The sequence below is a fragment of the Hemitrygon akajei genome, unplaced genomic scaffold, assembly GCF_048418815.1.
Source record: "Hemitrygon akajei unplaced genomic scaffold, sHemAka1.3 Scf000077, whole genome shotgun sequence".
NCBI classification, from domain to species: Eukaryota; Metazoa; Chordata; class Chondrichthyes; order Myliobatiformes; family Dasyatidae; genus Hemitrygon; species Hemitrygon akajei.
The window spans coordinates 2,459,114-2,599,659 of record NW_027331963.1 but is presented as its reverse complement, the minus strand read 5'-3'; the positions used below and the strand labels follow the sequence as shown (position 1 = coordinate 2,599,659).

Genomic DNA, 140,546 nt, shown 5'->3' with positions numbered 1-140,546 from the left:
CACCTTATTTCCTCCCTGTTACCTATACATGTTATACATCTCTCTCTTCTTCTTTATCAGAGTTCCAATATCCCTGAGAACCAAGGTTCCTTATTCTTATTCACTTTGTCTTTAATCCTGAAAGGAACATACAAACTCTGCACTCTCAAAATTTCTCCTTTGAAAGCACGCCACTTATCAATCACATCCTTGCCAGAGAACAACCTGTCCCAATCCACGCTTTTTAGATCCTTTCTCATTTCTTCAAATTTGGCCTTTTTCCAGTTTAGACCCTCAACCCGAGGACCTGATCTATCTTTATTCATGATCAAGTTGAAACTAATGGCGTTATGATCACTGGAACCAAATTGTTCACCGACACACACTTCCATCACCTGCCCTAACTCATTTCCTAATAGGAGATCTAATATTACATCCTCCCTAGTTGGTACATCTATATATTGATTTAGAAAACTTTCCTGAACACATTTTACAAACTCTAACCCATCTAGACCTTTAACAACATGGGATTCCCAATCAATGTGTGGAAAAGTAAAATCCCCTGCAATCACAACTTTCTGTCTCCTGCAGTTGTTTGTTATCTCTCTGCAGATTTGCTCCTCCAATTCTCGCTGAATATTGGGTGGTCTATAATACAACCCCATTAATGTGGTCATACCTTTCCTGTTTCTCAGCTCCACCCATATGGCCTTGGTAGACAAGCCCTCTAATCTGTCCTGCCTGAGCACTGCTGTAACATTTTCCCTGACTAGCAGTGCTACCTCCCCATCCTTCATTCCTCTGCCCCTACCAACGTTTGAAATATTGGAACTCTGGAACATTAAGCTGCCCCTCCTGTAGCCAAGTTTCACTAATGGCTAAAATGTCGTAATTCCATTTGTCAATCCATGCCCTCAGCTCGTCAGCGTTCGCCACAATACTCCTTGCATTGAAATAGACACACCTCAGAAGATTATTACCACCACAAAAGACTTTTTCTGACTTTGCATGAACTTTTAACATTATTTATTTTCACCCCCGCTCCACTATCTGCTCTGGAGCTCTGGTTCTATAGAATGGACTAGATTAAGCTGGAAAGAGTTTAGTGGAGAATGACCAGTACGTCACTGGACTAAGATGTTGGGTTTTCTGTTATATGGTTGGTCTGGGACCGTTTGCCCTGGATAATTGGAGCTTGAAGGGTGACCTTACACACGTACATAAAAATTATCAGGGACGTAGTTAGGGTAGATGGTCATAGTCTCTTTCCCGGGGTAGAGGAGTCTAAGACTCGAGGGCAGAATTTAATATGGACCGAAGGGGCATTCGTTCACGTGGCGGGTGATGGGTATAAATTACATGCAGCCAGAGGAGGCAGTAAACACAAATTAATTTACAAAGTTGAGAGGATGTGGGCAGGGAAATGGATAGAAGTCTATAAGGGAAATTTGGGAAAAGCTGTTGGAAAATGGAGCAAGCACAAAAGACATTTGGATCAGCATGAATTAGCTAGGTCGAAGGACCTGTGTCCAGGCTGTTATGTCTGTTTTATTCCCCCCAGAATCAGAGTTGAGCACAATCACAGTGCCTATTGGGGACTGAGACATTTGCTCACTGGCTATACCGGGTTTTCCATCAGAGATCCTGGGAATTTTAAATCCAGGTAGCAGGCCAACTGAATAGGGAAATATTGAGAACTCACATTCACCATTTGTACACAGCGCAGACATGGATTCGGGTATTAAAGTACTGAAGCAAACCACATATTTATCCGGAATGAGATGTCAACTGATCTTCAACCATTCCCAATGCTGCCAATGTTCTTGGCTCAGCTACAGAAAACAGATTTCAGAAACTCCCCTCATCTCCTTTCCGCAGCAGCCAAGAAAACCAGGAGGGAGTTGATAGCTGCCTTTCCAAATCCTGAAATGCTCGTTTATCACACAATCTCTGAATTCCTGGAAATGCTCCTACCATCTGGTTCTGAATTTTATAAATGAAAGTTGGAGATATCTTACACATCAGGGCCTGTCTCGAGGTGAAACAGAAACTGACCCAGGACTTTTACATAGCCCACAAGCCCGCAATTGCCTTCCTGTGTTTCACTCACAGCCACCTGATCCAGGAGTACCTGCTCCTTTCACTCAGGTGAAGCTTTGAAACTCACTCAGGTGAGTGGAGTGATTCGACCATTATCGGTGTCAGGTCCCTGAGCTGGAACTGTTAGATTGATCAATTACATCAAGGCTGCTTTACCACTGGGATCAATGATACTGCTTGATGAAAGTTTTCTGTGCCCAGTTAGCATCTGTGTAAGTTTTTCTTTTGTACTAGTGTGTGCCAACAGGACAGAAGTTCAGTTAGAATGATCCCAGTGATCATACCTTTGTCCATTCTGTATCTGACTGACGATTGTTGATTGCCGTCGTCTTGTTTATACTTTGGTCCCGGTGCAGGAAAGCTCCACCTGCTGGTGATACCCTGAATTACAAACAAGCAGATAGTGAGTCAGAGAGAGTACGATTAAAGTATTTGCAAATAACAGTATCGCCATCCACTGTATCAGAGCATCCGTTGGCTTAGGGACAAAACATTCCCTGTTAACATGAACTCCCACACCATGTCTGTAATCCTGTCCAGTGCATCTACTGATAGAGTTACAGAGCAACAGAGCACAGATAGAGACCTTTCAGCCCAATGAGACAATGCTGACTACAGTGCTCACCGAGATGGTCCCAATTTCCTGTGATGGGCCCATTTCCTTACTGGCCTCTTCACTCCATCTACACATCCCAACTGCTTCTGGAATTATACAATTGGGTCTGCCTCATCGACTTCCTCTGGCAATTCCCTCCACATAATCACCAGCCTCTATATGAAACCGTTGTTGCTCGCGTTGGTTTTTCAATCTATTTACCACTCCTCTGCCCATTTAGATCCCCAATAAGCTACCATAATCTTCACCGTGAACACTATCCACTAATTTTGTGCCATCTGCGAACTTACTGGTCAAGCCTTGTACATTCACATCCAAATGTTTGGAGGATAGTAACTGTTCTGGAACATGGTGTTGCGTGTCCTGAGGCACCTGTACCTTCTACCTGATGGCAGCAGCGATAAAAGTGCATTGCCTGGGCGGTGAGGATCTTTGATGATGGATGCTGCTGTTCTACGGCAACATTTCATGTAGATAAACTCAATATTTGGGAGACCTTTACCCGTGACATACTGGACCAAATCCAGTACCTTTCGAAGGATTTTCTGCTCAAAAGCATTGGTGTTCCCCGACCAGTCCGTAATGCAGCCAATCAGCAGACTTTCCACCACACATCTGCAGAGGTTTGCCAACGTTTTTGCGACATACCGAATCTCCACATACCCCGGAGGAAGTAGAGACACTGTTGTACTGTCTTCGCAATTATATTTATATGATGGGTCTGGGACAGGACCTCTGAGAGTGAGACCCAAGAATTTAAAGTTACTGACCCCCTCCAACTCTGATCCTCCGATGAGTACTGGCTCAAGGACCGCGGGCTTCCCTCTCCGGAATTCTACAATCAGTTTTTTGGTCATATTGATATTGAGTGAGAGGTTGTTGTTATTACACCAGTCAGCCAAGTTTTCAGTCTCCCTCCTGTATGCTGATTCACCTCCCCTTTTGATAGAGTCCACAACAGAGCTATCATCAGCAAACTTATATATGGTGGTGGAGCCGTACTTAGCCGCACAGTCACAGGTGTAAAGCGAGTAGAACAGGGGGCTAAGTACACATCCCTGTGGTGCTCTTGTGCTGATGGAGATTGTGGAGGAGCTGTTTTTGCCAATCTGAACTGGGTGGGGTCTACAAGTGAGGAAATCCAGGACTCAATTGCACCAGGAGGTATTGAGGTCAGGTGTTGGAGTTTACTGATTAGTTTTGAGGAGATGATGATGTTCAACGTTCCCTGATAACTTACTGTGAATGACATCGAGCTCTGAGGAGCTGCAGCTTGGTGCACCTGGTGCGGATGTGATCATCTGGGAGGCTGGGGGTCTCTCAGAATTTCCAGTAATTTCCCTTTTTTATTTTAAATACTGCACAAGCACCAACGGTTTTCAAGATGCTTCTGACATCCTGAACAGATTTTGCAGAAATGCAATGCCTATATTCATTAGTCTTCTCTTGATTCCAATACAGTCCAGACAGTGAGTGTTCACAACATCCTCCCCGCCACCAACCTCACTGTCAATCTGTTACATCTGCTCCTGAGGTCACTTGTCTCTTCACTGAGGGGCAGTGATCAGATACTGAAAAATAAAACGTGCAACAATCCTTCGTGGGCTGTTACTGAGTAACGGCTCAGCAAAAATAACAGAAAACATGAATAACAAAGATCTACAACATATCCTGAATTTAGTTATGACCAAGAGTAGCACAGCAACATTTTCTATCAATAAATTAAAGTTGTATTGTCTCCTTCTACCCTGCCTCGTGCTGCATTTAATTCAACCTGTGCTGGTGATGCTTCCCCCGGCTCACTGCCCCTGGGGGCGAGGGTCCTCTCCCAATCCCGACCCCGCAGAATATCCCAACACAGAATGGAAAGGAAACTGCCGCCCATCCAGGAACAGTGAGCATGCGCTGTGATTGTTACATCATCAGTGTGGGGGGCGGAGCCTCGAAATGAAACCCGCAGATGCTGCAGATCTGCGGTAAAATAAGAGGGGGAAACCAGTTGAACGAGATGGCGGTGGATGTGGAGATGAAACCAGCTGGGAGAAAGGATCAAGGACAATCACTGATGGTCCTCCAGCAATACACAGATACTGAATTAATAGTAGATACTACTGTATAAAAGATTCTAAAATGACCAAGATAGAACAACAGGAAATTTGGCATCTACCCTTCTCTCCTAACTAAATCTTATCAATGCACCATGGAAAGTATCCCATCCAGATACCTGACACCTTCGTCTGGCTACTGTTCCACCCATGATTGCAAAGAACTGCGGAGAGTTGTGGGCACAGCTGAGTACATCACAGAAACCAACCTCCCCACCATGGAGTCTGTCTACACTTCCCACTGCCTCAGTAAAGCAGGCCGTGTAGTCAAAGATCCCCACAACCTGGGACATCCTCACTTCTCACATATTCCCCAACAGGGAGGAGCTACAAAACCCTGAAGCCATGTCCCACAAAGACGGTTTCCATTCTGCTGTTCTGAGCAAACTGAATGTCCCCAGTGTGATAAGATGGACAGCTGACCACACTGTGTTACTTGAAATGACCTGACACTTTCTGCACTGCACTTTCTCTGGAATCATAATGCTTTGTAACACTGTTATTATTTTACCTTGTATCACCTCAATGTACTGTTTAATGAATTGATGTGTGTGGATAGTACACAAGATAAGATTTCCAATGAACCTCTATATATGACAATAATAAACAGATTTCTCAATTTAATCGTTTGGAAATTATTAGGCGGCCTGGGTTGCTGGGTTGGCAGGGAGAGTTAAGTGAAGTGTAGAAATACTTATAGGAGCCCAGTTACACAGAAATAATTATCAAACCCAGGCATCAATCCAGGTGAAGTTTGGATCCGCTACCGGGCCAGGTGATGGAGATAAAGTTCCCAGGATATATCTCAAAGGATGGATCCAGTCCCGGCCTCACCACCTCATCCCGCTCCTAGGACCGCAGCACCAGAGGCTGAGCGGCAGGTCATCTCAGGAGTTTCGGTGTGAAGGTCCCACAACCTGGACCCACAGAATATGTTCTGTCTGGGAAGCGGTGGAAGCCGGCTGTTCAGGGAATTAACGGGAAGCACTGCCCAACATTGCTCGGGACCGGCCTCAATTCTCACCTGCAGGATCTCGTTGGTCTTGCCCCACAGAGAATGATCGTTCCCCTGGCTCCCCGCCCCAGGGGGCAAGGTCACTTTCCTGATCCCTGCCCCACAGACGATCCGCCGCTTTCATCCACACAAAAATCACTGCCCATCCTGGGACTGAGCATGCGCAGTGTGATCGTACGTCATAGAGTGGGGGCAGGGCCTCAGAAACAAACCTGCAAATGCTGCCGATCTGTGGTAAAAAGGGAGCAGGAAACAGGGTCATGTGATGGGCGCAGGGTCTCTCATTTAAAACAGTGACTCTGCTCTTCACTCCTCACACGCTGCCTGATCTACCCGCCAAAATTTCCACATTTCAAATTTACACCAGCTACATTTTTAATTTTGCTCTCTCTGCATCTTACACATCCCATCCCTGTACTGCATAGGTCACAGAAATACAGGTTCGATTCCCATTACTGTCTAACAGACGATTCAGACCCAAACAGGAATCGTGCAGGTTTTGTTCAAACCACTTCTATGTTTACAACCACTAATTTCTATTCATATTCCTTTGGAATCACTGGACAGGAACACTGAAACATCAAGTGAGAAACAGCAGGAGGAGGCCATTCAGACCCTCAACCAATGACAATGATGGATGCTCTCCCATCTCAGCCACATTTCTTCCCAATCCTCATTGCCTCAATCCCTTCAGTCTCCACCCATCTCCCAGCCTCTTTATTCTGTGAGGGAGATCATTGAGTCTTCACCGCCTCTGTGGTGAGGATCTACAAACATTCACCATCTTCGGAGTGGAGACATTTCCCCTCATCTCAGTCCCGGACAGTCCAACCCCTTTTTCAGAGACTGGGATCCCTGGTTCAACCGGTAATGATGTTGTGCATTTCAATGTGTTCATCTCTCAGTCCTCGATTCTCTAAATGAAAGGGTTATCGCATTTGATCTTTCTTCATATGATGACCCCACCACTCCAGGGATCAGTCAGGTGAATCTTCATTGCACTCTCTATAACAAATACTCTCTTACCTCTTTGTTAATCCTCTATGGAAATAATTTCCATTTTCTGCAGCCCCGTGTTGCCCCAAACACTGACCTCCCATCCCTGTCACTATTTCCACCATCCCTTCTCCCCCCTCGCCTGGATCCACCTCTCACTTCCCCGCTCTTGCCCCATCCCCACCCCTCACCTCTTTACTCTGACTATTTCCCATCTACTCTCAGTCCAGAGGGAGGGTCTCGGCCCGAAATATTGATAGTCCCTTCTCAATCACAGATGCTGCCCGACCCACTGAGTTCCTCCGGCAGTTTGTTCTTTGGTCTGTATAACCCGTGTTAGTATGGGGAGGGGGATTTTACACCATATTCCAGGTACAATCTCCACTAAACCCAAATAATTGTTAAAATGATTTTCATTCTTATACCAATAACTCTTCCAATAAATACAATGTACCTTGGACCTCCCTCCCTACCCTCTGCATCTAAGTCCATCTCCATTGAATCACACTCAGGATTTCAATTTGTCCTATAGTAGTGGGAGATCTCAGATTTCCCATATTGGTCTCCAGTTGACCTGTTGTTCTCACTCACTTATTTTGCCTCTGTAACCACAAAACCTTTCGACAAGAGACACAGAACATAGAACAGTACAGCACAGGAACAGGCCCTTCGGCCCAAAATGTTGTGCTCAAACTATTCAATTAATCAAATTGCCAACTAAACTGATCCCTCTGCCTACACAATTTTCCCTCAGATCCACATGTCTATCTAAACATCTCTTAAAAGTCCCCAATGTATCTGCCACTACCATCACACCAAGCAGCACATTCCACTAAACCACCACTCGGTGTAAAAAAAAAACTTTCCCCTCACATCTTCTTTCAAACTACCCCTCTCACTTTAAATGCACGATCTTGATTTAGACATTTATACTCTGGGTAAAAGGTTATTCTCTATCTACTCTATCTATACATTTTGTAGCTTTATGAACCTCCATCGTCTCACCCCAGCCTGCGCTGCTCTTGAAAAAACAACACAAGTATGTCCAACCTCTCGTTACAACTCATGCCCTCTAATCCAGGTACAGAGAAACACTGACTTGTGGCAGCATCACAGTCAAGTACATTCAGATAACACACGGAACATAAATTACACAATTCTATGTCATTATCAATATGGTAATGCAAGTTCTATATAATTAACAATATACAAATACATATATTGTGTCAATAATCATAAATATACATTTTGTGTCGTTATCAATGTATAAAAAATTTTTTTTTCAAAAGCAGCCTTGGAAATGTTGAATTTGGTCCCTCAGCCAAATTGTTGACACAGTTTGAGAAAAACTGGGCTCCAAGCACTTGTCCTTTCAACACTCACTGGGAAATCCTGCAGACCCAAGCAGGGTCTGGTTATTCCTTCTCATTAAATACACAGACAACAGGAAAAGGTCATTCAGCCCATCCAGTCCATCTTGTCATTCAATAAGATCCAAGACCAGTGCATCCTTACTCCCCAACACCAGTCCAATCTCCGCTTTGCCCAGACCATTGGCCAAACTTGCAGGTCAACAGTCTGCCAATGTTTGCACCCCCCCCCCCCCCAAAGTGGAGAATATCTCTGCTTGCCACCAACGGGCTCAGACATTTCCACAGACGAGCCCCTCATGTCCCTTCCCCACTTTCAATGGGCTTCTTCCCCATCGTGCTCATTGAACCCCCGCTGGAACAAACATCCTCTCAGACCCCATGCTGTTCACCCCCTCTCACACCACCTTTATCCTCTCAGTAAAATCCCTCACCTACGTCTTTCTGCCAGATCACTTACTCCACGAGAAGCCTGCATCAAGGAGCAGTTTCCTCCTACCTGTCACTGACCGATTATACTTCGGCCGCAGAAGTCATTTCACAAACTCACCCAACTTCCCGTGGAAGGAAAAAGGAAATAATTCAAAAAGCTGGACATCTACTTTGGGATTTGTTCTGCTGTGACGGGAAGTTCGAAGCGGGAGCAAGAAATGAATTCAGTGGGGGTAACGCCTTCTCAGCTGGTCTGCCTCTGCTATTGGATGCAACCAGTGATTGACATCACTTCGCACCAATGGGAAGAGCGTAACTCCTCTGTTGACTGTGGGGTGGTGTGGGTGGGTCAGGTAATTTTTACCTCAGCTGGTAAAGTTCAACCGTCTCAGCGCCAGTGTGACGTAAGGAACTGCGCACACGATGTCAGCTCCAGGAGTGGGGAATCCACACGTGACATCAGGCATGAGGGGGTACACGTGACGTCACATCCCGATGTGGGGAACCCACACGTGACATCAGGCATGAGGGGGTACACGTGACGTCACATCCCAATGTGGGGAACCCACACGTGTCATCAGGCATGAGGGGGTACAGAGTGAAGTCAGACCCCGGTGTGGGGAACCCACACGTGTCATCAGGCATGAGGGGGTACAGACTGAAGTCAGACCCCGGTGTGGGGAACCCACACGTGTCATCAGGCATGAGGGGGTACAGACTGAAGTCAGACCCCGGTGTGGGGAACCCACACGTGACATCAGGCATGTGGGGGTACAGAGTGAAGTCAGACCCTGGTGTGGGGAACCCACACGTGACAACAGGCATGAGGGAGTACAGAGTGAAGTCAGACCCCGGTGTGGGGAACCCATACGTGACAACAGGCATGTGGGGGTGCACAGTGATGTCACGTGTGGGTGAGAACTTGTTTTCAAAAGCTGTTCAATGGACGTTTTTAATGATTTCAGGGGGACAATGAAGGAAATTTAACAGGCTTCATCACTGAATCTTGTATTGTATGAGTTTAAGTCTCCTGCTATCAGCCCAGTGTTACCATGTTGTTGATGGAGTGGGCATTATGGCCCTTTTCTCGAACTGGGTCACAAAACCCCAAATGTTTCTGGGGAAAACTTTCCAGGGTGATCTGTTGTGGGGTGCATCAGTCAATGCAGTATCCTGTTGTTTATAATTTCATAAAGAATTGTTTTGCTGATGTAAACTGGAATTGCTAGCAGTGTACACACAGATTCGTATCAGTTAACAGAAGGCCTCTCATCCCTGCAGCCTTCTGACAATGTGGACCACAGATACTCCTTCCTCTAAGTCAGTGTATCATTCAAACAGCTGATTGCTGAGATGCACTATATTTGTTGGTCAGTGAAGTTCTCCCAGATATAGTTCGATGGATTTGTTGGGGAGTTCTGGGATGTCACAGTGAAATTACGGTCAGCCAAACCCTCTGTTCTGTCCCTCTGACCTCCGGAGGTTCCACAGGGACCTCCAGCAAATCGCATCACAGTGCCAATTCCAGCTGATGTCGGTAGTATTCCTGTTCAGGAGGGGGTGAGGAAGGGGGCTGATCACGGGTTTGTGTAAATTGAGTGTTAGTATGTGTTGAATGTATGTATTGGGGAGCACTTCGGGTCCAGTGATCACAATACCATTAGTTTCAATATAATTATTGAGAAGGATAGGACTGGACCCAGGGTTGAGATTTTTGATTGAAGAAAGGCTAACTTTGAGAAGATGCAAAAGGATCTAGAAGGAGTGGATTGGGACAATTTGTTTTATGGGAAGGATGTAATAGAGAAATGGAAGTCATTAAAAGCTGAAAATTTGAGGGTAACTTTATGTTCCTGCTAGGTTGAAAGGAATGGTTAAAAGTTTGAGAGCACCATGGTTTTCAGGGGATATTGGAAACTTGGTTCGGAAAAAGAGGGAGATCTACAATAAATATAGGCAGCATGGAGTAAATGAGGTGCTCGAGGAATATAAAGAATGTAAAAAGAATTTTAAGAAAAAAATTAGAAAAGCTAAAAGAAGATGCGAGGTTGTTTTGGCAAGTAAGGTGAAAATAAATCCGAAGGGTTTCTGCAGTTATATTAATAGCAAAAGGATAGTGAGGGATAAAATTGGTCCCTTAGAGAATCAGAGTGGACAGCTATGTGTGGAGCCGAAAGAGATGGGGCAGATTTTGAACAATTTATTTTCTTCGGTATTCACTAAGGAGAAGGATATAGAATTGTGTAAGGTAAGGGAAACAAGTAGGGAAGTTATGGAAACTATGACCATTAAAGAGGAGGAATTACAGGCGCTTTTAAGGAATATAGAAGTGGATAAATTTCTTGGTCCTGACAGGATATTCCCTAGCACATTGAGAAAAGTTAGTGTAGAAATAGCAGGGGCTCTGACAGAAATATTTCAAATGTCATTAGAAACGGGGATGGTGCCGGAGGATTGGGTTATTGCTCATGTGGTTCCATTTTTTAAGAAGGGTTCTAAGAGAAAACCTAGCAATTATAGGCCTGTCAGTTTGACGTCAGTGGTGGGTAAATTAATGGAAAGTATTCTTAGAGATGGTATATATAATTCTCTAGATAGACAGGGTCTGATTAGGAATAGTCAGCATGGATTTGTGCGTGGAAAGTCATGTTTGACAGCTCTTATGGAATTTTTTGAAGAGGTTACGAGGAAAGTTGACCATGGTAAACCAGTGGATGTTGTCTATATGAACTTCTGTAAGGCCTTTGACAAGGTTCCGCACGGAAGGTTAGTTAGGAAGGTTCAATCGTTAGGTATTAATATTGAAGTAGTAAAATGGATTCAACAGTGGCTGGATGGGAGATGCATGAGAGTAGTGGTGGATAACTGTTTGTCAGGTTGGAGGCCGGTGACTAGTGGTGTGCCTCAGGGATCTGTATTGGGTAAAATGTTGTTTGTCATATACATTAATGATCTGGATGATGGGGTGCTAAATTGGATTTGTAAGTATGCAGATGATACTAATGTAGGTGGCATTGTGGATAATGAAGTAGGTTTTCAAAGCTTGCGGAGAGATTTAGGCCAGTCAGAGGAGTGGGCTGAATGATGGCAGATGGAGTTTAATGCTGATAAGCGTGAGGTACTACATTTTGGTAGGAATAATCCAAATAGGACATACATGGTAAATGGTAGGGCATTGAAGAATGCAGTAGAACAGAGTGATCTAGGAATAATGGTGCATAGTTCGCTGAAGGTGGAATCTCATGTGGATAGGGTGGTGAAGAAAGTTTTTTGTAGGCAGGCCTTTATAAATCAGTGCATTGAGTATAAGAGTTGGGATGTAATGTTAAAATTGTACAAGGCATTGGTAAGGCCAAATTTGGAGTATTGTGTACAGTTCTGGTCAGCGAATTATAGGAAAGATTTCAACAAAATAGAGAGAGTACAGCAAAGATTTACTAGAATGTTACCTGGGTTTCAGCACCTAAGTTACAGGGAAAGGTTGAACAAGTTAGGTCTTTACTGTTTGGAGCATAGAAGGTTGAGGGGGACTTGATAGAGGTATTTTAAATTATGAGGGGGATAGATCGAATTGACGTGGATAGGCTTTTTTGCGTTGAAAGTAGGGGAGATTCAAACAAAATGACATGAGTTGAGAGTTAGGGGGCAGAAGTTTAAGGGTAACATGAGGGGGAATTTCTTTATTCAGAGAGTGGTAGCTGTGTGGAATGAGCTTCCAGTAGAAGTGGTAGAGGCAGGTTCGGTATTGTCATTTAAAGTAAAATTGGATAGGTATATGGACAGGAAAGGAATGGAGGGTTATGGGCTGGGTGCAGGCCAGTGGGACTAGGTAAGAGTAAGCATTTGGCACAGACTAGAAGGGCCGAGATGGCCTGTTTCGGTGCTGTAATTGTTATATGGTTATATGTCATATGTTATATATTATATTATATGTTATATGGTTAGTTGCCATGGAAGTGGGCGGGTCCGAGCCAGACAGCTGGAGAGTCTGTCCAGCTGTCTGCTCTTGCAGATCTGTATTTAGTTTTGTGCCCAAGACGAGACTGTGGGGTCAATTAGTTGTGGTTCCCTAAGCTGGGAAGATGTGGGTGATGTGGATCGGTTTACGTGTGTGGGTGTGGGGTAAATGGTGGAAAGGGTATGGGGCCATTTGCGGGATGGAGGGAGGTAGGGGATGTGGGTTATCAGACACAGCATAACATGGGAGGATGGGTCCCAGGAAAAATTGAGTCATAAAGAAGGGATGAGTTGGTCCATTGAATCAGACAGGATCAAACCTTTCAGGAAGCAACAGTTCCCTTTGCATGTTAATTACTGACTAATCTTCCTGAACGTTGTGTTTGTGACAGAGCCCCAGTGTCTGGGAACAGCTAAATGGCAGGACGCAGAGGGTGATGGGGAGGGGCTGTTTATTGGACTCCAGGCCAGTGCTTCGTGATGTTCCCCATGGTTATACTTGTCATGTATATCAATCATTTGTTTGGGAATATATAGGGTATAGGTAGTAAGTTTGAACATGGAACATAGAAACCAACAGCACATTACAGGCCTTTTGGCTCACAATGTTCTGCCAACCATGTAACCTGCTCTAGAAACTGTCTAGAATTACCCAACTGCATAACACTATTTTTCTGAGCTCCATGTACCTATCTAAGAGTCTCTTAAAATACCCTGTTGTATCTGCCTCCACCACCGTCGCCAGCAATGCATAACAGACCCACCACTCTGTGTGGAAAAATTCCCCTGACATTCCCCCTCTACCTTCCTCGAAGCACCTTAAAACTATACCCCCTCATGTCAGTCATTTCAGCCCTGGGAAAAAAGCCTCTGGCTATCCACATGATCAAAGCCTCTCATCATTTTACACACCTCTATCAGGTCACCTCTCATTCTGCATCACTCCAAGGAGAAAAGGCCAGAAATGTTTGTAGCAGGTATGTTTAAAGAATTACTTTTTTTGAACGATATTAAGTATAAACTCTCCACTTTGTTTCCATCTCCCCACTCAAAAGTGACGAAAAGCTACTTCACAAGACGCAAGACCTTGAAATGAGAAAATACTGAGGGAATGTGAGTGACCTTAAAGAGCTGGGATACTGACAGAACATTGCCAGAGCTGAAGTGATTGTAACCGGGTCTGACAGAGGCATAACTGGTACTTCTGGGCACATTCAGTCTCAACCCAACTATTTCCTACCTTTCTTTGTGCAGGTATGTAATGTATAAAGGACCAGTGTTTGAGTAAATGAGACTCACCAAACTTTCTCCTGACTGAATCAATGGAAACTCTGAGTCTGAAGGGTTCTCTCCAGTTGATGCTCTCACTCCTCGGGCTGGTTCACTTGTTGATCTTCCCTCGTCCTCAGTTCTGGTTTGCTTCCAGTTGTGGGCTTTTCTTCCAGTAAATCTCTCACCGCTGATCTAGCTTTAACATGAAAAATAATGAAGCACGTTAACAACACAAAGGAGAACAAAACATTACTGCTCAATGTTCCTGAAAATAAAACTCACTGAAATTTAAACATTAAGACAAATATAATGATCTGAGTGAACAAATCTGTATTTGTTCCTCACACGTCACAAAACAATATGGGATAAGAAGGAGCCATCATTCAGTCAGGAACAGAATTAGGTAATTTGATCCATCTGGTCTGCCCCACCATTCAACCATGGCTGATTTCATTCCAACACCATATTCCTGCCTTCCTCCTGTAACCCTGAAGCTACTAGGAACAAACACGAATATATTAACCTCTGCCATAAATATACCCCAATAACAGCTTCATCCACCCTCTGTGGCAACAAATTCCACAGATCAGTCACCCTTTACTTGATATTCTCCTCATCTCAATTTTAAAGGGAAGCTTCTTTATTCTGAGACTGTGTTCTCAGATCCCAGACTCTCCGTCTAATGGAAACATCCTCTCCATGTCCATTGTATCCAGGCTCTTCAGTATTCAGTAGGTTACCTTAAACAAGCACAACCACCACTCCCACTGTCCTTCTGAACTCCAATGAGCACAGGTCCAGGACCATTGCCTAACAGACAGGAGACAGTGAGGGAAAATGTCCAAACACGCTTTGAACACTGAACCTCTGGGTCCAATTCTACTGCTGCAAACATTTAATGACCTCCTCTCCATGTGAGGGATGGTATAGGAACTCATTCTCTCCTCAGATTAGCACTCATTGCCTCCAAAGGAACTCCAGAATCTAACATCTGAGACCAGACCATAAACACTCGCTCAACACCTCATGAGCCCGAGCAGCTCGATCCCCACATCCATTTCACCAGGGTCAAAATGTGTGATAGGGTCACACAGCTGAACGTGTCACTTACCGACACCAGAATCCTCACTCATCGTCCCCACATCAGGGATTTCCCCACAACCAATGTCCAGCAACCTGAGACTTCTGATTCATTGTGGGAGGAGGAACATTCAGCCCCAGCTACAGAGGTACAGACCTGGTCAAATCCCAAATACTGACAGTTCCATATTCCAGGAGTCTACATACCGGGATTACAGTCCACGCACCAATTTCCCAGGACACCCTTGCTGCTGATAACATGCTGTAGTGTGTCGGCCATTCAGAGTTCAAAAACTAACACTCCTACATCAACCTGTGGCAGAATGGGAACCTAATAATCCTCTGACTGGAGCAGATATTGGGCTGGAAAACTGGGCGTGGGTCACCAGCAGGCAGGGATACGTTTCACATTGTCTCCAACAGCTAAATTGAAAGCACTTTATCGTTGTCCGATTGTTAAATGAGATTTTGCCCAGCACAATTGGCCGTCACATTTCCTGTAGGCTAACAGGAATAACAGGCTTTTCATTTCAAATTGAAATTAAATGCTGGAAACTCGGTACATCAGATTGGATCTGTGGAAAGAGAAACTGTGGAAGACTCAGTATCAGAACTGATGCTGCCCGATTTGCTGAACGGTTCCAGCATTTTCTCTTTTGACTTTAAATGATGCACAACTATTGACTGATTACAAGAAGTCTGTGACGGCCTGAACAAAGTTGCACAAATTTAAGTCCCACATTCATTAGTTTTCTCTGCATTCCAACACAGGGTTAATACAGTCGACACAGTGAATGCTCACAACATCCTCCCCACCCCACTATCAGTATGTTCCATCTGCTCCCGAGGCCACTAACTCTCAATGAGGGGAAATGACCAGAGAGCGATAAAATTGTGCACCACTCCCTGCAGATCCCGGCAACAGGAAAATTGCCTCTCCAAACATGACCAAAACAGGAAATATCGGACTCAACTGTAAACACTGAGAGTTTCCGTCTAACACAGCGGCCATTTGATAACTTTGAAACTAAAATTGTAGTGACTGTCTCTATCCTTCCACATTCTGCATTAGATAAATCCTCTGGTAGTTCCAGGTAACAAACACTGATTTCAGAAATAACTCCGTGAGGCAAAAGACTTCACAATGAAGGCAACGGTAGACGAGAGATTGTCGATATTTATCATCGAGGTGGTGGGATGCAGGCTGGACAGAGGTTGAACAAGATGGGCAGGGATTAAGCAGATGGAACGGGTGGGAGAAGGGATCAAGGACGATCTCTGATGACCCTCCAGCAATGCACAGATACAGAATTAACAGTACATACTACTATGTAATAAAATTACAAAGATAGAGCAACAGGAACTTTGGCATTTACACTTCTCCCCGAAACAACTTTTATCAAACATCATAGGAAGTATCCCCAGGTTCGATGTGAAGGTCTCACAACCCGGTAGGTTTTGTCCAGGAAGCGGGGTGAGACCGCGAGTTCGGGGAAGTTAACGGGACTCACTGCCCAGCATCGGTCGGGACCGGACTCAATACTCACCGCATGGATCTTGTCGGTTCCGCTCCGCAGAGAATGATCCGACCCCCCGGCTCCCCGCCCGAGGGGGCGAGGACCCTCTCCCGATCCGGATCCCGTACAATCCGCCGCTCCGGACTCGCTTCAACACAAAGAAAAAAAGTCACTGTCCAGCCCGGGAATGTGAGCATGCGCAGTGTGCTTAATGCGTCATCAGAGCGTGGGCGGGGCCTCGGAGACAAACCCGCAGATGCTGCCGATTCAAGTCAAGTCACTTTTATTGTCATTTCGACCACAACTGCTAGTACAGTACACAGTAAAAATGAGACAACGTGTTGTTTTTTTTTCAGGACCATGGTGTTACATGACACACTACAAAAACTGGACTGAACCACATAAAAAATAAGACAGAAAAGAAACAAAAAACTACACCAGACCACAGACCTACCCAGGACTGCATAAAGTGCACAAAACAGTGCAGGCATTACAATAAATAATAAATAAGACAATAGGGCAGTAAGGTGTCAGTCCAGGCTCTGGATATTGAGGAGTCCGATAGCTTGCGGGAAGAAACTGTTACATAGTCTGGTCGTGAGAGCCCGAATGCTTCAGTGCCTTTTCCCAGACGGCAGGAGGGAGAAGTGATTGTATGAGGGGTGCGTGGGGTCCTTCATGATGCTGTTTGCTTTGCGGATACCGCGTGTAGGGTAAATGTCCGTGATGGCGGGAAGAGAGGCCCCGATGATCTTCTCAGCTGACCTCACTACCCTCTACAGGGTCTTGCGATCCGAGATGGTGCAATTTACGAACCAGGCAGTGATGCAGCTGCTCAGGATGCTCTCAGTACAACCCCTGTAGAATGTGATGTGGATGGAGGGGTGGGAGATGGACTTGCCTCAGCCTTTGCAGAAAGTAGAGACGCTGCTGGTCTTTCTTTGCTACGGAGCTGGTGTTGAGGGACCAGGTGAGATTCTCCGCCAGGTGAACACCAAGAAATTTGGTGCTCTTTACGATCTCTACCGACGAGCCGTCGATGTTCAGCGGGGAATGGTCGCTCCGTGCCCTCCTGAAGTCAACAACCATCTCTTTCGTTTTGTTCACATTAAGAGACAGGTTGTTGGCTCTGCACCAGTCCGTTAGCCGCTGCACCTCCGCTTTGTAAGCTGACTCATGGTTCTTGCTAATGAGACCCAGCACGGTCGTGTCATCGGCGAACTTGATGATGTGGTTCGAGCTGTGTGTTGCAGCAGAGTCGTGGGTCAGCAGAGTGAACAGCAGTGGACTGAGCACACAGCTCTGGGGAGCACCCGTGCTCAGTGTGGTGGTGTTGGAGATGCTGATCCCGATCCGGACTGACTGAGGTCTCCCAGCCAGGAAGTCTAGGATCCAGTTGCAGCGGGAGGTGTTCAGGCCCAGTAAATTCAGCTTTCCAGTCAGTTTCTGAGGGGTGATTGTGTTGAATGCTGAACTGAAGTCTATGAACAGCATCCGAACGTACGTGTCGTTTTTGTCCAGGTGGGCCGAACTGTCAAGATGATCATCACTAATCAAATTCACTGAGATTTCTCACGTCCCGTTGAATTTATTGCCAAGTGCACAAGTACGGGAAGGTACAGGTACAGAGAAACACTGACTTGTGGCAGCATCACAGGCAAGTACATTCAGATAACACACGGAACACAAGTTATACGATTCTCTGTCAGTGACAATCTATAAAAATGTTTTATATCCTCAACAATATATAAAATACATTGTGTCATGATCAATATTAAAATGTGCATTTTGTGTCAATAACAGTCTTGGAAATGTTGAATTTGGTCCCTGTCTCCATTCCTCCTGTAATCCACAACCAGCTCCTTTGTTTTTGTCACAATGAGGGAGAGGTTGTTTTCTTGACACCACTGTGTCGGGGTGATGACTTCTTCTCTATAGGCTGCCTCGTTATTATTTGAAATTAGGACAGTCAGTGTAGTGTCGTCAGCAAATTTAATTAGCAGATTGGAGCTGTGGGTGGCGACAAAAGTCATGGGAATACAGGGAGTAAACGAGGGGTCAAGGAGACACCCCTGTGGGGTATGTGTGCTGAAGGTGAGAGAGACAGAGGTGAGGGAGCCCACTCTTGCACGTCGAGCTGCGGATCTGGGGAACAACGTGAACAGGAAGCGAGATCACGTGACGGGTGGAGGGTCTCTCACCCCAGACAGTGACTCCAGCTGCCCATTACTCTGTGGAAAGAAGCAAACGCCGCTCACAACTGATCTGACCTTAAATGTATTAGACATTTCAACCCCCGGGAAAAATATATCGTCTGTCCACTCTATCTATTCCTCTCCTCATCTTATAAACGTCCATCCAGTCTCACCCCAGCCTGCGCCGCTCTGGAGAAAACAACACAAGTTTGTTCAGCCTCTCGTTATAGCTCATGCCCTCTAATCCAGGCAGTGCCCTGGTAAACCTCTTCTGCGCCCTCTCCAAAGCCCCGACATCCTTCCGAGAATGGGGGCGACCAGAACTGTATGAAACACTCCAGATGTGGTCTAACTAGTTTTATAAAACTGTGTTACGAACTGTAACGTTTTAGAAACGAAACAGCAGTAATAGAGTTCACATTGGAGTCTGGTTTTGATGTTAAAACCACTCTCTTTATTAGTATCTACTTATAATATAGTAACTTAATGAAATAAAGGAAAGTTAACAGTGTTAGGTGTATATATGTGTAAATATAATTCCCACACTATCGAGCCTGAGGAAACAAAGCTTAGAGTCTTGAGATGGTAAAGTAGGAAAGTTCAGTAATCCACGGAATAAATGATGGGAGAGAGATATTTGTAATCTAGGGTGAAACGTAGAGAAAAGGCTGTTACATCAAAATAACCGTCGACGAAGTTCTTATTCGGTGAATCCGTCCACATACGAGCTATCAGCGAAAGTGACCTGTCACAGGAAAACCTTCTTCCAGGGGTTACCACATAACATACCCAGGCAAGGATTAACACAAGATATTCCACAAACACTCCTATGGATTATACGAAGTGTCAGCCACACACATTCGTTGTGGTTCCGTGTACCGATGATCAACCCACTCTTGTGGGCATAGGAGAGTTCCAAGCCTCAGCTGCAACTACCTGAAGCGATCAGCGTTTCCAGTCTCTCTCTCTCTCTTTAGACTGGCAGACTGCCTGTCTGCAGATCGCTCTCTCTCTCTTATGGTTCTGTCCACAGTCAGCGCTGTCAGCCTGTGACTGACGTCATAGTCCCGCCTCCTCACGCCGGCGCTCTTAAAGAAACAGTCACAGAACGACCGCAGGCTCGTAACAGCTGCAACAAAACTTCCCAACTTTTGAACTCAGTGCTTCAACTAATAAAGACAACCATGTCATTTGTCTTCTTAACCACCTGATCAATCTGAGCAGTCTCTCTCAGGAAGCGATGAACCTGGAGTCTAAGATCCCTCTGATCATCAACACTGTTCAGGGTTTTGCATTTAACGGTGTACTGTCTCATACATTCGACCTACCGAACTGCCAAGATGATCATCACTAATCAAATCTCACTGAGATTTCTCAGGTCCTGTTGAATTTATTGCCAAGTGCACAAGTACGGGAAGGTACAGGGACAGAGAAACACTGACTTGTGGCAGCATCACAGGCAAGTACATTCAGATAACACACGGAACACAAATTATATGATTCTCTGTCAGTAACAATCTATAAATATGTTTTATGTCATTAACGATATATAAAATACATTGTGTCATGATCACTATTAAAATGTGCATTTTGTGTCAATAACAGACTTGGAAATGTTGAATGTGCTCCCTGTCTCCATTCCTCCTGTAATCCACAACCAGCTCCTTTCTTTTTGTCACAATGAGGGAGAGGTTGTTTTCTTGACCCCACTGTGTCGGGGTGATGACTTCTTCTCTGTAGGCTGCCTCGTTATTATTTGGGATCCGGCGGATCAATGTAGTGTCGTCAGCAAATCTAATTAGCAGATTGGAACCCGCCACTGCAGCCCCACAGTGCACTATGTACTGATTGCAAAGCTACGAAATTGCATGTGAATAGCCTCCTCTCCCCCAACTCAACTCTTTCTGCGTCACCAGCAGACTGGGACATCTCACATCTCGCTGCCTCCGCCAGGATATTAAACTGTGAACAACTGTGGTCAGGGACTGATTTCTGCGTTACTCCAAACGCCACCTCCTTCCAGTCTGAAAACGACCTACTCATCCAGACACAAACTACCGTCAGTTTATCGAGCTCCAACGAAAAAGCCTAATCACCTACTCCCGATGTTCAATACCATTGCTGACTCTGAGTTTACCACCGTCAAATGCCGGGAGGGACATAATAATCAGAACGTCTCCAGTCACAGCCGTGTAAATAAAATGTGATCTCAGTAGGTCTGTGGCGCATGTTCAGAATGCGAAGGAGACAGACAAACTGAGCCAAGTCACAGACTGATGAAGGGGAGGAATGATCCATTTTGATACAGAGAGGGAAGCGGAGAGTTTGATATTGTGCTTGATGCCGGAACTGTGACCAGTTAGAAGATGAAATCTTGTTCCTCTAAATTGTTTTGAAATGTGACAGTGTTTTAATCAGAAGTTAAAATTATTTCAGTTGAAATGTTGCCCTTCACCCACTGACTTGCTTTGTAAACGTTTAGCTGTGTAGGAAAATCAAAGGATTTGTGTATGGGAATCACAAACACAACAGCACGTTAGTTCCGCTGTATCTGTCAGTTCACCAGCGCTTGAATGCCGCCGATCCTTGAATGTGGAGGCGGAGATGTTGGAGAAGACAGCATCCCACTCGCTACAAGGAGAGCCCGAGCACGTGTCCATCTCCGTGACCTGATTGGATACATCGCCATGACGATTAGCAGTGGGACGTCATTCACTGGCTCTCATTTTGGAAGGGATTCAGTCAGCCATCGCAGATACACGAACAGCTTCGCACTGGGAAGCGGCCGTTCACCTGCTCCGTGTGTGCGAAGAGACTCATTCAGTTAACCAACCTTGTGATGCTCCGGTGAGTTCACAATAAATAGAGGCCACATTTCTGTCCGGAGTGAGCAAAGAGTTTTACTCAATCATCCCAGCTGCTGCAACACCAGCAACTTCACATCAGGGAGGAAGTTCAAATCAGCTCCGTGTTAAATGTTTAACCATCACGGTGACTGAAGGCAGCTGCGGGTTCATGAGGGACTGTTACTGTCAGATTCTGCAGTTCTTGCGGCTGCTCATCGCACCCAGGACTGAACCCTGGTCACTGAGCATTGGAGGAGTCTGTTCTGCTGATGTTAGCCTTAAACTAGACAGGTGTTTAATATTGTGGATCTGTGAAAGATAAATCACTTCTGTGTCAAATCCCGTGTCTCAGGTACTTACTGTCTCTACCACACTCACAATGTACACTAGAGAGGCCACTCGGCCCATCTGGTCCCTGCCCATGTTAATTTTCCGTATCAGTATATCAAAATCTATACCTGCCATTCCCCTCTCACTCTCCCTGAGATGACAGGTTCCAACTAGTCACCACTCCGTGGGATATGAGACCTCCCTTGAATTTCATAGCATCATAGAAATCTACAACATATTACCGATGCTTTGGCCCACAATGTTGTGCCGACCATGTAATTTACGCTAGAAACTGCTTAGAATTACCCTACCGCATAGCCACCTATTTTCCTAAGCTCCATGTACCTATCTAAGAGTCTCTTAAAAGACCCTTTTGTATCCGCCTCTACCACCGTCACTGGCAGTGCATTCCACACACACACCACTCTTTGCTTATAAAAACTTAGCTCTGACATCTCACCTGTGCCTACTTCCAAGCAGCTTAAACCTATTCCCCCTCGTGTTAGCCATTTCAGCCCTGGGAAAAAGCCTCTGACTACCCACACGACCAATGCCTCTCATCATCTTATACACCTGCATGAATTCCCTGCATGATTTTCTCCGGGCTGAATAAGACGATGAGCTCACTGTGGTTTTGACGTTGTTCAGGGCTCCGGACGAAGTTGGTTAAACTCCTTCTTCCCCGCTCTTTTCAACGTTTTGGGTCATTTTCACCAATTTTAAAGGATTGTGCCTCAGACAGCTGGGTTGTTGCAATTGTTACGTACCAGCAGTAATAGTTCACTAACGGAGTCTGGTTTCGATGTGAAAACCACTCTCTTCATTAGTATCTGCTCCAAATATAAAAGACCAAACGAAATAAACAGAAATTAACAGTGTTGTGCATATATATAGCTCCCAAACTATCAGGCTTGGGAAACAATGCTTAATGTCTTCAGATGTAAAGTGGAAAAGTTCAGAAATCCACGGAATAAGTGAGTGAGAGGAGAGATTTGTAAATCCACACGAACATGTAGAGAGAAGGCAATTACGAAGAATTCCACACACATTCCACGCTGGGTAAACGAAATAACAGTCGCCGAAGATCTTATCCGTCGATTAGTTCCGAAATCCACTTAGAAATGTCACCAGGTGACAGTCACAGGAATATCGACTTCAAGTGGTTACCACAGAACACCCCGATTCCGGGTAAGGGCCAACAAAAGTGATACCACAGGATACTCCAGCAAATCCACACATATGGATGATACGAAGTGACAGGCACACATCCGTTGTGCACTGCGTGCCGATGATCAGATCAAACCAATCTTTTGGGCATAGCAGTGACAAGCTGAAGTCTCTCTCTCTCTTCCTCTCCCTCTCCCTCTCTCCCTTTCTCTCTCTCTCTCTTCCTCTTCTTCTCTCTCTCTCCCTCCCCTCCCTCTCCTCCCTCTCTCCCCTCCCCTCTGTCTCTCTGTCTCTGCTGCAGCGTGTGTATGACGTCACAGCCCCGCCTCACTCAGGCTCTTAAAGCGACACTCACAGTAAACGAATCTGCGGTCTCGGAACACAATGCACCTCTAAAGTCTGACAGCAGACTAGCGAGTGAATCTTCGATGGTGCAGAGTCAGAAACCAAAGATTTGCCAGCCTGAGTCAGGGCTTTGGGGCTCCAGAGAGAGATGGGGTCTAGAGTTTTCGAGGTGGAAGAGGAAGAGGAAACAGACCAGCAGGATATGGCTACAAAAGGAAGATCAGAAAAATTTGGAAACTGGTTGACCCCCCCAAAAAAGATGGTTAGTTTCTGGAAAATACTGGTGGTAATCAAAAGATCAGGCAACAATTGTGGAGAGGAATAAATAAACAACTTTTAGACCGAGCCTCTTCAGCATGCCTGGACTGTGTACTCCGCTGCTTAGTTGCTCTCTGAATTGCAGAGTTCCTCCAGCATTTTGTGTGTGTGCATCTCTGTATTTCCAGCAACTGCAGAATCTCCTGTGTTTTATATCTGCATTTTACTTTGGCATTAGATACACGTTGATATTGAGTACATTGTTTATGTGAGTCGCTTTCTGCGTTAAAAGAGCTGCAGATTTTTTCTATGAAAAAAAAATGAGATATGTACATTGAACCAGTGCTTCAAGAAATGTTTAATGGCACCGTTATTACCCATAAGGCCCTGCAGTAATAATTTTTGTCAGGCACTGAAGCCCTGATGAACTGCGCAGGCGTCAGGTTGATGACGTTCCCAAGTATCACGCAGGCGTGCAGAACACAGAAGGCTTTGAAAATGTCGGTTGCAGGTAAGAGCGATTTTCTGTGTTTTTATCTTAAACACCGACTTCGGGACGATTCCTGTGAATTTCTGACACTGTGGCCAGCAATCCCGGGACAATCCTGCCCTCTTCCCTCTCTCTCAGCCCCACGATCCGTACACGGGCCCCGGGGAGCTTCCGGTTGATGAGGGAATGGGAACCGATGGATCTCTCAGACAGAGCTGAGCTCCAGCTATCTAAATGCAAGGATTAGGAACTCGGAGAAAGGGAACAAAACCCATCTGTGGACACTTTCTGGAGGTCCCAGATACGTATGTTCCACGACCGCTGGACTAAGTGTGTAAATGTAGGAGGGGACTATGTTGAAAAATAGATGTGCTAGATTTTCTAAAATTGACTCCTTCAACCTTAGGCCACAAACTTAACTATCACCCCTTTTACATAGGGAAAAGCAGTATAACATTAGATGATCATCACCATAAGATGAAAGATTAAATCTTAGTCTTTGTTTTAAATTAGCACTTAGTTTTTCCTGTGATTAGAAAATAGGAATCTTGGCTAACTTACCAGACATAAAATATGGTGAGGTACAGTGCTAGCATTGTAGATTAGCAAGGATTCTACTTTGGGTTGGACTTCCAGAGCACACTTACTGGATATCCACAGGACAGTATTGTTGAAGACTAAGACAGTACTTTCAAATAGAATTGGAAAGAAAATGAGAGCTTTTACCACCTGGTCATTTGCCACCTCTTCTTGTGATTCTGCTCCTAAATGTGAAGACATGGAGAAGTGAGTTTAAAATTATGCCATCGAACTGGTTGTAAGAATGGACCACACCTATTTGTCCTCATTTGCTTTATTCAGAGCCTTGTCAATAGCATGAATAACTGAATAAACATTTCATTAGAATGGGATGGATTAAACTGAATATATAGGATCTTTAAATTATACCCCTTCCCACTTATTATTTTCGCTGGAAAAGAGATGTTGAAATTCTAAGTAATCCTGACTAAAGTGTAATATGGTTTTAAAAAAAGCTCAAGGTCAAATAAGTGTGAGACATTTGTAGAGCATTTTATAGGAAGGGACATTAAAGACATTTATCATTCATGCTGATTTTTCCTCCCAGCACTGCCGAAAATACACAAACCACCCCACCTCCCTTCAGATCTACTCCGTGCTGTGCCTGATGAACCAGCCAAGATTAGCAGTTCACCATCTGTGGGAAAAATTGAGTGCAAATACCTAATAAGTTTGGGATGTGTATATTTGTCTCCCAATTTATGATGTAGGAGCATTGATATTATGCTGCTTTGTATGTAAAATATACAATCCTCTTTGTTCAAATCTTTATTAGCTAGTGAAGCAAGTTTGCTTCAGGGAGTTAAGCAATTTAATTTCAAACAATAGCATGAATTGATAAATGTTACCAATTTTAAATAGCAAAAAGTTTATAGTATTTTTTTTCCTGGGAAAAAATAAAAGGGGGAAAAAGACTTTGGGTCCGACGTTTGAATAGTGTTATGATGTGACTGCATTTTTCGAAAGAAAAGAACAAAAATTGTAGTTATCCAAATGCAGAAAGGTTAATCCTACATTAAATGTGAATTACGATTAAGAGATCCAAGATAATGTGTATTTAATAAAATAATTTAAATCAAATTATTGCTTTATACATTCAAGAATGCATTTTAGGTAGCTCAACACCTCATGCAGGTCAGTCAGGTATCTCCGCTCCCTTTAAACTTGCACATTTCTGTTTCCCAGATGCCTTTGAAACTTACTTTGACCTTATTTTCTGAGCTTCTTTTAAACTTGCAAGTTATGTGGAACACATCATTCTGTAATGTGATGTCTAAAAACAGTGATTTGGAAGTGAGGTATGATGTATTAATATGAGAACATCTAATAATACAGAAAATCTGCTAGTCCGACACCCAAGACCCAATCATGGCAGGTTCACTAAGTTTTACTGTGGTTAGTCACAGGTTTGGAGGGCTGTCGCCTGAAAGTAATGATCATTAATCACCATCAATGTTACATAGTTCACACTAAAAATAAAAGCAAAAGGGAGAAATCGACCTCTGCAGCACCTTTTTTTTAGAGCGCTCAGTGGTTCATTTGAAATCAGGTCCAGAATTTACCTGCACTTCTGGTGGGAAATCTGTTGGATGTGTTTCTGACAAACATACACCCAAAAAATGTTATGAGTCAATGCACCAAGTGGATTGAATGCCAGCACTTTTGAACGGTGTGTTTCAGCCTATTCTGTTTCAATCTTTATGAAATGTAAAATAATCTGAAAGGTCTAGAACTTGATAGAGGTCCAAAAGATTACGAGAGGCATGGATAGGGTGGATAGTCAGTACCTGTTTCCCAAGGCACCAATAGCAAACACCAGAGGGCATATGTATAAAATTAAGGGAGGGAAGTTTAGGGGAGACATCAGGGGTAAGTTTTTTTTTTACACAGAGGGTTGTGAGTGCCTGGAATGACTTGCCAGGGGTGGTGGTGGAGGCTAAAACATTAGGGGTATTTAACAGCCTCTTGGACAGGCACATGGATGAAAGAAAAATGGAGCGTTATGGGGTAGTGTGGGTTTAGTAATTTTTTTTAAGGTTTATATGGGTCGGCACAACATGGAGGGCTGAAGGGCCTGTACTGTGCTGTAGTGTTGTATTCTATGGCTCTAAAATCTTTTTCATCACCAGTTGAGAAAATCATCTTTGTTCTACCTCCAGTCACAAAGAGGAAATCTGCAGATGCTGGAAATCCAAGCAACACACACAGATTGCTGGAGGAATTCAGCATTAGTACTCTTTTCCATAGATGCTGCCCGGCCTGCTGAGTTCCTCCAGCATTTTGTGTGCGTTGCTTGTTCTACCTCTTCTTGGTCTGGACTTTTCTACCGGTGAGAACATGTTTTGTCCCATTCTCTCCGGGTACATAATGATATCAAACACCTTTGCCCTTGGCAACAAGTAGCTTTCACATCACAAATGTGCCAGACTCCAATGAGACAGACTACTGCCCTTCCCTTCGTATTCATTGGCATTGCATTCACTGAGTTCAACACTGTCAGTCACCTGGGGGAGGGTTCAGGGGGAATATTTAAGTATAGTACTTTTACCTCTGTGTATTGTGGTGATGCAAGAGTTGGTGGGAAATTTTCAAATTGGAAGAAGTGAGTTGATATTTGGAAATCAGAATTTTTAAAGCATCATTTAGCAAGAAAATCACAGTAGGTGGTTTGCAAAAGCTGTGGCAAGTAAATCCGTCATTAATCATTGCAGACCTGTTACGTAGGTTGTGTGAGAGTGCAGATGAACTCGATCAAACCCAGAGGAGATCAAAGTTCTTACTGACAGTGATTTGCTCGCTGTTGAAATGAATACCTCTCTATATAAAATTCAGTTTGCACATGTTGTTCTCACTGGGTAAAAATTGTACAGCACAAGATTTTTGCACACACTGGTCATTACAAATTAGAGGGGACACTGGTGGGAAGGCGGGGAGACCTCCAGTGTCCCTGACGCCCTCACATAGAAGGTGTATATCCAGCTGCACTTTAAGGAGTTGGAGCTGGAAATGGATGAATTCCGCATCATCCGAGAGTTGGAGGGGGTGATAGATATGACATGGTGAGTTACACCCAAGGTGCAGGACACAGGAAACTGGGTGAGAGTCAGGAAGTAGAATGAAGTTAAATAGCCACCGCAGGGTACTCCTGTTGCCATCTCATACAACAACAGGTGGACACTTTACAAACTGTTGGGAGGGATTACCTGGCAGAGGAAAGTCAAAGGGGAGATGGGGGACTTGTTAGTTAGGGGAACAGAACTAGAATGGGACTAATATCCGAGTGGTAAGGCTTGCTAGTGCTTCCCTGTGGGGTGGGTGGTTAAACTAAAGTTGCAGGGAGGATTGGAGCCAGAATGACAGAACAGATAGTGGAGAGGGTGAATTGAATTGAATTGACTTTATTATATACATCCTTCATATACACGAGTTGTAGAAATCTTTATGTTACATCTCTGTCTAAATGTGCAATGTGAAATTTATAACAGTTTATAATAAATAGTATGTACAACAGGACAGTCAGGATAAATAAAAGTACAATTGCATCAGCATGAATTAATCTATCAGAGGGCCTGGTGGAAGATGCTGTCCCTGGGCCTGTTCATCCGGGCTTTCAGGCTGTGATACCGTTTCCCAGATGGTAGCAGCTGGAACAGTTTGTGGTTGGGGTGACTCTGGTCCCCAATGATCCTTTTTACACAGTGGCCCTTTTTACACATCTGTTTTTGTCAATGTCCTGAATAGTGGGAAGTTCACATCTACATATGCGCTGGGCTGTCCGCACCACTCTCTGCAGAGTCCTGCAACTGAGTGAAATACAGCACCCATACCGGACAGTGATGCAGCCAGTCAGGATGCTCTCAATTGTGCCCCTGTAGAAAGTTGTTAGTATTTGGGGCCCCATCCCAAACTTCCTGAACCGCCTGCGGTGAAAGTGGTGCTGTTGTGCCTTTTTCACCACACAGCCAGTATGTACAGACCAGGTGAGATCCTCGGTGTTGTGTATGCCAGGGAACTTGAAGCTGTTCACCCTCTCAACCCCAGATCCTGGGTCAGCCTGTCTCCATTTCTCCTGTAGTCTGCAGCCAGCTCCTTTGTTTCAGTGACATTGAGGGCAAGGTTGTTTTCTTGTTACCAAACAGATGTCGTTCAGACCTCAGGGCATGAAATTATGATATTGTAGCCATTACTTGGACTTGCTTGCGCCCAACAGTCTGAGGGATTTCAAGGAACAAATCTGTAGAGAGATTGCGGACTATGCCAAGAAACAAAGGTCGATAAAGTGAGTGATTTTAACTTTCCATTTATTGACTGGACTCCTGGGCTGTAAAAGGACTAGATGGGGTAGAGCTTATCAAATCTACCTTAATCAGTACGTAAAATTCCCGATGTAGAAGTGTGCAATAAGCTATTGGGAAGTGATCTAGGGCCAGTGACAGAAATTAGTGTATGGGAACACTTTGTATCTACTGATCATGAGATTCCAAGTAAATACAGAAAAACAGAGGCCTGGACCTCTCTTGAGATTCTAAATTGGAGAAAGTCCAATTTTTATGATATTTGCAAGGATTTGACAAGCGTTAATTGGGACAGGATGTTTTTTAACAAAGGAGTACTTGGTAAGTGGGAGTTCTTCAGAAGTGAAATTTTAAGGGTGTACAGTTTGTATGTGCCTGACAAAATAAACGTTGAATGGTAACTAGTGCAGGGAATCTTGGTTTTCAAGAGATATTGAGGCCCTGGATATCTCGTTCCTCTAAATGCCTCAGACTGTTGGGTGCAACCAAAACTCATTAATGACAACCTTTTCATAATTCCACTCCCGAACTCATCTGACTTCCCTTTAGTTGTCTTCTGTTGGATTCTAAAAGCTTCCGAATGGTCTTTTGCTCTTTTGTTTGCCCTCTCCTCTGATTTTATGTTGGTTTTGGATTCTCATTTAACCCACGGTTGTGCCCTGCTGCCTTTCCAATGCTTCCACTTCTTTGGGATGTATCGATCACTCAGCTCTCGAATTGCTCCCAGAAACTCCAGCCATTGCTGCTCCGTTGTCACTCCTACCTTTTCCCTTCCAAACAAGTTTGGCCAGCTTCTCTGTCACAGAAACATGGAGAAGTTCAGTGGAGAAACAGGCTATTTGGCCCATTTTGTCAATGCCACAAAAACATTTAAGCTCTCTAATGCAACTACCTGCACCGCGATCATCACCCTCCATACCCGTACCATCCAGGTACCTGTCAAACTTCTCTTACTGGTGAAATTGAGCTCATGTTCACCACTAGTGCTGACATCTCAGTCTACACTCTCACGACCATTTCAGCAAAGAACTTTTCCAAATGTTCCCATTAAATTTTCACCTTCCCCACTTACCCATGACCTCTGGTTGTCGTCCCACCCAACCTCAGTGGAAAAAGCAGCTTGCATTTACCCTATCTATACCCTCATAATTTTGTTTACTTCTAACAAATCCTCAAAGCAATGTATAATTTCCTTGTTTATGTTTAGAGCCTTGTTTAGGTGTATAAGATGATGAGGGGCATTGAGTGTGTGGATAGCCAGAGGATTTTTTCCCAGCGTTAAAATGGCTAACAGGAGGGGGCATAGTTTTAAGGTGCTTGGAAATATATGCCGAGGGGATGTCAGGGGTAGGTTTTTTACACAGAGAGTGTTGGATGTGTCGAATGCACTGCCAGCAGCGGTTGTCGAGGCGGATACAACAGGGACTTTTAACACTCTGTTAGATAGTTACATGGAGCTCAGAAAAATAGAGGGCTATGCGCTAGGGAAACTCCAGGCAGTTTCTAGAGTAAGTTACATAGTCGGCGCAGCACTGTGGGCCAATGGGTCTGTAATGTGTTGTAGATTTCTATGATTCTATGAAATTCAAGGGAAATCTCCAAACCCACGGAGTGGTGACTAGTAGTGAATAGTGGGAAAGTTACTGGAACGTATCTGCAGGAACCGGAAATATAAGTATTTGGATAGATGTGGACTGATTAAGTATAGACAGCATGGCTTTGTGCATGGTAGGTCATGTCTAACCAATCTTATAGAGTCTCTTGAGGAAGTTATAAGGAAAGTGGATGAAGGCAAGTCAGTGGATGTTGTCTACATGGACTTTAGCAAGGCACTTGACAAAGTCTCATATGGGAGGTTGGTCAAGAAGGTTCGGTCACTCAACATTCAAGATGAGATAGTAAATTGGATGAGACACTGTCTTTGGGAGAAGCCAGAGTGTGGTAGCAGATGGTTGCCTCTCTGACCGGAGGCCTGTGACTAGTGGTGTGCCACAGGGATCAGTGCTGGTTCTGTTGTTGTTTGTCATCTATATCAGTAATCTGGATGATAGTGTGGTTAACTGGATTAGCAGATTCATGACCACCAAGACTGGTGGTGTAGTGGACAGTGAGGAAGACTATCATGGCTTGTAGTGTGACCTGGACCCCCTGGGAAAAATGGTTTGAGAAATGAAAATGGAATTTAATGCAGACAAGTGTGAGTTGTTGCACTTTGGTATGACCTACCAAGGGAGGTCTTTCACAGTGACTGGTCGGGCACGGAGGAGTGTTGTAGAAGAAAGGGACCTGGGAATACAAATCCTTAATTCACTGAAAGTGGTTTCACAGTTAGATAGTGATGGAAAAAAAGATTTCAGCCCATTGGCCTTCATGATCCAAATACTGACAATAGATGGATGTTATGTTGACTTGTAAAAGAGGCCTAATTTGGAGTATTCTGTGCAGTTTTGGTCACAAACCTACAGGAAAGATGTAAAAGAGGTTCAGAGATTTTAGAGAAAATTCACAAGGATGTTGCCATGGCTGGAGGACTTGAGTTATAAGGAAGGATCAAACGGGTCAGGACTTTATTCCTCGGAATGTAGAAGATCGAGGGGAGATTTGTTTGTGATAGAGAGGCATGGATAGTGTAAATGCAAGCTGGCTTTTTCCACTGAGATGGGGTGGGACTACAACCAGTGGCCAGGGGTTACAGTGAAAGGTGAAATGCTAAGGGGATCACGAGGGGAAACTTCTTCACACAGACAGTCGTCTGGGTGTGGAATGATTTCAGGTTCTTGTCACAGTCATAGAAAATTACAACACAGAAACAGGCCTTTTGGGCCATCTAGTATGTGCTGAACTATTTAAATTGACCACTCCCATACCCCTACCATCCAGGTACCTACACAAACCACTTAAATGTTGAAATCGATCTCGCATGCACCACTTGTGCTGGCTGCTCATAATACAAAAATTCACTCTAAATCCTTTTAACAGCTGCGGACCAACAATTCACCTCAACTGGAATTTTTTATATGGCATTAGAACTGTTGCACTTTAAGTTAATAATACATAAAAGAAGATCCCAGCTGCACGTCAAGAGACTATTTGTGTGAGAGTGTTTCAGTTACTGTGGGGCCAGGCACCCATGCAGCTCAGCAGGAACAGGGAATAATACCAATGGAGAGAGTCAAACTGAGCCAGGTCACAGATTGGAGATGGCAGAAATGCCCCATTCTTATAGTGACAGGAAGAGCATCAGGGAATTGATGGTCATTCCAGATACCAGCACTCTGCCCAGTCAGGAGATGATTTCTCTGTCCAACTTGGCTTCAACCTCATTGTAACAGTGTGATACCAGATCAAACCTTGGCAACTCATGTAATCTCATCTGAAATGTTGTCCTAAACCCATTGATGGATTTTGTAAATCTTTTCACAGGTTAAAAATGAGAAGGAATTTGTCTCCAGGAATCTCAAACACGGCACACCAGTTTTGCTGTCTCTGTATAGATATTTAAGAAGTGGAGCAAGGGATTCTCTCGATCATCCTTCCTGCTCAGACTGTGGGGAGGGATTCACTTGGTTATTTGACCGAATAGCAAACCTGTCATTTTACACAGGAGAAAGGCTGTTCAGCTGCTCAGACGGTGGGAATGGATTCACTCGGTCATCTCAACTGAAGGTACATCAGCAAGTTCACACTGGACAAGACCATTCACCTGTTCTGTGTGTAATAAAGGATTCAGTCAGTTTTCCCACCTGTGGACGCACCAGTCAGTTCACACCACACCGAGCAGAGGTTGTTCATCTGCTGAATTTCTGGGGAAGTATTCACTCTGTCATCTGACCTAATGGCTCACCAGCCAGTTCACACCGGGCAGCGGCCGTTCACCTGCTCAGTCTGTGAGAAGAGATTCACTCACTCTTCCACCCTGTGGAAACACCAGCGAGTTCACACTGGGGAGAAGCCGTTCACCTGCTCAGAATGTGGGAAAGGATTCACTGATTCGTCCAGCCTGCAGAAACATCAGCGAGTTCACACCGGGGAGAGGCCATTCACCTGCTCAGAATGTGGGAAGGGATTCACTCAGTTATTCAACCTACAAAATCATCAGCGAGTTCACACTGGGGAGAAGCCGTTCTCCTGCTCAGAATGTGGGAAGGGATTCACTCAGTTATCCACCCTACAGAGTCATCAGAGAGTTCACACTGGGGAGAAGCCATTCTCCTGCTCAGAATGTGGGAAGAGATTCACTCAGTTATCCAACCTACAGAGACATCACCGAGTTCACACCGGGGAGAAGCCGTTCACCTGCTCAGAATGTGGGAAACTATTCACTCAGTCATCCCAACTACTTGAACACCTGCGAGTTCACACTGGGGAGAAGCCGTTCACCTGCTCAGAATGTGGGAAGGGATTCACTCAGTTATCCAACCTACAGAGACATCAGCGAGTTCACACCGGGGAGAAGCCGTTCACCTGCTCAGAATGTGGGAAGGGATTCACTCAGTTATCCACCCTACAGAGTCATCAGAGAGTTCACACTGGGGAGAAGCCATTCTCCTGCTCAGAATGTGGGAAACTATTCACTCAGTCATCCCAACTACTTGAACACCTGCGAGTTCACACTGGGGAGAAGCCGTTCACCTGCTCGGTCTGTGGGAAGGGATTCTCTCAGTCATCTACCCTACTGGTACATCAGCGAGTTCACATTGGGGAGAAGCCGTTCACCTGCTCAGAATGTGGGAAGGGATTCACTCAGTTATCCAACCTACAGAGACATCAGCGAGTTCACACCGGGGAGAAGCCGTTCACCTGCTCAGAATGTGGGAAGGGATTCACTCAGTTATCCACCCTACAGAGTCATCAGAGAGTTCACACTGGGGAGAAGCCGTTCTCCTGCTCAGACTGTGGGAAGAGATTCACTCATTCATCCACCCTACAAAGTCATCAGAGAGTTCACACTGGGGAGAAGCCGTTCTCCTGCTCAGAATGTGGGAAGGGATTCACTCAGTTATTCAACCTACAAAATCATCAGCGAGTTCACACTGGGGAGAAGCCGTTCTCCTGCTCAGAATGTGGGAAGGGATTCACTCAGTTATCCACCCTACAGAGTCATCAGCGAGTTCACACTGGGGAGAGGCCGTTCACCTGCTCAGTCTGTGGGAAAGGATTCACTCAGTCATCTACCCTACTGGTACATCAGCGAGTTCACACTGCGGAGAGGCCGTTCACCTGCTCAGTCTGTGGGAAGGGATTCACTCAGTCATTCACCCTACAGAGTCATCAGCGAGTTCACACTAGAGAGAGGCCGTTCACCTTCTGAGAATGTGGGAAAGGATTCACTCAGTCATCCCATCTGCTGGCACACCTGTCAGCTCACAATGGGGAGTGGCCATTGTTATGAATCCCTGGGTTTTGTGTGCAGTGGACTGTCATTTTAAGAGAGAGAGAGAGAGAGAGAGAGATTAAGAAGGCAAATGTGTCTGACTTGCAGCTTGTTTTCATCGCGTGCAGCTTGTTTAGTTTTAACCGAGGACACAGACACTCAGAGTCAGATGCAGACAAAGGAGGAAAAATGGAAGGATTGAAACCAGGGAACTAGTGGCCAAGGGTCACTGTTTGGAACTTTCCTTTGCCCACAAGGGTGGGTTAATTATCGATTCACCGTACATCAAATGTGTGGTTGTCACCTCATTTGATCCATAGGAGTGGATCTGATTTGGCGCATCCTGTAGAGACCACTTATGTGTTAACCCTTGCCTGGCTGTGGTGTGGTAGTTCATTAAGACGATACCAATTATGACAAGTCACTTCGGGTGATAATTAGTATGTGGATTTGGAAGGATGACAGTTAAAATCTACAGTGACTGTTGGTCTCGGTTTACCACCATGGAACCTGTGGAATACGACATAATTGCCTTCTCTCAACATTTACCCTGGATTACAATGATCTCTCTCTCATCACCTATTCTGTGGTTGAACTGAACTTCCATACTTTACCATCTCAAGACTCCAAGCCTTGTTTCCCCCGAGCTCAATAGTTTGGGAGTTATATTTATACACATAACACTCACGAGGAAATCTGCAGATGCTGGAAATTCAAACAACGCACACAAAATGCTGGTGGAACACAGCAGGCCAGGCAGCATCTATAAGGAGAAGAACTGCCGACGTTTCAGGCTGTGACCCTTCGTCAGGTCTAACTGAAAGGGAAAATACTAAGAGATTTGAAAGTAGTGGGGGGAGGGTGAAATGCAAAATGATAGGAGAAGACCGGAGGGGGTGGGATGAAGCTAAGAGCTGGGAAGGTGATTGGCGAAAGTGATACAGAGCTGGAGATGGGAAAGGATCATCGGACAGGAGGCCTCGGGAGAAAGAAAGGGTGGAGGGGAAGCACCAGAGAGACATGGAAAACAGGCAAACAATTAAATATGTCAGTGATGAGGTAAGAAGGGGAAGAGGGGCATTAACGGAAGTTAGAGAAGTCAATTTTCATCCCATCAGGTTGGAGGCTACCCAGCCGGTATATAAGGTGTTGTTCCTCCAACCTGAGTTTGGATTAATTTTGACAGTAGAGGAGGCCATGGATAGACATATCAGAATGGGAATGGGACGTGGAATTAAAATGTGTGGCCACTGGGAGTAGTCTGTTGCTGCTGGTTCGTTTCTAAAGCGTTACGGTTTGTAACAAAATGGGGCCTGCATCTGGGATATGAACAAATTTAACGATTGATTTATTATCGATTTCATTGGGGAAATCCCTTTTGATTTATTTGTCTGTGGAAAACCAGCAGCAATGGATGTTGATAGATATCTGGAAGTGTGAACCTCTCAGGCATTAGAGGACACCAGAAGGGTTGAGTATTGCTAAAACGTTAATACTTGCTAAGGTGAAATTGACAATGAGGAGGGCACAGATGCAGAGGATAACAGCTGAACATTATGTATCTGAGGATGTGTTTAAAGTGGAGGAGTTGGAGGTGTTTCCTGAAAGTAAACCTAGTGAGCTTGAGCTCCAGTACAAGTGAAAAAAATTAAAGATGGAGACTGCGGAAAGGCAGATACAGTTTGAGGCCTCCAATCCATGGACTCTCCCTACACTTCCCCTCCCTTGGAAAAGCAGGCCATGTACTCAAAGAACCCCATTACCTGGACATTCTTGCTGCAAACCCGCTCCCCCATCGGGGAAGAGATACAAAAGTCTTAAAGTGCGTAACACCAGGCTGAAGGATGGCTTCCTGTCTGCAGTTATAAGCCAAATGAATGATAAAATGGACTCAACCTCACAATGTAACTCGACGTGACCCTGCACCATATGTCTATCTGCACTGCACTTTCTCTGCAGCCTTAATGCTTTGTTACAGTTACTGTTTTGTTGTATATCAGCTCAATGTACTGTTGTGATGTATCTGTCTGTGTGGAGGATTTTCACTGTAGCTCAGTACATGATGAGAATAAACAAATTTCCCACTTTAACTGTGTGGAAATATTAGACAGACTAAGCTTCTGCTCTGGAAGCTCAGAAGGAAACTGAACTGTTGTCATTTCTGTGGAAAGCAAATATATGGAAAATGCTTCAATCTCACATTACGATCTGCGGTAACTGGGATCAGTTGACCGGTGGTGGGTCTCCCATAACAATATCAGAATCAGGTTTAATAGCACCGGCATGTGTCATGAAATTTGTTGTCCCTGCGGTAGTAGTAGAACCTAATTCATGACAATAGTTTTTAACAATTGTGATTTAAAATAAGAATATACATATATAGTACAAAAATAGAAAAAAAATTAAAGATATAATAACTATCTTAATTGTGTGGAACTATTTGACTGACTGGGTTGTTGCTTTGGAAATTCTGAGGTGAAGCTGAACTGAACTTTACACATTTATGAGAAGCTCAGATAAATAGAAAAGGCTAAATTCTCACATAAATGAGTCATACACCCAGACACATCGGCTGCACTTCAGCGCCTCAAAACAGCGGAATGAAACATGCAGAAAATATTGCAGAGAAAAAGACATTGTCCACGAGAGGATGTGACAGATCCGGATCTCACTGACTTGTCTGAACGGGGAAAGATGAAGCTACACGTACACGTAGAGCAGTGACCCGCAGATGCTGCAGATCTGCAGAAAAATGAGAACAGTAAACGGGATCAGGTGACGGGTGGAGGGACTCCCACCTGAACCGGTGACTCCGTTTCTCACCCTTCACACACTGCCCGACCCATCCACCGCATTCCCCACATTATTCCATATTTACCCCAGATACATGATTATTTTTCCACACCATATCTTCCCCGATCCCTTTCCCTCCACCCCCAGGTCACAGAGTCACCGGCTCAATTCCCATCCAGGTCCAAAACATAATTCAGACCCAAACAGGAAATGTTCACGTTTCATTTAAATCAGTTCTGTGTTTATAAACACTAATTTCTATTCACATTCCTCCGGACTCAGTGGACAGGAACGCTGAAACATCAAGTGAGAAACAGCAGGAGGTGGCCATTCGGCCCCTGTAACCATCAACAAGATGGTGGCTGCTCTTATCCACATGTTTCTTTCCATTCACCACCCTCGGAGTGAAGACATTTCCCCTCATCTCAGTCCCGGACAGTCCATCCCTGTTTCAGAGACTGGGATCCCTGGTTCAGCCGGTAATGATGTTGTGCATTTCAATATGTTCACCTATCAGTCCTCGATTCCCTAAATGAAAGGGTTATCACATTTGATCTTTCTTCATATGATGACCCCACCACTCCAGGGATCGGTCTGGTGAATCTTCATTGCACTCTCTATAACAAATACTCTCTAACCTCTTTGTTAATCCTCTATGGAATTAATTTCCATCTTCTGCAGCCCCGTGTTGCCCCAACCACTCACCTCCCACCCCTGTCACTATTTCCACCTTCCCACCTCCCCCCTCACCTGGATCCACCTCTCACTCCCCAGCTCTTGCCCCATCCCCACCCCTCACCTCTTTGCTCTGACTATTTCCCGTCCACTCTCAGTCCAGAGGGAGGGTCTCGGCCCGAAATGTTGACGGTCCATTTTCCTCCACAGATGCTGCCCGACCCACTGAGTTCCTCCGGCAGTTTGTTATTTGGTCTGTATAACCCGTGTTAGTATGGGGAGCGGGATTTTACACCATATTCCAGGTACAATCTCAACAAAGCACAAATAATTGTCACTTTGTCCGGACCATCGGCCCCGCTTGCAGGGCAACAGTCTGCCGGTGTTTGCCCCCAATGTGGTGACTCTCTCTGCTCGGCACCACCGTGGGCTCAGACATTTCCACAGATGAGCCCCTCCTGTCCCCACCGGGACAAACATCCTGTCCGCCCCCTCTCTCACCATCTTCATCCTTTCAATAAAATCCCTCCTCGGCCGGCATCAAACCGACGGGCCGAGCGGTCTCCTCCTACCTCTCGGCGATACATCAGACTCCGGCCGCAGGAGACGCTTCACAAACGCCCCAACTTCCCTCGGAGGGAAATGGAAATAAATCAGAAAGCGGACATTTACTTTGAGGTTTTCTCCGCTCTGATGAGGCGGTCGGTTGATGATTGGGATGACGTTCTTTTTTATGCGGGGGTAGGAGTTTGATTTTTCTCTCTAATAAATGCTGCCCGGCCTGCTGAGTTCCGCCAGCATTTTGTTTGTGTTGCTCTGAATTTACAGCATCTGCAGACTTTGTCGTGTTTGTCATTTAACTCTCCGTTGTCCCTCCGGCCTCCGGCCACTGTGTCCCTCTGTAGGGACCCCCGGCCACGGCTGGTGCTGCCCAGAATCTCCTGCTAAACGCAGGCGCAGTGCCGACCGTAGCTATTATTCTGTTTATGCGTCCGTGAAGAAGGGTCTGATCTCGGGTTTGTGGAAACCAGGGGCCGGTTGGCGTGGAACCACAACTTTGTGGGCCGAAGGGCCTGCATCGTGCTGTAGGTTTTCTATGTTTCTATGAAAAGTGCCGGGAACGAGCTCTGCCGGACGGCTGGAGGCTCCGGGCTCTCCGGTCCCGCAGCCCCGGTTTTAGCTTTGCGCCCGAGCCCGGGCTGTGGGATCAGTTAGTTGTGGTTTCCGGGCTCGGAGGGGTTTGCGGTGAGGGGGATCTGTCTGTGTGTGTGTGGGTAGAGGTTATAGGTGGACTGTGGGTGTGGGGTGAGAGGAGTGACGTTTTGGGGGACGTATTGTTTGTAATATACACAAATGATCTGGATGATGGGGTGGTAAATTGGATTAGTAAGTATGCTGATGATACTAAGGTAGGAGGTGTTGTGGATAATGAGGTGGGTTTTTAAAGCTTGCAGGGAGATTTATGCCGGTTAGAAGAATGGGCTGAACGTTGGCAGATGGAGTTTAATGCTGAGAAGTGTGAGGTTCTACATTTTGGCAGGAATAATCCAAATAGAACATACACGGTAAATGGTAGGGCATTGAGGAATGCAGTGGAACAGAGAGATCTAGGAATAACAGTGCATAGTTCCCTGAAGGTGGAGTCTCATGTAGATAGGGTGGTGAAGAAGGCTTTTGGAACGCTGGCCTTTATAAATCAGAGCATTGAGTACAGAAGTTGGGATGTAATTTTAAAATTGTACAAGGCATTGGTAAGGCCAAATTTGGAATATTGTGTACAGTTCTGGTCACCGAATTATCGGAAAGATATCAATAAATTAGAGAGAGTGCAGAGACGATTTACTAGGATGTTACCTGGGTTTCAGCACAAGTTACAGAGAAAGGTTGAACAAGTTAGGTCTCTATTCATTGGAGCGTAGAAGGTTGAGGGGGGATTTGATCGAGGTATTTAAAATGTTGAGAGGGATAGATAGAGTTGACGTGAATAGGCTGTTTCCATTGAGAGTAGGGGAGATTCAAACGAGAGGACATGATTTGAGAGTTAGGGGGCAAAAGTTTAAGGGAAACACGAGGGGGTATTTCCTTACTCAGTGAGTGATAGCTGTGTGGAATGAGCTTCCTGTAGAAGTAGTAGAGGCCAGTTCAGTTGTGTCATTTAAGGTAAAATTGGATAGGTATATGGACAGGAAAGGAGTGGAGGGTTATGGGCTAAGTGTGGGTAGGTAGGACTAGGTGAGATTAAGAGTTTGGCACGGACTAGGAGGGCCGGAATGGCCTGTTTCCGTGCTGTGATTGTTATATGGTTATATGGTATTCGGCGGGGGGCGGGGGGAGTTGCTGTTGTGAGAAAGTGGGATGATCGGACGTTCCGTGACCTGGGCCAAATAAAGTTGTGAACGGGGAAGGATCTGCTCCGTTGTGTCGAACGCTCGCGTGTCCTTTCAGGAAGTAGCAATTATCTCTTCAAATGAATTGCTGTCTAATCTTGCTGCTAACATTGTGTTTGTTACAAAGCCCCAGTGTCTGGCAGAGCTGTCACCGTCATGGGCTGTTGATGCAGATTGGGATGGCGGTGGGGTGTCAGTGACCTCTGTATCAGAGAACAACACGGGTTTCTACCTCCTCCTGTGAGATATAAATGTCCTCACAGTGGATTCGGATCAGCTGGCATAGCTGGAGTTTGCAAAGGGTAAGGGGATAGGGAAGGGGTGAGGAAAGAGAGTTTTAACCAGCAAACCATCGTCCGGGGTGGAGGGGTACAGGAGCTGTCTGATAGATCGTTTTACAGTAATTGTGTTTTTATATAATCTCACAGACGGTGACTGAGGAAGAAGATTGTTGATGGAGGATACCCGGAGGTGTGCAGGTCAGACACGGTATCAGTAGAGTGACAGTGATGTGATTTCCTGTGCCACGGGTACAGACAGTCATCGCGAGTGAGGAGTTTGTGTGGAGATGCAGCTTCCCTGGAGGTGGAGGAAAGAGGACACACCAACAGGTGGAACCAGCTGTGGGAATACATGGTTTGTCAGGTCTGACGACAAGCTGAATGTACCATAACCTTCAGACTGAATCAGAAAACCATTCTGAGGGTATTTGAAATGTCAGAAGCAGGGGAGATGTGATCCCATGTCTCCATCAGACCCTCAGTGAGATGGTTCCAGTTATAACGTGCAGGGATGAAAGCACAGTGTTCGGGGTCTGATTTAATCACTGATTCTGACATTGTGAGAGGGTTAGTTTTGCTGTAAGGCAGCAACATTAATGTAAGAAGACACAGAAACTTCATCAATTGCCAGTTGTTTAGCAAAAGTGATCAATTTGTATATTACCTTGACAGAAATAGCTATTTCCAGTGGTGACAAAGGGGTTCAGTCTGGTTTACTTCAGGTTGGAGAGGGGCGTGGATCACACAGCACGGAAACAGGCATTTGGCCGGCCATACCTGTTCTGACCATCCACTCACAGTCTACAGTGGTCCCATTTATCAGCACTTGGTTCATAGCCGACTGTATCTCGGCAGTTTCAATGCTCATCCTCTTCGTAAATGTTGTGAAGGGACCTGCCTCCACCACCACCTCGGGCAGTGTGTTCCAGATTTCAGCTACCCTCTGAGTGAGAAATCTCTTCCTCAGTTCCCTCTGAACCTCTTCATCCTCTGCTTAAATCCATACCCTCTGATCGGTGACACCTCTGTCCCAGGATCGGGGCCGATATGGGCATCAGTGAGGCCTTTGATAAGGTTCAGCATGGTAAGTTGCTGTGGAAAGTCAGATCACACGGGATCCAGGGAGAGCTGGCTCACTGGATGCACAGTTGTCTTGATGGTAGGAAGCAGAGAGTGATGGTGGGAGGCTGTTTATTGGACTCGAGGCCCGGGCCTAGTGAGGTTCCCCAGGGTTACACCCCATTGCTCTCATTATTCATTGATATTTAATGATATTTGCATTTGCACAGTTTGTTGAATTCTATGCTCCACCTGATCTTTCATTGATCCTGTTACTATTCTATAGATTTGCTAAGTGTTCCTGTAGAAAAAACAATCTCAGGGTTGCATGTGGTGACATATATGTACTCTGATAATAAAATTTACTTTGAATATCAACCATTGCTACTTGTCATCTAGATCAATAACTTGGTTGAGAATGTACAGGGTATGGAGAGTAGGTTTGCCGCAAGTTCAGACAATTACTTTTTCTGAAAGATATTAAGTATAACCTCTCCGCTCTGTTTCACTCTCCGCGCTCGACCACCCCTCCCCATTACTTTCTTCCCTTTCTGCCCCGTCCTCCCTCTCACCCTGACATTAAGCATACGTTCAGGGTGAAAGTGAATTATTTTCGGGGAACATGAAGGGGAATTCTTCACTCGGAGGTTGGTGAGAGTGTGGAATGAGCTGCCAGTGGAAGTGGAGGATGTGGGTTTGATTTAGACACTAAAGAGGAATTTGGGTGAGGACGTGGATGGGAGGTGTATGGAGGCTCTGGTGTAGGTAGCTTGAACCAGGCAGTAACAACAAAAACGGGTCGGCATGGACTAGAAGGGCTGAAAGAATGCAGAAATAATTACGCGGCTATTACAGGGACTGAATGTTTTTAATTAAAAAGAAAGGTTACATATGTTAGCACTTTATTCCCGAGCGGGTAGGGACCGAGGGGAGATTTCATAGAGGTATACAACATTATGAGGCTGATGGAGAGTGTAAATGCAAGCGGGCTTTCTCCACTGATGTTCGGTGAGAATACAACTAGAAATCATGGGCGAATGGTGAAACGTGAAAAGTTTAATGGAAACATGAGGGGAAACTTCTTCACCCAGAGAGAGGGTAGACAGTGTCGCCAACGCGAACAGTGATTGAGATTCCGATGCCAATGTTTACGAAATGATTGGATAAGTACTGGGATATGGATGGCCACGGTCCGGGTTCAGTCGATGGCAGTAGGCAGATTAAGTAATTCCTCAGTGGCCTGACGGGTTGAAGACCCTGTTTCTGTGCAGTGGATCCCTATCGGTGTCTGACTGTATGTCTGGGTTAGAACTTCAGTGTGTCGCAGCACCGACCAATCTATAAAGTCGTTGATACTGTTCTTGAATGGTTATAGCATGAGAAGATGGAAGCTTTGGAAATTGTTTATTCTGTATTCCCCAATTGCCTGCGCTGGTTTTCAAGGAAGACAAGTGTGAGCCCAGATATTTGCTTTGCCTTCGCTGCGTTTTCAGTTTGTGTAGATTTGTATGTTTAATTTATTATTGATTTCAGGGGGAGACACGGATTCCACACCGGCCATGTGGATTCAGGGTTAAATGGATCGAAATATGAGCGTATCTACACCCGATACGATAAAACCACGATTCAGAGGTAAATTGGCATTCACATAAATTGGTGTGTACCTGAATTGGGAATTTGGAATTGACATTTTGGAAGGCTGGTTCTTTAAATAAGCGCCAGAAGCTGCTGCTGAACACTTTGAAATGCTGGTTTTAAGTTCTAGGGCTTCACTGGAAATCAGGTTGTAAAGTCATTGTAGCATTTGCCCTGTAATATGTAAATGACATGTCAGTTTAGAAAACGCGCAGGTGCAGTCAATCACTCAGCGATTTGTTTACATCGTCAGTCCTAATTCCATTAATTATCCAGGTGCTGCTGTGTGATCAGATTAAATCGATTATTTCCTCAGCTCTATTTCTTGGAGCACTGTAACTGCGGACTCGCAATAGAGTTGTAAAGTGTACCGAAGTTTCGACTCTCCGTGCGGAACACGGCTGTCCTTTGTCTTCCAGCCAGAATTCACTCTGTCTACCACATCATCTGCTTTCGTTTAGGAAGCCAATTCTGAATCAACGCAGTCAGGTTTCCCTCGATCCCATGCCTTCTGACTTTCTGAATGAGTCCACTATGGGGAGCTGATGAAAAGCCTGAGCATAATTAATGCACCCACATCGAATGTTCTAATTCTTCTGTTTGATTTATTTTCACTTTTTCAAATAACTCAATCTGGCTAATAAAGGACAACATGCCATATTGTTTCTCCTTAACCAGACTACGTTTCTCCAAATACACATAAATTCCTTCTTCGATTATCCTCTCCAGTAGTTTACCCACTACTGATGTAAGACTGCCTGCTTATAATTAAAAGAAATATCCCTATCATCTTTCGTCAACAAATGAATAACATTTTCCACTCTCCAATCATCTAGTTCTACTTCCGTGGCCAGCTAAGACACAAATATCATGTCCAAAAGTGCAGCAATATCTTTGCTCGCCTTCCAAAATTACCTGGACTATATCCCTTTCGGCACCGGGGAATCATCTATCATAATGTTTTCCAAGTTTCCAGCGCATCCTCTTTCTCAGCGTCGGCAGGTTCTGGCATTTCTGCATTTTGACGCTGTGTTCACATTGACCTATGTATTCAGTGAGGAGCTTCACCGCCTCCTTGGACTCCAGACACATGTTTTCCTCTTTTACATCTGATATGCCCACACTCTCTCTGGTCATCTTTCTGTTCTTCACTTATCTTAGTGCATCTCTACTCCCCTTCTAACTTTGAAGTCCATTGTTAAATTCATTTTCTATCTACATTGTTACTCGCCCTAACCCTATCTGATCCTTTCTTCCTGAACATTAAGTATCTTTCTTTCTTCCTCTTGACAAGCTGTTCCAATTTCTTATCAGCAAGGGTTACTTTCCGCTATCGTCCTTTCCCTGCCTCAATGAGACAAGCTTTTACTGAACCCCATGTAAGTGTTTCCTGAACAATCTCCATATATGTGTTGTGCATTTCCCTGAGTACATCATTTTCCCATTTACCTTCCCAAGTTCTTGCCAGGTAGCCCGATATATCGCAATTAAATAATTCCATGCTCTCTGGTCCTATCCCCGTGCAGGGTGGATGTCGGGGAGTTCTCCCTGTCGTTCTGAAATGCTGACCCGCGGAGAGATCTGTCACCTGGTCCGTTTCCTTTTCTAATATTAGATACCGTATGGACTGTTCGCAAGTCCGCCTGTCTTCATATAGTGACATGAATCCTTCCAGCACACAACTGAGGATTTCTGTCATAACCAAACCTTTTACCCTGGGGATGTGCCAAAGAATATTAGGGAACTTTCAGTTGCCCTTGCCAATAACATGACACATGTCCAAGTTCCGCTTCCCGATCGGTACCTCCCTGTTTCAGTCGCCGTTTTTATTTTTGTTCAACTTGTGGGCGGCTGTATAGAATACTCCAAACGGAGAGATCGCGTCCTTCATGTTTCTGTGTTCGTCTCACAGTTTATCAACAAACGAACGCTCCACGTTGTCCTCCCTTTCTGCAGCTGCGATACTATCCCTGGTTTCCCATCGCACTCACTTTACACTCTGTTAAACGACCCTGTCCATTTTGAAACACCTAAAACTCGGAAAGCCCTGAAGCCATCCCTGTCCTGTTCACACATTTCAGTGGCCATTGACATTGTCAATTTATAATTTCCTGTCAGACACATATCATGTTCAGATGTTCGCGCAACCAGCGTTTATTTAAGTACGTAAAATTAGTCTATGTACATAAGCGAATCTCATGTACCTTTCACAGAGAGGCTAGTGTCTGTGATAGATTGTAACATAATTCAACCAATCTAACAATCACGGTAGCAGCATTGAGCGTTTGTATTGCTACCTACCTGAACTGTATCACGTCAGCAATCTTCCGCCAATTCTCCAATTCCCGGATGACCAGGCATATGAATGTTTGACTTTATGACATATTTGCCAAGCCTGTTCATTGTAAAACGGCTTTGTTTGAAAACTCCGCTGAATTCCCATTGGAGGCGGACGTTATCTACACAGATGGCCATTTAATGTAAACACATACTTCATTCCATTCCTCAGCTCTTCTCTGAATTTCCTCTGTGTCAGTGTATAGATACAAGTATTGGAGCACATGCTGAGAAATTGCAACATGATCCCAAATTGTTGGAGGATATATACCGGGGAACTCAAATATCTGTCCTCGTAAAAAAAGTTTTGCGATTGCCATTTCAGGGAATGGGCTACCATGGGCATCGAAAATAATATGAAATTAGCTGATATAGAAAACAACAAAATCATCGATTTTCTGCGTTTTTCCATCTCGGCATCTTTCTGATTGTCGCTGCTGTGCCGAAGCTTTCTGCGGACTCTATTTGCCACAACGATATGTCTTACGGTTAACCCGTTAAACAATAGGATTAAGCCGATTGGTAGCAATGGTGTTAAAATGCTCTCCAGTAATTCGTATCCTCTCCACACGGGTGAAGTAGCGTATTCATATGTGGTGGTGCACCGCCACGGCATGTTGTCAATGATGACGTAAGGTTCAAGGGCATAGTATAACGGGGCACATCTCCCGCAGCTCACTATAACCACGGTCACGATAACCACCGTTGCTGTTCTCTCGGTGCAGTATCGCTCCCGCAGCTTTCGGCAACATATTGCGATGAAGCGATCGAAGGTAAAACTGACCGTGAACCAAACAGAACAGTCCGTCATTATAGCCCGAAATACAAGTGTCAGTGCGCACACGGGAGTGATGAGCAGGGTTCTGGAATAAATGTAGATATTGTTGGTCTGTTCCATTAAAGCAGCAACGATAACCACCAGTAGATCCGCTGCTGCCATTCCAACCAGGTAACGGGTGATGCATTTGGAGAGTCCGCGTTTTCCCCGAGAGAGGATCACAATCGCCGTTAAATTAACTGCAAGAAATTTGAAAAGAGATTAGAGATATGGTCATCTCCCTGCATGCCCCCATTCTACCGATGGTATGCAGGGTTGGGTCTTGGAAGTGGAAAGCGGGAATCTGCGTCGCTGCACTCCGGCTGGGCAGGTTAGAGCAAAGAATCTGAGTTCTACGGCTCACGTACCGGTGAACGGACGATCGTCCCAGTAAACAACACCATTTCCATTACTAGAGGTGAAAGAGCTGAAGGGATTGTTTGCAGCCGTGACAAAGTGGAATCAAAAGATACAAAACACAATTTATAATTTACAGACCCGCGTGTCGGAAATAGACTGGACAGTTATTTAAATAAGCTGCCACGTTGTTTTAAGCTCGAAGTGTCTGCACTGATAGAAACTCGGACCTAGAAAAGCAGAGACCAGCATCACTTCAGAAAGCCTAGTGAGGTGAAATTATGAAACAATGTCAATATCGGCATATACGTAATTGACAAAAGAATAATCACTTCGAACAAAGTACGAAAATGAAAATAAAACAATCAGATGCCTGAAACCTCCATTCCAGAAACACGTTTCAGCCGATGGTAGCATCTGTGCTTAGTAACAGTGTGGATACCGCAGCAGAGTAACGACGGCACCATACATAAAGTAACCAGCGCCGGCATCTTACCGGGGACACCAACCGCTACAAGTGTGGGATAGAAAATGGCCGCGGTGTAGTAAATCGTCGGATATCCCATATTCCGTCAGAAGCAGCGTTCAGTTCTACGAACGTTTCAGCTACTCAGATGGACTGGTCATCGGTTTCCCAGACTTTTATTAAGGAGAGAGCAATTCCACTGAGGTAATTAGCGTGGCGATCACGTCAGGGACATTAGTGACAACCAACTACACAAATATTTACGTTAAACTATTTTTACTCTCTCAATCCCCTTGTCATGAATTTGACTCCTCAAGGGATTTTGCAATGTAATTACTTTAAAAAAAAATATGATGTGCTTTTTTTCCATGTTATTTTCCATGATACCTGGCTTCAGCTAATTAAATGAAGATATATTTTGTCATTGTTGCTTTTAAATCAGGCATTCAGCTTGAAGTCGATTTATTTGGAATATTTGACGGAGCACATTCGCTTCTGAAATTGAGGGGAGTTTGTTCTGGCGGGTGAAATGGAGAACACTTATTTATTAAAGGGGAACTTTCATCATCTTTTCTTTCCTTCGTTCCAGTCATTCCGGACGGTTTGAGTGATGGAAATCACTGACCGCTGACAAGTGTTACAATAAAATACCCTGTACATATTCCTCCAAACACTTTAAAAGATCCACAGCGATATTCCAGAGACCTGTCGTCAAAAAGGGAGAGTGTCCTCGGTAGATTAGCGAGGGCTGAGGAAAGTTTGAAGAACAATGTTTTCCAGCGCACACATGGGCCGTTTGGCAGGAAGTTGACCTCTGCCAGTGAGGGACTTGACCGCCCCATACCCGTGACCTGCGATGCAGTCTGTTTAACTTTAAAGATATTCTCAGACCTGCTACAATTCTACCACTATTTCTTCATCCATTCTCTGTTTGAGCAAATATAGTAAGCAAAATCTATGATCAATCAGCAGGTTCTCAGACTGTTGTATCATTTGCCACGAAGTTGTATATTTCCCCCCCTGATTTACTGTCAGGTATATTGCCTTTCGAGCGTCACTATGAGTATGTGCAGAACAGCGGAAGTGTTCAAGCTCACCTGTCAATCACACTTCTTTCTGCTCCTACAGCGCACCGCTCCGTGCCGATTGTGGTTCTCGTACCGACGAGCGGCCCTCGGCTTATTGGAGAGAGTCTCATCACTCCGTTTCCATTGTGGAACTCGTACTAATGTGCGGCCCTCGGTTGACTCGAGAAAGTATCACCTCAGCCTTCAAAATGATCCTTCCAAAGTGAATCACTCCGTAACGTTCCGGGTTGAACTCCATCTGTAACTTCCCAGCGCTGCTCTGCGTCCTGTCATTGTCCTGTTGTAAACTCTGACTACCTTCTATACTATCCATAATTCCACCAACCTCCACATCATTGCAAATACAATAAACCACCCTTCCACTTACTTATTCACATCATTTTAAAGCACAAATATCCTGGGATCTCAGAACAGATCTCTGCAGGACACCACTGGCACCAGCATCCGGGGAGAAAACGCTCCACCCACAACTACCCTCGGCCTCCTGGGGCGTCAGTCCTGAATCCACAAGCCAACTTTCCCAGGATACCAAACCTTCTAAAAGGTCCTGTCATGGTTAACCGTAAGTATAACCGTCACATCCTCACAGAATTGAACCAGGCTCGTGAGACATGATCTGCCCCTCAGAAAGCCATGCTAACTCTCCAAAATTAGGTAATGTTTCTCCAAATTCTCGTAAATCCTGTTTCTAAGAAAGTTCTCTGATAATTTTCCCATCACTGAATTAGGACTCACCGCTTCCCGCAGTCACTCAGGCTTTCTCCCGACCACACAAGAAGCCGTATTTAACCTGCTGTACTTTTTTTCAAAAGTTCCAGTACATCCTTTCTCTTAACCTCGGCATGTTGTGGCACATCGGCTTGTTTAATGCTCTCCTCACAAATGTCCCTCTGACTGGTGAACAGTGAACAAATGTTTTCATTCCGGACCTGCCCATCTTCATCCGACCTCAGGAGCTTGTTTCATATTCGACCGGTCCTACACTCATTCCAGTCATCTTTTTCTTCACATATTTCTAGAATGGCTTGCAGTTTTCCTTAAAACCACTGCAGACCTTCTGTAGACGTTTCTAGTTATCCTAATTCCATTCTCCAGTTTGTCCCCGGCTACTTTGTAAATCTACTGTCATTGTCTGATCCTTGCTTTCTAATCCTGAGGTCAGCTTCCTGAAGCTTCTTTCTTCCTCTTGACCAGCTGTATCACATCTCTTGTCAACCATGGTTCCTTCACCCTGCCGTGCTTCCTCTGTCTGAATGGGTCAGATCTGTCCAGAACCCCATATGTGCAGCCTAAAATACCTTCACATTCCCGTTGTGCATTTTCCAAGACAGGACATGTCCGTTCCTGATTTTTTGCTTTGATGTTTCAGCATAATATCATCAAAATTCCACTTACACAGTTAATTACATTGGGGACTGACACGGGGCTGTGTGACGGGAGGGGTTAGAGTGATTAATTTGGTTCATGACACGAGGAAGTGTGCTGAGAGTGGGGCAATGGGATCGGTATGGGGAATGACACGAGGTTGTTGGGACACAGCGGGGCATTGAGATTACTTGGTGACTGACACGGGCCTGTGTGATTAGTGTATGTAACCCTTTTACGAAAGGAGGGTGCTAGACCCCTTATGATTTGCCTTCCGACACCACTGATCGACAGACGGCGCAATGGCTGTTCTACACACCGTCCTTACACATCTGGAGAAGAAGGATGCTAATGCGAGAATGCTATTCTTGGACTACAGTTCAGTACTCAACACCGTCATTCCCCCAAGGCTCGTCAGGAAGCTCAGGGATCTCGTTCTTGACCTTGCCTTTCAGATCGCTAGCAGGTAGAAAGGGTGGGCTCCCTCACTTCCACCCCTCTGATTTTCAACACAGGAGCCCCTCAATATATATACTATTATATTGCTGTCACCATTGGCTACGTTGGGGAAGCTAGAGTGTGGTAATGGATGGTTGTCTCTCTGACTGGGGACCTGTGACGAGTGAAGTGCCCCACTGATCGTTGCTGTCATCGTTGTTTGTTGTTTGTCATGTATATTAACGATCTGGATAATGATGTCGTTAGCTGGATCAGCAAACTGCCGATGACAGCAGCATTACCTGTGTAGTTGACAGCGAGGAAGAGTCCCAGAGCATAGTACCAGAAACGGGATCTGGACCAGCTGGAACAATGGGCTGAAAAAAAGCGGATATGGTTTAACGCAGACAAGGGTTAGATGGTGCAGTTGGGAGGACCAGCCAGGGTTGGTCTGACACAATGAGAAATAGGGCACCGAGAAGTACAATAGAACAAACGAATCTGAGAATGCAGGTCCGTAATTCAATGAAATTTGCCGCACAGTTAGACAGGGTCGTAAAAAAAATACCTTTCTCACGTTTGCCTGCATAGACCAATGTACAGAGCACAGGAGTTGCGATGTTATGTTGATTTTGCTTAAGAGATTATTGGGGCCTAATTTGCAATATTGTGTGCGGTTTTGCTCAACTACCTACAAGCCAGATGTAAATAAATTTGCAAGAATGCAGAAAAAAAACACGGCTATTGCCGAGACTGAATGTTTTGAATTAAAAAGAAAGATTACCTATGTTAACACTATTCCCGAGGGGGTAGAAGACTGAGGGGAGATTTGATAGAGGTATACAACAATATGAGGCGGATGGAGAGTGTAAGTGCAAGCGGGCTTTCTCTGCTGATGTCGGGCGAGAATACAACTGGAGACCATGGGTGAATGGTGAAATGTGAAATATTTAAGGGAAACATGACGGGAAACTTCTTCTCCCAGAGGGTGGTCAGAGTGTAGACACTGTTGCCAACGCAAGTGTTAATTGAGATTCCGATTTCAACGTTTAAGAGATGATTGGAGAAGTACACGGATGAGAGGGATATGGATGGTCACGGTCCGGGTGAGGTCGATGGGAGTAGGTTGTGTAAATAATTCCTCCCGGACCTTTCGGGCTGAAGACCCTGTTTCTGTGCAGTAGTTTCCTATGGCTGTCTAACTGTATGTCTGGGTTAGAACCTTAGTGTCTCACAGCACCGTCCAATCTAGAAAGTCGGTGGTACTGTTCGATCCCTCTATCACTGCACACACTGAAGCATGGAGACTGAGTGAAATGGATGGTTACAGCATGAGGAGATGGAAGCGCAGGTGTGAGATGATAAAGGGAGTATCACACCACAGGAATATGCCCTCACTCCTTCAGTTAGGCGGTAAAGACAATAGTTCCGGTCTGGAGGTGGGTGTGACGGTGGTCAAATCTGTTGCTTCATCGGTGGTACAGGGGATCAATTATTTAAAGCTATAACGCCTTGCTTTTCCAGACTATTCTCAATGCGTCGGATAATAAAGTGCAGGAGAATTAAAAAAATACAATAGGCCATAAAATCAGTCCCGACCGCTGGATGATCTCGATATCTTTACTCGGAAGGGACTCTCCAAGTATTATGTAATGATAAATTGTCCTCGGTGTTCAGACTACGCTGGTCATGGGGTATGACAAGAAGTATCTGGATAAACAGGAACATTAGCGATAGTCATTATGGGCCAGTGCGTAGTAGGACATGTCTAACCAATCTCACAGAGCTTTACAAGGTAGTTACCAGGAATGGTCTGGAAGGCAAGGTAGTGGATGCCGTCTAACAGGGACTTCAGCAAGGAATTTCTCAAGGTTCCGTAGGGGAGGATGTTCGAGAAGGTTCAGTCGCTTGGCTTTCACGATAAGGTAGTAAATTGGATTAGCCATTGGCTATGTTGGGGAAGCTAGAGTGTGGTAATGGACGGTTGTCTCTCTGACTGGGGACCTGTGATAAGTGGAGTGTCCCAGGGATCGTTGCTGTGCCTGTTGTTGTTTGTCATCTATATCAATGATCTGGATAATAATGACGGTAACTGGATCAGTAGATTTGCCGATGACAACAACATAATGGGTGTAGTCCACAGCGGGGAAGAGTACCGGAGCATGAAGCGGGATCTGACTCAGCTGGAAAAATGGCTGAAAAATAGCGGATCGGAGTTAACGTAAACAAGCGTTGGATTTTGCACTTTGACCAGCCAGGGTTGGTCTGACACAATGAGAAATAGGGCACTGAGGAGTACGATCGAATAAACGAATCTGGGAATGCAGGTCCATAATTCAATGAAAGTTGTGGCACCGTTACACAGGGTCGTAAAAAAAGCTTTTCGCACATTGGCCTTCCAAGACCAAAGTACTGAGTACAGGAGTTGGGACGTTACGTTGCTGTGGTTTCAGGCTTTATTGGGGCCCAGTTTGGAATATTGTGTGCGGTTGGACTCCACTACCTGCAGGAAACATGCAAATAAGATTGAAAGAATGCAGAAAAAATATTGCACGGCTATTGCCGGGACTGAATGTTTTGAATTAAAGGGGAAGTTTACATAAGATAGTACTTTATTTCCGAGGGGGTAGAAGACTGAGGGGAGATTTGATAGAGGTATACAACATTATGACGTGTATAGAGAATGTATATTCTCCAATTGCCTGCAATGGTTTTGAAGGCAGACAAGTATTTGCTTTGCCTTCGTTGGGTTTTTAGTTTGTGCAGTTTTGAATGTTTCATTTATTATTGATTTCGGAGGGAGACACGGATTCCACACCGGCCATGTGGATTCAGGGTTAAATGGATCGAAAAGTGAGCGTATCTACACCCGTTACGATAAAACTACATTTCACAGGTAAATTGGTATTAGGATAAATTGGTGTGTACTTAATTTGGGAAATTGGAATTCGCATTTTGGAAGGCTGGTTCTTTTAATAAGCAGCAGGAGCTGCTGCTGAACACTGTGAAATGCTGGTTTTAAGTTGTAGGGTTCCATTCGAAAAGATTGTTTTGAAGTCATTGTAGCATCTGCCCTGTAATAGGTAAATGACAGGTCAGTTTAGAAAACGCGCTGGTGCAGTCAGTCGTTCAGCGATTTGCTTACGTCATCAGCCCTATTTCCATTAATTATCCAGGTGCTGCTGTGTGATCAGATTAAATGGATTATTTCCTCAGCCCTATTTCTGAGAGCACTGGTAACTGCAGACTCGCAATAGAGTTGTAAAGTGCAGCAGAATTTCGACTCTGCTTGAGGAACACGGCTGCGCTCTGTCTTCCAGCCAGAATTCACTCTGTCTACGACATCATCTGCCCTCTGTTAGGAAGCCAATTCCGAATCAACGCAGCCAAGTTTCCCTCGATCCCATGCCTCCTGACTTTCTGAATGAGTCTACGATGGGGAACTGATCAAACGCCTGACCATGATTAATGCCCCCACATCGACTGTCCTGGTTCTTCTGTTTGTTTTATTTTCACTATTTCGACTAATTCAATCTGACCCATAAAGGACAACATGCCATGTTTTCTCTCCGTAGCAGACAACGTTTCTCTAAATACTCATAAGTTCCTTCTTCAATAATACTCTACAGTAGTTTACCCACAACCGATGTAAGACTCCCTGGTCTATAATTCCAAAAACTATCCCTATTATCTTTCGTCAACAAATGAACAACATTTTCCACCCTCCAATCATCTAGTTCTACTTCCGTGGCCGGCTAAGACACAAATATCCTGTTCAAAAGCGCACAAAATATCCGAGATCGCCTTCCAAAATTACCTGGACTATATCACTTCCGGCATCGGGGAATCATCTATCATAATGTTTTCCAAGTTTCCAGCGCATCTTCTTTCATAGCGTCGGCATGTTCTGGCATATCTGCCTTTTGCCGCCGTGTTCACATTGATCAATGTACTCAGTGAGGAGTTTCACCGCCTCTTTGGACTCCGGACACAAGCTTTCATCTTTACCTCTTATTTGCCCACACTCTCTCCAGTCTCCTCCTGTTCTTCACAGTGCAACTCGTCAAGGATTTCTCAAATCCCCTATAAGTCTTTTAAGTCCATTGTTAAATTCCTTCCTGTCTACATTGTGACTCGCTGTAGCCTTACCTGATCCTTTCTTCCTTTTCTGTAAGTATCGTTCTTTCTTCCTCTTGACGTGCTGTTCCTACTTTCTTGTCTCCCAGGGTTACTTTACACTGTCATCCTTTCCCTGCGTCACTGAGACAAGCCTATAATGAACCCCGTGTAAGTGCTCCCTAAACAATCCCCACATATCGGTTGCGCAATACCCCGAGTGCATCATTTCCCAAAGTACGTTCCTAAACTCCTGCCAGGTAGCACCATAATTCGCAGACCCCCAATAAAACACACTCCATACTCTCTGGTCCTATCCCTGGGCAAGGCAAATGGAGGGGAGTTCTGTCCTATCGTTCTGAAATGCTGACCCACCGAGAGATCTGTCACCTGACCCGTTTCCTTTCCTAATATTAGATCCGGTATGGACTGTTCGCTAGTGTGCCTGTCTACATAGTGACATGAATCCTTCTTGGACACAACTGAGAAATTATGCCATACTTAAACCTTTCACTCTGGGGAGATGCCAAAGAATATTGTGGAAGTTTCAGTTACCCATGTCAATAACATGGCAAATGTCCAAGTCCCGCTTGCCGCTCGGTTCCTCACTCTTCCCGGTGCAGGGACGGCTGTATAGAGTACTCCAAATGGGGTTATCATGTTTCTGTGTTCGTCTCACAGTCTATTAACAAACGAACGCTCCACGTTGTCCTCCCTTTCTGCAGCTGCGATACTATCCCTGATTTCCCATCACACTCACTTTACACTCTGTTACCCGACCCTGTCCATTTTGAAACACTTAAAACCCGGAAAGTTCTGAAACCATCCCTGCCCTTGTGACAGTCGAGTGTCTGATAGTTTGGAACAATCTTCAAGCAAAGTGACAATCACGTCAGCAACATTGAGCGATTGTATTGCTACCTACCTGAACTGTATGAAGTCAGCAATCTTCTGCCAATTCTGCAATTTCCGGGCGACCAAGCATATGATTGTTTGAATTTATGACATATTTGTCAAACCTGTTCATTGTAAAACGGCTTTATTTGAAAAAAAAAATGCTGAATTGCCATTAGACACGGGCGTTATCTACACAGATGGCCATTTAATGTAAACACATACTTCATTCCATTCCTCAGCTCCTCTCTGAATTTCCTCTGTGTCAGTGTATAGATACAAGTATTGGTGCACACGCTGAGAAGCTGTAACATGAACCCAAATTGTTGTAGGATGTACACAGGGGAGTTAAAATATCTGTCCTGGTAAAAATAGTTTTGCACTTGCCATTTCAGGGAATGGGCTACAAAGGGTATCCAAAATAATACGAAATTAGCTGATATAGAAAACAGCAAAATCATCGATTTTCTGCGTTTTTCCACCTCGGCATCTTTCTGACTGTCGCTGCTCTGCCGAAGCTTTCTGCGGACTCTATTTGCCACAACGATATGCCTTACAGTTAACCCGTTAAACACCAGGATTAAGCCGATTGGTATCATTGGTGTTAAAATACTGTCCAGTAATTGGTATCCTCTCCACACGGGTAAAGTGGCGTATTCATATGTGACGGTGCACCGCCATGGCGTGTTGTCAATGATGACGTAAGGTTCAAGGGCAAAGTAAAACGGGGCACATTTCCCGCAGCTCACTATAACCACGGTCAAGATAACCACCGTTGCTGTTCTCTCGGTGCAGTATCGTTCCGGAAGCTTATGACAACATATTGCAATGAAGCGATCGAAGGAAAAGCTGACGGTAAACCAAACTGAACAGTCCCGCGTCACGGCCGCAAATACAAGTGTCAGAGCGCATACAGGAGTGATGAGCAGGGATCTGGAATAAATGTAGATATTGTTGGTCTGATTCACTAAAGCAACAATGATAACCGCCATCAGATCTGCTGTTGCCATTCCAACCAGGTAACGGGTGATGCATTTGGAGAGTCCGCATTTTCCCCGAGATAGGATCACAATCGCCGTTAAATTAACTGCAAGAAATTTGAAAGCAAAATAGAAATATGGTCAGCAGCAAATCTCTGAATTCCCCCAGGAATATGGTCTGTTTGGAAGTGGAAAGCGGGAGTCCAGTGTGTGCGGTCTCGGTCGCTGCACTCCGGCTGGACAGTTTAGAGCAAAGAATCTGAGATCCACGGCTCACGGACCGGATAAAGGAAGATCGTAAACAACACCATTTCCATTATTCGCTGTGAAACAGTTGAAGGGATTGTTTGCAGCCGTGACAAAATGGAATTAAAAGAAAGAAAAACAATTTATCATTTACTGACTTATATAAGAACAGATCGACGTGTCGAAATTAGACTGGACCGTCACTTAAATAAGCTGCCACGTTGTTATAAGGTCGAAGTGTCTGCACTGATAGAGACTCGGACCTAGAAAAACAGAGACCAGCATCACTTCAGAAAGCCTAGCGAGGTGAAAAAATGAAACAATGTCAATATCGGCACATACGTATTTGACAAAAGAATAATCACTTCAATCAAAGTATGAAAATCAAAATAAAGCAATCAACTGCCTGGATCCTCCATTTCAGAAACACGTTTCAGCCGACGGTAACATCTGTGCTCAGTAACAGTGCGGATACCGCAGCAGAGTAACGACGCCACCATACATAAAGTGACCAGCTCCGGCATTTACCGGCGACACCAACCGCTACAAGTGTGGGATAGAAAACGGCCACGATGTAGTAAATCGCCGGATATCCCATGTTCCGTCAGAAGCATCGTTCAGTTGTACGGAGCGTTTCAGCTGCTCAGATGGACTGATGATCGGTTTAGCAGACTTTTATTGAGGTGAGAGCAATTCCACTGAGGCAATTAGCGTGGCGATCACGTCAGGGACATTAGTGACAACCAACTGCACAAACACTTACATTAAACTATTTTTACTCACTGTTCCCGTGTTATGGATTTGACTCCTCAAGGGATATTGCAATCTATTTACTCTAAAACAAAATATTATGTGAATTTTCTATGTTATTTTGCATGATACCTGGCTTCAGCTGCTCAAGTAGGATATTTTTTTTATATCTGTGTTGCTTTTAAAGTTGGCATTTATCTTAAAGTCGATTTATTTTGTAACATTTGACGGAGCACATTCACCTCTGAAATTGAGGGAAGGAGTTTGCTCTGGGAGGGTAAATGGAGAACACTTCTTTATTAAAGGGGAACAGTCGTTCATCTTTTCGTTCGTTCTTTTCAGTCATTCCAGGCGGTGTGAGTGATGGAAATCATAGTAACATCTGACATGTGTTACAATAAAATACACTGCACATATTCCTTCAAACACTTTAAAAGATCCACAGCGATATTCCAGAGAGCTGTGAGCAAAAAGGGAGCGTGTCTTCAGGAAATTAGCGAGGGCTGTGGACAGATGGAAGAGCAGGTTTTCCAGCGCACACATGGGCCGTTTGGCAGGAACCTGACCTCTGCCAGTGGATGACTTGACCGCCCCATACCCGTGACGTGCCATGCAGTATATTTAACTTTAAAGTTAATCTCAAACTAGCCATAATTCTGCCACTATTTCTCCATCCATTCGGTCTTTGAACAAAAGTAGCAAGTGAAATCAGTGAGCTATCCGCAGGTTCCCAGGTTGTTCTATTACTTGTAACGAAGTTGTATTTTTTTCTCTCCTGATTTACTGTCAGGTATATTGCCTTTCGAGCGTCACTATGAGTATGTGCAGAACAGCGGATGTGGTCAAGCTCACCTGTCAATCACACTTCCTTCTGCTCCTGCAGTGCACCGCTCCGTGCCTATTGTGATACTTGTTCCGATGAGCGGCCCTCGGCTTATTGGAGAGCGTCTCATCTGTTTCCATTGTGGAACTCGTACTAATCTGCGGCCCTCGGTTGACTCGAGAAAGTATCACCTCAGCCTTCAAATTCATCTTTCAAAGGGAATCACTCCGTAACGTTCCGGTTTGAGCACCATCTGTAACTTCTCAGCGCTGCTCTGCGTCCCGTCACTGTCCTGTTGTAAACTCTGACTACCTTCTATACTATCCATTATTCAACCAACTTCCACATCATTGCAAATACAATAATTCACCGTTGACTTCCTTGGTCACATCATTTTTAAAGCACAGAAATCCGGGGGTCTCAGAACAGATCTCCGCAGGATACCGCATGCCAAGCCTTCTGAAAGGTCCTACCATGGTTAACCGAAGGATGACCATCACATCCTCACAGAATTGAACGAGGTTCGTGAGACATGATCTGCCCCTCACAAAGCCATATTGATTCTCCCAAATCAGTTAATGCTTCTCCAAATTCTCGTAAATCCTGTTTCTCAGAATGTTCTCCAATAATCTGCCCATCACTGAAGTAGTTCTCCCCGCAAGTATTCCCTCTCACTGATGAATACTGAATTAAAGTCTTCATTCAGGACCTGCCCTTCTGCCTCCGACTTCAGGGGCTTGTTTCATCTTCTATCCCCGACAGGTCCTATACTCATTCCAGTCATCATTCTCTTCACATACATCTAGAATGGCTTGGGGCTTTCCTTAAAGTTACTGCAGACCTTCTGTAAACGTCTCTAGTTATAATAATTCCATTCTTCAGTTTGTGCCCGGCTACTTTGTAAATCTACAGTCATGTCTGATCCTTGCTTTCTAATACTGAGGTCAACTTCCTAAAGCTTCTTTCTTCCTCTTGACCAGCTGTATCACATCTCTTGTCAACCATGGTTCCTTCACCCTACAGTCCTTTCCCTGCCTGAATGGGGCAAATTTATCCAGAACCCCATGTAAGTGCAGCATAAAACACACTGACATTTCCCAGGACATATCCATTCCTGATTTATGCTTCGATGTTACAGCCTAATATCATCATAATTCCACTTACACAGTTAATTACATCGGGAAATGACACGGGGCTGTGGGACTGGAGCGGGTAGAGTGATTAACTTGAAATCTGACACGGGGTAGTGTGCAGAGCGTTGGGCAATGCGATGGGTATGGGGAATGACACGAGATTGTGGGGACACAGCGGGGCATTGAGATTACTTGGTGACTGACCCGGGCCTGTGTGATTAGTGTATGTAACCTTTTTACGAAAGGACGGTGCTGGATCCCTTATGATTTGCCTACCGACACAACCGATCCACAGACGGCGCAATAGCCACTGCTCTCCACACCGTCCTTACACATCTGGAGAAGAAGGGTGCATATGTAGGAATGCTGTTCCTGGACTACAGTTTCGTATCCAACACCATAATCCCCTCCAGGCTCAACAGGAAGCTCAGAGATTTCGTCCTTGACCCTGCCTCTCAGGTCTCCAGCAGGTAATAAGAGTGGGCTCCCTCACCTCAACCCCTCTGTTTCATCACAGGAGCCCCTCAGGGCCATGTACTAAGTCCCCTCCCTTACTCCCTGTATACTCTTGACTGTATCGCCACCCACAGCTCAAATCTGTTAATTAAATTTGCCGACGACACTACATTTATTGGCCTAATATCAAAAAATAACGAAGTGGCCGACAGGGAAGAAGTTAACTCTGACACAATAGTGTCAAGTAAACAACCTCTCCCTCAATGTCGCAAAAGCGAAGGAGATGGTTGTGGATTTCAGGAGTAATGGATATGGGATAAACCCTATTGACATCAATGGATCTGCGGTTCAGAGGGTAAACAGCTTTAAGTTCCTGCCATCCACATCACCCAGGACCTCACGTGGTCTGTACGTACCAGCCGTGAACTGACAACTCACTTAGAGATTGTAAGCTGTTTTGGGCTGCTGATATTAGGAAAAATGGGCTAACATTTGAGTGAGTTTAACAGAGGTTTATGAAAGTGATTCCAGGATTGAATACCTTGTCATATAAAGAGAATATGATGGGTGATACAATTTAAACCTATCGAATGTCCTCGATGGGCTGAATGTGGAGGGGTTGTGTCCTATGGTGGGAGAGTCCAGGACCAGAGGAGACAATTTCTGAATAGGGGGTCACCCATTTGCAACATTGATGATTTTAGCCAACAGAGTGGAAAATCTGTGGAATTCGTTGCCACATGCAGAGTGGAGGCCGAGACTTTGTGCTTATTTAAGACAGAGATCGATAGATTCTTGACCTATCAAGACATGAAGGTATACAGGGAGAAAGCCGGAGATTGGGTCTGACAGGAAAATTGGACCAGCCATGATGAAATGGCAGAGCAGACTCGATAATCTAACTCTGCTCCCACGTCTTTAGTCTTCTGTTTAATATCCATCTCTCAGTTGTATTGTATCCGGGTGATCTGGTTCACACACTAACAGCTCTATTGCAACATTCATAATTTTGTTCTGCACTGATCCTGTCTAAAGTTCATGTTTATATATTTAGAATATAGTTCTACTAATTAATTAATTCTTCTACCTTTGATGATGAAGGAGCGATCGACTCTCTACATAGGGTTTGTCAACCTCTAAAAATTATTATTATATTTTACTTGTTTCTTAGCTCGAGCTGGTATAACCTGATGTACAGCGGTCGCGAAGCACACTCATTTCTCAATTTGTTAGGAAATTGTGTGCTCAAATCGCTGGGATGTCTTCTATGGACGGACATGAGTGGTTCACTTGGTCTTCCATAGTGACCATTTCTTCATGTTTCTGGATTGTGCACTCCTTTAAGTTTAGTGCTGTGCATTTTGTTTTAGTTTTACACATGCCGGCATGCAGTCCTCAATTCGGGTTTCGTTAAGAGAAACATATCCTGAGGAGGTATTTTTTTTTAAAATAACACCCTTTCCCTTCTCCCAGTTTCACCGGTGAAGTACCTCCTTGTTATTCTTCCTTCCCTGCCCCCTACACTACTTACTCTGACTTATCATCTTTTTTTTTTAAAAAAAGCAATAATTCAAGAGTATCGTGGACAGAACTGAGTACAGGTGCCATTATTAATGAGGAAATGTGCTTTGGAAGCTGGAGCGCCTGGAGGTAGATAAGACATCTGGACCAGATGATGTACACCCCAGGGTTCAGAAAGAGGTAGCTGAAGGGTTTGTGAAGATATTAGAGTCATGGAACATTACAACGCAGGAAAATGCCATTCGGCCAGTCTAGTCTGTGTCAAGCCATTAATCTGCCTAGTTCAAGCAATTTCTAACGGGACAATGGTCATCCATTCCCTCCCATCCATATACCCATCCGATTTTCTCTGAAATGTTGAAAATCGATCCTGCCACTTGCTCTGGCAGCACATTCCATATTCTCACCGACTCTGAGTGAAGACGTTCCCCCTCATGATTTTCTTAAACAATGAGTAATCATCTTTCAAGAATGTCTTGATTTTTGAATGTTTCTGCCAAACTAGGAAGTTGCAAATGTCACCCCACTCTTTAAGAAGGAAGCGAGGCAGATGAAAGGAAATTGTAGAACAGATAGTCTGACTTCAGTGGTTGGATTACATTAAGGATGATTTTTCGGGGTACATTGTGCATGCTAAAATAGGCCAAATTCAGCATGGTTTTCTTCAGGGTATATATTGCCTGACAAATCTCTTGGAATTCTTTGACAAAATAACAAGCAGAATAGACAAAGGAGAGGCAGTTGTTGTTTTTCTCTAGGATTTTCAGATGGTTTTTAACAACTTGCTGCACATGCGGCTGCCAAACAAGATCACAACTCATGGTATTACAAGAAAGATGCTGGCACGGATCGAAGATTGGTTTACTGGAATCAAGCAAAGAGTTAGAAGTGTGCTGAGAAGTAGCAGATTGAGTTCAACGCGGAGAAATGTGAGGTGGTACACTTTGGAAGGACAACCTACAAGGTAGAGTACAAAGTAAATGTCAGGAAATTTGGCAGTGTGGGGTCCAGAGGGATCTGAAGTTACAATTTAAGGTGTGTGGCAGGGTTTAAGGGTCGGCACAACATTGTGGGCCGAAGGGCCAGTACTGTGATGTACTATTCTATGTTCTATGTTCTAAAAGCAGACTTCAGTTTGTTCTATTTTTGATGGTTCTTTTAACCCGTTACACGATATGTACCTAAATTGGGGGCTCGTCCGGGAAATAAAATAGTGTTAGCCATTTTAAATTTGTTGGGGGCTTAATTGAGTAATTAGTGGTTGATCTTATAGTAGAATAACTCTTTTATTTACTTGAGTGGAAAATCAGCAGCAATGGAGATTGAGGTTGGTAGGTTTCTGTGGAACCATCCCATGAAGTATTAGATGATGCTAAAAGGGATTTGCTGTTGGAAATTACTCATAAGTTGAAACTTAAGGTGAGCACATGAATGAGGATTTCGATAATACAGCCGTTAATAGCAGAGCATTATATATCCAAGGGAACGTTTGAAGAGGATGTGTGGGAAATGTGGTTGAAAGTAAACCTACTGAGGCTGAGGTTCAGCTTCGGTTAAAAACAATAAAGAGGGATGATGAGAAAGTGGCTGAGAGTCAGCAGACGAGTTTGTTTAACCCATGAGGTTAAGTTTTCCCTGAATGAGAGCCTCAAAGAGAGTAGCTGGGCTAATCAGGGTGAACTGGCATTTGAAATTGGGACTAGTAATGAAAGCGTAGAAGAGGAGGTTGGCTCGATTGCCTGTGTTCAGGTTGTTAAAGCACCAGTGAATTCACAGGGTACTGAACCTTGTGTTGAAACTCAGTTAAGGTCTGAGGTGTTTGACCCGGTTGAAAAGGAATGCAGTACTTTTGTGTCAGATGGACTTGGTTCAGTGAATAATGGGTGAGCCTTGGTACCAGTGGAAATTGAGGATTCTCAGTCACTTGAGCAGACGGTGATCTAAAAGTTTGTGATAAGATCAACAGTGGTGAGGTGAATGTTATTGAAGATACTGAGAAGGGTGCTGTCTCTGGACTTTTGAACAAAGTACCTGTGAAGTCTGAATTGGTTTCAAGACCTTTGACCTTGCTGACAGAACCAGCACTCTCAGATGCGGAGACAGTACACGTTGATTTGTTTAACTATATTTTGGAATTTAACGATAAACACCTTAGTGATGTTGTTCAAGTTTGTGAATTGGAGACACAGGGTTCGGAGACTTCTCAAAACAAAGGGAAGTGTTGTTTTGACCAAGAGAGGCCATCTGCAGGTGTTCTTATGGAAATATATAGAACTAAAGATCCTCAAGATAGAATTAATGACTTGTTTGGAACAAAGGACTTCTTTGGAAGTTCAGCGAATAGGCTTAGTTTAGAAAACATGAGTGAGAAGTTAGCACCTGGGCAGGATAAAGTTCAGGCCGTCCTTGAAAGCGCTGTTGGATCTGATCACGTCATGGTTAATTGTTCTGTGGTGAAGTGGAAAAGAGAAAATGATGATCAACCGCTAGTTTGTAGATAACAGGATTTGGTTTTCCGGCAATTTGGTTTTGTAACAAAGTATGTGAAAGGTGAAGACAATAACATGTTGGATTGCTTGTCTAGATGTTAAGTATAAGAATGAGAGAGAAACTAGTATTTTTACACGCTTCTGTAGTCTGCTACATGTTAATCAGGTATGTATTGCTTTATATTCTGTAATCTACAGTTAGACAAAAATTTTGCTCCTTGATCAAACTTTTTTCCCCAACAGTAAGGAGGTGTGACGAGATCCTAAGCATTATTCAAAATGAAATGTGCCTTTAAGAGAGAGAGAGAGAGAGTGTGGGTGTACACTGATTCAGAGAGAGAGAGCACCGAACAGCTCGTGAGTCTCCATGGTTACGGAAGGGCGGGGCTATATAATGGGCAGCTTGCATTCAGCATGTTTGGGATATATACAAGGTCAGCTGGCTTTTCACACAGACACACGGACACACGCAAGACACGGACAGAAATACAGAAGAAATAGGCACCTGATGAGCTTTCACTGCCCAGGAAAGTGTGGGTTTTGCTCGCAGTGTGGTAAAGGGGTGACGGGTAGAATGCTCTCGGTGTGTTTAACCCTGGACTGAGTTTACCGCGGGAAAACGGTACGCTTTTGTGTGATCACAGTCGGTAACCTTAACAGGACTTCGGAGGACGACGGGAAGTTCGACGGCATCGGCGTACTGGAAAACAAATCACCTCTCTCTCTCTCTCCTCAATTTTACTCAACTTAATATCAAGAACCGAACTGACGTAATTCCTATACCATCGTAAGACTGTATCATTTACCACCTAAGCTTGAAGTAGTTTGGGGTTTTATATTTACACACTTGTGTATGGATAAACTCTGCTAACCTGTTTGGTTTATCTGTTTTTATATTACTATATTACATATTACATATAACATAGAATAGTACAACACATTACAGGCCCGGCGGCCCACAATGTTGTGCTGACCCTCAAACCCTGCCCCCTATGTAACACCCCCACCCACATTAAGTTCCTCCATATAACTGTTTAGTAGTCTCTTAAATTTCAGTGGTGTATCTGCCTCCAGCACTGACAAGTTGTGCCCTGGGGAAGAGGCGCTGGCTATCCACTCTATCTATTCCTCTTAATATCTTGTACAACTCTATCATGTCTCCTCGTGTCCTCCTTCTCTCTAAAGAGTGAAGTCCTAGCTCCCTTAATCTCCCTTAATTACGTAGATACTAATAAATAGTGTTTTGTTTGTAACTAACCCGTTACGAGGTATGTAACAAAACCATTGTAACCCCTACATCACACCGCATTTCTGTAAACCCCTTCGACCCCTACAGCACTCGGCATCTCTGCAAAACCTCCATCATCCACCCTGGTGCATTCAGACGACAGCAGACCCGAGAAAGATACCGTCGTGTCAGATTGAATGGCACATAAACCCCTGCTGGCCAGAAGAAACTACAGTCTGATCAAGGACAGGGGATGCAGACAAACCTGTTCTCTCTGTTTCCCCCCATATTGTGGACTATGAACGGATTCTTGCACTGGAATAATTGAATCAGAGGAACTGAATGTGGGCACAGGGAGCTTCAGGTAATGATCTGCTAAAGCTGAGACCATTCTCAAACAAGTCGCCATTTGTTATGTGAATGGCGTGGACTCTGAACTGATTCTTGACTCTGGGGCAATCTAATCAGAGCAATAAACCTGAGACCATGCTCTGTGGAGCAGCTACTTGTTATGTAAAATGTCAGACATATCAAAGAAGCAATCTGTAGTCTCGTTAGACTCTGTCTGGGTTGCCTCATTTAACTGGTTCGGACCAGTCAGGGTGTAAAGATACGAATAAACAAGGCTGGGGTGGGCAGAGCCACGTACAATATGTTGGTTGTAGCTCTGTACAATGATCAGTAACCATGTGACCCAGGTAGGTCAGGTGACCTTGAGCCAATGGTTTGGATATCCAGTGGTTCAATTGATGAGGAACAATATAAGATTACGGATCTTCAAATATGCCGGGGTGATAACTCCAGCGGCCAGAGACCAACCATTGCCGAACAGTAGGAGTCCACGGACACGAGGAAATCGGGAACATGAGGATCGGATGATGATGAGAGGCATTGATCGTGTGGATAGTCAGAGGCTTTTTCCCAGGGCTGAAATGGTTGCCACAAGAGTACACAGGTTGAAGGTGCTGGGGAGTCGGTACAGAGGAGATGTCAGGGGTAAGTTTTTTCACTCAGAGAATGTTGAGTGCGTGGAATAGGCTGCCAGCAACAGTGGTGGAGACGGATATGATTGGTTCTTTTTAAGAGACTTTTGGATAGGTACATGGAGCTTAGAAAGATAGAGGGCGATAGGTAAGCCTAGTCATTTCTAAGGTAGGGACATGTTCGGCACAACTTTGTGGGCCGAAGGCCCTGTATTTTGCTGTAGATTTTCTATGTTTTTTATGTTTCTATGGAATGCTTTGCCAGCGTAGACTCTTTTCCCGGGTAATACCTTTTCTCTTCATTGACTGTTCATGGAGGGTCAGGGTTTCCAGTAGGGTGCACACAGGAAGATAGTGTGTAAATCTACGTGCTTTTTGTAGAAATAATAAAAGATACTTGTTGGTAAGTACAGATTCTCTGTATCTCATTGATCATTGTTACAAGGGATGATTCTTGTCACAGTGGCGTCCATCATTAACATTGCCCACTAACAGGACGTGCCCTCTACACAGTGTTACCATCGGGAAGGAGACACAGAAGCCTGAAAGCTCAGGCTCAGCGATTCGGGAACAGCTTTTATCCCCGTTGCCACCTGTATCTCTGTTTTGCTTTCTCTATATTTATTTATCCTGTATTTCATTGTACTGCTACCGTAAAGTTAACAATTTCGCGACGTATGTCTGTGATATTAAATCTGGTCCTGATTCTTTAAATGTACCTTTGAAACCTTTTATTCTGATTCAGATACCGGGGGAAAGTGTTAGATCGAACTTACATTACCTGAAAGCCTATCAGAACCTCGTGTACTGTGCTGTAATATTCTATGTTCTGTGCTCGATCGAGCATATCGTTTCTTCCTATAGTTAACTAAGTCGATTAATTATTTAAAGCTATGACGCCTTGCTTTTTCAGACTACTCTCAATGCGTTGGATAATAAAGTGCAGGAGAATTTAAAAAAACAATAGGCCATAAAATCAGTGCTGACCGCTGGATGATCTCGATAGCTTTGCTTGGAAGGGACTCGGCAAGTATTATGTAATGATGAATTGCCCTCGGTGTTCAGACTACGCTGGTCATGGGGTATGAAGGGATGTATCTGGACAAACAGGAACATTAGCGATAGTCAGTATGGGCCAGTGCGTAGTAGGTCGTGTCTAACCAATCTCACAGAGCTTTACCAGGTAGTTACCAGGAATGGCGTGGAAGGCAAGGCAGTGGATGCCATCTACAGGGACTTCAGCAAGGAATTTCTCAAGGTTCCGTAGGGGAGGATGCTCGAGAAGGTTCAGTCGCTTGGCTTTCACGATGAGGTAGTAAATTGGATTAGTCATTGGCTATGTTGGGGAAGCTTGAGCCTAGTAATGGATGGTTGTCTCTCTGACTGGGGACCTGTAATGAGTGGAGTGTCCCAGGGATCGGCGCTGTAGCCGTTGTTATTCTTAATCTATATCAACGATCTGGATAATAATGTTGTTAACTGGATCAGCAAATTTGCCGATGACAACATCATTACGTGTGTAGTCAACAGCGGGAAGGAGTACCGGAGCATGAAGCGGGATCTGGACCAGCTGGAAAATTGGCTGAAAAATAGAGGATCGGAGTTAACGCAAACAAGTGTTGGACTTTGCACTCTGGGAAGACAAGCCAGGGTTGATCTGACACAATGAGAAATAAGGTACTGAGGAGTACGATCGAACAAACGAATCTGGGAATGCAGGTCCATAATTCAATGAAAGTTGTGTCGCAGTTAGACAGGGTCGTAAAGCTATTCGCACTTTCGCCTTCCTAGACCAAAGTATGGAGTACAGGAGTTGGGACGTTACGTTGCTGTGATTTAAAACTTTATTGGGGCCCGAATAGGAATATTGTGTGCAGTTGGGCTCAACTACCTACAGGAAAGATGCAAATAGGACTGAAAAAAATGAAGAAAAATATTACACGGCTATTGCCGGTACTGAATGTTTTGAATTAAAAGGAAAGATTACATATGTCAGCACTTTATTCCCGAGCGGGTAGGGGACTGAGGGGAGATCTGATAGAGGTATACAACATTATTAGGCGTGTAGAGAGTGTAAATGCAAGCGGGTTTTCTCCACTGACGTTGAGCGAGAATACAACTAGTGATCATGGGCGAAGGGTGAAATGTGAAATGTTGAAGGGAATCATGAGAGGAAACGTCTTCACCCAAAGGGTGGTCAGAGTGCAGACAGTGCTGACAACACAAGTGGTTATTAAGATTTCAATTTCAACGTTTAAGAGGTGATTGGATAAGTACATGGATGAGAGGGATATGGATGACCACGGTCCGGGAGAGGTCGATGGCAGTAGGCAGTTTAAATAATTCCTCACGGACCTGACGGATTGAAGATCCTGCTTCTGTGCAGTTGCTTCCTGTGGCTGTCTGACTGTATGTCTGGGTTAGAACTTCAGTGTCTCACAGCACCGACCAATCTAGAAAGTCGTTGATGCTTTTCGGTCCCTCTGTCATTGCACACACTGAAGCATGGAGACTGAGTTAATGGATGGTTATAGCAGGAGAAGAAAGAAGTGCAGATGTGAGATGATGAAGGGAGTATCACACTACAGGAATATACCTTCACTCCTTCAGTAAGGCAGTAAAGACAATAGTTCCGGGCTGGAGGTGGGTGTGACAGCGGTCCCAGTACAGTGAACAAATCTGTTGCTTCATCGGTGGTACAGGGAATCATTAGCCCTGATACCATACAACAAAGGGTTCATTTAATCCGAATCCTATCCTCGGTCAGAAATTGGAGCTGGGAAACCTCGGAAGTCGTTGGATGCTTGGAGTTGTGGAGAGGCCATATTTTTTATTGTGTTGAATATTACCTCCTGGACGATACATTACTTTCTGCGTCTCTTTGTCTTGGAATCGAAAGGCTTTACTAAATGTTGTGTGGTTGCCATTACAGCTGTTTATTAACTATTGAAAAAATAAGGGCATGTAATTTTCTGCGCTATTTTGAAAATATGACTGCATTGCGGATTTAAAATATAGCACGAGGTTTGGACATAATTGAGTTCAATTGAAAGAGAAATAGAAAGATTACGGCCATGAATGACTTCATGGTAGTCATGTGTTTCTGTAGTTTGTGTTGGATGGGTGATTGAATTACTCTTCTTTTTCACCATATATGAGGCAGAAAATTTGTGTCTCCTTGCGAGTAATGTTTTCCAGGAACTGATCCGAAATTCGGAGGCTGCGTATCATTCCGAAATTCTAAGGTGTTAATGTATGTGAGTCTCAGGTCTCCACATCTCACTCTCCTAAGTTCTTTAGAATACGTGCTGAGGCCTTTTGCTTTGGAAATTGTTTATTCTGTATTCTCAAATTGCCTGCGATGGTTTTGCAGGAAGAGAAGTCTGAGCCCGGATGTTTGGTTTGCTTTCGCCGAGTTTTTAGATTGTGTAGTTAAGTATGGTTCATTTATTATGGATTTCTGATGAAGACACGGACTCCACACCGGCCATGTGGATTCAGGGTTAAAGGGATGGAAATTTGACTGCTTCTACACCCGACACGATAAAATTACGATTCAGAAGTAAATTGTCATTTGGATAAAATTGTGTCTACTTGAACTGGGAATTTGGAATTGACATTTTGGAAGGCTGGTTCTTTTAATGAGCAGCAAAAGCTGCTGCTCAACACTTTGAAATACTGGTTTGAAGTAGCAGGTCTTATTGGAAAAGATTGTTTTGAAGTCATTGTAGCATCTGCCCTGTAATATGTAAATGGCAGGTCAGTTTAGATAACGTGGCGGTGTAATCATTATCTCAACGATTTGCTTACATCGTCAGCCCTAATTCCATTAATTATCCAGCTACTGCTGGGTGGTCAGATTAAATCGGTTATTTCCCTCTATAAGTGCGAGGTCCAAATATAGTTGTAAAGTGTACCGAAATTTCGACCCGCGACTGACATAATACTCGCTGGTCTGTAATTCGAAGGAGTCTCCCTATTATCTTTGGTCAACAAAGGAATAACATTTGTCACCCACCGCCCCCCCCCCCAGTCTTCTTGTTCTACTTCCATGGCCAGCGAAGACACAAATATCCCGTCCAAAAGTACAGCAATATCTTCGCTCGCCTTCCAAAATAACCTAGACTATATCCCTTCCGGCACCGGGGAATCATCTATCATAATGTTTTCCAAGTTTCCGGCGCATCCTCTTTCTTACTGTCGGCATGTTCTAGCCTTTTGACTCTGTGTTCATATTCATCAATGTATTCAGTAAGGACCCTTCACCGGTTCTTTGACTCCAAACACAATTTTCCTCTGATCTGCCCACACTCGATCTAGTCATCCTCCTGTTCTTCCCTTACTTCAGTGCAACTCGCTAAGGCATTCACAGCTCCCCTTATACCTTTTCTAAGTCCATTGTTAAATTCTTTGCTGTCTGCATTGTGACTTGCCATAACCCTACCCGAACCTTTCTTCCGAAACCTAAACTATCTTTTTTCTTCTTCTTGATTCGTCCATATTTCTTGTCACCTAGGTTTACCTTACGCTATCATCCTTTCCCTGCGTCAATGAGACAAGTCCTTACTGAACCCCATATCAGTGCTCCCTAAACAATACCCACGTATCTGTTGCGCATTTCCCTGAGTACATAATTTCCCACTGTACGTTCCCAAGTTCCTGCCAGGTAGCGTCATAATTCGCAGACCCCCAATTAAATACTTCCCTGCTCCTGGTCCTACACAGGTGTAAGCTAAATGTAGGGGAGTTCTCCCTATCTTCTGAAATGCTGACTCGCGGAGAGATCTGTCACCTGACCCGTTTCCTTTCTTAATATTAGATCCGGTATCAACTGTTCGCGAGTCCACCTTTCTTCTTATAGCGACATGAATCTTTCCTGGACACAACTGAGAAATTATGCCATACCTGAAACTTTTACACTGGGAATATGCCAAAGAATATTAGGTAGGTTTTAGTTTTACGTTCCAATAACATGGCATATGTCCACGTTCCGCTCCCGATCGTTCCTCAGTGTTCTCGTTGCAGTTTTTCTTTCTGTTAATCTGGTTGGAGGCTGTACAGAATACTCCAAATGGGGTGATGTGTTAGTCTCGCCATCTATTAACAAACGAACGCTTCACTTTGTCCTCCCTTTCTGTAGCTGCGATACTATCCCTGGTTTGGCATCGCACTCCCTTTACACTCTGTTACCCGACCCTGTCCATTTTGAAACATCTATAATCCGGAAAGTCCTGAAGCCATTCCTGCCCTTGTAACAGTCGAGTGTCTGTGATAGTTTGGAACATACTTCAACCAATGTAACAATCACGCTAGCAGCATTGAGCGTTTGTATTGCTACCTACCTGAACTGTATGAAGTCAGCAATCTTCCACCAATTCTGCAATCTCCGGGTGAGCAGGCATATGATTGTTTGAATTTGCGACTTATTTGCCAAACCTGTTCATTGTAAAACGGCTTTATTTGAATAATCCGCTGAATTGTCATTTGACGTGGGCGTTATCTACACAGATAGCCATTTAATGTAAACACATACTTCATTCCATTCCTCAGCTCTTCTCTGAATTTCCTCTGTGTCAGTGTATAGATACAAGTATTGGTGCACATGCTAAGAAATTGCAACATGAACCCAAATTGCTGTAGGATGTATACCGGGGAACTCAAATATCTGTTCACGTAAAAATAGTTTTCCAATTGCCATTTCAGGGAATGGGCTACATAGGGCAACCAAATTAATATGAAATTAGCTGATACAGAAAACAACAAAATCATCGATTTTCTGCGTTTTTCCACCTCGGCATCTTTCTGATTGTCGCTACTGTGCCGAAGCCTTCTGCGGACTCTATTTGCCTCAACGATATGTCTTATGGTTAACCCGTTAAACACCAGGATTAAGCCGATTGGTAGCAATGGTGTTAAAATACCGTCCAGTAATTCGTATCCTCTCCACACGGGTGAAGTAGCGTGTTCATATGTGACGGTGCACCGCCACGGCGTGTTGTCAATGATGACGTAAGGTTCAATGGCAAAGTAAACCGGGGCACATCTCCTGCAGCTCACTATAACCACGGTCACGATAACCACCGTTGCCGTTCTCTCGGTGCAGTATCGCTCCCGCAGCTTTCGGCAACATATTGCGATGAAGCGATCGAAGGTAAAACTGACCGTGAACCAAACAGAACAGTCCGTCGTTGCAACCTTAAATACAAGTGTCAGAGCGCATACAGGAGTGATGAGCAGGGATCTGGAATAAATGTAGATATTGTTGGTCTGCTCCACTAAAGCAACAACGATAACCACCATCTGATCCGCTGTTGCCATTCCAACCAGGTAACGGGTGATGCATTTGGAGAGTCCGCATTTTCCCCGAGAGAGGATCACAATCGCCGTTAAATTAACTGCAAGAAATTTGGAGACAAAATAGAAATACGGTCAGCTCCCTGAATGCCCCCATTCTACCGATGCTATGCAGGGTGTGGTCTGTTTGGAAGTGGAAAGCGGGAATCCAGTGTGTGCGGTCTCGGTCGCTGCACTCCGGCTGGAGGACAATGACGGATGTGAGTGTCAGTGGATTGACGACCTTCCCACAGTTTAGAGCGAGGCATCCGGGTTCCACGACTCACGTACCGGTGAACGGAAGATCTTAAACAAACCCATTTCTATTATTAGGGGCGAAACAGTTGAAGGGATTGTTTGCAGCGCTGACAAAGTGGAATCACAAGATACAAAACTCAATTTATCATTTACTGACTTGTGTAAGAACAGATCTGCGTGTCGAAAATAGACTGGACCGTCATTTAAATAAGCTGCCACGTTGTTATAAGGTCGAAGTGTCTGCACTGATAGAAACTCGGACCTAGAAAAGCAGAGACCAGCATCATTTTAGAAAGCCTAGCGAGGTGAAAATATGAAACACTGTCAATATCGGCACGAACGTCACTGACAAATGAAAAATCACTTCGATCAAAGTACGAAAATGAAAATAAAACAATGAGAAGCTGGAATTAAAACCATTGCATGCTTGAATCCTCCATTCCGGAAACACGTTTGAGCCGAAGGCAGCATCTGTGCTCAGCAACAGTGCGGATACCGCAGCAGAGTAACAACGGCACCATACATAAAGTAACCAGCTCCGGCATCTTACCGGGGACACCAACCGCTACAAGTGTGGGATAGAAAATGGCCGCGATGTAGTAAATAGCCGGATATTCCATATTCTGTCAGAAGCAACTTTCAGCTGCTGAGGTGGACTGGTGATCGGATTTGCAGACTGTTATTGAGGTGAGAGCAATTCCACTGAGGTAATTAGCTTGGCTGTCACGTCAGGGACATTAGTGACAACCAACTGCTCAAACACTTACATTAAACTATTTTTATCACTGTTCCGTGTCATTAATTTGACTCCTCAGGGGATATTGCAATCTGTTTACTTTAAAACAAAATATGATTTGTATTTTCCATGTTATTTTCCATGATACCTGGCTTCTGCTATTTAAATAGGATTTTTAAAAAAAATATCTGTGTTACTTTCAAAGTAGGCATTCATCTTGAAGTCGATTTATTTTGTAACATTTGACGGAGCACATTCGCTTCTGAAATTGAGGAAAGGAGATTGTTTGGCAAGGGGAACCGAGAACACTTCTTTATTAAAGGGGAATATTCGTTCATTCCTTTCTTTCGTTCGTTCCAGTATTCCGAGCGGTGTGAGTGATGGAAATCACAGTGACAACTGAAATGTTTTACAATAAAATACACTGCACATATTCCTCTAAACACTGTAAAAGATCCACAGCGATATTGCAGAGTCCTGTGGTCAAAAAGGGAAGGTGTCTTCTGGAGTTTAGCGAGGGCTGTGGACAGTTTGAAGAACAATGTTTTCCAGCGCACATATGGGCCGTTTGACAGGAACCTGACCTCTGCCAGTGAATGACTTGACTACCCCACACCCGTGAACTTCCATGCAGTCGATTTAACTTTAAAGATATTCTCAAACCAGCTACAAATGTACCAGTATTTCGCTATCCATTCTCTGTTTGAAAAAAAAAGTAACATGTTAAATCTGTGAACATTCCGCAGGTTTTCAGGCTGTTCTATTATTTGCCACAAAGTTGCCTGTTTCTCTCCTGATTTGCTTTCAGGTATATTGTCTTTCATACAAACATAGAAACATAGAAAACCTACAGCACAATATAGGCCCTTCGGCCCATAAAGTTGTGCCGAACATGTCCCTACCTTAGAAATTACTAGGGTTAGCCATAGCCCTCTATTTTTCCAAGCTCCATGTACCTATCCAAAAGTCTCTTAAAAGACCCAGTTGTTTCCGCCTCCACCACCGTTCACACACTCACCACTCTCTGAGTAGAAAACTTACTCCTGACGTCTCATCTGTAACTACTCCCAAGCACACGAATCCTGTATCCTCTTGCTGCAACCATTTCCTCTCTGGGAAAAAGCCTCTGACTATCCACATCATCAATGCCTCTCATCACCCTGTACACCTCTATCAGGTCATCTCTCATCCTCCGTCGCTCCAAGGAGAAAACGCCGAGTTCACTCAACCTGTTTTCTTAAGCAATGGTCACTATGAGTATGTGCAGAACAACGGATGTGGTGAAGCTCACCTATCAATCTCACTTCCTTCTGCTCCTGCGGTGCACTGCTCCGTGCCGATTGTCGTTCTCGTACCGATGAGCGGCCGTGGCTTATTGGGGTAAGTCTCATCACTCTCTTTCCATTGTGGAACTCGTACTAATGTGCGGCCCTGGGTTGACTCGATTAAGTATCACCTCTGCCTTCAAGTTCATCCTTTCAAAGTGAATCACCTCGTACCTTTCCAGGTTCAACTCCATCTGTAACTTCTTAACGCTGCTCTGCGTCCTGTCACTGTCCTGTTGTAATCTGTGACTACCTTCCATACTATTCATAATTCCACCAAACTACACATCATTGTAAATACAATAATCCACCCTTCCACCTCCTCATCCAAATCATTCATAAATACACAAAAAGCCGGGCGTCTCAAACTGATCAGTGCAGTACACCACTGGTCACCGATATCCAGGAAGAAAACGCTCCATCCACAACTACAGTCTGCCTTTAGTGGGCGTCAGTCCTGAATCCACCAGCCAACTCTTCCTGGATACCAAGCCTTCTGACGCTATGAACGGTCCTCCCATGGTTAACCGCATCAAATGCCTTACCAAATGGAGTCAAGGAGATACAAAGCACGAGTTCTAATTTACTGACTCACAACAGAACAGACCTACGTGTCGAAAATAGACCGGACCGCCATTTAAATAGATAGATAGATAGATAGATAGATAGATAGATAGATAGATAGATAGATAGATAGATAGATAGATAGATACTTTATTCATCCCCATGGGGAAATTCAACATTTTTTTCCAATGTCCCATACACTTGTTGTAGCAAAAACTCATTACATACAATACTTAACTCAGTAATAATATGATATGCATCTAAATCACTAACTCAAAAAGCATTAATAATAGATTTTTAAAAAAGTTCTTAAGTTCTGGCAGTTGAATTGTAAAGCCTAATGGCATTGGGGAGTATTGACCTCTTCATCCTGTCTGAGGAGCATTGCATCGACAGTAACCTGTCGCTGAAAATGCTTCTCTGTCTCTGGATGGTGCTATGTAGAGGATGTTCAGGGTTTTCCATAATTGACCGTAGCCTACTCAGCGCCCTTCGCTCAGCTACCGATGTTAAACTCTCCAGTACTTTGCCCACGACAGAGCCCGCCTTCCTTACCAGCTTATTAAGACGTGAGGCCACGTTGTTATAAGGTCGAAGTGTCTGCACTGACAGAGACTCGTACCGAGAAAAGCAGAAGCCAGCATCACTTCAGAAACTCTAGCGAGGTAAAATTATGAGAAGTTGTCAAAAATAATTTCGATCGAAGTACGGAAAATGAAAATAAAGCAATCAGATGCCTGAAACCTCCATTCCGGAAACATGTTTTTCTTTCGTTTGTTCCAGTCAATCCGGGCGCTTTGGGTGATGGAAATCACAGTGACAGCTGATATGTCTTACAGTAACATATAGTGCACATGTTCCTGCAAACGCTTTAAAGTATCCACAGCGATATTCCAGAGCCCTGTGGTCAAAGTGGGAACGTGTCCTCGGGAAATTAGCGAGGGCTGCAGACCGTTTGAAGAACAATGTGTAAAGGGGATTTCTTCTTTTTCTTTGTTACTGTGTATGTAATCAAAATGGCTTCTTTGTTTTGTTAAAAGTAGGAATGCTTCTTTGTTGCGAGAGAGCGCTGGAAGCTTGTTTGGGTTAAACTGTACTGATAACGAGAATTGTCTTCCTTTGTAAACCAATTGGGATTAATGTTGTTCTTTCTTCTGAGTCTGTAAGCTATTGTTGGCGGGTTTTTGGAGAGTCGGCGCGAGGGGGTGAGAGACCGAGGAAGCGATGCTGTAAACTGGGCGCGGAACGGACCCCAAGCAGGGGTCCAAGGCCAGGAGGTACCCCGAGGAGAGGAGATGAAGATAGATCTGCTTGGTTGACCACTTCGGATGGTCCTGAGCTGCGAGTCGAGGAGTTCGGAGGGGATCGAAGCCAGAAGTCTTCAGTAATTGAGCTCCAACGGTTGTGCACGAAGTGGTTTGGAGTTTGATAAGTTTGGCGCGTTTTCTTTATTTTCTTTTCCTTCATGTATACTGCATCGTTATTAATTACTTAGTTATAGTAATCTTTATAAATTGTAATCATTTAATCGCATATGGTGTACTGTCTGTTTTTGGGCGAGGCGGGGACATCACACGGCATCCACACCAGCTGATTACCCAGTTTGGCGGGGCCGAAGGCTGCTCCCCCTAGACAAGAACGAGCTGAGCGAGCCTGAGGCAACCCAGGGGGTCACATTGTGGGGTTCTCGTCCCGATTGATTACTGGGGAAGCAGCGTGATCGCCCTCTTTAAATTATGTCTGAGGAGAACAGCAGGTGTGCCTTTGCTGGTGTGCGATTGCTGGTTATCTCTGCATGTGTGTTGAGTGGGGTGGCTGTTGGTGCCCCGGAGGGCGTTGTTCGAGTTCCGGCTAGCGTTGACGAAATGGTGGTGGGGCCATGGGCTGTCCTTTCTGTTAGGAGAGCGAGGAAGGACTGGCGGGTATGTTCCAGCTATGGTGGGCTCCACCCGGTTGTTGCAATAATGTCCAACCCTAAAGGGGCAGAGATGTGGGCGGAGCTGATCTCTCAGTTGTTGGGTGAGTGGCAGTGCTTGGCTGAGGGAAAGCGACAGGGATTGGTTGAAAGTTTGAGTAGGCGGGCTGGTGACGTTGTTAGAACTGTCGGTTACAATTACCTCGGAGTGACAGCTGCCAGTTCTGGGAAAGTGTGGAAAAATTCGTTTGGTTCGACTGGAAGTCAAATGCCGCAGCTGGGGGGCTTACCATATCCGTGGCAGGAGATTGGTGGAAAGTTTTTAGGGTATCCATTTTGGCTAGGGGGCAGATAAATTGCTTGCGGTGCCAGGGGGATCTGTCAAGGGGATCAGCTCCTCTCTCAGTTGTTCAGTTGATCCGAGAGGTGTCGGGAAACTTAGAGGAGGCCAGGTGGGGGAACGGCTTGGGGTCTCGGGGGGAGCACGTTCCCAGCAATGTACCAAGGAACTCCCGAAAGGAACAGACACTATTCCTGTAGGCTTAGAGGGACCACGCACTCAGGTGTCGTTACGGATGGATGGAAGCCAGGTTAAAGCCATCCTCGACAGCGGGGTGTCGGTTAAGTTGCTGTACAGTTTGTTTTATAACCGTTATTGGAAGCATTTACCCTTGACGACATTGAGGGCACTGGAGATTTGGGGTACCAGTGCCGGTGATTATCCAGACGACGGTTGCTGGTCAGTGAAAATGGAGTTCTTAGAGGCAAATGTGGGGGTGACTGAGGTTCGTGAATCATTAATACTGATGCGTCCGGACACTGTTGAGACGGGCAGCGTTTCGGTTCTGGAGAGAACCAATATCCTGCTGGTGCGCTTGGGGGCCTGCCCGGAGGAGGCAGGTGAGAGCTGTTTGGAGGCATTTTCGATGCACCCAGAGTTTCGAGCTGCTTGTGCGGACGTGTGTAGCAGCATACGGCCGATACCGGATTCAAACAAGAGCCGGTGGTGGTACGTCCTGGCGGAAGTATCAGAGTGTGAGCCCCTCTTAGTGGACGCTGCGGAATACCACGAGGGAGGGGAGTCGACCGCTGAAGACACCCCGGTGAGAGAGAGGTCGCGGCGACTGGGCCCTGAAGCCGGGGGAGACGTACGCAGCGTGTGTGTGGATTATATTGCGCAGAAGAGGCGCACTGTCATTGATCAGAATACGGCCCTGAGGGCCGAAGAGGCGATGGCCTGTCTGAGTGGTGCGAAGTGGTTTAAGGTGTTGGATCTGAGGAATGGATGTTGCCAGATTCCGATGAGTGAGGCCGACAAGGAGAAGACGGCCGTTATAGGTCCCCCAGGATTATTCCAGTCCGAAAGGATGCCACAGGGCATATCCGGAGCCCTTGCAACATTCCCGCGGGGCATGCGGAAGCCCATGGGGGATGTGGAGGCGTTTGGAGTTTTGGCGTATGTGGATGATCTCCTGGTATTTGGATTTGCTTCGGGAGAATATGAAGTGAGGCTGTTGCAGGAGCGGCTGAGAACTACTGAGTTAAAGTGTTTATTGGACACGTGCCAGGGCTGGTGAAGGTCGCAGCTTGTGAGTGACTGTCTCTACGGAATCAAGTTTGAAATGAAGACGGAGAGACTGGAGAAAGTTGATCTGGAAGAAGTCATGATGAAGAAAAAGCTGGAGAAGTGCAGTGAATACTGAACTGGAGGCTGACCAATCTTTAACAACTGCTTTTCTGGTCGGGGTTGAAGAAGCTGTTGGAGTAACTGCGTCCCAGATTGAGATGGCCGGGATGCGTGAGTCAGAACTGCTGAGCCTGTGGCGAGAGTTGCAGGGGCCAGAGAAGAAGCTGATATCTCGATTACAGGAGGCTGAAGAGGCTGCGGGAACAGTGTAGGCCACGTGTTTCCGTTTGGAGAAGATCAAACAGCAGCTACCGGTCGCGGAAATGAGGAAGAATACAGATTAGATGGATGTGCTGGATGTGTGGTACATGCTGCCTTTTGCTGACTTTCCCTCGATTGAGGAAGAGACCTTTGGCCCTTCTCCCACTGAGTCAGGTGTAGTGGGAAGGGTTAGCTGTGTGCAGTGGGGGGCATGAGTGGGGTTGGGAGAGGAGTTGGTAGCGGGCCCGAGGTATCCCCAGTTGTGTACGAGCCTGAAGGTTTTAAGTAAGGGGGTACGGAGGTCTCAGAGGGTTAGGAAACTCCCAGATAAGTTGGCCTATGTAGCACCTGAGGAACAGGGCGTGAGGATTACTGTTTGGGGAGCAATGTCACTGTTTGTGCCTGGGTTAGGGTTTGTGTTGGCAGGAAGAGTGGGCGAGTTATTTCGTAGTCATGAGGACATGAGTATTATTTGCTGGGGGGAGAGTGTAAAGGGGGTTTCTTCTTTTTCTTTGATACTGCGTATGATAATCAAAATGGCTTCTTTGTTTTGTTAGAAGTAGGAATGCTTCTTTGTTGCGAGAGAGTGCTGGAAGCTTGTTTGGGTTAAAATTTACTGATAACGAGAATTGAATTCCTTTGTAAACCAATTGGGATTAATGTTGTTCTTTCTTCTGTGTCTGTAAGCTATTGTTGGCGGGCTTTTGGGTAGTCGGCGTGAGGGGGTGAGAGAGAGAGGACGCGATGCTGTAAACTGGGCGAGGAACGAACCCCAAGCAGGGGTCCAAGGCCAGGAGGTACCCCGAGGAGAGGAGATGAAGCTAGATGTGCTTGGTTGACCACTTCGGATGGTCCTGAGCTGCGAGTCGAGGAGTTCGGAGGGGATCGAATGGTGGCCAGAAGACTTCAGTAATTGAGCTCTAACGGTTGTACACGAAGTGGTTTGGACTTTGATAAGTTTGGCGCCTTTTCTTTATTTTCTTTTCCTTCATATATACTGTATGGCTATTAATCAGTTATAGTAATCTTTATAAATTGTAATCATTTAATCGCATATGGTGTCCTGTTTGTTCTTTGGCGAGGCGGGGACATCACACAGCATCCACACAAGCTGATTACCCAGTCTGGCGGGGCCAAAGGCTGCTCCCCCTAGACGAGAACGAGCTGAGCGAGCCTGAGGCGACTCAGGGAGTTACAATTACATTCACCCTGGACGGGTTTATATATCCTGAAATGTACCTGATTTAACCTGGAAATGAAAATTAGTCGTCTGTGAGAGTAGAACAGTAAAGAAAGCAGAACTATTCCCTGTAAATTATCCTGGTATCAATTTGTCGGTTATTCCTGGAAATGTGTTCGCTAAAGTTGTTGCTAACAACGTTCACATGAATAATCTCCGGAATGATCAGCTTTATGTTTGAGGAGCATTTGATGGTTCTGTACCTGTGCTCAATGGAGTTCAGAGGGACAGTGTGGGAGTGGTGGGAGATGTATGGTTAAATAAACAAATGGAATGCTGAGAAGCCTGGATACAGTGGACATGGAGAGGATGTTTCCATTAGACAGAGAGTCTGTCATCTGACAGCACAGTCTCAGGAAAAAGATGCTTCTCTATAAAACTGGGATGAGAAAGATTCTTTGGTCAAAAGATGTCTGATCTGTGGAATTTTTTGCCGCAGAGGTTGGTTGAGGCTGCCATTTGGGTATATTTATGACAGAGATTAATATATTCATGATTGGTGAGTAGCTCAGGATTACAGGAGGAAGGCAGAAATATGATGTTGGAATGAAAATCAGCTGTGGTTAAATGGTGAGGCAGACCAGATGGATCAAATCACCTATTTCTGTTCCTGACTGAATGATGGCTCCACCTTATCCCATATTGTTTTGTGATGTGTGAGGGACAATAAAAGATTGTTTACTGATATCATTATATCTGCCTTCAACTTTTAATTTTCAGTGAGTTTTGTTCTTAGTAACATTAAGCAGAAATGTTTGGTTCTCGTTTTTATTGTTAATGTGCTTCATTATCTCTCTAGTTAAAGTTAGACCTGTGGTGAGAGGTTTATAGGAAGAAAATAAAAAACTGGAAGCAAACCACAGCTGAAGACGAGGGAACAGCAACAAGTGAACCAGCCCGAGAACTCAGAGCATAAACTAGAGAGAACAACTCTGAATCAACTGACTCGGCGTTCTCATTGATTCAGTCAGGAGAAAGGTTGGTGAGTCTCATTTACTCAAACACTGGTCCTTTAAACATTACATACTTGTACAAGGGAAGGTAGGATTTAGTTGGAGTGGGACTGAATGTGCCCAGAAGAACCAGTTATGCCTCTGTCAGTTCCAGTTGCCATCACTGCAGGTCTGGTACTGTGTTTCCAGCAGCCCAGCCCTTTAAAACCACTCCCATTCTGTGGAAGTCGAATCCGGAGAAAGTCTCTCAGAGAACGTACGGTACAAACTCTTTATTCCAGGTACCCGGGGCTTACTCAATTAGTCGCTCAAACAGGAACAGTCGATGACTGTTCCCACCCAATCCACTAACTGACTAACAATTCCCCTTACACCACAGATATATCCATCCAGATACCCCCCACACAAGACAGGCTGTAGCCAAAGATATTTACTACATGACAGCCCCTAAAGACAAATTACGAAATAGTCATAATGACTTACACACACAGAACAGACTGAAGCTGTCCTATCTCTACACATGAGTGCACAAGGAGATAAGCATCCTGAAACCCTACCTAGCTACCCTCAAGAAGAAATATGACTCAGCATGGCTTAGTACATCTGTTGATCATCAGCAGTTTCTTTCAGAAAAACAGGCTGCTATAGTTTAACGAAGTGTTAACTCTTTTACATACTTTATCATTCCCTCCTTTAGATCATTACATGATCAACAAAGCAGTAACTTTTTACAGAGAAAGCAACCAAGTACAGCATTGACATCTCAGTGGGTAAAAACAATGTACATCAGTAATTATAACAATGATATGTACAACTATTAGGACATAATGCAATATCATGCCCCACATATTACCAAACAAGCCTTCGAAGATCACCATTTCGACTCTTCGGTGAACCCGTGAAAATCTTGCCCTGCTTCCTTGACGCTGTCAATCTCCTTGGCATTGTGCTCGGAGAGGGATGTAATGTTAGTAGACTCATCAGGGATATAGGTGCCGCATTCTGTATCAATAATAGCACAGTTTCCCTCTTTCTCAGCTGGGATAAACTCTAAAGCCGTACGATTCTGTACGACTGTTTGCTTGATTGCAATCATTTCAGTGGATGTTTCTGTTACTTTGGCCTGTGTTTCTGTCAGGGCCCCTGCAGTATTGTGGCCAGCTCCTCAAGTGCTTGTAGCCAAATTGATTATCTCTCATGAATTCCTGGATACTCCATAGGAGAGAAAAGCGATCATCCAAAATCGCTCAGTCTCAGTTACTCCTCTCCGCTGCTGGGCACCTGCGGTTCTGGCCAGGATGCATGTTTCCCTGTATAGGAAGTTCAGTTTGGTGGGGGCATGAGATACCATCCCTCAAAACATTGACAGCCACAGTCATCTCTGACTGGACCACAGTTCCTCACTCTCTTCCCCAGGTGTTATTTGAGGAAGGGCAGGCTGAGAGTTCCTCACTCTGGTTGATGGGGATTACTGACATTTGAATCATAGTTTTACCATACTGTGGAATTTCAGCACAAACCCAGCAGGCCCCTGGTTCTACCTGTTTGGCATAGCTGTGACAGAGTGACAGAAAGGTTTTAACATGGGGGCTCCCATATGCTGGGATGAGCCCTCTCAAAGACATAAACACAAACACTACTGTTACATACCCATAACGGTTTAAATGAACCAGCAGCAATAGACCATAACTGGAGTCTGGTTTTGATGTTAAAACCACAGTCTTTATTCATATCTACTTATAATATAATGAATTAAGCAAAATAATCAAAAGTTAAAAGTGTTATGAGTACACATATGTGTAAATATAACTCCCAAACCATTGAGCTCAGGGAATACCAAGCTTAAAGTCTTGAGATGGGAAAGTATGAAATTCAGTTCATCCACGGAATCAATGACGAGAGAGAGATATTTGTAATCCAAGGTGAATGTCGAGAGAAGGCAATTACGTTGAATTCCACAAATTCCACAGTGGTAAAACAAGATAACAGTCGCTGTCGGTCTTATCCGTCGTCGTTCTAAATCCACATACGAATTATCTCCAAAAGTAGCTTATCACAGTCGTACCATCTTCAGAAGGAACTACCACCCGGGCAAGGGTTAACACACAGGTAGATTCCACAAGGTACTCCCAATCCAGATCCAACACACAAAGTATTACTGACAGTGATTTCCACAGAATATCCCTTCTCACAAGTGGTTACCACATAACACACCCGAATCCAGCTAAGGGTTAACAAAAGTGGTAGCCACGGGATACTCCAACAAAATCCCCAGATGGATTATACGAATTATCACCAACAGTGATTGGTCACAGGGGTACCTCTTCAAGTGAATTACCACACCCAGGCAAGGGTTAGCACAAATGGTCTTCACAGGATACTCCCAAACCAACAGATCCACTCCAATGGATTAAACAAAGTGACAATCACACATTCGGTATAGGCTGCATCAATAGTCAACCCACCTTGTGGGCATAGGAGAGTCCAAACAGTGGCCTTTGGCCACTAGGCCCTTTGTTTCAAACTTTCCATCTTCTTTCTTTCTCTCCGGCTGAATTTAGAAGGAGAATTTAGAATTTAGCATTTTCTCCCCGTATTGCTTTTTTAGTTATCTTCTATTGCTCTTTAAAAGTTTCCCAATCCTCTTGTTTCCCACTCATCTTTGCTATGTTATACATCTTCTCTTTTATTTTTATACTCTCCTTGAATTCCCTTGTCAGCCATGGTCGCCCCATACTTCCCTTAGCTGGCTTTTACCACTGAGATGGGGTGGGACTACAACCAGAGGCCATGGGTTAAGGGTGAAAGGTGAAATGTTAAGGGGAGCATGAGGGGAAACTTCTTCACACAGACGGTCATCCGGGTGTGGAATGAGCAGCCAGCACAAGTGGTGCATGCGAGCATGTTTTCAACATTTAGGATATTTGTATAGTTACCTGGATGGTAGGGATGTGGGAGTGGGAAGTTTAATTAGATCAGCACAAACCAGATGGCCCAAATGGCCTGTTTCTGTATTGTAATTTTCTACAAGAACCTGAAGTAATACTAATAATCACTCTAAGTTCTTTTAACAGCTGTGCAGACCAACCGTTCACATCAGCAGGGATTTTTTTAATATAGCGTTAAATCTGTGGCATTTTAAGTTAATAATACGTAAAAGAAAATCCCAGATGCATGTCAAGAAAGACAATTTGTGTGATACTGTTTCAGTTACTGTGGGGCCAGGCACCCATGCAGCTCAGCAGGAACAGGGAATAATAACAATGGACAGAGTCAAACTGAGCCAGGTCACAGATTGGAGATGGCAGAAATGCCTCATTCTTATAGAGACAGGAAGAGCATCAGGGAATTGATGGTCATTCCAGATACCAGCACTCTGCCCAGTCAGGAGATGATTTATCTGTCTAACTTGGGTTCAACCTCATTGTAACAGTGTGATACCAAATTAAAACTTGGCAACTCAAGTAATCTCATCTGAAATGTTGTCCTACACCCATTGACGAACTTTGTAAATCTTTTTACAGGTTAAAAACGAGAAGGAATTTGGCTCCAGGAATCTCAAACACAGCACGCCAGTTTTGCTGTCTCTGGCTAGATATTTAAGAAGTGGAGCAAGGGATTCAATCGACCATCCTTCCTGCTCAGGCTGTGACCAACTGACCCATCATTTTACACAGGAGAAGGATTTCACCTGCTCAGACAGTGAGAATGGGTTCAGTCGGTCATCTCAACTGAAGGTACATCAGCAAGTTCGCACTGGGCAAGGCCATTCATCTGTTCTGTGTGTTACAAAGGATTCATTTAGTCTTCCCACCTGTGGACACACCAGTCAGTTCACACCGGGCAGAGGCTGGTGATCTGCTGAATTTGTGGGAAAGGATTTACTCAATCAACGGATGTAATGGCTCACTAGCAAGTTCACACAGGGGAGAAGCCATTCACCTGCTCAGTCTGTCGGAAGAGATTCACTCAGTCATCCCACCTACAGAGTCACCAGCGAGTTCACACTGGTGAGAAACCATTCACCTGCTCAGACTGTGGGAAGAGATTCACTCAGTCATCCCACCTACAGAGTCACCAGCGAGTTCACACTGGGGAGAAGCCGTTCACCTGCTCAAAATGTGGGAAGGGATTCACTCATTCATCCACCCTACAGAATCATAAGCGAGTTCATACTGGGAAGAAGCCATTCACCTGCTCAGAATGTGGGAAAGGATTCACTGATTCATACAGCCTACTGAGACATCAGCGAGTTCACACTGGAGAGAGGCCATTCAACTGCTCAGTCTGCAGGAAGAGGTTCACTTATTTATCCACTCTGCTGAGTCACCAGTGAGTTCACACTGGGGAGAAGCCATTCACCTGCTCAGCCTGTGGAGAGAGATTCACTCAGTCATCCCACCTACAGCGTCATCAGCGACTTCACACTGGGGAGAAGCCGTTCACTTGTTCAGAATGTGGGAAGCGATTCACACAATCTTCCACCCTACAGAGACATCAACGAGTTCACACCGGGGAGAAGCCATTCACCTGCTCAGTCTGTGGGGAGAGATTCACTCAGACATCCAGCCTACAGAGTCATCAGCGACTTCACACTGGGGAGAAGCCGTTCACTTGTTCAGAATGTGGGAAGCGATTCACACAATCTTCCACCCTACAGAGACATCAACGAGTTCACACCGGGGAGAAGCCATTCACCTGCTCAGTCTGTGGGGAGAGATTCACTCAGACATCCAGCCTACAGAGTCATCAGCGAGTTCACACTGGGGAGAAGCCGTTCACTTGCTCAGAATGTGGGAAGCGATTCAATCGGTCATCCAACCTACAGAGTCACCGGCGATTTCACACTGGAGAGAGGCCGTTCACCTGCTCAGAATGTGGAAAGAGATTCACTCAGTCTTCCACCCTACGGAGGCATCAGCGAGTTCACACTGGGGAGAAGCCGTTCATATGCTCAGAATGTGGGAAGAGATTCACTCAATCTTCCACCCTACAGAGACATCAGCTCGTTCATAGCGGTGAGAACCCAATCCCCTGCTCAGAATGTGGGAAAGGATTCACTCAGTTATCCCAACTACTGGCACACCAGTCAGTTCACAGTGGGGAGTGGCCATTGTTATGAATACCTAGGATTCATTTGCTGTGGACTGTCATTTTAAGAGAGAGAATGAGAGAGAGATTAAGAAGGCGAATCAGTCTGACTTGCAGCTTGTTTACGTCGCTCGCAGCTTGTTTTGTTTTAACCGAGGACACAGACACTCAGAGTCAGATGGAGATGAATGAGGAAAAATGGAAGGATTGAAACCAGGGAACTAGTGGCCAAGGGTCACTGTTTGGAATTTTCCTATGCCCACAAGGGTGGGTTAATTATCAATTCAGCGTACATAGAATGTGTGGTTGTTACCTTGTTTGATCTATAGGAGTGGATATGATTTGGGGTATCCTGTGAAGACCACTGATGTGTTAACCCTTGCCTGGGTGTGGTGTAGTAATTCATTTGAAGACGATACCCCTTGTGGCAAGTCACTTTCAGTGATAATTAGTATGTGGATTTGGAAGGTTGACAGATAAAATCTACAGTGACTGTTCTCTTGTTTTACGACCATGGAATGTGTGGAATTCGACATAATTGCCTTCTCTCAACATTTACCCTGGATTACAAATATCTCTCTCATCACCTATTCTGCTGTTGAACTGAACTTTCATACTTTACCATCTCAAGACTCCAAGCCTTGTTTCCCCCGAGCTTAATAGTTTGGGAGTTTTATTTACACACATATATACAGATAACACTGTTAACTTCTGTTTACCTTGTTTAAGTTACTATATTATAAGTAGATTCTAATAAAGATAGTTTTAACATCAAAAACAGACTCCAGATGTAGTCTATTGCTGCTGGTTCATTTCTAAAGCGTTACGATTCATAACAAAATCAGGGCTTGCATCCGGGATATGAACAGATTTGGGGGCATATTGATTAATTATTGATTTCATTGGGGAAATCCCTTTTGATTTATTTGTGTGTGGAAAATCAGCAGCAATGGATGTTGATGGATGTCAGGAAGCACCAACCTCTGAGGCATTAGAGGATGCCAGAAGGATTGAGTTGTTGAGTATTGCCAAAAGGTTAAAACTTGCTGAGGTGAAATTCACAATCAGGAGGGCACTGATGCAGAGGATAATAGCTGAACATTATGTATCTGAGGGTGTGTTTAAAGTGGAGGAGTTGGAGGTGTTTCCTGAAAGTAAACCTAGTGAGCTTGAGCTCCGGTACAAGTGAGAAAAATTAAAGATGGAGTCTGCGGAAAGGCAGAGGCAGTTTGAGGCTAGAGAGGCAGAAAAACAGAGGGAGGAAGCAGAAAGACAGAGTCTGTTCGAGCTGGAAAAGATAGAGAGATTGCAGAAAAGGGGTCTAGTGTTAGACTCTGGTGATAAGTTTGAGGCCAGTTGGGAAGTTAAATTGGTATCTCCATTTGACGAGGCAGAGGTTGATAAATTCAGCATTTTGAGAAGATTGCTCCGAGTTTGAAGTGGCCAAAAGAGGGTTGGTTCTCTTACAAAGTGTAATTAAGCGGAAGGCTCAGCAAGCCTATTCTGCTTTGACAGTTGATGAAGCAGCTGATTGTGACATAGTGAAACAGGCTGTTCTCAAAGTTTACGAGTTGGTCCCAGAAGCATAAAGGCAAAAGTTTAGAAATTTGTGGAAATCTGTGAACCAGTCATATGGAATTTGCTTATGAGAAGTTTGTGTGTTTTGATGGCTGGTGCACATATAAAAATGTAAATGATGATTTTAACAGCTTGAAAGAGTTGGTTTTAATTGAAGAATTCAAAAGGTCCATCCCTGATGAGATAAAGACGTATTCAGATGAAAAGGTTGCTGCCATTTTGCAGGAGTCTGCTAGATTAGCAGATGAGTTTGCTTTAACTCATAAGATCAAGTTTACCACTGTCACATACCCCGTGACCGGGTTAAAGAACCACCAGAAATGGAAAACACAATGGAGTCTGGTATTGCTATAAACTTATATTGTTTATTAGCAACTAAGCAATACAGTAATATAAATGCAAATATATTGAACAGGTGAGTAATGATATATATATATAGAAATAGGAACAAAACTAGGCTCTTTCAAACCTATGGGTAAATGGGTACAGTCTTACAATGATGAAGAGAGTTTGGTTCAGTTTGTAGTATTTAGTTGAGTAACGTTAGAGAGAGAGAGGTGAGAGGTGAGCTGTTGCCGCCGATCTTCGCGTCGTCTTCTGAAATCCTGTTGTAGTCACAGACTTTGACTATAATCACGTATGACCATTCTTAAGTGGTGGAATTATCACCCAGGCAAGGATGGACACACAGATAATTCCCCACCGGTCGCACCTTTTTCACTGTGAGCCACTGATCGATTTCCCTGAATCGGTCCTTCAAAATCCCACCTTCATGTGGGTGCACCAAAGCTCGTTCAGTGACCGAAACTGCGTGTCTCGTGAGGTGTCTCTGTCTGTGTAACCGTGGACCTGGTTTTTATCTCCACATGTTGGACACCAGCTGTCCATCAACCTGCTTCTCCTTTCTCTTTCTACAGGCACGTCACAAGCAGGCAAGTAACCTTGTGGAAGGGAAACAATTTGCCCAGGAACTATAACATCATCTTTCGAGCAGTTTCTGTCTCTCTCTCTCTCATCGTTCTGGACGCCTCCCCCCCCCCTCTCTTTTAATAGCAGCAGGATTCATGGGGTCTATTTTGGATCCCGTTACAAAGTAGGGTTACCCCTAACACCCCGAATAAGAGCTTCCAAAAGAGTAGCAGGGATCACCAGGGTAAACCAGAAATTAAGGTTGGGACTAGTGACAAGAGTAAGGATGAAGGGAAGCAGTTGAAGGAGAACTATTCTGGTCTTACTTGTTACTATTGTCAGAAAGCTGGTCATGTGATGGCTATTTGTTCCATCCTGAAGAGGAAAAAGGAAAAAGAGGCAGTCCCGAATGCCTGTGATCAGTCTGTTGAAGCACCAATAAACCCACAGGGTTCTGAACATTCTGTTTGAGGCTCAGATAGGAAAAGGAAAAAGAGGCAGTCCCGAATGCCTGTGATCAGTCTGTTGAAACACCTATAAACCCACAGGGTTCTGAACATGCTGTTGAGGCTCAGAGAAGGACTGAGAGGTCTGTCCGAGTTAAGAATAGATTCGATCATTTTATGTCAGATGGGTTTGTATTAGTACTGGAGGGGTCAACCCCGGTACCAGTGAAAATTCCTCGAGTTACTGGGGCTTCTCAGTCACTTATATTAGTCAGCGTTCTAAAGTTTGTTGAGGAGACTAACACTGGTGAGGTAAATCTTATTAAAGGCATTGGGGGCGACATGGTTTCCGTGCCGTTGCTCAAGGCAACTTTACAGTCAGGGTTGGTTTCGGGACCTGTTAAAATCGGATTGTGCTCCAGTTTACAGGTGGAAGATGTTACATTGCTGTCAGGGAATGACCTGGCAGATGGTAACGTTGTTCCTGCAGTGCTGTTGACAACTAAGCCAACCACTGACGACCCACAGATGGATTTTAGCATTTATCCTTCCTGCGCAGTAACTCGAAGTCTGGCTAAAAAGTCTGCCGACGCAGACGGCTCTGTGCAGCATGACTCTGATACCCATGATAGCGAAAATCGGGATTCAGGTTATGATGACTTGTCAGGGACTTTTCTGCCTTCATTGTTTCAACAGGATCCAGGTAGTAAGTCTGATGAGAAAGATTTATCCCTGTCTAGGAAGGTGTTTATAGCAGAACAGAACCGAGACCCTGAGAGTGAAGCTTTGAAAGAAACAGATCTCTCAGATGATGAGATTAAGAAAGTGCCAGTAGGGTATTATCTCAAGGATGTATTGTTAATGAGGAAGTGCAGGCCAGCTCCTATACCAGCGAGTGAGGAATGGGCAATTGTTCACCAAGTTATAGTTCCTAAAGTTTATAGGGCTGAAATTTTAACTTTGGCCCACAGTATGCCCTTAGGTCGACATTTTGGAGTGAATAAAACTGTAAACAGGATTATGAAAGAATTTTACTGGCCTAATTTGAGGAAAGATGTGACCTTTTGAAGAACCTGTCACACTGGTCAAGTTGTCGGTAAACCTAATCAGGTCAACCTAGTGGCCCCACTCTGGCCTATACCTGCATTTGGAGAACCTTTTTCCAAAGTTATAGTGGATTGTGCTAGCCCATTGCCAAAGACTAAAGCTGGCCATCAGTATCTGCTAACTATTATGTCTACTGCATCCAGATTCCCAGAGGCAATACCTCTCAGAAATATTAAAGCTAAAACTGTGGCGAAGGCTCTTGCCAAGTTTTTTACTTTATTTGGTTTTCCTAAAGAAATCCAGTCTGACAAGGAAGTAATTTTACATCTGGATTATTCCAGCAGGTAGTTTATGAACTGGGAGCAAAACAAATTACATCGTCTGCGTACCAATCAGAATTACAATGGGCATGCTTCCATCCTCAAAACAATGATTAAGACATAATGTGTTCCACACAGTCTCTCTCTCTCTCTCTCTCTCTCTCTCTCTCTCTCTCTCTCTCTCTCTCTCTCTCTCCTCTCTCTCCTCTCTCTCTCTCTCTCTCTCTCTCTCTCTCTCTCTCTCTCTCTCTCTCTCTCTCTCTCTCTCTCTCTCCTCCCCCTCCCTCCCTCCCTCCCTCCCTCCCTTATAAAGGCTTGAAAAAGACATGATCGGATGCACGCATGCACCCCCCCCCCCAAAAAAAAGACATACTGTGTTGAAAATGGAAAAGACTGGGATGAAGGAATATATTTGCTTTTGTTCGCTCGCAGTAAGAGAGTCGGTACAGGATTCACTGGAGTTTACTCATTTGAACTTGTATTTGATCAGAGAGTGAGCGGACCTTTGCCCTTGTTAAAGGAACAGTGGATTGATGGGGATGTACATGTTAACTTGTTAGACTATGTTTTGAAGTTCAGAAATAAACACCAGGCCTGTAGTCTAGTGAGACAAAACTTAAAGATTTCTCAAAACAAAATGAAGTGTTGGTTTGATAAGCGGGCTTGCGAAAGAAAATACCAGGTGGGGGATAATGTGTTGCCTTATCTCTAATGTTGACAAATCCACTTCAGGTGAAATTCATTGGACCATTTGAAATAGTCTATCAAATTAATGATGTGAATTATGTTATTAAAACACCCGACCGACGTACACTAACAGGTGGTACACATAAATATGATAAAGCATTATTTTGACAAGCAGGCACCATCTGTGAGTGTTGTTGTCAAAACAGATGAATCTGGCAAACCTGAGAATGAAACAATTGACTCGTCTGAGACTTTTCACAAGCCAAACATTGTCCCAGTTAGGCTAATGAACTCAGTTGTTCCAGAAAACATTGATAACAAGTTGTCTCATCTGCAGCCAAAGCAACAACAACAGCTGAAGGAATTAATTCTGAAGTTTAAAGATTTATTTCCCGATGTTCCCAAGGAAACCACGGTCGCAGTATATGTCTGTCTGTCTGACATATGCCAAGCGGACTCGACCCCCCGGGGTGTTATGGGTTCCCTACAGGAAATTCACCGCATATCTCCCATCCCTGAAGACTGCGAGATTGTTTGCTCTGCGGAGAGAACCATTGCTACCATTAAAATTTAGACCAGCTACAGTGAGCTTCATGTCGGGAGTACACTAGGCCTCAGCAACAGTACCCCTCCCAGTGAGAGCGGAGGCGCCCTGAACCACACTGTCCCGAAAAATAGCAAGAATGCTCTTTGCTTTCCAGGCCCGAGAGGTACCAACGCCACCCTGTGACCCACCGTCTCCCGAAGGAACGAGGCTGCCTCCCACTGTGATGTCCCTCACCAGGTCATCCAGGAAGGATTTCAGCTGCCGCCTGTCATTCCCCGACACAGCATTCTTCTTCCCCTTCCCCTTCCGTCTGAGGATGACTCGCAGGGACTTCACCAGCCTCGGCACGCTAGACCAGCGAAGCGAGGCTAGTTTAGGCCGATGCTTTGCACCCTCAGAGGTGAGAATGAACTCTCTCATTTCCTCCACAGGTATCAATGGGGATTTCTCTGGAGGGGTGAGGATGTCCATTGTCTCACTCCACCGCCTCACTACAAATAGATTCCCCCATCTTCATTCCCGTGTGTTCGAATAGACGGCTGCACTTAAAACCCACACTGTGCAGCGGGTACCTCACTTATACCTTCCCACTCCACCGTCGCATCAGTCTTATCCACAGTTACGACAATGGAGGGATCTTCACCAGGGTCTCCCTGCTAGTCGTTATTTGATGGAGTCGGCATGCAGAGTTTATCACCCTCCTCAGGAGGCAGGTATGAGGTGGATCTCAGCAGCTCAGGTCCTAGGGATCCACCGGCAGCCCGATTATGAGAGTGAGAGAGCTTGGTCTCCTCTCTGCTCTTACTGTTTAATACACTTGCCCCCAGGGAATCGCTTACTACTAAGTCCTGGGTGGAGGGCTTCAGGGCTGTCTCGATTGTGGAAAAGCTGCGGAGGCTCATGTAGACCCCTCTCTGTCACTCCAGGAGCCAAGCAGACTCGTCTCCCGGGGTGGTATGTTTTCCCTACAGGAAATTCACAACATATTTCCCATCCCTGAACACTGCGAGATTGTTTTATCCTCGGAGAGAACCCCAGCTAACATTAAAATTTAGACTAGCTACAGTGAACGTCATGTCGGGAGTAGACTAGGCCTCAGCACCAGTACTCTTCCCACTGAGAGCGGTGGTGCCCTCAGCCGCACTATCCCGAAGAAAACCAAGAATATTCTACGCTTTCCGGGTCCGACTGCTACCATCGCTACCCTGTGACCCACCATCTCCCGAAGGAGCGAGGCTGCTTTCCACTCTGATGTCCCTCACCAGGTCATCCAGGAAGGATTTCGGCTGTCGTCTGTCATTCCCCGACACAGCATTCCTCTTCACCTTCCCCTTCCGTCCGACGATGACTCACAGGGACTTCACCAGCCTCGGCATGTTAGGACAGCGAAGCGAGGTTAGTTTAGGCCGATGCTTTGCACCCTCAGAGGTGAGAATGAACTCTCTAATTTCCTCCACATATATCAATGGGGATTTCTCAGGAGGGGTGAGGATGTCCATTGTCTCACTATCAATAGAATCTCCCTCCAACCCCTCACTGCAGACAGATCCCCCATCTTCCTCCTCATGTGGTGTATAAGTTGGCTGCACTTGTGACCCACACTGCGCAGCGGGCACCTCCCTCATACCTTCCCGCTCCACCGTCGCATCAGTCTTATCCACAGTTACGACGATGGAGGGAAAATCCCCAGAGACTCCCTGCAGGCCATTAGTTGATGGGGTCTGCAGGTTATATCACCCTCCCCAGGAGACAAGTATAAGGGGGACCCCAGCTGCTCTGGTCCAAGGGATTCACCGGCAGCCTGATGCTGACAGTGAAAGAGCTTGGTCTCCTCTCCGTTCATACTGTTTAATACACTTGCCTCCAGGGAGGCACTTACTGCTAAGTCCTGGGTGGAGGGCTCCTGGTCTGTTTTAGTTGTGCAAACAGGCCCAGCACTAACTTTCTGCACAATCACACCACCTACCACAGGACTGGTGGCTACATCTGGAGATTCAGGGTTAGACCCAACCTCTACCCGGATTCCCACCCTTCCCTGAGAATCCCCCGCATCTACATTCCCTACCCTCTTGGGTGAAGATACCCTTCTCTTCTTCAAGCGGGAGGCGCACACAGGTGCAGGATTCACCAATGGGGCGGTACTTTCCGCTTCCAGCTGCGCACTTCCCCGAGCCTCCCGCTCCACTTCAGGGCAAATAGGCGGGAGCTCTGCGGTCTCGGGGGCCGACTTCTTAGTGTGTTTGGATTTCTTCTTTGCTTTCTTTCTCAGCACAAGCTCCTCCCCGTCCCTCGCCTGAACCTCCTTGTACGTAGCCTCAAGATCTCCCACCTGAACCACGGGGCAGGAGCAGGGACTTGAATGGGAGCAGGAAGCAGGTGCTCAGGTGCAGGCACAGGAATGGGATCGGGGCAGAGGTAGCTGGGGCACTGGTGCCCGAAGTGGACACCCTAGGGTTTCAGGTGATAGGACAGTCCCTCCGAAAGTGCCCCACCTTCCTGCATGCATGGTACCGTGGGCGCCCAGAGTTCAATACACCTGATAATTTACCCCCTCGGGCCGGACAGTAAATCGGCCCTCAACGTCGTCCTCCATTTCCAGCTGCATGAACACCTGATGCCGGAAAGAGATTACGTTACGGAGGGTGTGTCTCTTAAATTTGTGTCTGATGTCAGTTATCTCTGACCTTACTTGTCCCAAGCTGTCTAGTGCAGGAAGCAGGACCTCGTTGGGGATGAAAGGCTCAACGTGTCCGAAGACAATTCGCTGCGTGGAAATGTAACCAGCTCCATCTTTAAAAGGATGTTTTCCACCGTGATCCCCCCAACTAAGATCCCGGTGTACTAACTCATCATTCTCTAGATAAAACACTGCCTTCCCGAACTCATTCTCTGTGGCCAAAATACCACCTTTCCCAAACAAGTCCTCCATAGCCGCCACATATTTTTTTGCAGAGTGGTTCTAAGATTCAAAATACATTGCACCCGCATTCTCCTTTCACCGACCAAAACAGGGCGTTGTCCGAGGCTGGAGATGCAGCCGCCTTTGCATAACTCCCCGAAGGCCTGCAACTCCGTGGAGAACGGCCCGGCATGCTGATACTATGTCCAAACCTAGAGATATACGGATGTGCCGGTTATAAGTCCTGGAACGAGTTCAGTAACTGGCCGGAAAAGTTTGTACTCGAGAGTACCTTGCTGGCTCGGAATTCCAACGCCAGGAAAGTCTCCGTCGGTCCTGCAGAACTTCCAGGCCGTGAGAGGTCGAGACTTCTCAACAGATGCTCCGGCTCCTACACCGAACGAGAATCACGACGATAAAAGAGGAGGGACGTTGTCCCGATGTTAATGGGAGAACAATGGCGTTTGTCTCCGGTGTTGGGAGCAAACCGGTCTCCTGGCGAATTGCCAGCAGCTGCAGCTGGGAGCCAGGCATTTAGCAGCCGTCAACGAACCCAGTCCAAACTGGCAGAAAAACCCCAAACGAAGCTTCCACACTAAAACAGCCGCTCACACACATGTCCAAGAGACAATTCGAACCAACTCCAAAGTATCTCACGAACCTAATACAGCAGATTTTCCTCGATTGCTCCCAGCTCATTCAGAACAGCTCCACGCTGTGTCTGACCCTGGGAGTGTGTGTTGGGATGATGTGGAGGGAGCCTCACTCTGTGTCTGACACAGGAATTCTGCGATGGGACAGTCTGGAGGGAGATTTTTCTCAATGTCTGACCTGCGATTGTGTTATTATACAGTGTGGAGGGAATTCTCTCAGTGTCTGACCCCGGTAGTGGGTGACTTCATGGTGTGGACAGAGATTCTCTCAATGTCTGACCCTGTGAGTGTGTAATGGGACGAGGTGTAGGTAGGTTCACTCTGTGTCTGACACCCGTAGTGTGCAATGGGATGGTGCGGAGGGAACTTCACTGTCTCAGAACCCGGGAGAGTGTGATGGGATGGTGGAGAGGGAGATTTACTGTGTTTCTGACCCCTAGGTGTATGTAATGGGATGATAAAATAGGAGCTTCACTCAGTGTCTGACCCTGGAGGGTTCTGATGGGACGATGTGGAGTAAACCACACTCTCTGTCTGACACAGAGATTGTGTGATGGTACGATGCGGAGGGAGCTTCACTCTGCGTCTGACCCAGAGAGTCTGTGATGCGACATTGCAGAGGGATCTTCACTCCGTATCTGATCCGTGGAGAGTGTGATGGGGCCCTGTGGAGGGGCATACACTCTGTGTCTGACCCTCTGCTGTTTCCGACCGTTGAGGACGCAGGTCTGATAGTATACCATATATGAGCTTCCAATCTCTTTTGTCGATTTTGTCTGCAAAGCCAGGAGAGTGCTCAGGAAGGTTGGGGTCAGGAGAGTGGGCGTATCTCGGGTGCGAGGAAGCGGTGGTCGGCCTGGATGGGGATGGGGAGTGAAGAGATCGTGGGGACTAGACAATCTCAGCCTGGAACTGAGGCGCCGCTGTACCACTTCATTGTGTATGTGTGGTTCCCTGTGTGTGTGTGTGTCTGTGTGGTTCCCTGTGTGTGTGTGTGTGTGTGGTTCCCTGTGTGTGTGTGTGTGTGTTTGTGTGTGGTTCCGTGTGTGTGTGTGTGTGTGTGTGTGTGTGTGTGTGTGGTTCCGTGTGTGTGTGTGTGTGTATGTGTGGTTCCGTGTGTGTGTGTGTGTGTGTGTGTGTGTGGTTCCCTGTGCTACAGTTCCAAGGTGAACACAATAAGAGTCTCCTTTGTAATCTGTGTCAACTCGAGAACTCTTTTTGTATATCTCACACTGCAGAGACGTGTTTTCTCCCCGTGTCTGACCCCGGGATTGTGTGATGGAACGGTGTGGTGGGAGATTCACTCTGTGTCTGACCCCGGGAGTGTGTGATGGGACAGTGTGGAGGGAGATTCACTCTGTGTCTGACCCCGGGAGTGTGTGATGGGACGGTGTGGAGGGAGATTCACTCTGTGTCTGACCCCGGGAGTGCGTGATGGGACAGTGTGGAGGGAGATTCACTCTGTGTCTGACCCCGGGAGTGTGTGATGGGACGATGCAGTTGGAGCTTCACCCTGTGCTGAATGCCGGTATTCCATCCCGCATCCCATTCGTACTTGGGACCTCACTGAAATCACGTCTGACATTACAGTAGATGTTAACTGTCTGTGGGCACCCAGTCTCTGAGACACAGCTGTACCAGTGTGAGGAGCTCAGAACCATTATTGCAGTTCACCGAGTGTGGGGAGCAGCAGTAACCCCAGGTCACTGTTTCTCCTCTAGTGAGACTCAGGTCCGACACCAATGCAGGAAGTTACAGCGGTTTATTGATTTCATCATGACAAATGTAAATCAAGGAATGTGTGAACTGGACAGGACGCGGAAACATGTCACTGCGGCACCGCCTCTGAGATCACAGAGCCTCGGCTGAAGCCAGGATCTGTTAGAACAGTTAGAAATTAAACGTGTATTGCAGGAAATCGGCCAACATGTCCTCATCCAGCGAGTAGGGATGTTCACACATTCAGATGTTCACAACTCCACTCTCAGTCCTGGTCTGGGTTCCTGCAGAGATCTCAGTTCCCTCTCTCCTGTTGGACTGAACCGATTCCAGTGCAGCCTGAAACAGATGGAGGAATAAAGATGAAATAAACAGATTACACAACAGTGTCAGTAACAGGGGACCAGGGTTAATGTTTCAACAATACTCACAGACAAATATCAACAGAAACCCCGCGGATCCGCTGATACTTTATCACATTGAACATTAACACAAACACTCACCCGATCCACTTCAGACTCGGGAGGGTCAGTATGAGGCGGCGGAGAGCGGGGACAGATCGGTCTGTCAGCGAGTTTAATCCCAGGTCCAGCTCCGTCAGTGATGAGTTTGTAATGAGAGCGAAGGTGAGATCCTCGGCGCCAGAATCCCTGAGACCGACATTGTACAGCCTGGAGATGAGAGAGAGTGAGGGTGAAGGGCACAGAGAGGCAGGAGATGGTACAAATCCCCAGTGTTTATCAGTAACGCAAGTACTGATCACATTAGTATTCAGTGTTAGGCACCCAGTGAGTGTAAACACAATCTCCCACAGTCTGGTACTTACAGCAGTTTCTGTATTTTACACTCCGGGTTTCTCAGAGCCGCAGAAACCAGTTTCACTCCTGAATCTCCCAGTTTATTTTCACTCAGATCCAGCTCCGTCAGTGATAGGTTTGTTCTGAGAGCAGAGACGAGATCCTCGACACCAGAATCTGTGAGACCCACATCCCTCAGCCTGGAGATGAGAGAGAGTGAGAGTAAAGGACGCAGAGAGACAGGAGACGGTACAAATCCCCAGTGTTTATCAGTAACACAATTACTGATCACATTGATGTTCAGTGTCAGACACCCAGTGACTGTAAACACAATCTTCCACAGTCTGGTACTAACCCCAGTTTCAGTATTTTACACTTCGGGTTCCTCAGAGCCACAGACACCAGTTTCATTCCTGAATCTCCAAGTTTATTACGATCCATGCTCAGATCCATCAGTGATCGGTTTGATCCGAGAGCAGAGGCAAGATTCTCGGCACCAGAAACTGTGAGATCGACATTGTCCAACCTGGAGATGAGAGAAGGTGAAGGACACAGAGAGAGGAGGTGGTACAAATTCCCAGAGTTTATCAATATCTCAATTACTGATCACATTAATGTTCAGTGTCAGACACCTAGTGACTGTAAACACATTCTCCCACAGTCTGGTACTTACCCCAGTTTCTGTATTTTACACTCCGGGTTCCTCAGAGCCGCAGAAACCAGTTTCACTCCTGAATCTCCCAATTCATTCCCCGCAAGTCTAAACACAAACAGACTTGAACAAATTGATGAATTGATGAGGGTCTGAGGGAATTACTCTCAATCAGGTATTTCAGGAAACACTATACCCTTCAGTAAATCACTGATCGGTGTTCCCATCACTGTCAACGTCCCTCTCTGCCCAGCTCCAGGGTATTCACCGAATATCAGTAATTTAATCTGTCGGTGTGACCCTGTAAAATACACATATTCGGTCTCATTTCTGACCGTTAGAAAAGTGTTATTGGCCTGAAAGCATCAGAAGGGGCAGGGATAAATGATGGAAGAAAGTCCCGCAGTGAGGAAAATTTATGATTGGGAGATTGTCGATGGGAATGGTGGGAGAGACCGCACCTGAGGAAAACTCGATGGGAAGAGAGATCCCACAGGAGGATGGGAAAAGTTAATCCTACAAGACGAGAGGATGCAGAAAAAGATTGCACAGAAGAGGTGGGTCTGAACTGGGGCCCACAGTCGGGAGTGAAGATTTGCCCATGGGGTCTGGGTATCTGGTAGTGAGCACAGTCACACAGGTGGACTGATGGTGATAGTCACACACGGGGAAGGGCAGGCAGGACAATCTCACAATGGTATTTCTTTCCTTCTCACTGGGACAGTCTGCTGACGTTCTCTTGTCCCTCACCGGGAAGGGGGTGTGAAGCTCTGACCCACCTGCCACAGTCAGTGTCGGTGTGGGTGTCAGTAACAGTGAGAAGGAACATTGTCAATGGACGTGTCACAGGCTGAGAAAAACACGACCATTCCTGTGATTTATTATCATTAAACCAAAGGCCGGTGTTCTCTGAACTGACAAAGTCTCCAACAGTCCTTCACAAGGAATCACGGAAACCTCCTGTATTTGGGGAATTAGTGGCCAATCACCAGGGAATTTGACACAATTCTTCAGAACCTCATTTACTATAGTTTTAACCAAATCCCTTGACATTGAAACAACACAATGGAACAGTTTCACAGATCAGAGTGAGAGATAAGTCAAGTTACCTCAAATCCTGGCACTTGTGCAGCCCGGGTCCGAGCCGCTGGATTCCTTCACTCTGAATGAGGCAGTACTCCAGGTCGAGGTGTTTTATTGTATCACGGAGTCCGATGACATGAGACAGGACTGCGCAGTCAATCGGGGTCAGTGTCATTCCACGGAATGAAAGTGATTCCATTGATTCCAGTGCGGCCTGAGCCAGTCCAAGATTCTGAGACTCAAACAGGTAGTGCAATGTGTTCAGGAGGCTCCTTTTACCAGCTTCACTCTCTGTGATGGAACTCTGGTGTTTAACCTTCTCCTTCACCCAGTCAATCACCCGGCAGGTTATTTGAAGAGGGAATGGACCCAGAAACTCTTCCAGGCCCCGAGCTGTCATTGGGGAGGAGAGACCAGCAACAAAACGAAGAAATACCTCAAATCGTCCATCTGTCGTGTTGTGGGCCTCATTGAGGAATATCAGGAGATCCTCGGGATGTGGATTCAGGAATTGTGCGACTGCAGCTACAAACTCTTGGATGGTGAGGTGTGGGAATGTGTACACCACACACCGGGCAGAATCCTCTCTCTCCAAAAGCTCCATCAGGAACCCGGACAGGAACTGGGAAGGCTGCAGATTGTAGTTGATCAAATCTCCATCTGTAAACACAATCTTCTTCTCGGACACTCCTCTGAAGGCCATCTGACCAACCCTGAGTAACACATCACGGGGGTTCTCAATCTCACGGCCGTGGTTTTTCAGGATGTTGTAAATATAGTAGGAGTACAGTTGGGTGATGGTCTTGGGAACTCGCTGCGGGTCCCTGACTCTTTGTGTGAAGAAGGGGCCCAGTGCCAGAGCGAGGATCCAGCAGTAGGAGGGGTTGTAGCTCATGGTGTACAGGATCTCGTTCTCCTTCACATATTTGAAAACAGCTGCCGCCACCGTCTGATCTTCAAAATGCCTGATGAAATATTCCTTCCTTTCCTCACCACCCAATCCCAGGATTTCAGCCCAGATACTGATCTCTGCCTTTTCCAATACATGTAATGCAGTGGGGCGGGTAGTCACCAGCACTGAACACCCTGGGAGCAGCTTGCCCTGGATTAAACTGTACACAATGTCAGACACTTCACACCACCACTCGGGATCTGGGCACTGGTGCTTTGGTTCGGTGTCTCTCCGACTGTCAGCAAAATCGATTCTGTGTTTGAATTCATCCAAACCATCGAATATAAACAGCAACCCCTCTGGGTTCTTCCAGACCTCTCTCAGGATATTCCCAAAGTAAGGATACTGATCCAGAATCAGTTCCTTCAGGTTTATTCTGCAGTTAATGGAGTTTAAATCCCGGAATTTGAAACTGAAGACAAACTGGAACTGTTGGTATATTTTCCCCGTGGCCCAGTCATAAACAATCTTTTGTATCATTGTTGTTTTCCCGATCCCCGGGACTCCAGCCACTGCTGCCGAACTCCCAGATTTGGATTTACTCCGGGAAAAGCTGCTCTGGAGTAACTGATCAGTCCGGATTTTTTCCAACTCTCCGCGGAGATGTTTCTGTCTACACTCCTCGTGGTCTCTGCCTCTTGCCAGCAGCTCATGTTCCACCAGTGTCCGATCTCGAACAGTAGAAATAACCGTGAGCTCAGCGTATCGATCAACCAGCTGGAAAACCTTCACCTTCTCCCTCATCAGGATCGTGTTCACTCTCAGTGTTTCAGTTTGTGCCCGCAGAGTCTCTTTGTGTTTCTGTTGAACATCTTCCATGGGAAGAGAGAACATATTCAAAATGTTAAATGGCTCATCTGACAAAGAACTTTATAACTGCATTTCAACATTCAGTGTTTGAGATTACGTGAATAAATTCAATGCTTCCATGGATATTAGGACAGAAAGTAAAGTTCTGTTCACAGACACTGGAATTGACAGCAACGTATGTCCCTGAAAATGTCCAATCCTCATGTTCTGGTTCTAGTTATTTGTGAAGGTGAACATTCCTCTGATTGCACTTTTTGCGGTAGCTTAAACAAGCATCACTCCCCACTAACATCTTAACTACATTCTACAGAGGAGTGGTTGAGAGTGTGCTGACCTTTTGCATCACAACCTGGTACTCCAGCTGCAGTGCTGCCGACAGAAAAACCTTGCAGATGGTTGTTAGGGGAGCAGAGAAGTTTATTGGGGTCTCCCTACCTTCTGTCCAAGACGTCTTTCAGAGTCGATGCCTCCAGAAGACACGGTACATCATTAAAGTCCCCTCGCACCCTCTCCATGAACTGTTTGTTCTTCTGCCATCAGGCAAACGTTACAGGAGCATCAAAACTAAAACCACAAAATAACTAAACAGCTTCCTCCCACAGACAGTCAGACTGCTAAATAGCTGCTCGATCTGACTCTACTTTGGACACTTTTAACTGCACTGGACACTTGTAACTTGATTTTAACTGACATGTGGCTGTTGTGTTTTTCTTTTTATTGTTGTGTTTACTATTTATTGTTGCGTTTGCTATGTTATGATTGCATTTCTCCTGGGGAAACGCTGTCTCATTCTGCCCTGCAGAGCTGATGTACAGTTAGAATGACAATAAAGTTTTCGAATCTTGAATATTCTATTGCAATCCTGACTGCACTCCCATTACAACAAAATTTCACTATATTTAAAGCATTGTTTACCTCATTGACAGAGGATGTTAATGTTGATCTGGTGTGGAACTATGGAGAGCAGGACACTGTGCATTTTGGCAAAGCTGAACACTGGGGAGTCACAGGTGTCCACTGCTCTTGCATCAAAACAGGAGCAGAATACGCGGGAAATACTCAAGTCGGGCAGCGTCTGGGGGAGAATCACAGTGAAGTTGCGGATCGATAACCCATCGGAATGACAGGAATGAAAATGGGTAGTTTTCAATCACAGTGTTGGAGGATTGGTGGAAAGATGGAATATGTGATAATGGAAGAAACCGCAAGCGTCTGTCTCAGTGATGTACATCGTGTCTGTGGGCGAGGGTGGTGAAGTCTTGGAAACTGCTACTCATCAGCGTTGCAGTGGGGATGTGGGGCGCTGTCTTATGAGGCCTCCGTCTGTCAGAGTCGACCGTAGATGTCCTGCCCCTGCAAGCCGGGACACTCCGATATGGAGAGGAAGCTTTTGCCGATGTAGCAAGCTCTATCTCTCCATGCATTTGATGAACACAAGGGATCGGCAGAGACTGACACAGCTTGGCAGGATATGCCAGTCTGCGTTGAACACCATTTAACACTGACTTAGGGGCTCCAGGTCAAGAATTTTCCCAGTGGGTTTACTCCCAATCTCTTTCCCATGAGGGGTGGAGTTGCAAGGCAGCGGAGCTTTGAGATCAGAGTTTCCCTGTTCCTGGGTGAGCTGCCAATCACGGCTGATGAGCCCCATCTGCCCAAAGCGACTGGCTGTAAGGCATCAGTAACCCACCTGTGCCCCTTCTCCTGTCAGAAGAAACGCTTTACCAGGCTTAGTGGCTGAACCGCATGTGAAGGCCAGGAGCTGGACAGAGGCTACTTGCCACTGGGAGCATTTAATAGGACGTGGCAGCTCATCCGCACTGCCAACCCCCCCGGGTATAACAATCTTAAGCAACCAAAGGGCACTGTATTATTGGCAATCAATCGGTAAATTTGTTTATTATTGTTACATGCACCACTGTAAACTGGAAAACTTTTCTGCATGCGATCCGAACAGATCATCACATCACATCGGTGCAATGAGGTCGTAGAAGGAAAAACGGAACAGGATAGTTCAGGGAAACAGTGATTCAGTTGCCAAGAAAATGCAGTGCAGACAGACAATAAGGTAGAAGGTCAAAGGATCATTGGGAGGTCAGCGTTGAGCTTTTTTGGGACTCTGTTCCTAAACTGTAGAATTCAACACCTAAAACTACAGTACTGTGCAGAAGTCTGAGGTGTATATTAGGACTGACACATTTTGTCTTTTATTTTATCCCGTTGTGATGCGGTTTGAACGGCATCGTCTGGATGAAACGTGCTTTATAAATAAGTTGTTGTTGTTGTTGTTATTATTATTATTATTATTATTATTATTATTATTATTATTATTATTATCTTAGCCTAAACTGGTAACACTTGAGGTACAGGCATAGCCAAGCACACTCATGTCTCAATTGATAGGAAAATTCAGAATATTTTCGTGGTGTATAGTATTGAGGGTTTTCGAAGATTTACACAAGTATTGCCGTGAGGGCCTAATTTATTAATACTATTCTGTAAAGCCTTCAGGATGATACCAGTTAATGATATTACGATTGGGATAACGAATACCCTGTTCGTGTTCCATAGTCATTCATTTTGTCCTTTTAATTCAACATATTTCTGGCATTTTTTTACTAATTCATTTCTGTAAGTTATGTGTGTTTGGAATGGCTATATACATTTAAAAGTTGCTTTTGCTTGTTTATTCTGTAAAATTACATCCGAACGCATATCATGGATTATGCTATCTGAAATAATGATCGGACGCAGTATGATATGAAGGACTCCGATAGAACTCTAAAAGTGGAGCAGGCTTGTACTTACTGCAAGTTGTGGTGTTTCTCATCAGTTGTAGTTTAAGCAATGTTTTTGTGAATGTTGTCCACCACTTGATTGTGCTTGTGCAAGTAATGAGATTCAGTTAAACTACTGCAGGATCTTGTAAAGTCGGATTGTTTCTAGTTTCTCTTGTAATTTTCAGAATATATCGTCTTGAACCTATTGGTCGTTTATTCTGTATTTTTGATAACTACATGTGTTAACAACCTTGTCCTGTATTGCGACAATGATCCCTTCTGTTTCTGGGAAGAGTTCTCCAACTCTGAGCCAGGGGCTCGACGCTTCCTTGTCGACATCTAGTCGGCTCAGATCGTGTGGCTGTCTTCCATGGGGAGTCAGACTCTTCCATTGGTTAGCGTTTTATGATAGTTTCTTCATTTTTTATGGGTTAAGCTTTCATTTTCGTTCAGTGATGTGTACCCCTTATTGGATTTGCATATGCTTGTATGGAGTGCTGAATCCTGCTTGCGTTATAAAAATATGTCAATAGAGCTAATTGTGGATTTCAGAAAAGGCGAGATGAGGGAACACAACACACCAGTCCTCATAAAGGTATCTGATGTGGAAAGAGTGAACAATTCCAAATTCCTGTCTGTCAGTATCTCCCAATATCTAACCTGGACCCAATATATCGATGCAGCTACAAAGAAGGCACAACAGTGACTATATTTCATCAGGAGTTTCCAACATCACTCGAATATTTCTACAGGTGTAACTTGGAGAACATTGTAACTGGCTGCATCACCGTCTGGTTCATGGGGACTACTGTACAGGATCGGAGTAAGGCGCACACTCAACGATTCAGGAACAACTTCTCCTCTGACTTCCAGTTTCTGAATGGACATTGGACCCATCGATACTGTTTCACTAATCTCTTTTTAAATTTCTATTTCTGCACTACTTATTTAGTTTAATATTTCACATAATCACACAGACATGCATAGCTCTATATGTTCAACTTCCAGGCCCTGAAGCCGCTTTGCTGCTCAGCCAGATCCGCTGTCTGACAGGCCACGTACCTCGCATGGAGAACTCCAGGTTACCGAAAGCAGTACTCTATGGAGAACTCATTCAGGGCAAGAGAGATCGTGGTGCCCCGCACAGGAGGTACAAGGACCAAATTAAGCAGAGGCTCTCTCAGGCAAATATGGAGGTCAATGAGTGGCAGCCGCTGATCCACGGAAAAGCCAGGAATTCTGAGGAACCTAGAAGAGCGACTGCTGAAAAGAAGAGGGGATGCAAGAAGGATCCAACTACCCAAGCGCCTGCATCCCAGCTGTCCCTGTGTCCCAACTGCTCCCGGGTCTGCAGATCCAGAATTGGCCCCTACAGTCACCAACAATCGTGTCGTCATCCAGTGCCACCACCCTCCACCCCCCCCCCCCCCACACACACACACACGCAAACCTATTTGGGAAGAGAACAGGATTTAGGGTATGTTCCATGATCATTACTGCTTTGTGGAACCCCGGAATGTCCATTCCCTCTAATCCTTTTGTTCCCCGGATCTGGAGTACCTGGTGCTGCTGTGTAAACCTTTCTGGCTGCCAAGGGAGTTCCCGGCTGTTATTATCACAACTGTGTAATACCAACATCCACAAGCTGTGTGTTATTGTCACAGAAGGGGGATGATTCCCTTCAGAAGTCGGTCAGGACTTCCCAAACCACAAAATTTTTATCAACAGTTCCGTGCGAACAGCACTTGCCGTGTGACCGACTGCTTACAATGCCGGTGATCAGCAGGAGCTCAAGAAATTCAGCTCTGATCTATGCAAAGTTATCCAGGCAGCGAAACGACAATACAGAGATCGTATTCAGGCACAACTCTCCACCAACAACACACACAGCTTATGGCAAGGTCTGTACATCAAAGCAGACTTCAGAGCTAAGTGCAGTGGTGCTGCCAACATCGCTGCTTGTCTCCCAGAGGATCTAATTCTCTTTACGCTCGGTATGATGTCGTCAACACTGAGCCCCCGAGGAGAGCCGACAAAGCGACCTGCACATTGGTCATCTCTGAGGCTGAAGTTCGCAGGTGTTTCCAACGAGTGGACAGTCGCAAGGTTGAGGGACCTGACGGCATCCCAGGGCGGGTACGCAGGATGCGCGCGGCACAACTGGAAGGTGTATTTACGGATATTTTTAATCTCATCCTCTCCCACTGTAGAGTTCCCTCCTGCTTCAAAATCATCCACCATTGTTCCTGTACCTAAAACGACGAAGGTAACATGCCTGAACGTTTGGAGTCCTGTCGCACTCACCTCAGTAATAAGCTAATGCTTTGAGAGGCTGGTCCTGGACTACATCTGCCGAATGCTGTCACCCACACTGGACCCCCTACAATGCACCTACCGACACAACCGATCAACAGATGACACAATAGCCACTGCTCTGCACACCTCCTTAAACATCTGGAGAAGAGGGATGCTTATGTGAGAATGATGTTATTAGACTACAGTTCAGCATTCAATACCATCATTCCCTCCAGGCTTGACAAGAAGCTCAGAGACCTCGGCCATGACCCTGCCTTGTGCAGCTAGATCCTGGACTTCCTGTCAGATTGCCGGCAGGTGGTAAGAGTATGCTCCCTCATCTCTGCCCCTCTGCTCCTCAACACAGGAGCCCCTCAGGGATGTGTCCTAAGCTCCCTCCTTTACTCTCTGTATGCGCATGACTGTGTCGCCACCCACAGCTCCAATCTGCTAATTAAATTTGCTGAGTATACTATATTTATTGGCCAAATCTCAAGTAATAACGAGGCAGCCTACACAGAAGAAGTCATCAGCCTGACACAGTGGTGTCAAGAAAACAAATTCTCCCTCAATGTCGCAAAAACAAAGGAGCTGGATGCAATGTCGCAAAGACAAGAGGAATGGAGATAGGCTAACCCCCACTGATATCAATGGATCTGGGGTTGAGACAGTGAACAGCTTTAAGTTCCTTGGCATTCACATCACTGAGGACCTCACGTGGTCTGTACACATCAATTGTGTGGTGAAAAAAGGCACAACGGCACCTCTTTCACCTCAGATAGAACCAAAGAACCGTAGAACATTACAGCACAGAAACAGGCCCTTTGACCCTTCCTGGCTGTGCCAAACCATTTTTCTGCCTAGTCGCACTGACCAGCACCTGGCCCATATCCCTCCATACACCTCTCATCCATATACCTATCCAGGTTTTTCTTAAATGACAAAAGTGAGCCCGCATTCACCACTTCAGCTGGCAGCTCATTCCACACTCCCACCACTCTCTGCGTGAAGGGGCACCTTCCCCAATGTTCCCTTTAAACTTTCCCCCTTCACCCTTAACCCATAACCCATTTTTTTCTCCCCTAGCCTCAGTGGAAAAAGCCTGCTTGTATTCCCTCTATCTATTCCCATCATAATTTTATACACCTCTATCAAATCACTTCTCATTCTCCTACATGCCAGGGAATAAAGTCCTAACCTATCCAAACCTTCTCTGTAACTCAATTTCTCAAGTCCCGGCAACATCTTTGTAAACCTTCTCTGCACTCTTTCAACCTTATTCATATCCTTCCTGTAATTAGGTGACCAAAACTGCATACAATACTCCAAATTCGGTCTCGCCAATACAACCTCAACATTACATTTCAACTCTTATACTCAGTACTTTGATTTATAAAGGCCAATGTACCAAAAGCTCTCTTTACGACCCTATCTACTTGTGACGCCACTTTTAGGGAATTATGTATCCATACTCCCAGATCCCTCTGTTCTACTGCCCTCCTCTGTGTTCTGTCATTTACCTTGTATGTTCTAATTTGGTTTGACCATCTGAAGTGCAATACCTCACACTTGTCCGCATTAAACTCCATCTGCCATTTTTCAGCCCATTCCTCCAACTGGTCCAAATCCCTCTGCAAGCTTTGAAAACTTTCCTCACAGTCCACTACAACTCCAATCTTTGTATCATCAGCAAATTTGCTGATCCAATTTGCCACATTCTCATCCAGATCATTGATATAGATGACAAATAACAATGGACCCAGCACTGATCCCTGTGGCACACCACTAGTCACAGGCTTCCACTCAGAGTAGCAATCCTCCACTACCGCTCTCTGGCTTCTCCCATTGAGCCAATGTCTAATCCGATTTACTACCTCTCCAAGTATACCTAGCGACTGAATCTTACTAACTAACCTCCCATGCGGAACCTTGCCAAAAAACCTTACTGAAGTCCATGTATACAACATCCACTGCCTGCCCTTCATCCACTTTCCTGGAAACTTCCTCGAAAAGCTCTAATGGATTGGTTAAACATGACCTACCACGCATAAACCCATACTGACTTTTTCTAATAAGTCCCTGTCTATCGAAGTACCTGGAGACCTTATCTCTTAGTATTCCTTCCAATAATTTACCTACTTCCGATGTCAAAATTACCGGCCTATAATTTCATGGCTTACTTTTTGAGCCTTTTTTAAACAACGGAACTACATGAGCTATCCTCGAATCCTCTGGCACCCGGTCCGTGGATATCGACATAATATTTATGCCAGGGCCACTGCAATTTCAACATTAGTCTCCTCCAAGGTCCGAGGGAATACCCTGTCAGGTCCTGGGGATTTATCTACTCTGATTTGCCTCAAGACAGCAAGTACCTCCTCCTCTTTAATCTGTATAAGTTCCATGACCTCCCTACTTGTTTGCCTTGTTTCCATAGACTCCATTCCAGTTTCCTTAGTAAATACAGATGCAAAATACCCATTTAAGATCTCCCCCATTTCTTTTGGTTCCATACATAGCCGACCACTCTGATCTTCAAGAGGACCAATTTTATCCTTTACTATCCTTTTGCTCTTAACATACCTGTAGACGTTCTTAAAATTATCGTTCACCCTGACTGCCAAAGCAACCTCATGTCTTCTTTTAGCCCTCCTGATTTCTTTCTTAAGTATTTTCTTACTCTTTGTATACTCCTCAAGCATCTTATTTCCTCCCTGTTGTCTATACATGTTATACATCTCTCTCTTCTTCTTTATCAGAGTTCCAATATCCCACGATAACCAAGGCTTCTTATTCCTATTAATTTTGGGTTCAACCATGACAGGAACATACAAACTCTACACTCTCAAAATTTCTCCTTTGAAGGCCTCCCACTTACCAATCACATCCTTGCCAGAGAACAACCTGTCCCAATCTACGACTTTTAAATCCCTTCTCATGTCTTCAAATTTGGCCTTTTTCCAGTTTTAGAACGTCAACCCGAGGACCAGAGCTATCTTTATCCATGACCAAGTTGAAACTAATGACGTTATTATCACTGGAACGAAAATGTTCCCCTACACACACTTCCGTCACCTGCCCTAACTCATTTCCTAATCGGAGATCTAATATTGCATCCTCCCTAGTTGGTACATCTATATATTGATTTAGAAAACTTTCCTGAACACATGTTGCAAACTCTAACCCATCTAGACCTTTAACAGGATGGGAGTCCCAATCAATGTGTGGAAAATTAAAATCCTCTACAATCACAAATCTCTGTCTCCTGCAGTTGTCTGTTATCTCTCTGCAGATTTGCTCCTCCAATTCTCGCTGACTATTGGGTAATCCATAATACAACCCTATTAATGTGGTCATACCTTCCTGTTACTCAGCTCCACCCATATGGCCTCAGTAGACAAGCCCTCTAATCTGTCCTGCCGAAGCACTGCTGTAATATTTTTCCTTACTAGCAAAGCCACCACCCACCCTTTATCTGTCTCTATCACGTCTGAAACATTGGAACCCTGGAACACTGAGCTGCCAGTCCTGCCCCTCCTGTAGCCAAGTTTCTGTAATGGCTATGATGTCATAATTCTATGTGTCAATCCAGGCCCTCAGCTCGTCTGCCTTTCCCACAATACTCCACGCTTTGAAATATACACACCTCAGAAGATTATTACCACCACACACAACCTTGCTATTTGTGGCTTTGCATGAACTACTAACATTATTTATTTTTACCACCGTTCCACTATCTACTCTGGCACTCTGGCTCCCATCCCTCTGCCAATCTAGTTTAAACCCTCCCCAATAACACTAACAAACCTCCCTGCAAGTATATTGGTCCCCTTGTAGTTCAGGTATAACCCGTCTCTCTTGAACAGGTCCCACCTGCCCCAGAAGAGGTCCTCATAATCTAGAAATCTGAAACCCTGCCCGCTACACCAGTTTCTCAGCCACGTGTTCATCTGCCAGAGCATCGCACTCTTACCCTCACTGGCATGTGGCATAGGCAGCAATCCGGAGATTACTACCCTCTGTGTCCTGTTTTTCAAGATCTCTGTACTCACTCTTCAGGACATCCTGACTCTTTCTACCTATGTCATTGGTACCGATGTGTACCACGACATATGGCTGATCACCCTTCCACCTCAGAATGCTGTGCAGGCGATCAGAGACATCCCTGACCATGGCACCCGGGAGGCAACAAACCATCCGGGAGTCTCTGTCACGACAATAGAATCTCCTGTCTGTACCCCTGACTACGGAGTCCCCTATCACTACCGCTCTCCTCTTCTTCCTCCCCCCGTTCTGCACTGCAGCACCAGATTCAGTGCCAGAGATCCGGCTGCCGCAGTTTGTCCCAGGTAAGCCATCCTCCCCCCACCCCCCCCCCCCCCCACAACAGTATCCAAATTGGTATACCTATTTTGGAGGGGAATGGCAACAGAAGAACCCTGCATTAACTGCCCTTTCCCCTTCCCTCGCCTGACGGTAACCCAATTTCCTGTGCCCTGTTCCTTACGTGTAACTACCTCGTGGAAGCTACTATCTATAAACTGCTCAGTCTTTCGAATGCTCCGGAGATCATCCATCTCCTGCTCCTGTTCCCTAACGCGGTCTATTAGGAGCTGCAGCTGGATGCACTTCTTGCAGGTATCGTTGCCAGGGACACCGGATGTCTCCCTGACTTCCCACATCCTGCAAGAGGAGCATTCCAACATCCTGCCTGGCATATTCCCTAGTCTGAACAAAAAAAAAAAGAAAAAGCAGAAAAACAGATGGTTGAGATGGTTGAGGACGTTTAGGATGGGCCCCTAAATGCTAACGATTTTCTATAGGGGCACAATTTTGTGCATCCTGAACGGCTGCATCACTGCTTGGTATGGGAACTGTACTTTTCTCAATCGCAGGACTCTGCAGAGAGTGGTGCGGACAGCCCAGTGCATATGTAGATGTGAACCTCCTACTATTCAGGTCATTTCAGAGACAAGGGGGTAAAAAGTGCCTGAAGGATCATTCTGGACCCAAGGCTCACCAAGCACAAACTGTTCCAGCTGCTATCATCCGGGAAATGGTACCGCAGTGTTAAAGCCAGGACCAACAGGCTCCGCGACAGCTTTTTCCACCAGGCCATCAGCCTGATTAATTCACGCTGATACAATTCTATTTCTACAATTGTATACATAAATACACGCTCACCGCACATGCTTTACTGTAATCGTGCTGCTGGCGCAGAAAAACAATTTTCACGAAATGTGTCCATGATATTACCCCTGACCCTGACAATTTTTATCTGGCTGTTGTCTCATTTTTTTGATCTGTTATTCATCATCCTCATACTGTCCTCGTTCATATCAGTCTACGCGGTTTCCATTGCACACGGTGTTTTCCAGAAATTGCTATTTAAGTTCTTATTTTTCTTTGCATATTTCCAGATCCGTTTCAGAGCAGGATATTATACCAAACCAATGCATCAATATGGGAACAGTGAGTGTTCACTACCTTTGTTATATTTTTACTGTTCAGCTCTGTTTGGCAGATTTTCTTGAGGTCCTTGATGTAAATTCGAAGTTTGTTCAGCCTTGCAGCAAATTCAGATTTTCTTCAGCCTTGAAGTAAATTTTGTTGGAAGGTTTTCCTTTATCACACGATTATCTATTTTCTTTGCTTATTGATATCCTAAATATACATTTCATATTCTGTTGCATTGTATCCTGATGCTCTGTTTGATATTCTACCGGTTCTATTGCACCTTTCTTTATGTTTAATGATGTTCTGTACTTTCCTAGTCTAAAGTTCATGCTTATATATTTGGAAATTAGTTCCATTATTTGAAGTATTTGTTTCAGCTTTACTGATGCAAGAGCAAATAATTTAAAATCATCAATGTATAACTGTGTCAAGGTATAATTCGTATTTTCTTCTGATTAGATACCTGATTTTGTCTATTTCAGTAAATTATGAGTGGGCTTAAAGCCAGACAAAACCATAGTGTGCTCAGTGAGACTCTCTGGAAAATCCCTCCATTTATTTTGATAGTGGTCGTTCCTCTGTGGTTGTTAATAGGACGTTTATTTTACGCGAATGCTTCATCAGATGTTGCAGAAATTTCACAAGTATTGTATGAATTTTATATATATTTGGAACCTTTTAAACACACGTGGAACAGAATCAGATGTGTTTTGTATTGATAGACAATATAACACTGAAAGATTTCTGCTTTCTACAGGGTTTGAAATAGAATTACATAATCTTTTATCTGTTGTTCAAACCCGAACGGTATTCTGTCTGCTGTCCTGTGAGTATATTGTGGTTATCTAAGTTGTTATCTGAGTTGTTATTAGTTACGGGATGTACGATGCTATAATTTTAGATATAAAATTGCCTTATTATTATTAGGAGCTAATAATAACATAGTAGGTGACCATTTAGTGGTCTTATAAATGCAGAATAAAGCTGTCGTTTAGACTGGTGGTACATACCTTCAGCCTTTTATATGTTCTGCCCCATGGGAGTATGACAGCGAGGATGTATGAGGTGGTTTGGGGTTCAGTAGCAAGGCTTTGGGTCGGGTTTGCGTCTTGCCAGCTTGATTGAGTTCCTCCAGGAGGTGACAAAGGTGTTGGATGATGTTACACATGGAAATTGTCTACTTGTATACTGGCAGAGTCTTTGACAAGATCCCACATGGGAGGTTCATACAGAAAATTAACATGCTTGAGAACTGTGGGGAATTGTCCTGGCTGCCGGGGACCCAAACGGGGAGAAATTTATTGGCTGGCGGGTGGTGAATCGGTGAAATTATTGCCATAGACGTCTGAAGAAGACACCTCATTGAGTATATTTAAAATGCAGGTCGATATGTTCCTGATTAGGAAAAGTGTCAACGTTTACTGAGATAATGGGGTAGAGAGGAATTGAAGAGCAAATTCACTGAGCCGAATGGCTTAATTCTGCTCCTGGATCTTATGGTTTCAGGGAGCATCTGGAGTATTGTGTTCACTTCTGATTGTCGAGCTCTTGGAAGGATTGGTTAGGGTGCAGAACAGGTTCATCAGGGTGTTGCCTGGATTCGGTGACATGTGCTACAAGTAGAGGTTTGATAAACTTGCTTTGTTTACTCTGGCGGTAGAATACAGATCTGACTGAGGTGTGCAAGTTTGAGAGATAAGAGTTTGGGTCGACAGCCTGTATTTTGTTTGTTTATTTTTACATATGACTGGTGTCTAATACCAGAGGGCATTTGGTTAAGATGAGATGGGGTAAATTTACAGCAATTGTGGGTAGTTTTTTAACAGAGTTGTGGGTGCCTGGAATTTACTGTCTGTGTCAACATGGCTTTGTGAAGGGAAGGTTCTGCCTCACGAGGCTAATTGAGTTTTTTGAAGAGGTAACAAAAAGCAATTGATGAAGGTATGGTAGTAGATGTGGTCTACATGGATTCAGCAGAACCAACAGCTGTATTAATAGAAAAAATATATTGTAGAATATTCAGGCTGCAAAGAGAGATTCTTTGAATTGTTACTTGAATCCAGAGATCAGCGAATGTTTAATGGCGAATTTTGATTCCCAAGCTTTGCCAAGTCAGAGACTAACATTTGAGATGTGGTTTGAACTGTGCATTTGATCACTCACCTATCAGCTGAGTGGGTAATTCAGATAAACCTTGGGTGATGTTCATGTATTCCTGTGGATCAGGACCTGTTTAAATATTTAAAAAAGAAACATCCATGGAAACAGAGCTAAAATAATTAAAATAACTAAAATATTTATCTCAATGTGCTTTGTGTTCAGTGTGTGGTTTTAACATACCGAGTTCCTGTATTTCCCTCAGTATTCTGTCCAACTTTGGTAACTCAGTCCTCCATGTCACAAAGGATTCCCACATCGCCCTCCGGGCCCGGGAGCCTTTGCCCATCACCAAACTGAGGAAGAGTCTGGAACTCTCTGTCCGGTTTCCCTTCGTTGTCAGTTCAGTGACTTTCTACAAAAGGAAACAATGAATTTATTGTGGAGCAGACAGACAGAAATGGAGAATGTTGAGGAAAATGTCTGTTCTTGGCCCCGGTAGCTTCAGAACAGATGCAGTCACTGGGCTGCTGCCTCATCCGCCCTGGGTTCAGTCATTAACAGAGAAACAGTAACTGAAGGATATTCTATATCAATATTGTGTAAGAATAAGGTTTTACTGACACCCTGCAGTAGATGCAATGTGATTAATTTCCTTGATCTGTCAATGTGCAGTATTACATCAACTAGATGTGACAACAAGAACTGAAGAGAGGGGAGAGAGAGAGAGCAAAAACAAATGGATCGCGGCTGACAAAAGTTTATAGTTGGGTGCTTAAATCAAAAGATAAATATTGAATCGAAAGGATACGCAGGTAGGTGAAAGTGTTGGGTCGAAGCTGCTGGCATTAAAAATGAAAAGTCCTGAGAAAGAGGTGATAACGGATTGGACGATGTAGATGTTAAGAAACTGCATAGGTAAAATGACCCTGATGATACAGGCCTGTTAACAGTAGCCAGGATGTGAGCTACAAATTACAACAGGAGAGGGAAGAGGTATGCAAAAAGGGGAATGTGAAAATAGTCATGGGGAATTTCAATATGCAGGTAGCTTTGGAGAATCTGGTCAGTGTTGAATCCTGAGTGAGGAAATTTATAGAATGCCTATGAGATGGCTTTTTAGAGAAGCCTATGGTTGATCCCACGATAGGACAGACGGATTTGCATTTGGTGTTGTGTATTGAGCCAGATTTGATTGGGGAGCTTCAGGTAAATAATCCCTTAAGAGGCAGTGGTCATAAAATAGCAAAACTCACACTGCAGTTTGAGAGGGAGAAGGTAAAGTCAGATGGATCAGTGCGACAGTTGGATAAAGGAATTACAGAGGCATAGGAGAAGACCTGGGCAAAAATATATTCGAACATGACTAACAGGGACAATGGCAGAGCGGGAATGGCTGAAGTTTCTCGGAGCAATTAAGAAGGCTCAGGACAAGTGATCACAAAGATGAAGAATTATTCTAAAGGGAGGATGATCAACCATGGCTGACAAGATAGTCAAAGCAGCACGAAAGCAAAGGAGAGGGGACATAATATTACAAAGTATAGTAGAAAGCTGGAGGACTGGGATGCTTTCACAAACCAACAGAAGGCAATTAAAAAGCCGTAAGTAGAGAAAATATGTAAAATGAAGGTAGGCTAGCGAATAACGTAAAATAGCTCCGCAAGAGGTCCGTCTGATATATGAAGAGTGAAGGAGAGGAAAGTGGATTTTGTGCCACTGGAAAATGACAGAGGAGAGGTACTGTCAGGGGACAAAGAAATGCCAAAAGGTATTAGTAAGTTTTTTGCGTCAGTCTTCACTGTAAAAAATACACTAAAACGTGCCAGATATTTGAGAATGTCAAGTGGCAGAAGAGAGTGTACTTGCCATTATTAAGGAGAAGGCACTCGGGAAGCTGAAAGTTCTGAAGATAGATGAGTCAGTTAAGTTCAGTTCAGTTTCTGTTTATTGCCATTTAGAAACCACAGAAGCAATGCAGTTAAAAAATGAGACAACGTTCCCCCAGAATGATATCACAAAAGCATATGACAAAACAGACTACACCAGAAAATTTACATAACGTTTTGTAATCCCCAAATCCATAGTCCAGAGAGGCTGCTGCGTATTAATGTCGCGCTACTGTCTTAGCGCGTTCCCCGGAAAGGAGCTCCAAATACACCAGACAAAACAAGACTACCCAGACACACCAAGTCAGGAGACCAACTCTACCACCCAACAAACCAATAACTAAAGCTACAAGACCTGATCAACTGCACTCGATTGCTTCTGAAACAGGAGGCTGAAGAGATTGTGGAGACATTAGTGATGATCACTCAAGAATCACGAGATTCTGGAATGGTTCCGGAGGACCGATCATTTTAAACTATAGGCCATTTAGTCTGATCAGCGTTTGGGAAGACGTCAGCAGTCGATAATTGAGGATAATGTTTCGGGGTATTTGGACGCACATGATAAGAAAAAGGCCAACATCCATGGAAGGGAATCTTGTCTGACAGAACTGTTGGAATTTTTTGAGAGAACAGCATGCTGGGTCGACAACGAAAAGTCAGTGCAAGTTGTTCACTTGGACTTCCCGAGGACCTTAAACCAGGTACCACACATGACGCCGTTTAACAAGACAGGGAACGGCAGTATGACAAGAGAGACACTAGCATTGATAGAGGATCCATGATTTTCTCCAGACAGATTTTGACTGACTGTCAGGAAGCACAGAATGGAACAAATGGGGCTTTTTCTTGTTGGATGTTGGTGACCAGTGGTGTTCTGCAGTGGTTGGTTTTGGGAGAATTCCTTTTTCCGTTATGTCAATGATTTGAAGACTTTATGGACAAGATTGCGCACGTTACGAAGATATGGGGAAAGACAGGAAGCGTTGAGGAAGCAGGGATTTTGCAGCAGGACATGAATGATGAAAAAATTGACAAATCAGTGACAATTGGAATGTAGTATAGGGAGGTACATGGCCATACACTTTGGCAGAAATAATGAAGACATAGAATATTTTTGAGAGTTCTAAAGAGTCTCAGGAGACCTGGTGCAGGATTCCTTGCAGGTTGAGTTGGTGTTAGGAAAGGCAAAAACAAATGCTAGCGTTCATTTCGAGAGGATTAGAATATAAGAACAAGCACTGGCCAGACCTCACTTGTATATTGTGAACGGTTTTAGTCCCCTGATCAGTGAAAATACGCGATGCATTGTGGAAAGTCCAGAGAGGAATCCAAACTGACAGAACCAGTAATATTAAACCTGATTTTGATGAGAATGATTCCTGGATGCGCCTGTACTGGCTGGAGTGTGGAAGGATGAGGGGAATCTATTTGTAATCTGTGGAATATCGAAAGGCATTGAGGGGATGTGGAGATGATGTTTCAAAGTGGGGAAGTCTAGAACCAGACGGAACAGTCTCAAAATAGAGTGACGTCCACTTAGAACAGAGATGAGGAGATTCTTTAGCCGAGGAGTAGTGAATCTGTCGAATCCATTGGCACTGACAGCTGCGGAGACCAGGTCATTGGGTATATTTAAAACAGAGTTTGGTACCTTCTTGATTAGTCTGGTCAGCAAAGTTCACTGGGAGAAGGCAGGAGAATAGAGTTGAGAAGGATAGTAAATCACCCATGACTTAATGGCGGAGTAGGAAGATGGGCCTACTTGTGTTCCGATACCTTATGGTTTTATGATGTGTAAAGACAACAGAAAGTTAAGGAATGTCAGTGCGGCCGTCTTTTGATGGAGATCGCTACTGCCTGGCACTCGTGCTGCAAAATGGTGATCACTTCCTGAATGCAGGCATGGGCTTCCTCATTTACTGAGGAATTATGAATTAAACATTGAACCGTCTTCAAGCAACATCTTTCTCTCTCTCTATCTCTGGCTATCCATCCCATAGGATGATGATGGTTCCTTTCAGTCAGTTAGTGGGGTGGTACCCCACTCCTCAGAAAGGAACCGTGTGCGTGAGTGGATTTTAGGTGAGTAGGGCGTTGTACCGGTCCAGATCCACCCTCTCGACATCCCCTCCCGGATCCAGCAGCCTGGTTGGGTCCAAGACGGCTGGGGGAAGTTCTGTTGCAGAGACTGGCCAGACCAAGCTTCGATGCGAGGGATGCCCTTTCCGTACTTGTTTGCGAGATGACGTTGACCCTAACAGATGGGTCATCCGCCCTTAGACAGGTCTTGATTTTCGTCCTGCAGGGTGTCTAGCCACCCTCCTCACCAGGTCAGCCTGGTGGGGGAGCTGGTTTAGTCACTGACTATCCGACCATGCGACAGGTAGTACTGGGTTACATGGTACCGGTAGCACTCAGACAAGTGGTCTGACCAGAACATTCACCGATGATGGAATTAAGGTAATCGAGGATGCAACTGAACATGGATGGGCTTAGGACATTGCTCTGAGAGATAAGAGGAATGATGTCCCGGCCTTGAATGATTGATCTCCCAGAACAGTTAGCAGTAGGAAATTGGAAAGGTTTTCCATAACTCGAATAATGGTCAACAATTATGCAATAAATCAGCATAATTCCCTGATGGTCCACTGCACTGTAAAATAATCCCTCAGTTTCACTGCTACCAGGTCTGAGCAGTTACAGTTGCTCAGCATCTGAGATGAGGTAGTAAACTGGATTAGACACTGGCTTTTTGGAGGAATCCAGATCGTGACTATAGACTGTGGCATTTCTGATTGGCGCCTGTAACTCGTGTAGTGTCACGGGGATCGGCGCTGTGTCTGTTGTTGTTTGTCATCTATATCAATGATCTGGATGAAATTATGGTTAACAGTATCAGCAAATTTGCGGATGACACCAACATTGGGAAGGTGCAGTGGACAAAGAGGAAGACTACAAGAGCTTGCAGTGAGATCTAGACCAAATGGAGAATGGGGTTAAAAGGGGCAGATGCAATATAATGCAGACAAATTGCACTTTGGAAAGGCCAAGCAGGGTAGATCTTACACAGTGACCGGTAGGGCACTGTAAAGTGCGGTAGAACAGAATGATCTGGGAATACAGGTCCATAAGTCATTGAAAGTGATGGCAAATGTGCTCAAGTTGTGGATCTGAAAGAAAGTTTCTTATCGCATTAACCTTCATCAATGAAAATATCGTGTACAATAGATGGGATATGATGTTGCATAAGACGTTGATGAGGACTAATTTGGATATTATCTGCAGTTCTGCTCACCTACCTACAGCACAGATGGAAGTAAGTTAGAAAGAGTACACAGAAATAAAAACAAGGATGATGTCGGGAAGAGAAGACCTAAGTTCGAAGAAAAGAGTGACCGGCTTAGGACTTTATTCATTGGAAAGTGGAAGATTGAGGGGAGATTTGAGAGAAGTTCACACAATCACATGGGGTATAGACAGGATAAATGCAGCAATATTTTGTACTGAGGTAAAGAGGTATTACAACAAGAGGTTATCAGCAAAGGGTGAAAGGTGAAAAGTTCAGGGGGTACAAAGGTGAAACTTGTTGACTCAGAGGGTGCTAAGTGTGTGAAACTAGCTAGCAGCGCAGGCAGTGCAAGTGGTTAAAAGAAGTCTGGATAGATCCATGAATGATAAGGGTATAGTGCACTATGGCCTGGTGAAGGTCAATGGGAATACATAGTTAAGTAGTCCAGCATTGAATAGATGGGCCAACAGGCCTGATTCTGTGCTGTACTTTCCTATGACTATGACAAATCAGCCACACATTCTTTGGGAACTCACGGAGCCAAGACCAGATATGGTTAGCAGGTTTTCCTCTGTCAAGTACGGCGGTAAAGTCGGTTGTCTCAGTTTACAATCTGACAGTTTAATATTCGTCCTGGATTAGTGAGATGAGGTGAATCTGCCCGATGGTCCAAACAAGATTTGAAATTAGATTCAGACTGAATGCCTGTTCGAAGTCCAGATATGCAGTCACTGCTCTTATATCACACTGATAAATACAGCAGGTGAGAGAGGAAAAAAAAGCTGAGGCTGACCCTTTTGCTCCCAGTGCTCCCCATATTAACAGCTGAAACCAGATCTGCTGGAGACAAGTCAGAAATCAAAGTCTCCATCCCCAGGTGAATTCCCAGTCTCCATTCACGCCAAGAACGTGAAGGAGATTAATTTTGGTCACTATTCCCAGCAGTTCAGTGACAATACACAAACCACACTCACCTCATTTTCTTCACTACTGAAATGTCCCTCCTTTGTCAACATCCAACCGAGTCTTTCAACCTTTTCTTCAATTGCTTGTTTGAGTCTGTCTCTATAGAATTTTGTCAGTTGGTACAGTTGATATTCGCCCACCTCTGCAAGGAGGTCAGAGATTGTAAACTCTGGCTCTGTGAATATAAAAAGGAAAATGTAGGCTTGAACTGAAATATTCTTCGTTTCCACCGCTCTCACCAAACTCAACAAAAAAAACATGACTTGAACCTGCCTACAGACACTAAAACCGATTTATTCCCAATCTCCAACTGGCCTTAAAACCGAACCAACAATGTTCTAGGCATTACGTTCATAGAAGGACCAGATTTGATGCACACCAGTCCATCCCTCAACCGACCCACTCACCTATTTCAATTTTGGATGGGCAATAAATGCTGGGACTGTCGGTAATATGCGCTTCCCAGAGATGCTCTCTCCATCCTGGCAAATACATTTCCCTTGATTCACAACCCGGAAACACTCTCTTATCTGGACAACTGCCTTTCCTCCAATACACATCCTGGAAATCCTCAGAGCAGGTAGTACATTTCCTGTCGTGGGGTAACGGGTGCCCCTCTACACTACATGTACTACACCCACACATTCCCCCTCTCATCTGACCAACCCTCCAACAAGGAATCGCTTTTACCCTCCTCCCTGCCCCATTCTGCAAACACATCACCCTCATATTTCACACACCCGCTGCTTGTTGGGGACTTGAAAATTCCGTGCTCAATGAGCTTCCGAGCTGACAGGCAGTCGCCTCACTTGTGCCGGTTCCAGGGTCCTGATCGGTGTCTCTGATGTCACTGTCTCTGGGCTGACAGACAGTCGCTTCACTTGTGCCGGTTCCAGGTTCCTGATCGGTGTCTCTGGGCTGAATTTTCTCCACTTCCGCTGCGGCCGTACTGCATTCTGGGACATTGCTCTCAATCTGACCCTGCTTCGGTACCTTGCTTCCCTTGTCCCGATCATCTTTCCCCGATGATCCACCTGGTAAAAACCTCTTCAGTACGTTCCGTAATTGTTTCGATTTCCTACCTGAAACAAATGATGAATTGCAGGTTATTGGAGTATGATTTAGATCTGAGCAAAACTGATTCAGACTGCAATGGAGCCGTGACTCTGGCTGACCAGATTTGGAGTGGGACTGTGCTGGTTACTGTGAACCGTACATCCTGCTTGGTGACCATCCCGATAAGCCAGTGACTGGACATATTCACTCCCAGTAAAATAATAGGATAGACACAGTAATGCCAATCACTTAATTCACAGCAGTTGAATGATAACCACGGGATCTGAATGCAACGGTGTTGGGTGATGCTGGGAAATTAAATAAATATATGATGTCAAATTTACCGGCCTGTAATTTCTCGGATTACTTTTAGATCCTTTTTTAAAAAATGGAACAATATGAGCTATCCTTCAATCCTCCAGCACCTCACCCGTAGATACCGACATTTTAAATTTATCTGCCAAGGCCTCTGCAATTTCAACACTCGTCTCGTTCAAGTTCCGATGGAACACCCTATCAGGTCCTGGGGATTTATCTTCTCTGATTTGCCTCAAGATAACAAGCACCTCATCCTCTTCAATCTGTATAGGTTCCATGACCTCACTACTTGTTTGCCTTAATTCCGTTCACTCCATGCCAGTTTCCTTAGTAAATAGAGATGCAAAAAACATGTTTAAGATCTCCCCCATTTCTTTTGGGCACATGCATTGCCGACCACCCTGATCTACAAGAAGACCAGTTTTATCCCTTACTATGCTTTTGCTCTTAATATACTTGTAGACGCTCTTTGGATTATCCTTCACCTTGACTGCCAAAGCAACATCTTGTCTTCCTTTAGCCCTCCTGATTTCTTTCTTAAGTATTTTTGTACACTTTTTATACTCCTCAAGCACCTTATTTGCTCCTTGTTGCCTATACCTGTCATACATCTCTCTGTTCTTCTTTTTCAGAGTTCCAATATCCCTTGAGAACCAAGGTTCCTTATTCTTATTCACTTTGCCTTTAATCCTGACAGGAACATACGAACTCTGCACTGTCAAAATGTCTCCTTTGAAGGCCTCCCACTTACCAATCACATCCTTGCAGAGAAAAACCTGTCCCAATCCACGTTTTTTAGATCCTTTTTCATTTCTTCAAATTTGGCCTTTTTCCAGTTTAGAGCCTCAACCCGAGGACCAGATCTATATTTATTCATCATCAAGTTGAAACTAATGGTATTATGATCACTGGAACCAAAGTGTTTCCCTACACACACATCCTTCACCTGCCCTAACTCATTTCATAATAGGAGATCTAATATTGCATCCTCCCTGGTTGGTACATCTATATATTGATTTAGAAAATTTTCCTGAACACATTTTACAAACTCTAACCCATCTAGACCTTTAACAGCAAGGGAGTCCTAATCAATGTGTGGAAAATTAAAATCCCCTACCATCACAACTTTCTGTCTCCTGCAGTTGTCTGTTATCTCTGCGCAGATTTGCTCCTCCAATTCTCGCTGAATATTGGGTGGTCTATAATACAACCCCATTAATGTGGTCATACCTTTCCTGTTTCTCAGCTCCACCCATATGGCCTCGGTAGACAAGCCCCCTAATCTGTCCTGCCTGAGCACTGCTGTAACATTTTCCCTGACTAGCAATGCTACTTCCCCACCCTTCATTCCTCTGCCCCTACCACGTTTGAAATATTGGAACTCTGGAACATTAAGCTGCCAGTCCTGCCCCTCCTGTAGCCAAGTTTCACTAATGGCTATAATGTCGTAATTCCACGTGTCAATCCAGGCCCTCAGCTCGTCAGCGTTCGCCACAATACTCCTTGCATTGAAATAGACACACCTCAGAAGATTATTACCACCACCAAAGAGTCATTCTGATTTTGCATGAACTTTTAACATTATTTATTTTCACCCCCGCTCCACTATCTGCTCAGGAGCTCTGGTTCTATAGAATGGACTTGATTAAGCTGGAAAGAGTTTAGTGGAGAATGACAAATATGTCACTGGACTAGGATGTTTGGTTTTCAGTTATATGGTTCGTCTGGGACCGTTTGCCCTGGATAATTGGAGCTTGAAGTGTGACCTTACACATATACTTAAAAATAATCAGGGGCGTAGATAGGGTAGATGGTCATAGACTTATTCCCGGGGTAGAGGAGTCTAAGACTCGAGGGCAGAAATTTAATATGGACCGACGGGGCATTCATTCACGTGGCCGGTGATCGGTATCAATTACATGCAGCCAGAGGGGGCAGTAAACACAAATAATTTTAAAGTTGAGAGGATGTGGGCAGAGAAAAGGATAGAAGTCTTTAAGGGAAATTTGGGAAAAGCTGTGGGAAAACGGAGCAAGCACAAAAGACATTTGGATCAGCATGAATTAGCTGGGCCGACGGACCTGTGTCCAGGCTGTTATATCTGTTTTATTCCCCCCGGAATCAGAGTTGAGCAGATTGATGCCCATTGGGGACTGAGACATTTGGTCATTGGCTATACCGGGTTTTCCATCAGAGATCCTGGGAATTTTAAATCCAGGTAGCAGATCATCTTAATAGGGAAATATTGAGAACTCACATTCACCATTTGTACACAGCGCAGACATGGATGCGGGTATTAAAATACTGAAGCAAACCGCATATTTATCCAGAATGAGATGTCATCTGATCCTCAGCCATTACCAATGCTGCCAATGTTCTCGGCTCGGCTAAAGAAAACAGATTTCAGAAACTCCCCTCATCTCCTTTCCACAGCAGCCAAGAAAACCAGGAGGGAGTTGATAGCTGCCGTTCCAAAACCTGAAATGCTCGTTTATCACACAATCTCTGAATTCCTGGAAATGCTCCTACCATCTGGTTCTGAATTTTATAAATGAAAGTTGGAGATATCTTACACATCAGGGCCTGTCTCGAGGTGAAACAGAAACTGACCCAGGACTTTTACATAGCCCACAAGCCCGCAATTGCATTCCTGTATTTCACTCACAGCCACCTGATCCAGGAGTACCTGCTCCTTTCACTTAGGTGAAGCTTTGAAACTCACTCAGGTGAGTGGAGTGATTCGACCATTATCGGTGTCAGGTCCCTGAGCTGGAACTGTTAGATTGATCAATTACATCAAGGCCGCTTTACCAGTGGGATCAATGATACTGCTTGATGAAAGTTTTCTGTGCCCAGTTAGCATCTGTGTAAGTTTGTTCATTTGTACTAGTGTGTGCCAACAGGACAGAAATTTAGTTAGAAAGATCCCAATGATCATACCTTTGTCCATTCTGTATCTGACTGACGATGGTTGATTGCCGACGTCTTGTTTACACTTTTGTCCTGGAGCAGGCAAGCTCCACCTGCTGGTGATAACCTGAATTACACACAAGCAGACAGTGAGTCAGAGAGAGGGTACGATTACAGTATTTGCAAATAACAGTATCGCCATCCAATGTATCAGAGCATCCGTTGGCTTAGGGACAAAACATTCCCTGTTAACATGAAATCCCACACCATGTCTGTGTCTATTCAGTGCATCTACTGATAGAGTTACAGAGCAACAGAGCACAGATAGAGACCTTTCAGCCCAATGAGACAATGCTGACCACAGTGCTCACCGAGATGGTCCCAATTTCCAGTGATGGGCCCATTTCCCTCCTGGCCTCTTCACTCCATCTACACATCCCAACTGCTTCTGGAATTATAGAGTTGAGCCTGCCTCATCCACTTCCTCTGGCAATTCCCTCCACATAATCACCGACCTCTACATGAAACCGTTGCTGCTAGTGTTGGTTTTGGAATCTATTTACCACTGCTCTGCCCATTTAGATCCCCAATAAGCTACGATAATCTTCACCGTGAACACCATCTACTAATTTTGTGCCATCTGCGAACTTACTGGTCAAGCCTTGTACATTCACATACAAATGTTTGTAGGATAGTAACTGTTCTGGAACCTGGTGTTGCGTGTCCTGAGGCTCCTGTACCTTCTACCTGATGGCAGCAGCGAGGGAAGTGCATTGCCTGGGCGGTGAGGATCTTTGATGATGGGTGCTGCTTTTCTACGGCAACATTTCATGTAGATAAACTCAATATTTGGGAGACCTTTACCCGTGACATACTGGACCAAATCCTGTATATTTTGAAGGATTTTCTTCTCAAACGCATTGGTGTTCCCCGACCAGTCCATAATGCAGCCAATCAGCAGACTTTCCACCACACATCTGCAGAGGTTTGCCAACGTTTCTGATGACATACCGAATCTCCACAGACTCCTGAGGAAGGAGAGGCACTGTCGTACTGTGTTCGCAATTATATTTATATGAAAGGTCCAGGACAGGAACTCTGAGAGTGACACTCAAGAATTTAAAGTTACTGACCCCCTCCAACTCTGATTCTCCAATGAGTACTGGCTCAAGGACCGCGGGCTTCCCTCTCCGGAATTCTACAATCAGTTTCTTGGTCCTATTGATATTGAGTGAGAGGTTGTTGTTATTACTCCACTCAGCCAAGTTTTCAGTCTCCCTCCTGTATGCTGATTCACCTCCCATTTTGATAGAGTCCACAACAGAGGTATCATCAGCAAACATATATGGTGGTAGAGCTGTACTTAGCCACACAGTCACAGATGCAAAGCGAGTAGAGCAGGGGGTTAAGTACACATCCCCGTGGTTCTCCTATGCTGATGGAGATCGTGAAGGAGATGTTTTTGCAATCTGAACTGAGTGAGGTCTACAAGTGAGGAAATCCAGGATCCAATTACACAAGTATGTATTGAGGTCAGGTCTTGGAGTTTGCTGAATAGTTTTGCGGGGATGGTGCTTTTAAAGGTACTCTGATATTTTTTACTTTGAACTTACTCAGCTTCCCGTATGAGGCAAATGACATCGAGCTGCAGCTCCAGTTCCTTAACTCATTCTCTGCGGAGTTGCTGCTTGGTGCACCTGGTGCAGATGTGGTTATCTGGGAGGCTGGAGATCTCCCAGAATTTCAGTAATTTCTCTTTTTTTATTTTAAACAATTCACAAACATCAACTGATTTCACAATGCTTGTGATGTCCTGAACAGATTTTGCTGAAATGCAATGCCCATATTCACTAGTTTTCTCTTCATTCCGATACATCAATGTTCACAACATCCATCCCCAATACCTCCGCACCTCACTGTCAATCTGTTACATCTCCTGCTGAGGTCACTTGTCTCTTCACTGAGGGGCAGTGATCAGAGACTTAAAGAAAAAAACAGGCAGCTCTCCTTCTTGTGCTGTTACTGAACAGTAGCTCACCAAAGATAACCGAAAAAGCAAATAACAAAGCTTTACATCATGTACTGTGAGTTTAATTATGAGCAAGAGTAATGCGGCAACATTCTATAATAATGAAATTGAAGTTGTATTGGCTCCTTTTACCCTGCGTCATGCTGCATTTAATTCAGCCTGTGCTGGTGATGCTCCCCCAGTTCACTGCTCCAGGGGCGAGGGTCCTCTCCCAATCCCGACCCCGCCAGACAATCCCAACACAGAAAGGAAAGGAAACTGCCGCCCATCCAGGAACAGTGAGCATGCGCAATGACTGTTGCACCATCAGTGCAGGGGGTGGCGGGGCTGAAATGAAACCTGCAGATGCTGCAGATCCGCGGTAAAATGAGAGGGGGACACAGGGTCCTGTGACTGGTGGAGTGTCTCCCGTGACAATAAACCGGATCCTTATTTTAATTATGTGGAAATATCAGATAGACTGGAAATTCGGGAGGGAGGTTTAATTGAAGTGTACACATTTTTGAGTAGCTCAGAAAAATAGAAAATACTAAATTCTCACACAAATGGGTAATATACCCAGAAACTTTGGCTGCATTTCGGCAGGTTGGAAGAGTGGAATGGAGTCAGGAGAAATATATTCCCCACCTGCAACGGAAGGTCGTTACAGATGTAGATCTCATTGCCTTGTCCAAACGGGCGAAAGACGTGTGTGGTCCCAGCATCACAGCCTCATCCTCACCCCTCCCGAGGAGCAGAATAACAGGGGCTGAGCGTTAGCTCATCCAAGGAGGTTTGGGGTGCAGGTCCCACAACCCGGACTGACCCCGGCAGGTTCAGTCCAGGAAGCGGGGCGAAGGCCGCCAGTTCGATTGAGATAACGGGTCTCACTGCCCAGCATCAGATCTCCTCACTCGGGACTGGTCTCAATACTCACGATGAGAAAGTTATGTCTTCACCCCGCAGTCAGTGATCCATCCCCCGGCTCCCCGCCCGGGGGACTTTTTCCGACCCCGAAACCTATTCAACAAAGAATGGAAAGGAAAACACCGCCCATCCGGGAATGCGAGCATGCGCATTATGGTCAATGCGTCATCAGAGGGGAGGACTGTCCAGGGTGATCTGCTTTGGGATGGAGTGGCTGCATCCAGTGCAGAGTCGTGCTGTTTAGGATTTTCATAAACAGCAGTTTTATTGATGTTAGCTGGAATTGCCAGCAAGGAAAACACATATTGCATCAGGTAACAGAACACCTCCTGTACACAGTCTTATCTCCTGGAAAACTAAACACTTTCACAATGTCGACCTTAGGTATCCCTTCCTCTAAAAGCGACTGAATCATTCAGATCGCTGATCACTGAGAGCAATTATGGTTTGTTGGTCATTAAAGTTCGCCCTGGGTGGTTTGGATGGAGTTGATGTGGAGTTCGGTGTGTCACAGTGAAAGAACCGGACAGCCAAACGCTCTGACCTAGTGACCTCCGGCCATGGATGGTGCCGCAGTGAACCTCCTGCAAGGCGCAGGCGCAGTTGCCGACTCCAGCTGTCGCCGGCGGGACTCCTGTACGAGCGGCGGTGAGGAAGGGGCTGATCTCGGCTTTGAGTAAATAGAGGTTGGGTTGCAGTGGGAAATGTCCGGTTTCGAGCTCTGCCGGACAGCCAGAGGCTCCGGGCTCTCCAGTCTTTCAGTCCCGGTTTTGCGCCTGACCGGGATTGTGGGATCAGTTAGATGCGGGTCCCCTTGCTGGGAGGGTGGACCTGCGTGAAGAGGTGCTGTCTATATGTGCGGATGTGGGCTGAATGCTGGGAAGGATTTGGAGCTATCGGCACAGTAGAGGGAGGGTGGGATATTGAGCGTTATCGGACGCAGTTATTGGACGTGGAGGACGGACATGGGGAAAATTAAGTGGTAAACTAGGGAGGATCTGGTCCATTGGATCTGACAGGATATGTCAGGAAGCAACAATTTTCTCTTCATATTAATTAATTACTGTCTAATCTTGCTGTTAACACTGTTTGTTACAGAGTCCCAGAACCTAGAAAGTCTCAGTCTACACATCTCTTGTGAGGCCGCACTTAGAGTATTGTGTTCAATTCTGTTCACCTCATTGTAGGAAGGACGTGGAAACTATGGAGAGGGTGCAGAGTAGATTTACTAGGATGTTGCCTGGATTAGAGGACAAGTCATATGAAGCAAGGTTAGCAGAGCTGGGATTTTTCTCTTTGGAGCCTAGAAGAATGAGAGGGGACTTGATAGAGGTCTACAAGATTATGAGAGGCATAGATAGGGTGGATAGTCAGTACCTGTTTCCCAGGGCACGAATAGCAAACCCCAGAGGGCATTAGTACAAAATTATGGAAGGGAAGTTTAGGGGGGACATCAGGGTAAAGTTTTTTTTACACAGAGGGTGGTGAGTGCCTGAAATGACTTGCCAGGGATGGTGGTGGAGGCTAAAACATTCGGGGAATTTAACAGCCTCTGGGACAGACACATGGAGGAAAGAAAAATAGAGGGTTATAGGTTAGTTTGGGTTTAGTACTTTTTTTTAAGGATTATTTGGGTCGGCACAACATGAAGGGCTTGTACTGTGCCGTACTGTTCTATGGTTCTAACCTAGACAGCCATCACCGTCATGGGCTGCGAGTACAGATTGGGAATGTAGAGGGGGTGTCAGTGACCTCTGCATCAGAGAAGGACATGGGTTCGTACAGCCGTCTGTCAGATATAAATGTTCTCACAATGGGATAAGAATTGGTGGCAAATCTGGAGTTAAGAAAATGGGATATTGCCCGACACAATCATCTCATGTCCTACCGGCTAACAGGAATAAAATACTTTTAATATAAAATTGAAAGTAAAGTGCTGGAAACTCGGTACATCAGATTGGATATGTGGAAGGAGAAACTGTGGAAGACTCAGTATCAGAACTGGGACTGTCCAAGATGCAGCCCGATCTGCTGAACGGTTCCAGCGTTTGCTCTTTTTACTTGAAATGTTGCGCAACTATTGACCGATTACAAGACGTTTGTGACGGCCTGAACGAAGCTGCACAACTTTAATGCCCACATTCATTAATTTTGCCCTCATTTCAACACAGGGATAATACAGTCGATACATTCAGTGCTCACAATATCCTCCCCACCCCACTATCAATCTATTTCCTGACAAAAGAGAAACACAATGGACATTTGGTAACGCTGAAACTAAAATCGGAATGGCTGTCATTAACCTACGTGCTGTATTGAATAAATCCTCTGATAATCCAGGTAACAAATACAGATTTCAGAAATGACTCAGTAAGGCAAAATACTTCACAATGAAGACAGCGACAGAACAGAGATTGTTGGTATAATCATTGGAGTGATACAGGCTGGACTGATATTGAACAAGACATTTGATATAGATCATTGAGGTGGTAGGATACGGGCTGGACAGAGGTTGAACAAGATGATGGATATATATCATTGAGGTGATGGGATACAGGCATTGGTCCCACTTGCAGCTCAACAGCTCAACAGTCTGCCAGTGTTAGACCCGCAAAGTGATGAATATCTCTGCTCGACACCACTCTGGGCTCAGACGTTTCCATAGATGAGCCCCTCATGTCCCTTCCCCACTGTGAATGGGCTCCTTCCCCCATCCGGCTCCTTGATCCCCCACTGGAATAAACATCCTCTCAAACTCTGTCCACCCCCTCTCTCACCATCTTTATCCTCACAGTAAAATCCCTCAGCCTCGCCCTTCCGCCGAGATCCCTCCCCAGGGGGCCGGCATCAAGCAGATGAACCGAGTGGTCTCCTCCTACCTCCCAGCAATACATCAGACTCCGGCCGCAGGAGTCGCTTCACAAACGCCCCAACTTCCCTCGGAGGGATGTGGAAATAAATCAAAAAGCAGGACATTTACTTGAGGTTTATTCCGCCTTGACGGGGAGTTCGATGCGGGTGGCGGAGATTAAAGCAGCGGAGGTAACGCCCTCTCAGCTGCTCTGCCTCCGCTATTCGGCGTAACCAGTGATAAATATGTATTCACTCCTCTGTTGACTGTGGGGTGGGGTGGGTGGGTCAGGTAATTGTCACCTTAGCCGGTAAAGTTCGACAGTCTCAACACCAGTGTGACGTAAGGAATTGCACACGTGACTTCAGATCCTGGTAAGGGGGATCCCACACGTGACATCAGGCATGTGGGGACGCAGAGTGACGTCAGATCCCGGTATCAGGATCCCACACGTGACATCAGGCATGTGCCGGGGTTATTAAACTTGAACATAAAGTGGACAATGATTGTATCATAAACAGAATACATGATAAATATAGATGTTTTCATTCAGTCAATATTAGTCTTGTAAATGTTGCATTTTGTCCCTAATGCAGACAAGGGAGCAACCATGCTCCAAGGGTCTGTCCCCACAACACCCACTGGGACAGCCTACAGGCCCAAGGTGGGTCTGTTCACTCCGTTGTTTAAACCGAGATTCCTCAAACAAAAGGCAGCCACTGTGTCGCTCCAGCCCATTGTGTCATATAGTAATCGTGACTTGCTCACAAAATCTCCCCCCACACTGCACTCGCAGGTCAACACTTTACCCGTGTCTCCTAATAATATACTGAATACTAAATCCTCGGCGGGAATACAGAGTTGCTCTACGTGTGTCTTCACAGAGACACGGCTCACTGATGGAATTTCGGATGCAGTCATTCAGTCAGACGGACTCGCCTTGTTTCGTGCGGACAGGGGTGCAGCTCTCTCCGGTAAGACTCGCGGTGGCGGCATCAACACGAAATGGTGTAAGAACTCTGTGCTGGTTTCCAGACATTGCTCATCGTTAGTGCAGTTTGTGGCTGTTAGATGCAGACCATTTTATTTGCCACGGGAATTCACCTCCATCCTTATATTCGGTGTCTACATTTCCCTCCAGCGCTAATGCTAAGGAGGCACTTGTGAAATGGTCGGGGCTATCAGCGATCTGCAGAACGCACACCTTGATAGTCTGTTTATTGTCGCCCGTGATTTCAACCACGCGAACCTTAAGTCAATGTATCCCAAATTCTATCAGTATGTGGACTTTGCAATAAGGGGGGAGAAAGTGTTGGGCTTGGTTTACACAAACATCCCCGACGCTTACCGGACACAGCCCCGACCCCACTTCGGTTACTCAGACCACATCTCTGTTATGCTAATCCCAGCATACAGACCGCTCGTCAGGCGCTCCAGACCAGTTCAGAAGCAGGTGAAAACCTGGCCAGCAGGAGCCATCTCTGCTCTTCAAGACTGCTTTGAGAACACTGACTGATGTTCAGGGAGGCTGCAACCGATGGAGACTCTACCAACTTAGAGGAGTACACAGCATCAGTGACCAGCTACATCAGCAAGTGCATTGATGATGTTACTCTGCCCAAGACCATCACTATACGTGCCAACCAGAAGCCATGGATGACCGCAGAGGTGAGTGCGCTGCTGAGGTCCCGCGACTCCGCCTTCAGATCAGGCGACAAGGCAGCATTAACAACAGCAAGGGTCAAACTGTCCCGAGCCATCAGAGGGGCAAAGCGTGCACACGCCCAGCGAATCCACAGTTACTTCCAGGACAGCGGCGACACGCGGCGCATGTGGAAGGGCATCCAGGACATCACCAATTACAAGACAACATCACCTGACTGTGCAGGTGATGCCTCCCGCCCGGCTGCGCTAAATAACTTCTACGCCCGGTTTGAGGCGGAAAATGACGAGGAGGCGAGGAAGTCCACCCCTCCTACAAATGTGCGGTGCTGTGTCTCACCGTGGCCGACGTGAGAGGAAACCTGTGAAGGGTCAATCCACGGAAGGCTGCTGGACCAGACAACATCCCTGGTAGGGTGCTCAGAGGATGTGCAGACCAGCTAGCAGATGTTCTCACTGACATCTTCAACATTTCCCTGATTTCCAAAGTGCTTCAAGGCCGCCATCATCGTCCCCAAGCCGAAGAAGTCATCAGTATCCTGCCTAAGTGACTACCGTCCCGTTGCACTTACATCCATCATCATGAAGTGTTTCGAGAGGCTCCTCATGAGGCATATCAAGTCCCTGCTGCCCCCCTCACTGGTCCCCTGCAGTTTGCGTACCGTCCCAACCGCTCAACAGACGACGCCATTGCCACCACACTCCACCTGGCCCTAACCCACCTGGACAAAAAAGGACACATACGTTCGGATGCTGTTCATAGACTTCAGTTCAGCATTAAACACAATCATCCTTCAGAAACTGATTGGAAAGCTGAGCCGACTGGGCCTGAACACCTCCCTCTGCAACTGGATACTAGACTTCCTGACTGGGAGACCTCAGTCAGTCCAGATCGGGAGCAGCATCTCCAACACCATCACACAGAGCACGGGGGCTCCCCAGGGCTGTGTGCTCAGTCTACTGCTGTTCACTCTGCTGACCCATGACTGTGCTGCAACACACAGCTCGAACCACATCATCAAGTTCGCCGATGACACGACAGTGGTGGGTCTCATCAGCAAGAACGACAAGTCAGCTTACAGAGAGGAGGTGCAGCGGCTAACGGACTGGTGCAGAGCCAACAACCTGTCTCTTAATGTGAATAAAACAAAAGAGATGGTCGTTGACCTCAGGAGGGCACGGAGCAACCACTCCCCGCTGAACATCGACGGCTCGTCGGTAGAGATCGTAAAGAGCACCAAATCTCTTGGTGTTCACCTGATGGAGAATCTGACCTGGTCCCTCAACACCAGCTCCAAGGCAAAGAAAGCCCAGCAGCGTCGCTACTTTCTACGAAGGCTGAGGAAAGTCCATCTCCCACCCCCCACCCTCATCACATTCTACAGGGGTTGTATTGAGAGCATCCTGAGCAGCTGTATCACTGCCTGGTTCGGATAATTGCACCATCTCGGATCGCAAGACCATGCAGCGCATAGTGAGGTTAGCTGAGAAGATAATCGGGGTCTCTCTTCCCGCCATCACGGACATTTACACTACACGATGTATCCGCAAAGGAAACAGCATTATGAAAGACCCCATGCACCCTCATACAATCTCTTCGCCCTCCTGCCGTCTGGGAAAATGCTCCGAAGCATTCGGGCTGTCACGACCAGACTATGCAACAGTTTCTTCCCCCAAGCTATCAGACTCCTCAATACCCAGAGCCTGGACTGACACCTTGCCCTATTGTCCTGTTTATTATTTATTGTAATGCCTGTACTGTTTTTGTGCACTTTACGCAGCCCTGTGCAGGTCTGTAGTCTAGTGTAGCTTTCTCTGTGTTGTTTTTTAACGTAGTTCAGTCTAACTTTTGTACTGTGTCATGTAACACCATGGTCCTGAAAAACGTTGTCTCATTTTTACTGTGTACTGTACCAGCACTTCTGGTCAAAATAACAATAAAAGAGATTTGACTTGATTTGAAGCCTTATTCGTCCTCGCTACGTCAGAGGATATAAACACCCATTTTCCCACTTCAATCCGTCACCCTTACACCTCCGCCAACTCCTTGTGGAGTAAGAGTGACATTGAAGAAACGGGCTTGTTGGATCTTTTCCGGGAGTCGGGCTAGGAAACACGTGGCGGGATCTACGGAGGGAACTCCTAAATGACGAAGCCCACATCCCCATTGGGTGATATGCTAAATTGTTATTTGCTGTCACCAATGAGAGATAAATGAAATTCACGTCACTTCACGACAGATACCGGGCACGCACAGTATGATCAAATCGTCTCAACGTCAGCCCGGGATTGCGATGGTGACGAAGCTCCGCGAGAGTGCTCGCGTGGGCAGTGGGCGGGGCGGTGAGCTGGTGCGTGCGGCAGATGGGGAGACTGTCCAGTCAGTAACAGGGAACGGGGAGCGCGTCCCTCAGTCCCGTACCGCGCTGGCCAGATCACCGACTGAGTCATGGTCGATCCGTAACCCTCTGGGGTATAACATTAGCACACAAATCTCCATGTATGTAGTTAATCGATGTAGTTTTTCTTATATACTTAATCAAGGTAATGTTTCTTTTCAGTTCCACAATATAACTAATATGCAGAAGTTGTATTGACTAACACTAATTAAACTGTCAGAACTTTTCTAATCAACACAACAAATGCATAAGTGGACCACTCTGCCCTCCGAAATTGTTACTGTTCTGATTTAAACTTCCGTTACGCATTCCCCCATGTTCATTTCGAAAACAATTCAACCCCACTCTTTTTAAAGAAACTGGGCTTTGAATGGAATCAAAGGCTTTAATTTCACTGGCCAGTGAGTACAAAGAGTTCGTAACTCCCTCGATTAGCACCAGCAAGAAAAGTAGGATGGTGAGTCAGGGAGTGACGGAGGTGGGGTTGGAACTGTTGCTGCTTTTCACTACATGATGCCCTGTCCACAGCCAAACCTCCCACAGTCCCTCTGAGCATTGCATCTAACTTAATATCATCTCCTTCATCATCTGACCCAACGCGCTGCTTCCCATCCCGAAATGACTGAGTTTAAACCGACCCCGGCAGCTGTAGCAGTCCTGGCTGCAAAAACATCCGTTCCATCTCAAGTACAGATATAACCCATGCCTTTGGTACAGAGTCAAAGAGGAACATTGCGAAACCTGTTACTGCTTAATCACAGATTCACAGGTCTGACAATTTATTGGTAGGAAGATACCTGATGACGCCAGGCTACGTAAATGTACATTATTGGTTGGCATTGGCATGTTAGGACTGAATGTAATGGGGTGCCGGGACATTTGGCTTCAAGAGGTTTTGCGCTTAGCAGAGGCTTGCACGACGATACACTCGGGGGCAAGTATATCATTGCAGCTTGCAATAGACAGAGGAGTCAATGACATGTTGCTGTAGTTCATGGTAATTCCTCATTTCTGCAATCACTACAGCAGGAAGCAGTTGCGGCGTCTTATATTGGGAGGAAATTCTCAACGCATTTTGAAATTATTGTGACGTAACACAGACAAGCAAGGAAACATCAGGAGTGACGAGTTTAAATGAGCAAACAATATGAGGAATGTGCGTGGCTTCACGGAGCTGATGCTGACAGCAATTAGCAGATCTGGAGTGATTGCAACTGGCGTTACTGGCACTTCTACATTTATACTGTTCCGCTCCAGCTATTTCCTACCTTCCTTTGTACAGGTATGTAATGTCTAAAGGACCAGTGTTAGAGTAAATGAGACTCACCAAACTTTCTCATGGCTGAATCAATGGAAACAATGAAGGTTTCTCTCCAGTTGATGCTCTCAGTCCTCGGGCTGGTTCAATTGTTGCTGTTCCCTCATCTTCAGTTGTGGTTTGCTTCCAGTCGTTGGCTTTTCTTCCAATAAACCTCTCACCGCAGGTCTAACTTTAACCACAGCGAATAGAGTATGTTACTAATACAAATGAGAACAAAGCATTAAACTGAAATTTAAATATTGAATGCATATATCATGATCCGAGTGAAGAAATCTGTAACTGTCCCTCACACTTTACAAGGTATGACATGGGATGCAAAAGAACACACACAAAATGCTGGAGGAACTAATCAGACCAGGCAACATCTATATGTCGACTCTACTCTCTTCCATAGATGCTGCCCGGCCTGCTGAGTTCCTCTAGCATGTTGTGTGTGTTGCTTGGATTTCCAGCGTCTGAAGATTTTCTCTTGTTTGTGATGGGATACAAAGAAGTCATCGTTCATTCATGGTATAAGATGCAAGTCAAAATATATTGGAGTAGGATTAGATGTTTCGGTCATTCTAGTCTGCTCCTTAATCATTCATGAAGGATTTTTTTTCAACACCTTATTCTTGCTTCCCTGCTATAACACTCAACCTATTCAGCAACCCAGAATGTGAATATACCCAAGGATAGCCTCCACCACCCTCTGTGACATCAAATTTCACATTCACCCAACCTTTGGCTGAAGAAGACAGGGACTATCTTTTCCCTGTTTAGAAATATCTTAATACCAGAGGACATGCGATGAAAGTGTGAGGGAATAGTTGCAATGGAAATGTGAGGGTAAGTTGTTTTACTCAGAGTGGTGTGGATGCCTGGAATGCGCTGTCTGTTATAGTGGTGGAAGCAAATACATCGGAGAATTTTAAGAGACGTTTAGACAGGCACGTGGGTGTGAGGAATATTGAGAGGATATGGACATTGTGTAGTTAGGAGTCATTAGTTTTGGGGGCGTTGATTTACTTTTCAGCTGGTTTGGCACACCATTGTGGCCGAAGGGCCTGTTCCTGTGATGTACTGTTCCATGTTCTGTTCTATCTTCAGCGTCTTGAGTTTCTGTTTGACTCCCACTGGCAGATAGACAGGTGAGAGTGAGGGGGAAATTCAAAATGTGAATTGATTTCTGAAATCCCAGTCTATTTCGACTGGTGCAAACACAAAACAGCGTATTTAATCACAGCCTCTCCCTGTGAGGGATGGAATGGGAACTCATTCTCCGCTTTGCTTCCAAAGCAACTTCAGAACCAAACATCTGAGCACAGAACAGGATTACTCGCTCAACATCTCATAAACCCGGACAACTTGATCCCCGGTTCATTTTATCTGTGTCAAAACAAGTGAGGTATCCCAGGATTCAACCTCAGAGGGTCACAGCCCTCACCGAGAACCTCGCACATCTTTTCCACATCTCACACTGAGAGATTCACGCTAGCAATATCCAGCCCCCGGAGACGCCTGCTCCATTGAGGAAGGATCCAGCCGCATCTGTAAAAGAACCGACTTAGACCGAAGCCCAAACACTGCCAGTTACATATTCCTGGAGCTCCCATCCCAAGATTGTATCGCAAGCGCCAGCTCTCCCAGGGCTCTTTGCTGCCGGTAATATGCGGCAGTGTCTCAGCTAATCCCAGTTCAAAAACTTACACTCCCACACCAACCCATGACAGAATTGGAGCCTGATGATCCTTTGTCGGGATGGGGTTCAGCCGGGAAACATGGACACTGGGTCACGAAGAGGGTGCTGATACATTTCAACTTGTCTCCACAGTTACATTGAGCACATTTGTTCATTATTCTATTGGTGGGAGTGATCTAACCCAGGTAAATTAGCAGCCACTTTGCCCATCGTGCAATAAGAACAAAATGTTTGAAATATAAAATTGAAAATATAGCACTGTAAACTGCGTACAGGAGATTTCATTTGTTCTTTTGATGCACGAAACACTGACTGTCTACAAGATGTTTGACACACTGAACAGAAGTGCATAAATGCAACCCCTACAATCATTAGTTGTTTCTGCATTCCATCCCACACAGTGAATGCTCAAAGCATCTTCGTGTCAACACCGGCTGCTGAGGCCACTCTCTCTCCGCCGAGAGTCAGTAAACAGAGAGAGATATACATGATCAACTCTCCCTGCAGCTCTGTTGAGCTGTTGCCCTGGCGACGGAGGAAGTGGCTGGCAAAGATAACCGAAAAAGGAAATAACACACTCAACGTGACATGTTCTGAATTTCATTATGGCAAAGACGAACTGAACATTCAGCCATTTTGTAACGGTGAAACTAAAATTCCAGCGTTTGTATTTACCCTGTCGAGGTGCATTAAGACAATCTCCTGGTAGTTCCAACTCTGCAGAACTTCCAGCAGTGCAGACGCAGGTCCAAAATAAAAACACATTGTTGGATACGGCCCCTCTGCAACAAATGTCGATTATGTGTTCAAGTTTTAATTTAGATTCATAGAGCCCTTAGTGCACAGACACAGGTCTATTAGCCCATCCAGTCCGTGCTATGTTCGTTTCGGTACCATCCACCTGCACCCAGAACATAGCCTTCTAGACTACTTTCACCCATGTACCTACCCAAACATCTCTTACATACGACAATTGAACCTTCATCTCTCATTCGGCTGAGAGCTGTTTCAGCATTCGCACCGCCCTCAGGAGTGAATCAGTTCACCCTCAAATTCCCCTTAAATATATCACATTTGCCCTAAGTCCATGACCTCATCCCACCTGAGGGCCAAACGCCTACGTGCATTCACACTATTTATACCACAATACTTTTATATATCTCCAGCAGTGGTCTCCAACCTGGGATCTCTTTAAGAGACTATCTAACCCTACTGCTACCTTAAAGTAATTATGGATCTGCATTCCCATGTCAATTTGGTTTGTCCCACATCGCAGACCCCCTGCCAGTCAATGAGTTAGTCATATCCTCATTTGTCCCGCCAAAATGCAACACCCCACAGTTATCTGCATTAAATTCCATCTTATATTTTTCAATTCAATTTCCCAGTTCTACACAACTCCGTTTCCCAAGAGACTTGAATCATTCCAAGGCAATGTGCTAAAAAGCCTCAAATGAGATTAAAAAAAAAACTCAACAGATAATCTGACGAAAGATAATTTCTCCGGTCTAACACCCTGTGACGGAATGGCTTTGCACAATTTCTAATTAGATCTCAGGTCTCCAGTATCCTGAGTGTTTCTTTAAATTTCAGCTGCTCACATACAGGCTACAGTGAGAAGGAATTTCAGAACACGGTGAGGATACTGAAACCGATGTAAATAACCAACGATGCAAACACTGAACAGCTCATTCCAGGTACTCACTAGCTCTGTGTATTGAGATTACCTCTCATATTCCTTCGATCGGACTCCCCAACCCTGGGAAACGAAGCCTGGTGTATGTAGTTGGGCATGAAGGGCTTTGCAGATTATGTGAGGGAAAAAAATAGCCTTGACTGTTCCAGTAACGCTTCCCTCCCTGGCGCTCTAAACACTGCTTCGAGGCACAACACAAGCCAGCCACGAAAACTACCCCCCGAGAGCTGACCAGTCAATGTCTGTAGCAGCTGACGGAATAAGACCTCTGCAGAGGTGCTGGGCCAGAAAACATCCAGGCTGAGCTCGCATACATTGTGCACATCAGCGCATTGATCTCTTCACGGCCATTGCCAACACGTCACTTATCCAGGCTGCTGTTCCCACCTGCTTCAAATCAGCCACATTTATCCCTGTACCGGAGAACTCTACACATTCAGAACAAAAAGACGACTGCCCGGTGGACCTGACGCCAATCAGTGTGGCGTGCTCAGATCGGCTGATAAGGGCACGTATCAAAAACTCCAATCTTTGCTCACTGGGCGCTCACCAATAAACCTACCTATCGAATCACTCCAGGGCAGATGCCATAGCATCTGTCATTCCCCTTGGCCTGACACACATAGAAAACAGGGACACTTGTGTCAGAAAACTGTTTCTGAATTTCAGTTCGGCATGTAACACTATTGTCCTACAGACACTGGTGAACAAATTCCTTCTCAGCCATCTAATTAAACCACTGCGCAACTGGATGTTGGGCTGCCTAACTAACAGACCACAGACAGTCAGGTTGCACCACCGCTCGTCCTTTCCCATTATCCTGAAATCAGCTGCGTGCTGAGCCCATTGTTGTACACTGTGCTCACACACGTCTGCATGGCCAAACACCCAATAACCACATTGAAAACATTCGCCGATGTCACAGTGTGGTGGGGCTCATCAGTAGCAGCAATGATATGTCATACAGAGAAAACAGCTTAAGGAGATAGTTCCACCTCACTTTCCCATTAAATGTGTCATTGTTTCCCCTAAATCCATGATCTTACTTAACCTGAGGGGAAAATGCCTACCTGCATTCACCCTATTTGTGCCATCATAGATTTCTATATCTCTAGCGGGTGTTCCCAACCTGTGGTCCAGAGACACTTCGTTTAATTGTAGGGGCAAATGGCATACAGAATGGCATGAATAATGAATTACAGAGGCCTCGACACTGACACACACATCCCACTCGTCACACATCGCCATTCGCTAAAACCATCTTCAATCATCTCCCTCTGCTTCTTGTTCTCGAGCCCGGTGTGAATCCACCTCGCCAGCTCCCCGTGAATCCCACGTCACCGAACCTTCCCGATCAGCTGCCATGCAGGATCTTGTTACAGACTTTACCAAAGTTCAGATGAACAACATCACTGCCCAACTTTACCTAACGCCCTAGTTAATCTGAAATAATCTCCAAAATACTTGACAGATATGATGTCCTATTGGACAGTGTAGACGGTGATTTCCCCGAAACCAATGCCCAACATCCCGGGATTTCAGCTTCACTGCAGACTGAGAAAATTCCGATCCCAGCTGCAGAATTACCAACCTGGACTGTAGCCCGTATACTGCCAGTTCCATATCCTCAGAGTCACCGGCCCAATATCATCACCCATACAAAGACGCTTTGGTGCCGGCAATTTGCCGTGACTAAGGTGGAATTGGAACCTAATGACCCTGTGCCGAAGCTGGTGCTCAGGCTGGTTCCCCGGTCTGTATAGAGGATGCGGATACACTTCAGCCTGACCCCAGCAGCTAAACCGAGCATATTTGTTCACAATCTTCCTGCTGTGTGGGATCTTGCCCAGCACAGCTAGCTGTCATGTTTCCTGCAGTGTAGCAGGAACAAAATGTAAAATTAT

At 45.2% G+C, this 140,546-nt stretch overlaps 1 protein-coding gene, 1 long non-coding RNA gene and 1 pseudogene across 3 annotated transcripts; 1 reads left to right on the top strand and 2 right to left on the bottom strand.

The window, feature by feature from the left end:
- Nucleotides 1-2,351: 2,351 nt before the first annotated feature.
- Nucleotides 2,352-16,627, bottom strand: LOC140722430 (uncharacterized). Of its 2 annotated transcripts, XR_012097612.1 has the most exons (4): nt 16,470-16,627; nt 13,870-14,038; nt 5,825-6,044; nt 2,358-2,460 (listed from the first exon to the last, which is right to left on the bottom strand). It is a non-coding gene; the product is annotated as an uncharacterized lncRNA (long non-coding RNA). The 2 variants fall into 2 exon arrangements; XR_012097611.1 differs by lacking the exon at nt 5,825-6,044 and having other exon boundaries at nt 2,352-2,460.
- Nucleotides 16,628-24,068: 7,441 nt separating this feature from the next.
- Nucleotides 24,069-86,221, top strand: LOC140722421 (uncharacterized; annotated as a pseudogene).
- Nucleotides 86,222-96,769: 10,548 nt separating this feature from the next.
- Nucleotides 96,770-119,958, bottom strand: LOC140722404 (NACHT, LRR and PYD domains-containing protein 3-like). Its single transcript, XM_073037157.1, has 9 exons — nt 119,822-119,958; nt 113,910-114,081; nt 113,733-113,798; nt 99,302-101,039; nt 98,214-98,300; nt 97,896-98,066; nt 97,570-97,740; nt 97,247-97,414; nt 96,770-97,082 (listed from the first exon to the last, which is right to left on the bottom strand). The coding sequence occupies exons 1-9, from the start codon at nt 119,861-119,863 to the stop codon at nt 96,995-96,997; spliced, it is 2,703 nt and encodes a 900-aa protein (XP_072893258.1). The 5' UTR covers nt 119,864-119,958; the 3' UTR covers nt 96,770-96,994.
- Nucleotides 119,959-140,546: the final 20,588 nt, after the last annotated feature.

Coding starts and splice junctions, on each gene's coding strand:
- LOC140722404 (XM_073037157.1), bottom strand. CDS start 119,863: ATGTTGACAAAGGAGGGACATTTCAGTAGTGAAGAAAATGAG. Junction 113,799..113,909: donor GAGGGAAATACAGGAACTCG/GTATGTTAAAAC, acceptor ATATTTAAACAG/GTCCTGATCCACAGGAATAC. Junction 97,741..97,895: donor TGTAAAATACTGAAACTGGG/GTTAGTACCAGA, acceptor TCTCATCTCCAG/GCTGAGGGATGTGGGTCTCA.